At 32.1% G+C, this 118,329-nt stretch overlaps 3 protein-coding genes across 9 annotated transcripts; 2 read left to right on the top strand and 1 right to left on the bottom strand.

Annotated features, from left to right (window-relative positions):
* Positions 1-5,437: 5,437 nt before the first annotated feature.
* Positions 5,438-28,047, bottom strand: LOC134693304 (probable protein phosphatase CG10417). The gene is made up of 10 exons (XM_063554061.1): positions 27,829-28,047; positions 21,289-21,358; positions 18,461-18,646; positions 17,717-18,282; positions 15,248-15,621; positions 14,691-14,784; positions 13,596-13,830; positions 12,727-12,856; positions 11,914-12,007; positions 5,438-5,715 (listed from the first exon to the last, which is right to left on the bottom strand). The coding sequence occupies exons 1-10, from the start codon at positions 27,937-27,939 to the stop codon at positions 5,539-5,541; spliced, it is 2,037 nt and encodes a 678-aa protein (XP_063410131.1). The 5' UTR covers positions 27,940-28,047; the 3' UTR covers positions 5,438-5,538.
* A 2-nt stretch (positions 28,048-28,049) lies between these two features.
* On the top strand, positions 28,050-70,692 carry LOC134693315 (nuclear receptor-binding protein-like). Of its 7 annotated transcripts, none has more exons than XM_063554085.1 (17): positions 28,050-28,406; positions 35,257-35,379; positions 36,134-36,235; positions 41,648-41,737; positions 42,456-42,496; positions 44,371-44,465; positions 50,840-50,887; positions 60,442-60,522; positions 61,240-61,263; positions 62,072-62,104; positions 63,489-63,547; positions 64,258-64,362; positions 64,717-64,849; positions 65,870-65,969; positions 66,481-66,531; positions 67,916-68,216; positions 69,216-70,692. In XM_063554085.1, the coding sequence occupies exons 1-17, from the start codon at positions 28,290-28,292 to the stop codon at positions 69,300-69,302; spliced, it is 1,590 nt and encodes a 529-aa protein (XP_063410155.1). In that variant the 5' UTR covers positions 28,050-28,289; the 3' UTR covers positions 69,303-70,692. The 7 variants fall into 7 exon arrangements, with proteins under 7 accessions (XP_063410155.1, XP_063410141.1, XP_063410148.1 ...); XM_063554071.1 differs by having other exon boundaries at positions 62,021-62,104; XM_063554078.1 differs by lacking the exon at positions 50,840-50,887 and having other exon boundaries at positions 62,021-62,104.
* A 3,634-nt stretch (positions 70,693-74,326) lies between these two features.
* Positions 74,327-94,245, top strand: LOC134693140 (regulator of MON1-CCZ1 complex-like). Its single transcript, XM_063553849.1, has 21 exons — positions 74,327-74,474; positions 76,252-76,328; positions 76,806-76,890; positions 78,680-78,742; positions 80,579-80,665; positions 81,252-81,323; positions 81,706-81,774; positions 82,498-82,601; positions 83,339-83,425; positions 86,745-86,850; positions 87,159-87,270; positions 87,704-87,751; positions 87,999-88,052; positions 88,409-88,467; positions 89,131-89,304; positions 89,887-89,985; positions 90,426-90,503; positions 91,430-91,603; positions 92,508-92,578; positions 93,118-93,272; positions 94,032-94,245. The coding sequence occupies exons 1-21, from the start codon at positions 74,364-74,366 to the stop codon at positions 94,106-94,108; spliced, it is 1,962 nt and encodes a 653-aa protein (XP_063409919.1). The 5' UTR covers positions 74,327-74,363; the 3' UTR covers positions 94,109-94,245.
* Positions 94,246-118,329: the final 24,084 nt, after the last annotated feature.

Below are 118,329 nucleotides of genomic sequence, written 5' to 3'. Positions count from 1 at the left end.
ATTATAGGTCACAATATCAAAGCCCATGCCACATAGTCAGCTATTAAAGGTCATATGAACCCCTTCAGATAGACCTGTACATCTTTCAATTCTATACACCAAATATACTTGACCTGTTATTTAAACTGACAAAACCATAAAAAATTAACATCATTTAACCAGGAAACTGAGGTCAATGTACCACTTACATACATTCCTTATACACAATACATTAGCCCTATTGTTTAAACCACAAAATCTAAATTGTCCAGTGAACCATAAAAATTAGGTCAATGATAGACGAAATCTACCAGTCTGCATGTACACCTTATAATCATTACATACACCAAACATGATTGATATTTTGCTTATAGTATTCAGGATAGACCTTAAAATAAGGTCTAGGTCAGGTGGATCATGTCTTGCTGGCATGTAGACCTTGCAAAGCAGCCATTTAAAGTAACTCATAATTGAAACCCTTCACATGACCTTTTTTTTTAAGCAGTCGCTGAACCATGAAATTAAGGTCATGAAAAAGGGACTTATATCAATTGTAATCTATATAATATATGGTATCTGCATTCTAGTATTGAAGCATCCAGGTCTTCTTCCTTCTGACATATAGCTTTATACAAATAGTCTACAGAGCCTCTGCCAGATAAAAATATTTGTCTTGCGTTCTGCAAGTGAGACAAATATCCCATGTGGGACAGTCTTACCCTGCTATATTTAGTGTGAATTTAAATTGATCCCAAAAAAGATATTGAATGTAATTAAGCTCAAAGTACAGCTTACAAACTAGAACAGGAAATATTTTGTTTGTGGGTTGTATTTCATTGGTTTATTTTTAAAGGCACATGCTAGAGTTTTGCTGTTTTGTTTTCCAACATTAACACCTGCTTTTGTAACTGGATATTTTTTTCACATCACTGTAGTCCTCACATCTAAATTAGGTTATAAATATTTTGGCACAAGGAGAGAACAAGACAGTCCTCATACAATAACATATGGCATGACATTCGACAAAAGTGCACATGCTGAAATGTTTTGCTTTCTTTACTAACCATTGATATCATGTTGATAGTCCTAAATGATCGAAGAAAATGAGGTCAAGGTCAGATAAACTAAAAAGAAATACATGTACAGCTTACAATCCTTCCATACATCAAATATAGTTTATCTATTGCTTATAATTTAAGAAAAACACCAAAACACAATAAGTTGCTTTGCTGAGGATAGCTGATACAACCACAAAGTCAAACCGTGAACAGTTGGGGCATAAAAGGACACAATATTCGCACTTGATACAGGTCAGAATTTGGATTGTAATCAAATATTTGACACATAATGATTAGTCAAAGAACTTGAATTGGTTATGTGATTTGAATTTATATTCATTCCCCTCCCTTAAAATTTTTCAGATATTTTTTTTTATTTCTGAAATCTTGAGAACAAATTGTCCCCCCTTCTCTTTTTCCAAAAAAAAAATGAAGTAGTCTGGAAACTAGAACTAGAGGCTCTCAAGAGCCTGTGTCGCTCATCTGTTACTGTATTTACTGATGTCTGTCATCTTGGTTGGTAGGTGGGGTCATTAGACCCTTTTTTTAAATAGATACCCTAGTTATGATTGTGGCCAAGTTTGGTTAAATTTGACCCATAGTTTTAGAAAAGAAGATTTTTGTACAAGTTACAAAAATGACAAAAAGTTGTTCAATATGGACTATAATGAGCAATAACTCCTTAAGGAGTCCTCTAACAATTTTAATCATGTTGACTTATTTGTAGATCTTACTTTGCTGAACATTATTGCTGTTTTCAGTTTATCTCTATCTATAATAGTATTCAAGAAAATAACCAAAAACTGCAAAATTTCCTTAAAATTACTAATTTTAGGGCAGCAACCCAACAATGAGTTGTCTGATACATCGGAAAATTTGTGAGGGGATAGATCTTATTCTGATGGACATTTAAATCTTGAAAGATTTGCCCTAAATGTCTTAGTTTCAAAGATATAAATCAAAAACTGCATTTTACCACTATGTTCTAATTTTAGCCATGTCGGCCATTTTGTTTGGTAGGCGGGGTCATCGGACACATTTTAAACTATTTACCACAATGATAATTGTGGCCAAGTTTGGTTAAATTTGGCCATGAAGTTTCAGATTAGAAGATTTTTGTACAAGTTACAAAAAAAACCGAAAAATTGTTAAAATTTGACTATAAAGGGCAATAACTCCTTAAGGGGTTGACTGACAATTTTGGTCATGTTGACTTATTTGTAGGTCTTACTTTGCTGAACATTATTGCTGTTTGCAGTTTATCTCTATCTATAATAGTATTCAAGATAATAACCAACAAGAGGCTGTCACAACGACAGCAAACCGGACTAATTACCATTTATTTGTGTCCTGGCAATATCACAAGAACCATTACTGATGATTGGTGAAAGTGAAAATTGTTAAATCAAATTTGACCTCTATTTTGTCATCAGTATCAACATAATAAAATTTGAAAAGCTTAGATTGAATGGTTCGTGAGTAAATGCAACAACGTGAATGGAAACACCATTTTACGATCTTTCAAGAACCATAACTCCTGAACGGTAAAAGTCAAAATCCTCAGTATTGAACTTGACTTCTTTTTTGTCATCAGTAACAACATATTAAAATTTGAAAAGCTTTGGTTGAATGGTTCATGAGAAAATGCACGGACACAACTGGAAACACCATTTTTCAATGTTTCAAGAACCATAACTCCTGAACGGTAAAAGTCAAAATCGTCACTATAGAACTTGACCTCCATTTAGTCATAAGTAACAACATATTAAAATTTGGGAAGCTTTGGTAGAACAGTTCATGCATAAATGCACGGACACGACTAGAAACGCCATTTTACGATCTTTCAAGAACCATAACTCCTGAACGGTAAAAGTCAAAATCGCCATTTATATTAAACTTGACCTCAATTTTGTCACCAGTAACAACATATTAGAATTTAAAAAGCTTTGGTTGAATGGTTCATGAGAAAATGCATGGACACGACTGGAAACACCATTTTTCAATCTTTCAAGAACCATAACTCCTGAACAGTAAAAGTCAAAATCGTCATTATTGAACTTGACCTCCATTTTGTCACCAGTAACAACATATTAAAATTTGGGAAGCTTTTGTAGAACAGTTCATGCTTAAATGCACGGACACGACTGGAAACGCCATTTTTCAATCTTTCAAGAACCATAACTCCTGAACGGTAAAAGTCAAAATCGCCATTATTGAACTTGACCTTCATTTAGTTGTCAGTAACAACATATTAAAATGTTAAAAGCTTTGGTTGAATGGTTCATGAGTTAATGCACGGACAACATTTGATTGCCGTCAGCCCGCCCGCCAAGCATCCCCAAATCAATAACGACATTTTTGTCACAAAAATCCGGTTAAAAACTGCAAAATTTCCTTAAAATAACCAATTCAGGGGCAGCAACCCAACGACAGGTTGTCGGATTCATCTGAAAATTTCAGGGCAGATAGATCTTGACCTGATCAACAATTTAACCCAGTCAGATTTGCCCTTTATGTTTTTGTTTCAAAGATATAAGCCAAAATATACATTTTACCCCTGTGTTCTATCTTTAGCCATGGAGGCCATCTTGGTTGGATGGCCAGGTCATTGGACATTTTCTAAACTAGATACCCCAAGGATGATTGTGGCCAAGTTTGGTTAAATGTGGCCCAGTAGTTTCATAGAAGAAGATTTTTGTAAATGTTTAAGGATGACAGACGCCAAGTGATGAGAAAAGCTCACTTGACCTTTCAGGTCAGGTGAGCTAAAAATGCTTATTTAGACCCATTTTTTGTCCTCAATTTCTTAACTGTTGGGACCATCACCCCCAAAATCAATCCCGATCTTCCTCTTGTGGTCATTAACCTTGTGTTAAATTTCAGATTTCTATTTACTTAGACTCAAGTTATTTTACGAAAAACGATGTCTTCGGACGACGATGTGACCAATATACAACCGCAAATGTTTGTGGTCGTATAAAAATTCATCACTGAGCAATGTACGGTAAAATTGAAGTCAAGGTCAAATAAAACCTTTGAGACTGACATGTAGACAATCATAGATATTTCCAATTTACACCAAATCTAGTTGACTTATTGAAAATAGTATTTGTAGAAAGAAGACCATAACAAAAAAACTTAACCATGAAAATAAGTTCACTGTACTATGACACTGGTCAGTTGGACATGTACACTTCCTTCCATACACCTTATTTACTAAACCTATTGCTTACAGTATCCGAGATATTGACTTGACCACAAAAACTTAACCTTGTCCACTGATCCATGAAATGATTTCAAGGTTTCAAATGTAAGTAATAACTGTCTGACGGACATGAAGACTTTGCAAGGTACAGTACACACATACCAAATATAGCTCTTCTATTACTCATAACAGAGAAAAAAAAATCCCAGTAGTCTCTGAACCATGAAAATGAGGTCAAGAATGGACATATGACAGACTGAAACTTTGTAACATAAGTCATCTATATACAAAGTATGAAGCATCTAGGTCTTAAGGCAGCCACTGCCAGATCACTATCCCTATGTTGAGCTTTCTGCAACAAAAACAATTCCATGTTTACAATGAATTAAAAGGAAAGGGGAAAGTGCTGTCCTTAAATTTCTATTTCTTTTTGCACCAGAAAAGCACAACAAGAATTCCCAGTAAATTGTTTGCACTAAAAACATACAAGCATTATTTCATGTGATTTTCTAGTCCCCTATTATAATTCCATGCCATATTTTGTTATTGGTATCAAACATGCACTGTTTAAATGGGAGTAAAATGTTCTATAATTATACACAAGTATTCAACAGAAATAAAAAAAAAGTTCTGACAGGGACTCACACAGTATAGCTATCCCATATGCAACTTAATCCCAAATATTAAAAAGTTATATTTTTATTCTACATTGTGATGGAGAGAAAGTCAAACTATACCAGGATTGAGGGATGGTGGGCTGTTGAACTTCCAGTGGCAAAATAAATGTATATTCAGGATGAGAACAGTGGGAAATGAATATAAACCCTGCTTTGTACGAGACCAACACTCTGAGCCTGATTTTTTAATGTGCTAGTTCATAAGGTAACAGACCACAGGAAGACATGTTATCAAACCTGAACATATTATTCCTCTAAGAGTCAACCAGTCTATGCTCTTGCTACTTAATTTTCCATACTCAGCAGAGAATCAGCTTATACCTTTATTGTCTATGTTTGAACTCGCTGTCTGTGTTAGAATGCACAACAATGAGACAGCTTAAAGGAATGAGGTTCACAAGTCTACTATACTTTCTCCAGAATGTGATATATTAAATTCTTTACATTCTTCACTCAAGCTAAGGTACAGGTAGAACACATTTTATAACAAAACCCAATTCAAATCTATACTACTGAAGCTGTTTAGGATTTTTAATTTGCATGACAGTATTTTTTTTCTTAATGGTATACAATATATGATTTTAGTGACACATAAAAAATATAACAAACAATTAACAGTTCAAGTGCCGAGCTCCTCTGTTTTTCTTCGTTTATCTGACATTTCTTCATTGTCCTCTGCAGGTCTTTTATTTTTATTGTTATTCCAAAGTTGATCAAATGTTACAACTATACAAGTCATGTTATCACATCCAGTTCCATCTCCTAATGTGTTAGGGGCCAGACATTTGTCAAATAGCTGAAAAATACAAAAGATAGTTCTTCACATGTGTTAGGGGCCAGACATTTGTCAAATAGCTGAAAAATACAAAAGAGAGTTCTTCACATGTGTTAGGGGCCAGACATTTGTCAAATAGCTGAAAAATACAAAAGAGAGTTCTTCACATGTGTTAGGGGCCAGACATTTGTCAAATAGCTGAAAAATACAAAAGAGAGTTCTTCACATGTGTTAGGGGCCAGACATTTGTCAAATAGCTGAAAAATACAAAAGAGAGTTCTTCACATGTGTTAGGGGCCAGACATTTGTCAAATAGCTGAAAAATACAAAAGAGAGTTCTTCACATGTGTTAGGGGCCAGACATTTGTCAAATAGCTGAAAATACAAAAGAGAGTTCTTCACATGAGTTAGGGGCCAGACATTTGTCAAATAGCTGAAAAATACAAAAGAGAGTTCTTCACATGTGTTAGGGGCCAGACATTTGTCAAATAGCTGAAAAATACAAAAGAGAGTTCTTCACATGTGTTAGGGGCCAGACATTTGTCAAATAGCTGAAAAATACAAAAGAGATTTCTTCACATGTGTTAGGGGCCAGACATTTGTCAAATAGCTGAAAAATACAAAAGAGAGTTCTTCACATGTGTTAGGGGCCAGACATTTGTCAAATAGGTGAAAAATACAAAAGAGAGTTCTTCACATCTGTTAGGGGCCAGACATTTGTCAAATAGCTGAAAAATACAAAAGAGAGTTCTTCACATGTGTTAGGGGCCAGACATTAGGGGCCAGACATTTGTCAAATAGCTGAAAAATACAAAAGAGAGTTCTACACATGTGTTAGGGGCCAGACATTTGTCAAATAGCTGAAAAATACAAAAGAGAGTTCTACACATGTGTTAGGGGCCAGACATTTGTCAAATAGCTGAAAAATACAAAAGAGAGTTCTTCACATGTGTTAGGGGCCAGACATTTGTCAAATAGCTGAAAAATACAAAAGAGAGTTCTTCACATGTGTTAGGGGCCAGACATTTGTCAAATAGCTGAAAAATACAAAAGAGAGTTCTTCACATGTGTTAGGGGCCAGACATTTGTCAAATAGCTGAAAAATACAAAAGAGAGTTCTTCACATGTGTTAGGGGCCAGACATTTGTCAAATAGCTGAAAAATACAAAAGAGAGTTCTTCACATGAGTTAGGGGCCAGACATTTGTCAAATAGCTGAAAAATACAAAAGAGAGTTCTTCACATGTGTTAGGGGCCAGACATTTGTCAAATAGCTGAAAAATACAAAAGAGAGTTCTTCACATGTGTTAGGGGCCAGACATTTGTCAAATAGCTGAAAAATACAAAAGAGAGTTCTTCACATGTGTTAGGGGCCAGACATTTGTCAAATAGCTGAAAAATACAAAAGAGAGTTCTTCACATGTGTTAGGGGCCAGACATTTGTCAAATAGCTGAAAAATACAAAAGAGAGTTCTTCACATGTGTTAGGGGCCAGACATTTGTCAAATAGCTGAAAAATACAAAAGAGAGTTCTTCACATGTGTTAGGGGCCAGACATTTGTCAAATAGCTGAAAAATACAAAAGAGAGTTCTTCACATGTGTTAGGGGCCAGACATTTGTCAAATAGCTGAAAAATACAAAAGAGAGTTCTTCACATGTGTTAGGGGCCAGACATTTGTCAAATAGCTGAAAAATACAAAAGAGAGTTCTTCACATGTGTTAGGGGGCAGACATTTGTCAAATAGCTGAAAAATACAAAAGAGAGTTCTTCACATGTGTTAGGGGCCAGACATTTGTCAAATAGCTGAAAAATACAAAAGAGAGTTCTTCAACATGTGTTAGGGGCCAGACATTTGTCAAATAGCTGAAAAATACAAAAGAGAGTTCTTCACATGTGTTAGGGGCCAGACATTTGTCAAATGACATTTGTCAAATAGCTGAAAAATACAAAAGATAGTTCTTCACATGTGTTAGGGGCCAGACATTTGTCAAATAGCTGAAAAATACAAAAGAGAGTTCTTCACATGTGTTAGGGGCCAGACATTTGTCAAATAGCTGAAAAATACAAAAGAGAGTTCTACACATGTGTTAGGGGCCAGACATTTGTCAAATAGCTGAAAAATACAAAAGAGAGTTCTTCACATGTGTTAGGGGCCAGACATTTGTCAAATAGCTGAAAAATACAAAAGAGAGTTCTTCACATGTGTTAGGGGCCAGACATTTGTCAAATAGCTGAAAAATACAAAAGAGAGTTCTTCACATGTGTTAGGGGCCAGACATTTGTCAAATAGCTGAAAAATACAAAAGAGAGTTCTTCACATGTGTTAGGGGCCAGACATTTGTCAAATAGCTGAAAAATACAAAAGAGAGTTCTTCACATGAGTTAGGGGCCAGACATTTGTCAAATAGCTGAAAAATACAAAAGAGAGTTCTTCACATGTGTTAGGGGCCAGACATTTGTCAAATAGCTGAAAAATACAAAAGAGAGTTCTTCACATGTGTTAGGGGCCAGACATTTGTCAAATAGCTGAAAAATACAAAAGAGAGTTCTTCACATGTGTTAGGGGCCAGACATTTGTCAAATAGCTGAAAAATACAAAAGAGAGTTCTTCACATGAGTTAGGGGCCAGACATTTGTCAAATAGCTGAAAAATACAAAAGAGAGTTCTTCACATGTGTTAGGGGCCAGACATTTGTCAAATAGCTGAAAAATACAAAAGAGAGTTCTTCACATGTGTTAGGGGCCAGACATTTGTCAAATAGCTGAAAAATACAAAAGAGAGTTCTTCACATGTGTTAGGGGCCAGACATTTGTCAAATAGCTGAAAAATACAAAAGAGAGTTCTTCACATGTGTTAGGGGCCAGACATTTGTCAAATAGCTGAAAAATACAAAAGAGAGTTCTTCACATGTGTTAGGGGCCAGACATTTGTCAAATAGCTGAAAATACAAAAGAGAGTTCTTCACATGTGTTAGGGGCCAGACATTTGTCAAATAGCTGAAAAATACAAAAGAGAGTTCTTCACATGTGTTAGGGGCCAGACATTTGTCAAATAGCTGAAAAATACAAAAGAGAGTTCTTCACATGTGTTAGGGGCCAGACATTTGTCAAATAGCTGAAAAATACAAAAGAGAGTTCTTCACATGTGTTAGGGGCCAGACATTTGTCAAATAGCTGAAAAATACAAAAGAGAGTTATTCACATGTGTTAGGGGCCAGACATTTGTCAAATAGCTGAAAAATACAAAAGAGAGTTCTTCACATGTGTTAGGGGCCAGACATTTGTCAAATAGCTGAAAAATACAAAAGAGAGTTCTTCACATGTGTTAGGGGCCAGACATTTGTCAAATAGCTGAAAAATACAAAAGAGAGTTCTTCACATGTGTTAGGGGCCAGACATTTGTCAAATAGCTGAAAAATACAAAAGAGAGTTCTTCACATGTGTTAGGGGCCAGACATTTGTCAAATAGCTGAAAAATACAAAAGAGAGTTCTTCACATGTGTTAGGGGGCAGACATTTGTCAAATAGCTGAAAAATACAAAAGAGAGTTCTTCAACATGTGTTAGGGGCCAGACATTTGTCAAATAGCTGAAAAATACAAAAGAGAGTTCTTCACATGTGTTAGGGGCCAGACATTTGTCAAATGACATTTGTCAAATAGCTGAAAAATACAAAAGAGAGTTCTTCACATGTGTTAGGGGCCAGACATTTGTCAAATAGCTGAAAAATACAAAAGAAAGTTCTTCACATGTGTTAGGGGCCAGACATTTGTCAAATAGCTGAAAAATCGAAAGAGAGTTCTTCATATGTGTTAGGGGCCAGACATTTGTCAAATAGCTGAAAAATACAAAAGAAAGTTCTTCACGTGTGTTAGGGGCCAGACATTTGTCAAATAACTGAAAAATACAAAAAGAGAGTTCTTCACATGTGTTAGGGGCCAGACATTTGTCAAATAGCTGAAAAATACAAAAGAAAGTTCTTCACATGTGTTAGGGGCCAGACATTTGTCAAATAGCTGAAAAATACAAAAGAGAGTTCTTCACATGTGTTAGGGGCCAGACATTTGTCAAATAGCTGAAAAATACAAAAGAGAGTTCTTCACATGTGTTAGGGGCCAGACATTTGTCAAATAGCTGAAAAATACAAAAGAGAGTTCTTCACATGTGTTAGGGGCCAGACATTTGTCAAATAGCTGAAAAATACAAAAGAGAGTTCTTCACATGTGTTAGGGGCCAGACATTTGTCAAATAGCTGAAAAATACAAAAGAGAGTTCTTCACATGTGTTAGGGGCCAGACATTTGTCAAATAGCTGAAAAATACAAAAGATAGTTCTTCACATGTGTTAGGGGCTAGATATTTGTCAAATAGCTGAAAAATACAAAAGAAAGTTCTTCACGTGTGTTAGGGGCCAGACATTTGTCAAATAACTGAAAAATACAAAAGAGAGTTCTTCACATGTGTTAGGGGCCAGACATTTGTCAAATACCTGAAAAATACAAAAGAGAGTTCTTCACATGTGTTAGGGGCTAGATATTTGTCAAATAGCTGAAAAATCCAAAAGAAAGTTCTTCACATGTGTTAGGGGCCAGATATTTGTCAAATAACTGAAAAATACAAAAAGAGAGTTCTTCACATGTGTTAGGGGCCAGACATTTGTCAAATAGCTGAAAAATACAAAAGAGAGTTCTTCACATGTGTTAGGGGCCAGACATTTGTCAAATAGCTGAAAAATACAAAAGAAAGTTCTTCACATGTGTTAGGGGCCAGACATTTGTCAAATAGCTGAAAAATCGAAAGAGAGTTCTTCATATGTGTTAGGGGCCAGACATTTGTCAAATAGCTGAAAAATACAAAAGAAAGTTCTTCACGTGTGTTAGGGGCCAGACATTTGTCAAATAACTGAAAAATACAAAAAGAGAGTTCTTCACATGTGTTAGGGGCCAGACATTTGTCAAATAGCTGAAAAATACAAAAAGAGAGTTCTTCACATGTGTTAGGGGCCAGACATTTGTCAAATAACTGAAAAATACAAAAGAGAGTTCTTCACATGTGTTAGGGGCCAGACATTTGTCAAATAGCTGAAAAATACAAAAGAGAGTTCTTCAAATGTGTTAGGGGCCAGACATTTGTCAAATAGCTGAAAAAAATACAAAAGATAGTTCTTCACATGTGTTAGGGGCCAGACATTTGTCAAATAGCTGAAAATACAAAAGAAAGTTCTTCACATGAGTTAGGGGCCAGACATTTGACAAATAGCTAAAAAAAAAAAAAAAAAAATTTCTTCACATGTGTTAGGGGCCAGACATTTGTCAAATAGCTGAAAAAAACAAAAGAGAGTTCTTCGCATGTGTTAGGGGCCAGACATTTGTAGAATAGCTGAAAATACAAAATAGAGTTCTTCACAGGTAGAGGCCAGACATTTGTCAAATAGCTGAAAAATACAAAAGAGAGTTCTTCACATGTGTTAGGGGCCAGACATTTGTCATATAGCTGGAAAAATACAAAAGAGAGTTCTTCACATGTGTTAGAGGCCAGACATTTGTCAAATAGCTGAAAAATACAAAAGAAAGTTCTTCACATGTGTTAGGGGGCAAGACATTTATCAAATAGTGGGAAAATTAAAAAAAAATTAAAAAATCAGTGTAAGCGTCATGAATCTTAAAAAATATTTCCACTGGAATAAAGAGTAATTTGACATAATTGTTTGCTAACAACAGATGCAGGATACCAGGATACTATGAGTCTTCTTCATACATTACTAGCAATTGCTTTTTTTCCTTCTTCTTTAAAGACTCAACAAGTGCTTTGTTTAATTACCTTCTTTTGGAAGAGCCAATGTTTCCAAAAATATTAATTTAAATATAAATGAATAAGTCAAATCCTCTTGAAGCAATAATACAAATACAAAATATATTTGAATTACAACAAATCAATTAAAGAGAGAGTTCAATAAATTGAACTGTCAAAAGGACTTCAAACCCATTAAATTCAATTGTTCAACACAAAATGTTGATGTTGATGTCACACTATTAAATTTACATTTATTTTAAACTAAATTTGATTAATAGAAACATTTCCCATTTTTAGAAATTAACAACAGACTGATTTAATTTTATTGAATTATAAAATGGTTGAAAGCTTTAATATAAAGCCACACATGAAGATAAATATTATTCATATATTTCAAATAATTGGAACAACTATTATAAATACAGACCTTTTCACAAATTAGTGATAACTGCTTTCTATTTTCTTCCTCTTTCATTTTCTCTTTTACAAAATCAACAACCTCTTGACTGGTCATATAGTTCCTGAAAACAACATAATTATCAATATTAATGTTGGACATAAAAAGCAAGTAACACACCTACTTTAGATAAAATGTATATGTGGTTTAGTAGGTAAATATTCTTACCCTATAAAAACAAAAATGTACATGTCATACTTAACATACCCTTCATCATATATCAAATAATCAGATACCAGGAGGTAGGAGTCTGACAGATTAATACATATGAAGTCATTCTGTAAAGTAGTTTTGAGAAAATTGTGATGAAAACTTTGAAGTGCATTCAGCATATTAAAATAGCATTGGTGTATAATACAACTTTCAACACTATTGTATTATTTGATGGCGGTCAGTTTTTATTGGTAGAGGCAGCCAGGGTGCCTTGAGAGAACCATTACCTTCAGTAAATCTAGTCAATTAAGATTTGTCACTTGCACCGACCCCATGCGGTATTCAAACACCTCAGTACAGCAGTTCTACTTGTCTTGATTAGACAGGTGTTTTTGTTAACACAGGTTTAATTACAAATATTTTTTTTTTTTATATACTGACACTTTAGTGCAATTAAGTCAAGTTCCTGTTTGTGAATTGTTCAATTTGTACAGGTATCAAAATAATATTATAATGTTTTATGTAAGGAATTTAAAAAACTACTCTTATTTCTTAAAAGATATTATGTTCCCATATTTTAGTGAGATAAAACAATCTTATTAACTGATTGCTCATTGAATATGATTTTACCATATGCCATCACAAGCAAGAACCATAAACTCATCATTTTCTTGCAACTCAATTGTTTCTATATCTGGTAGTGCTGTTATCATCTGTTCCTTTGGAGTTTTTTCCATATTTCTTTTGTAGAAGTGGTCACCTTAAATAATTTAAACAGAGGGACTAAGAAAAATATGATTGCAATATATTACTGCCACAGGTTTTATTTTGAGATGTGTTATAGACTTAAGTTACATTTTTGAAACAAAATCTAACAACCCTCAAAAAAAGGTTCAAAAATCAATATTTTTATATTTCATTTTATCTTTTGCAACTTAAAAGATCTTAATTTTTTAAGAAATGAAATGCGCTTTGTTTAAAAGAAAAAGCTATGATCAATATGCAGCACAAGTTTATAAAATTTAATGAAATAGTCTCATTTCATTTCAAAACTTACAATGTTGGTTGAACCGACATATTTCACAAGACAAAATTTACGGGATGTGAATATTCAAACTTCACTGAAAAATGGAAGGTCAAGAAGCTAGAACCACCACTAAATTGAATCCCTGTATTGAAATTCACTGAAGAAAATATTCAAGTATAAGCATCCAGCAAGCTTAAGTGTTATTTTTTTACATTCCATGAGCCATGGATATCTTTGATCATAATGAAGAAAAGGTTTTAACAGAACTCATTTACTATCAAGGCGGAGATATTTGCAGCATAAATTCCTCTTATCAATTTGATAAACATCCATTTATAATTAAACATGAGTTTGCTTATACTACTGAAGTTTACCATTTCCATATTTCACACACTACATTTTTTCAGCCTATAGGGGACAGACAATAACTTCAATGGTTTATTTTTATTTTTTTATATTTATAAAATCAAACCTATTGCTCTTGATAAATTGAGGCCACCATTTACACGTCCCTCCTCTGTTACTTTGCCGCCAGCAGCTTCAATGCGATTCTTTTCAACTTCATCTTCAGGTTTGTGGTCAACAGACATATCTATAGCTTTTCCACCACGACTCAGTATACACCTGGAATCTCCTGCATTTGCTACATATAGCTTCTTGTTTTTTATCATGGCTAAAACTGCTGTACTTCCGCTATCCGAACCTGGCTGAAAAATACGATGAAAACAATTCCTAAATCCCTGTGCTTTATTATAATTCTGATTCTGTTTAAAAACATTTGCCTAGTTTTAGAAAAATAAATCCTTTCAAATGATAGAAATTTCATGGTTTCATCATATAATCAATGAAAATGTATATATATATAGATTCTACCACTGCATGGAGTGTAATACGATATTTATTCACTCGAGTAGTTTAATTTTCAAATTTAAAACGCAAGGCTCTTGGTGCATTTTAAATATTTAAAATTTAACTATCAAGAGAAGATAAATATCTTATTACACAAGATTTGGTGGTTGAATCTGTTTTTCTAATGATTTTCAAACAATATGCTGACAAACTTATCTATTCTTTTTGAATGATCTGCAAAAAGATATGTTCTTTCTATGTGACGTCATCAGGCATGGTCACCTTTTTTTCATGCCGTCACAATAGGAAATTCAGAGGCAGGCCCGTAGCCAGGAATTTCCAAAGGGGGGTTCGTTTGACTCACAAACTCGACTTTAACAGTCACAATTCGAACAGAACATCGACTTTAACAGTGCTTATTTTTTTTCAAGGGGGGGGTTCGTCCGAACCCCCCCTGGCTACGGGTATGAGAGGAAAGCAAGAAAATTCGACTTCATAATCAGATTTTAACCAATGAAGAACTGAGATCAACAGAACAAATGTTATATAATTTTTTTTTATACAATGGGTGCAGAAAGGGATCTATACATAAATTGATGAAGAATTAGAGAAATTCAGTTGATGATCTAAAAACTTCTATTCTGGTGTCCCTATTACTAAATCCTATAGAGGACATTCATGGCAAAGGTTAGTTAAAAAGTTATGATTTAAAACAAACCTCTTCTGTAGGAGTTCTTTCAGCCATATAACTGTCTTCATCCTCCTCTTCAATTTCTTCATCATCTTCACTTTCATCGTCTTCATCTTCATCACTATAGATATAAATAAATCATACAGTACTGTAGTCTGTACTAAGTACTAACAAACAATTAGCACTTGGAGGTTTATAAACATTTCCACAAATTTATCTCTAGTAGATATCTACCTAATGCGGAATCATTTATTTTTGTGGGTACCTATTTCCATGGATTGAGAAAAACTTCCATTTTCATGGATGTTAAATTTCGTGGTTTTGAGAGTCTGCATAATTTCTTTTAAAAATTTGTAATTCGTTGAACATTTGAGAAAGTGCTCCCCTTTTTCCCATGAAATCCTTAAAAATTGGTATTTAACGAATATTAATGAATCGGCAGTATTTTAAACTAAGTTGTTAATGAGTATTTGAAAAAAAACAAAGCAACATGAACGAAGTGTCTTTCTAGATTTAAGGAATGATTTATGGAGCAGTTTTATATTAGATTTTCTATGCCTTTAGTTCTCTATTAAAGCAAATACCTTGCAGCTTCAAACTCCTCATCATCGTCACTGCCAGACAAATCTTCATCTTCATAATCTTCCATATCCTCCTCATCATCATCTTCATCATCATCATTAATACCACTACTACTACTACCAGCTGAGTCATTCTTATTTGAAGAGGATCCACCAGCAGCTGGTTCCCCAATAAAAAAACTCCCCGAACTAGAACCAGATCCTCCACCAGAACAAGTTGAACTGGATTCAGCTGAACCACCAGAACTTTGTGAGGATGATCCACTGGTTACAGTAGAAGACGACCCACAAGCTGCTTCTGTTGTATTGGATGAAGATGGACCATCACTTATCTCAGAATCATTTACCTTGGTCCCTGTACTACAAGTTTCCTTCATCTAAAAATAGAACAATTATACAAGTATTTTATGGTATATCAATTCATGAACAACATTATTCAAGAAGTCATTACAGATTTCCATTTATTTATCATTTCAAGAATTTCTATATTCTGTAGATTGAGATTGAAGCTTTAAAAAATTATAGAATTAATCATAAGGTACTGCATTTGTTTTTATTTTTGAAAATTAGGGATACAAATTTGGAGTATGGTTGTTTAGTGGACTTTAATTTATAGTAATTTCAAGCAATAAAATATGGTAAACATCTCATCGTCGCTGGGCTTCTAAAATGTTGTATATGACTTTTTTGGCCAAAAATACTTTTTGACACCAATGGTATGGGCGAGAGGAAATCTTTGGTATTACAAACTAGCATCAGTTAGACCAATCAAAATGTGTGAAATAAGACATATTACAAAATTGCCAATGTCAGTTGTTTGTAGAGTTTGCTTCCAAAATGTTGTATGAAAACTTGAAAATCGTTGTAGAATGGCTTTGGGAAAAAATAATTGTACATTTCTATATTTCTGTGAAAATATTTTAAGTTCTTGGATAATCCAGAAATGTCAAAGTTTTTATTTCACTGCTATTTACAAAAATATTCAAGTTCACATAGGACATTTTGGAAGCATGCATTTTGCCAAAATTTTCAAAGCCTGTTTGAGAGATATTTTTCTTGAAAAATTTGTAATTCACAACATTTTAGAAGCCCAGAGACGTCATACATGTGCATAAAGGAAAATAAAATTAGACGTTTCCTTTAATTTCCCTTATTTCTTGCAGGACAAACTTTCCAATGAGTTCAGACATGATAAATGAAGTCTTCAATTCAAATTTCAAATTCAAAAAGCCAACAAGTCTAATAAACATGAATATTTGTTTATTCTATTCTCATTTAATACAGCTCTTCCATAAAAGCATGCAAAACAAAATTTTGATTGACTTGCTTGCTATGTTTGCAAACAATAGGTAGATGTTTCAGTATACATGTATACTGGGATTTGATAGGACATGAACTGAAGTTAATGTTCATTGCCCAATCAAATTCCAGTATATAGTAAACAGATTTACCTACCTGTTGTTTACAAATATTCAAACAAACATTGATCAATGATTTGCTATGTATGCTAAAAGAAGTGCTGTAAGAAATGAAAAAAATGTATTTTGTTAATGAGTTGGGAACTCATTTGAAGCATATAAACTATTATAAAATTATTCTTTTTCAGTTTATTAGCCCTGTGTCTAGATTCCATTATTATAAACAAAACCAGTAACAACAGGACAGACATTGCACATTTATATTCATGTTGACATTTATTTCAACTTAAACTGTATTGTTACCCTTACCAAAGAAGCATATTAAAACCAACTTATATGATTGTTAGTCATTTAGAATCTGAGAGGAGAAGGAGGCTGTAAAAGTAAATAATATCCTTTATATTTGAACTTAGGTGGATAGTTATCTCACTCAAAATAATATCACAACTCTTTATTTTGATAAGAGTAAATGAAACATGAATTAAAAGACAGAGTGATCTACTTTTAGTTGAGAGTATATTCACTATCACAAGTAACTCATGTATAAATTACAGCCTCAAATGTCAGATAATCAAAAAGATTTGACAAAGTATGGAACAATCAGATAACATTTACAGCTGATTTCATTGAGTTTGAAGCCAAAAGTAATATCTTTGGATAGCCTGCTTGTTAGCTGAATCATGATGTCATTGTTATGTTAGGTAAACTCCCCACCTTTATGAGTAGACTAGTCCGACAGATAACCAATCTATCTGTCTGTTGGACTAGGCTACTTCGATAGGACAATATTATACATGTATCTGACCTAATAATGACTTAACAGTTCAGCTAACAAGAAAGCTTACCAAAGATATTACCTTTGCCTACGCACCAAATGAAATCGGCTGTAAAGCAATATTAGAGAGTCTACAATCCCTGGGTGCATTTGTTTTAAACTTTTAGTTTTTACTAAAACAAAATTCAATCGAAGAGCAAGAGTTCCATGAATGATTTTAAGAAAACTTGTAATTTTATAAAGGTAAACCTTACTATAATTTTTATTTTTTTTATTTACCTGGGTTGAGTCTGAGCTGCTTACTCCAGAGCTTTCTAGGTTTTTCAATGTCTTTTTAGATCTAACCAGACCTTTCTGACTAGAACCTTCTGCTGTTGAAGAGGTTGCTTCCTCCTTCTGGCTTGAACTACTACATGACTGAGATGGGTCTTCTGAAGGTGATTTAGATGAATTGTCTGCTGAACTGCTAACTATGTCCTGTTGGACTGATGATGATAATGATGATGATGTAGAAGATGAGAGCGAACTACTCATCTGATTTTCTTTTTCTAAATTAATGTTATTTTCATTTTCAGCATGTCCGTTTGATATTTTATCCTCTAATTTAACTTCAGAGTTCTCATTTGTGTTTATATCCTGTTCACTTGCATTTTGAGGAAAAGGAAATTTTCTGGGTTTGATCACAGGTGAATTCACCTGAGTCTTTTTGCGTAAAATTCTAGTTCTAGGTTGAGCACTATCTTCACCTTCATATTTAGCCATTAACTCCTCAATAGGCATATCTGCTTCCTGTCGAAGTAGTTCTGCCTCTGTTCTTTGCTGTTTGATACTTTTTTCAGGATCTCCTTTGAAATAAAATAATTATTTGAAATTATTGAAGATTAAGAATAAATGTTATATTTTGTTCATGACAGACAAAGCAAGAAGCCATACTATGAAATTCAAACAAAATCATTTTAACAATTTAAAAGGCAATGCAGTTTGATGCTTGCAAATTAAAAATGTAATGTTTTATGGACTAACCTTCATCATCAGATTCCACTCCAGCTAATACTTTCAGTTCCTGAACAATTTTAGGGGTGGTTAAGATGGCATCAAAACCTAGAAATGCTTCTTCTAATGCTTCATTAAATCTTCCTTCCTTGTAACTCTTTGTGTCTTTAATATACTGTGGTAAATTAGCTGCACAGTACTGTGCTACTTCTGCACCTGAAATATATCAAAAATCTCTGTTGAGCATACCTGCCAACTTTTGAAAATGCCCTTGGGGGTTTTAGCGCGCGACAACAATTTCAAAGTTTAAAATTCTTTGCGACGACTTTTTTGCGCTTGCTGTTTTGTAGTCTAGAAAAAGTGTCATATTTGCATGATTTGTAAGATCCCTTTACATCCCTTTTTTTAAGTTTATTTGCATGATTCTAGTTATTATATCAGCATGTAGCTGTACGACCAGGAATTATTTTCATGTGTAAGGATACTAAATAGTTGTTGACTTTTCCAATTTAAAATTATACACAAAGAAGGACCTGTATCAGGTTGGGAACAACACATAAGGATTTCCCCTCAATGTTAGGACATTAAAACCCACTTTTAAGTACAAATGAGCACACATTCATATGCATATTATTTGAAGAATTTTTTCCCAAAGAACTATACATCTTATGATCTATCTGGTATTATATGGTCAACACATGTCCAAGAATTTTGATATGGTCTTGGCCTTATATCTTCTTTATTATTCAAAATAATAGGACTCTTCATTTAGAAAAGCTGTTCCAAATATAATGTCAGAATTTCCCATTTTAAAGTAAATAAATCTACATTTTTCTATTTTATTTTTTACAAGAGTGACCCCTTGACTAAGGGTAGTCCCTCATTTAAGGGATTCCTCATGTTGATGTGGAAGGGGGGGGGGGTCCATGTGAAAAATAATAAATAGTACATTATACTTTAAATGATTGAATACATAAATGAAATTATGTTACAGCAACTGTTAAATTATGTTACAGCAACTGTTACAAACATAAATTACTGAATTAACTACTATTTATTATCTTCATGGTAGTACTGCATCATTGAAGTTTGTCAATCAGCCATGCTTGTATTTTTATTGTGTGTAAGAACCTCCTTGCAGTTGAAAAATCATTTGCCATGTTCACGTTTTTACATCAACAAACAGTGGAATACAACACAAGTTCAATATCTAGCATGTTAAAACAATCTTGAGAGAAAACGTTTTTGATTGGCTGATTAATTTGATCATGAGAAACACACAATTTGATTGGCTGAACACGATTTTCCTCCATTGCACACAGTTCAAAATCGGGAACAACAATATTTTTCGTGTAGATTTTCACTAAATCGTGTTTTAGAGGGTTTTTCAGGAACACGATCGTGCAATCGTGTCAAAGGGTCAAAATCGTGTAGTACACGCCTAAATCGTGAAAGTTGGCAGGTATGGTTGAGATGTTAGATGCAAATCCAACCTACAGAAACACACATCATCAGATTTTTAAACGTATAGTAAGGTTTCAATTTACCTAATTTAAGCAATAGTTGGTACCCCTTTATTGCCATATTTGAGGTTCATGTGCTTCATTCCTTCATAAATCAACAAAATTCAAATAGGTAAAATGCCCAATAGACTTTAGGTAACATTTGTTTTCTAAACTACTTTATTTCTTTTAGTCTTGCTTTATTCATCATTAGGATCTAGTGTTCTTCTATCACACTTGATTGTACCCCATGTTTTAATTTGGTCTAGCTATATATAGTCAAATAAGAAAATTAACCATTTATTCCATCGAAAATGGCAGCCAAGGGAGATAACTGAAACTATGTCACATCATAAATCTTTCTATAGAACAAATCTGTACACATAATTAACAATTTAATATAAGTTCTGTTCGATGATGTAAAGGTGTGATGACAGTATTAGTAAATTCTTAAATTCATTTTGAAAGCAACTTACAATTGTACACGTACACATATGCATTAAATATCACTATTGATTCATTTATTTACTTATTCTCATTAGAGAACAGCTGGTCTAGCAGCTAATGATTATCACATTATTGAGACATTACTCAACTTGAGTAAATGTATAATTCTACTTTTATTTCAGTACTGATTCCTATTTTAATTGAAACTGTCAGTAGTTGACTTATGTCATATCTTAATTTCTTTATTGTTATTTAGAAATTTTGGTTTTCACAAAATATCTCTAGTTGTTTAATTTATCCACATCTTTTAAAGTGGTACCTAACAAAACAGTGAGATAAATTTGTAAAGTCAGCTAAATGTTTTAATTACATTGTGTTGTAAAAGAAATATTAAGCTTTTCAATGATCAAAATTGGTATTTGTCAAACTGCTATGTAATCAGTGTAATTTTTCTGACAAAATTTTATGAAAATTAAACGAGCCAAATTAATTTTAGTAAAAGTGTTGGGTACCACCTTAAAGACTAGAAAATTTAAATATTACAAGATATTGTTCAGTCGCTTTTCTTTTTTTCATTAGTCTGAATTTTACACCCAACAAGGGTTTCAACTGTTTGACTTTTAAGATATTGTAATTGTAAAATATGAAGTATTGACAAAGTAATTTTTACAAATGTTAAACCAAGGTTACATAGAAAACGTGATTATTTTCAGTCTGTCCATAAAATACTAAAAGAAATTTATCTTCGTCTACAAAACTTCATGACTTACAGATTCAATAATAACCTTTCGTGTTGCGTTCTGCACAAATAGGAATAGATTCTAAGTACAAATTTATATTGAAAACTATCTCAATACAGGATTTGTTGAGTTTATAAATGACATCTTCTATACATAAAGGTGCTCTTACCTCCATGACCATCATAAACTGCAAACAAAGCTGTATTTTCATCAAACTCAAGTAAACAGTTGTGTGCATCCTACAAAAATAAATAGTAGAATTAAATACTGATCGTCTAATTTCCCTAAATCACAAAAAATCAAGATATCTATAATTTTAGTCGAGAAGAGACTCTTGAGGAAAGTTGTCTAATTGGTACATTTGTAAATATACCACATCTTCTTTAATATATATAATAATGTAACAAAAAAGTCATGATAGCATATATTCAAATTAAACACTGATAATTTTCTTATAAGCACATTGTACTTTCTGATTGTCTAAAATGAGTTAAATAGTTTTGCTGTTTCTATCAAGTTTGAATGCCAATTAAGATTGGAATCCAATAGACTGCCAAGGATGTTGAGCAAAACTTTATTTCATTTTAATAAAGATTGATTAAAAAACAAACCAACTTTATCCAGTGGATGATGTATTTTTTTTATAATAGAAAATTGTTTTATATGTATGGTTAAGCATGGGATTGCAATCTTAAATTTTTGTTTGAAGTTATCAATTTTAACCTTAACTTGTCCTTCCACAAGAATTATATTTTTGCTACATTGACTGATTGCAAAATTAGTTAATGCATGACAATAGACCACCACTGTAAATGTTTAAAAGTACAATTGGATACCCAAAATGTCAGCTAAAAATATCCGATTGTCCGATATATTCAATTAGCCAATGAACGTATATTCCTCCAAGTTTTTTTTTCAAAATTGGCAGACACCACCCTAAGAAACCAACAGCTATTATAGCTGCTTTATGAATGGAAATTCGTAACTAATCTCGATGGTTTTTTTTCAGGTACAAGTTCGGATAATTCGGTTGAAAGTAATAGATCGATCAGATGATTATATAAATGTATTTTGTTTATCTGTCAGTCTATTGATTTTTTAATTATATGTTGATTATCTGAATAAAATATGTACCTCTTAAATAATGAGACTTGTTGTTTTTGCGTGATTTGTTTCATTTGTGTGTTTAAACAGGTAAAAGCTAAAAATAACTATGAATTCTCGGAAGTAGGCCACAGGTAAATCTATTAATAGCTACGAATACTCGGATCTAATTTTCTAGTTTTTTATTTAAAAAACACATTTCCAATTTCAAGTAATACAATTATTTTTATGATTATGAAATTGTACATCAAGATGATTAAATTAATTTGCTTTTCTATCTTCCTTGTCGTGCCTCGTGGTTCAAAATAAAAGGCTGAATATTATGTAAATTAGGAAAATGGCATACGTGTGTACAAGTTACATAATTCTATTTCACATGCAATGACATGGGATATGCTATTGACACACGATTCCTTATTTTTACACGGGACTTCTATATATATTTTAATAAATTGTTGAGAAAGAGGTACATTTCATCCATATTTAATAAACATATGAACATCACGCACAGTTTATCATTTCTGTCGTGTCCTGATTTGTGAAGTAAATGATAACGATCACATTTGGATAAACACAAAACATACACATCTTAGGCAAAATATATTATCAGATTCATAAAATAAACAAGACAACAAGAAAAATAATGTTTTATTTGACTATAAAAGATTGTTTTAATTAATGAAAAGAAACATTTCTGTATTGAAGTTTTCTTAAACTTCGTAATGGCGCAACTTCCGGCTTCATTTCCTGTTAAGAAAAATATGTAATTATTTCAAAATATTCGATTGTACATGGTTTTCACACATTTTTCATGAATATTCCTATCCAATTAGCCGATATATTCTAATAACCGATATTCTATTATCCGATATATTTTGACTGAAATGTATAGGGAATGGTTCGGTGTTTTGAAATAATATTACAATAGCCGATATATTCGTTTAACCGATATCCGATTAGGTGGAGTCTACTGAACCAGTTAACACAAGGCCAAAAAAAATATATATGTCTGTTTTCTGTTTCCCGACCGACCCTAACTCAAACCCCCGACCCTAGATCTTTTAATTCAATTCCGGAAAAAAGCGTTTCCAGTCCGATCTCGATCCGTATCTAACTATGCCGTAACAATCAAAATGGCTGCTCCCAGCACAAATGTGCTACAACTAAGGTTTAAAAAATGTCAGCACTGCGAGAATTATTCAATTAAAGCTTCTTTAAAGAGATTTAATCATTTTGGGGTACAGTACTCTAACCAAACATGACATTTAACAGAATGCAAATCTGACGGGGAGTGCAAAAATAAAAAAAAAAAAAAAAAAAATAAGAGGCTGTCACAACGACAGCAAACCGGATTTATTAACATTTATTTGTGTCCTGGCAATATCACAAGAACCATTACTGATGAAAGTGAAAATCGTCAATATCAAATTTTACCTCCATTTTGTAGTCAGTATCAACATATCAAAATTTGAAAAGCTTAGATTGAATGGTTCATGGGTAAATGCAACAACGTGAATGGAAACGCCATTTTACGATCTTTCAAGAACCAAACTCCTGAACAGTAAAAGTCAAAATTGTCATTATTGAACTCAACCTCTATTTTGTCATCAGTAACAACATATAAAAATTTCAAAAGCTTTGGTTGAATGGTTCATGAGAAAATGAACGGACACAACTGGAAACACCATTTTTCAATCTTTCAAGAACCATAACTCCTGAACGGTAAAAGTCAAAATCATCATTATTTAACTAGACCTCCATTTTGTCATCAGTAACAATATATTAAAATTTGGGAAGAATTGGTAGAACAATTCATGCGTAAATGCACGGACACGACTGGAAACTCAATTTTTCAATCTTTCAAGAACCATAACTCCTAAACGGTAAAAGTCAAATTCGTCATTATTGAACTTGACCTCCATTTTGTAATCGGTAAAAGTCAAAATCGCCATTATTGAACTTGACCTTCATTCATTTTAAAATTTTAAAAGCTTTGGTTGAACGGTTGAACGGTTCATGAGTTAACGCACGGACAACATTTGATTGACGCCCCCCCGCCTGACTGTCAGCCGTACATCCCCAAATCAATAACAGACATTTTTGTCAAAAAAAATCCAGTTTATAAAAAAAAAAAAAAAAAAAAAAACCGACCTACCGACCCTGATTTATTTGTGTTGGCAGCAGGAAACAGACATATATTTTTTTGGGGCCTAACAGTACCAAAATTTCACAGAGTACCCAAATTGCACCTATTTAGCAAAAAAAGCAGCTAAAATCTTACAAGATTTCCTAGAGACTAAACAATTTATATTTTCATGATTTGATACTAAGCACATCTTTCAACATAGGTAAAACTATTTAGATATGCACAAAACGTTCACAGTATTTATCAACAGATGAAGTGTTTACTGAAAAAGAAAAATGTACTGAAGCAATGTCATCAAAACGTCATCTTTTTAAAATGAGCAAATACAATATTTTACAAGTATCCATTTAAAAATAAATGAAGAGTAAGCATGGACTAATATCCAATTGTTCAAAATATCTGAAGAAATTAACCCTTTCAACGCTACACAAAAAAATAGAAAAATGGTTGCTGCTGCTGCATTTGTTGTGTGTTCATTCATTAGAACAGTATATTCCATTTCAGACTGCTGTATCTTTTTTATTATAAGAGATACAGAGAAAGTTATTGCATGAAAAATGCTCAGGAGAGTATGAACTGTAATGTTAGGCAGTTATTTCAGTAAATTTTTTATCAGGTTACCTGCATTTTCAGGTAATTAACAGGTAAAAGGTGTAATTTATTACATTTGTGTTGAATTTTGAATAAAAACTACTTTTAGTCTTCATCTATTTTGTTGTTTTATCTGCCATATAATAAAGAAGACATCAATTGCTCGATTTCGTAGCGCATTGCACCATACACAACGGATTATGTAATCGTGGCACAAATCAGTGGCTCCGTTCTCAAAATTTTCAGTCAACCTCCGTTTTCCCCCCTTTTTCTACGTCTCGTAATGATCAATAAAATCATATTTCCCACACGAATTGAATGTAATAAACACGTTGAGGTAACAAGAAACCTTTTAACTAATCCTCGTTGTAAGTTTCCCCATAGAAATGCTGAAATATTTCCATATTTACAGCTTCGTTTCCGATTTCCGCCATTTGCATTTGTCAAAATATTTGTTTTTATTTTCCTTCAATTATCCTTCTACTGCATGATTTTACAATAAAAATTGCCGGGATTTCAAGCGCAAATGAGACCTTGTATATCCTCGATTCATACAAGGAAAAATTAGAGAGGACCCGAATGAAAACCGAATGGTTTAAGAGTCCTTACGAAAAATCCGTTGTCATCGCGGCATATGCCGCGAATAGCAGTGGCGGACGGCGTATGTCATCGCGGCATATGCCGTGTATAGCGTTGAAAGGGTTAAACAAATGCTCTGGTATCAAACTTTGGACGATGTGAATTTAAGCATTGATGCAATTAGGATACTCCTCATTTCAGAATCATTGATGGTTTGGAGGTCAGCTTAGACCATTTTTTCTATGATTCCATATGGTGTACCTTTATAATATCAGTGGCGGATTTACCGGGGGGGGGGGGGGGGCTTCACCAAATTTTTTTTCTAACATAATTTTATTGCTACTGAAATTTTTATCTAGTGCGGAAATTGTCACAGCTTGATTAGACTTCTTAACTGGCCGTTAATTAATACCAGCGTCCCCATGCGTGATTTATGACAACTTATCGGCGGGTGTGTAAATATTGACACCTGTGTGTAATGTCTCTATGCAAAAGCTTTTGTGTAAAATACATTTACATGTTGATTGGAATAGTACAAATTTTTATTGGTTTATAATACAATACCGATTAAGATCGATTACCAGATGAAACTTCTGATCTGTGTATTTGAAGAATAGGTAAAAACATTTCCTGTAAATGTAAGTTTTTTCCTAAACTTTCTTTTTGTAAATTTATTCAGCAACACATTAAACTATTTATATTTTGATAACTTAAAAGATATGTTTTTTAAACGGAATGTCACATTTCATTCCCCTCTTATTTTCAAGGGAAATCAACAATTTGCTTTACTCCGGAGTCCCCCTCCCTTTTTCACTAATGCTTTCCCCCTGTCCAGGAAAAATAAATTGACATTGCCTATTAAATAATCATTAATAAAATGCTATTTGATTTTCGTGTTTGTTACAGAATCTAGGACTTATACATTTCTCTAAAAGACGAAGCATGCAGTTATATTTGTTTTTATTGTCATTGTCTCAATTACCACGTACACGTATGAGGCTATGCAAAAAGGTCACCATTTATGAAGATATGAAGGTGTTTTGCAGTTACTAGAATAATGTGCAAAAAAGTAAGTCTGGAAGCGAGGCCAAAAAATATAGATATAAAAGAATATAGAGGCGATGAAATATGTTAAAAGAAGATATTGTTTGATTGTTGCATGGTTGTTAAACGTCCAGTGGCAAATATTTGATGCATAATTAGGTTGAATTTAATAAAGATCAATTGACAGTAAAGTGAAAAGTAAAAAAACGTAAAACATATCGAAATATAGAAACGATGATATCTGAACCCCCCCCCCCCCCCCCCCAAAAAAAAACAAAAAAAAACAACTGTATCTGTATCTGTATCTGTCTAACTTCTGCCAATAAAGGCACACCTCCACTTATTGGGAGTAATAATATGGTTATCCTCCACCAAGAATATATATATACACGGATTATTTATATATATAAAAAAAAAAGGTAAATAATATATATCTGTTCTAAAGTCCTCCACCAATAAAAAAAAGAAGAAAAAATTATATACAACCAAACCTAGCAACCACTCACACTCGCATGTATGTATATATAAAAAAAGTGGGTGGTTCATGGTGCCCCCCCCCAGACATCGAGGTCCTGGATCCGCCCCTGAATATAGAAGGATACGGCTACAAAATAAACACATAATGAACATTTTTGTCTTCATCATAAAAAAATGTAGATGAAAAAACTGTCAAAAAAGGTGCAATTTGGGTACAGTCACGTTATATACAATTATTTCAGAGCATAATGATTGAGACATTTATAAATTTAAAAGGTATAAAAGATCCTAAACAATGTCATAAATCAATGATTTTGTAACTATTTAAATGAATTGAGGTTGAATTCAATACACTTCATCGCTATTTCTCTGCAATTACTGACTATAATTATGACTTATAATACAAAAAATCTGACGCCACAATGGAATTTCAGAAAAGTGGTGTATGATGTCAATGGTTCAAGCGGCGCAAATTTTCAGGTAAACTGGCGCAGATTTCTAAAAAGCGTAAAGGTCTAAATATCCAGCTCAACAAAATATTAAACTTGTGATAAAAAATTACCTTTGATTCATATAAAAACAAGGCAATTCAGAAATGTTGAGCTTATCTATATGTACAATTGCTCCACCTTATCACTTATTGTCTGCCATGTACCTACGTTAACATGACATTTTTCATAACTTTTACAGTAAAATGCCTGACAAAAGAAATGTAACAGACTGAGTCTGAAGTTAAAATGAAAGTAATCATGATGATGTTGTTTTCACCTCTTGCGCCATTCGCCAACCCTGCATTGAAGATGCCCCATATTTGAAACCTTGACATGTTTCGTCACTTGAAATTTTTTCAGTGTTTGGCGTCGACAGATATACACCCATAATGTCGCTAAATTAGTTTATATCTTTGGTAAACATTCCACATTTCCACATGTGTATTTCGCGGTTAGTTCCCCATTGGTCATGTGATCAAATAACAAGCCCGACGAAAATATTTCAGGTTAAACAAGAGGTGGAAATTGAATTACGTACTATGAATTCATTGTCTTGAACAATATTGATAAGTTTTTATCTTTTTATATAACCTGGAGGGTGTGACCCTTTTACTTCTTTTCATTTTGATTCTAATATTTGCTGCTGGATTTGTGATCTGTCCAATTTCCGTCTGCTCCATCAAGTAAATATATTTTTTCGTGAAAATTCAGAAATTTTGTTCATATAAGAACTTTAACATGGGAGATGTAGACCAGGAACAACCAGAAAAAAATGATAGTGCTGATGAATCTGAAGATGAAGGAGAAGTCTTAGAATATTCACCATGTGGAAGATGGCAGAAAAGAAGAGAAGAAGTAAGAAAATAATAATTAATATTAAAAATTTACTTCAGTCTTCATAAACTTATCATTGAAAACTTTTTCCATGTTTAATAAATCACTCACTTCAGTTTATTATGAGTTTACTAACATTTGGGCAATATGAGGCAGACATTGATTAAATGGGGACGAAGTCTGTATGAATTATTCTTTTTGTAACATATTTTTATTTAAAAAAAAAAGGAAACGGAAATATGGTAACGTTTCTTATTTTGGTTCTGTTGTTAGGAATTTTACTTGTGACGATATTAAAGTTATGACGTCATGTTCAATGTAAACAAAGAAACGTAATTCATCAGGGAACGTCAATTTATATATATATGGAAGTGTTTAACGACCTTGACTGGCTTTTCAGCCCTCGCACGGTCGGCTCGGTGCCGGAAGGCATTTGTTGAGCTTTAACATATTTTATGCCGTGGGTCAGGAACAGGTAGTTGAGGACGCCATAACACTCCCCATGATACAATGGTTTTGGAGTGCATGTTGACATGGGTACGACAACTACTACGTCTACTGTACGGCATGGATTGGTTTCTGTCATCTTAAGTAGTATTTCGTCGATTATCTAACTGTAAACCCTCATCGAAGATAGCGGGTAAAGGAGAGCTGGCCAAGCACATCTGTTCAGCTGTAATGACTGAGATGTGACTGATGGATTGGTAATGATTTGTCAATTGATATCAAAGACAAATAATTAATATGAGGCACACATTACCTGTGAAATGGGGACGAAGTCTGTATGTTTTTTTTTAAAATCAAACATGTTAAATAGAGAAAAGGAAATAAAATACCGTTACGTTTCCGATTTTGGTTCTGTTGTTAGGGATTTAGTTGTGATATATTCAATGTAAACAAAGAAACGCTGTCATAAGTTAATGTCTTCTTTATAACAAACAATTTTTAAAAATGAACTTTTATTGAGTTCCTTTCTTAAATTGATAAATATACATTTTATTCAAAGTTTCATGCAAACAATGCCGCAAATGGAAGTAGAAATCTGTGCAGATCCGGAAATTCAAAAACACAACATTCCAGATCCGACATTTTTTGAACGATTTTGAGTTCATTATTAGTATCAAAAAAATTATTGAATTTTCTACTGTAATTACTAATAAGGGACGAAGTCCCTATATTAAAAATGATATATAGCTATTGTGTTCCTTGATTTCCTCTATTTTACTAGACTACTCAAAGACTCACGACAAGGAGTCTGGAAGAAGATTTTCTGAATTCTGTGCAAATGTGGGAATTAAAAAAAGCAACAAAAAAATGTTTGAACGATTTTTGAGTTCATTAATGATTTTTCTACTGTAATAGGGGATGAAGTCCCCATAATATGAGGCAGGCATTACCTGTGAAAGGGGATGAAGTCTATAATTTTTTTTTTTTATTCAAACATGTAGAAAACTTATTTCAAACGGGATAGCACATCCTCATTTTTACGGAAATGTTGTTAACCGTGCCCGGAAATTTTGAAATGATCCATGTAAACTTGTTGCTCCTTTAAATAAACTTATTCTTAAAGGTAACCTATTCAACACTGTGATAAGATCATTGAATATTGTTTTTATTGGTATAAAAATTGACTTTGTTATATTTAAGTAGATTAAAAGCTAACTAAATATTACTTGCATGTTATATACATATATACATTTTCATGGATCTACAATCTGTCGACACCTGTAACTTGGTATTGCACAAGGTCATGTTTTTCTCTGGCTGTTTATGACGTCTTTACACTAAATCCATTGTATGCTGGATGTGTATGGATTGATTGCTTAGTCTTAGAGGCATGATTTTCTTTTATTAGTTGTTAATGGCTTTGAACTAGCTGTTAGATAACTGCGAGTACTCTTTTTGTGTCGGGATGTATAAGTACCCGGCCACGTCCACTTTTATTTTTTGTCTATCTGATGAGTTAAGCCTTTTTCAACTGATTTTTATAGTTCGTTCTTATGTTGTCCTGTTATACCACTGTCCCAGGTTAGGTGGAGGGTTGGGATCCCGCTAACATGTTTAACCCCGCCACATTATTTATGTATGTGTCTGTCCCAAGTCAGGAGCCTGTAATTCAGTGGTTGTCGTTTGTTTATGTGTTACATATATATTTGTTTTCGTTAATTTTTTTACATAAATAAGGCCGTTGGTTTTCTCGCTTGAATTGTTTTACATTGTCTCATCGGGGCCTTTTATAGCTGACTATATGCAGTATGGGCTTTGCTCATTGTTGAAGGCCATACGGTGACCTATAATTGTTAATGTTTGTGTCATTTTGGTCTTTTGTGGATAGTTGTCTCATTGGCAATCATACCACATCTTCTTTTTTATATGTTACAACCAGATGCTCCGCAGGGCGTAGCTTTATACGACCGCAGAGGTTGAACCCTGAACGGTTGGGGCAAGTATGGACACAACATTCAAGCTGGATTCCGCTCTAAATTTGGATTGTGATTAAATAGTTGACACAGCATAGGTTTCTGACACAGAATGAATGTATTCAAATGAACTTAAAATTTTTGTTTTCTCTTAGAGCAATTCACTATGCTGTTGAATATTAATCCTCTCAAAAAAATGTTTGAAGAAATTTTCTTTTTATTTATGAAATTTCAAATGAGAAAAATTGAACCCAATTTTTTAATCACATCCCCCTTTCCCTTATTCCAAAACTAATTTCAATTAAAATATTCTAATGGAGTTTGCAACAATTACTACTCATTTAAATACATCATAAAATATTAAGATGTAAAAAAACTGCTTGTTATCACTGAATGGTAAAGATTATTTAAATTTATCAGTTGGTAGTAAAAAGTGAATATACATTGTATATTGTATATAACAAAGATTTAAGTTGATTCTGGACAAAGAAAGATAACTCCAATTAAAAAAAATTCTTGCAGATATTTCTTGCTTACTATACTGGACAAAGAAAGATAACTCTTAATTAAAAAAAAATTTGCTATTTCACAATATTTTGAAATTAGATATTTCTTGCCATTGCACAATACTGTGCAATTGAAAAGACTTGCTATTGCACAATACTTAATATTATAATTTTAGATCCTGATTTGGACCAACTTGAAAATTGGGCCCATAATCAAAAATCTAAGTACATGTTTAGATTCAGCATATCAAAGAGGCCCAAGAATTTAATTTTTGTTAAAATCAAACTTAGTTTAATTTTGGACCCTTTGCACTTTAATTTAGACCAATTTTAAAACTGGACCAAAAATTAAGAATCTACACAGTTAGATTTGGCATATCAAAGAACCCCAATTATTCAATTTTTGATGAAATCAAACAATGTTTAATTTTGGACCTCGATTTGGGCCAACTTGAAAACTGGGCCAATAAATAAAAATCTAAGTACATTTTTAGATTCAGCATATCAAAGAACCCAAAGGTTTCAATTTTTGTTAAAATCAAACTAAGTTTAATTTTGGACCCTTTGGACCTTAATGTAGACCAATTTGAAAACGGGACCAAAAATTAAGAATCTACATACACAGTTAGATTCGGCATATTAAAGAACCCCAATTATTCAATTTTGATGAAATCAAACAAAATTTAATTTTGGACCCTTTGGGCCCCTTTTTCCTTAACTGTTGGGACCAAAACTCCCAAAATCAATACCAACCTTCCTTAAACAGTTATAAACCTTGTGTTTAAATTTCATAGATTTCTATTTACTTATACTAACGCTATGGTGCGAAAACCAAGAAAAATGCTTATTTTGGTCCCTTTTTGGCCCCTAATTCCTAAACTGTTGGGACCGAAACTCCCAAAATCAATACCAACCTTCCTTTTGTGGTCATAAACATTGTGTTTAAATTTCATTGATTTCTATTTACTTTAACTAAAGTTATTGTGCGAAAACCAAGAATAATGCTCATTTGGGCCCTTTTTTGGCCCCTAATTCCGAAACTGTTGAAACCAAAACTCCCAAAATCAATCCCAACCTTTCTTTTGTGGTCATAAACCTTGTGTCAAAATTTCATAGATTTCTATTAACTTAAACTAAAGTTATAGTGCGAAAACCAAGAAAATGCTTATTTGGGCCCTTTTTGGCCCTTAATTCCTAAAATGTTGGGACTAAAACTTCCAAAATCAATACCAGCCTTCCTTTTATGGTCATAAACCTTGTGTTAAAATTTCATAGATTTCTATTCACTTTTACTAAAGTTAGAGTGCGAAAACTAAAAGTATTCGGACGACGCCGACGACGCCAACGTGATAGCAATATACGACGAAAATTTTTTCAAAATTTGCGGTCGTATAAAAAAGGAACGGAAATACAGTAAAGTTTCTGATTTTGGTTCTGTTGTTAGGGATTCAGTTGTGATGTTAGTAAAATTTGTGTTGGCTTTTCTCTTGTGATGTCAAATTTATTAAAATGTGTTTTATATCCAGCATTGAGTATGGTGGACAAAAAGTGTTAAAGTCTTTCGTTTAAGAATGAGTCAGATACTATCTGATGAGCTTCTAAAAGTTTATTGGTACATTGTTTTCTCCTTTTATTTGCAGGACATCTTTTGTTACTTTATTATGTTTGAGGAAAAATCAAGAAACATCAAAAATAGGAAAGGAAATTTCAGCTGTTTTATTTCAGGATAACAGGCACCTATAATGTGGAAATTGCAATGTTAAACAGTCTTGTATATACATGTACATGTACATACATTGCAGCTTTAGCACATTACAGTTAACAATGGTTAAGGTGTATAGTACATTACAGCTAAGGTTTTTATACGACCGCAAATTTTGAAAAAAATTTCGTCGTATATTGCTATCACGTTGGCGTCTTCGTCGTCGTCGTCGTCGTCGTCGTCCGAATACTTTTAGTTTTCGCACTCTAACTTAAGTAAAAGTGAATAGAAATCTATGAAATTTTAACACAAGGTTTATGACCACAAAAGGAAGGTTGGTATTGATTTTGGGAGTTTTGGTCCCAACATTTTAGGAATTAGGGGCCAAAAAGGGCCCAAATAAGCATTTTCTTGGTTTTCGCACTATAACTTTAGTTTAAGCTAATAGAAATCTATGAAATTTTGACACAAGGTTTATGACCACAAAAGAAAGGTTGGGATTGATTTTGAGAGTTTTGGTTTCAACAGTTTAGGAATTAGGGGCCAAAAAAGGGCCCAAATAAGCATTATTCTTGGTTTTCGCACAATAACTTTAGTTTAAGTGAATAGAAATCAATGAAATTTATACACAATGTTTATGACCACAAAAGGAAGGTTGGTATTGATTTTGGGAGTTTAGGTCCCAACAGTTTAGGAATTAGGGGCCAAAAAGGGACCCAAATAAGCATATTTCTTGGTTTTCGCACCATAACTTTAGTACAAGTAAATAGAAATCTATGAAATTTAAACACAAGGTTTATGACCATAAAAGGAAGGTTGGTATTGATTTTGGGAGTTATGGTCCAAACAGTTTAGGAAAAAGGGGCCCAAAGGGTCCAAAATTAAACTTTGTTTGATTTCATCAAGAATTGAATAATTGGGGTTCTTCGATATGCAGAATCTAACTGTGTATGTAGATTCTTAATTTTTGGTCCATTTTCAAATTGGTCTTCATTAAGGTCCAAAGGGTCCAAAATTAAACTTAGTTTGATTTTGACAAAAAATTAATCGGTTGGGTTCTTTGATATGCTGAATCTAAAAATGTATTTAGATTCTTGATTATTGGCCCAGTTTTCAAGTTGGTCCAAATCGGGGTCCAAAATTAAACTTTGTTTGATTTCCTAAAAAAATGAATAAATTGGGTTCTTTGATATGCCAAATCTAACTGTGTATGTAGATTCTTCATTTTTGGTCCTGTTTTCAAATTGGTTTACATTAAAGTCCAAAGGGTCCAAAATTAAACTTAGTTTGATTTTAACAAAAATTGAAATCTTGGGGTTCTTTGATATGCTGAATCCAAACATCTACTTAGATTTTTGATTATGGGCCCAGTTTTCAAGTTGGTCCAAATCAGGATCTAAAATATTATATTAAGTATTGTGCAATAGCAAGTCTTTTCAATTGCACAGTATTGCACAATGGCAAGAAATATCTAATTGCACAATATTGTGAAATAGCAATATTTTTTTTTTATTAGAGTTATCTTTCTTTGTCCAGAATAGTAAGCAAGAAATATCTAATTGCACAATATTGTGAAATAGCAATATTTTTTTTTAATTGGAGTTATCTTTCTTTGTCCAGAATCAACTCAAATCTTTGTTATATACAATGTATATTCACTTTTTACTACCAACTGATAAATTAAAATAATCTTTACCATTCAGTGATAACAAGCATTTTTTTTACATCTTAATATTTTATGATGTATTTAAATGTGTAGTTATTGTTGCAAACTCCATTAGAAATTTAATTGAGATTAATTTGGAATAAGGGAAAGGGGGATGTGATTAAAAAAAATGGGTTCAATTTTCTCACTTGAAATGAAATTTCATAAATAAAATGAAAATTTCTTCAAACATTTTTTTGAGAGGATTAATGTTCAACAGCATAGTGAATTGCTCTAAGAGAGAAAAAAAAAATTAAGTTCATTAGAACACATTCATTCTGTGTCAGAAACCTATGCTGTGTCAACTATTTAATCACAATCCAAATTTAGAGCTGAATCCAGCTTGAATGTTGTGTCCATACTTGCCCCAACCGTTTAGGGTTCAACCTCTGCGGTCGTATAAAGCTACGCCCTGCGGAGCATCTGGTTACGAATTGCTAGGAGCAAACTGTGGTGATACAATGTAGTTATATGTAAATGTTTAAATGATTTAAAAAAAGATGTTTAAAATTAAACACACTATAAAATATTTGTTTAGGTAGAACAGCGTGATGTTCCAGGTATTGATTATGCCTTTCTTGCTATGGACACAGAAGAAGGTGTTGAAGTGGTATGGAATGAAGTGCAGTTTTCAGAAAACAGGAATTTGAAGGCTCAAGAGGTACTTCATTATAGATACATGTATATCCAGCATTCATAATTATATATTTGTAGAAGCTACATGTATGTTGGGTTGGCATACATTCACAAGATCTAGCTCAAGTATGAACAGTTTTATATTTTATATTTTGTTATGTATACATAGTATCAAGTGTATCATAATTCTATTGCTACATACTTGCATCCATCATCATAAATTGATTGAAAAAATCTCTAAATATAAATCCTTGTTTAGCATGTTTAGCAATTCAAGGTATCCTAAGGGGATTTTCTGTTTCCAATGATAGCTCTGACCTTCATTGTATGTTTCAAAGAAATATTCAGTTTCACACAAAAGTTCAAATCTAATATGACATGTATATACAAATATGAAGTGACGTATAATTTAACAACTTTCTGAAAGGATGCATCTATGGGAGAAAATGAACATCTTAAGAAAAAGAAAAGCTGCTATGACATAATTTTTATGCTTCATCTCTAGTACATACTGTTTGTGACTAGAAGAACTGAATTAAGCTAAAATATAAAATATTTCTTTCCTCTAGGAACTGACAAGTTATATTCATAGATTGATATACTTCCAACTTTGAAGATTGTTGGCTTATTAGCCTTAGTCAAATGTATATAATGAGAAAAAGAGTGTCAGGTTATTATAATATATTAATACAAATAGTTTAAGTAAAAATTAAAGAATTAAAATGAATACAGATCTGTAAAAGCAATAAAATTGATTAATAGTTTAACTATCATTGCAGGACAAAATAAGACAAGTGTTTGATAACTTAATCCAGTTAGACCATCCAAATATAGTCAAATTCCACAAGTACTGGACAGACACAAAAGATGGGAAATCAAGAGTAAGTAAATATTAAAGTTAAGTTCATTTACGCAAAATGCATGGTTTGCCCCCATCAAAGGAATACTACAAATGTAGTACTTATTGAAATACTGGGGAAAAGTTCATTAATCAAGACCATGATCATCAGAAAAATACTCCTAGTAAGAATAAGGAGATGTGATATGTTATCATGGTTATAAAGACAACTGACCACCAGATTCACAGAAATTCTTAAGATTGATGGTTAACTAAACTTTAAACATTTTGATATTTTTAATTTTTAAACAACAGTAAAAGGTTCAATGACAACACAACACAACACAAAATATTCTTTATTTTAGCACCAAAGTAGTGAGCAAATTTGTAATTTGTAAAAATTTACAGCTTCCATCTCTTAATTTGAAACTCTGCAATTGCTACTGCTACCTATTTGCTTGTGAACAGACCAAATGTTTTTTTTAATCTTCAAATAACAGACACAGTGACACAGCTTAGATTTTTATACGACCGCAAAAATTGAAAATTTTTTCGTCGTATATTGCTATCACGTTGGCGACGTTGTCTGCGTCGTCGTCGTCATACGAATACTTTTACTTTTTGCACTCTAACTTAAGTAAAGTGAATAGAAATCTATGAAATTTTAACACAAGGTTTATGACCACAAAAGCAAAGTTAGGATTGAATTTAGGAATTTTGATTCCAACATTTTAGGAATTAGGGGCTATAAAGGGCCCAAATAAGCATTTTCTTGGTTTTCGCACAATAACTTTAGTTTAAGTAAATAGAAATCAATGAAATTTAAACACAAGGTATATGACCACAAAAGGAAGGTTGGTATTGATTTTGGGAGTTGAGGTCCCAACAGTTTAGGAATTAGGGGCCAAAAAGGGGCCCAAATAAGCATTTTTCTTGGTTTACGCACCATAACTTAAGTATAAGTAAAAAGAAATCTATGAAATTTAAACACAAGGTTTATGACCATAAAAGGAAGGTTGGTATTGATTTTGGGAGTTTTGGTCCCAACAGTTTAGGAATAAGGGGCCCAAAGGGTCTAAAATTAAACTTTGTTTGATTTCATAAAAAATTGAATAATTGGGGTTCTTTGATATGCCAAATCTAACTGTGTATGTAGATTCTTAATTTTTGGTCCATTTTCAAATTGGTCTACATTAAGGTCCAAAGGGTCCAAAATTAATCTTAGTTTGATTTAGACAAAAATTGAATCCTTGGGGTTCTTTGATATGCTGAATCTAAAAATGTACTTAGATTTTTTATTATTGGTCCAGTTTTCAAGTTGGTCCAAATCGGGGTTCAAAATTAAACTTTGTTTGATTTCATCAAAAATTGAATAAATGGGGTTCTTTGATATGCCAAATCTAACTGTGTATGTAGATTCTTAATTTTTGGCCCTGTTTTCAAATTGGTATACATTAAAGTCCAAAGGGTCCAAAATTAAGCTTAGTTTGATTTTAACAAAAATTGAATTCTTGGGGTTCTTTGATATGCTGAATCCAAACATGTACCTAGATTTTTATACGACCGCAAATTTTGAAAAAATTTTTGTCGTATATTGCTATCACGTTGGCGTCGTCTGCGTCGTCGTCGTCGTCCGAATACTTTTAGTTTTCGCACTCTAACTTTAGTAAAAGTGAATAGAAATCTTTAAAATTTCAACACAAGGTTTATGACCATAAAAGGAAGGTTGGTATTGATTTTGGGAGTTTTGGTCCCAACATTTTAGGAATTAGGGGCCAAAAAGGGCCCAAATAAGCATTTTCTCGGTTTTCGCACTATAACTTTAGTTTAAGTTAATAGAAATCTATGAAATTTTGACACAAGGTTTATGACCACAAAAGAAAGGTTAGGATTGATTTTGGGAGTTTTGGTTTCAACAGTTTAGGAATAAGGGGCCAAAAAAGGGCCCAAATAAGCATTATTCTTGGTTTTCGCACAATAACTTTAGTTTAAGTAAATAGAAATCAATGAAATTTAAACACAATGTTTATGACCACAAAAGGAAGATTGGTATTGATTTTGGGAGTTTAGGTCCCAACAGTTTAGGAATTAGGGGCCAAAAAGGGATCCAAATAAGCATTTTTCTTGGTTTTCGCACCATAACGTTAGTATAAATAAATAGAAATCTATGAAATTTAAACACAAGGTTTATGACCATAAAAGGAAGGTTGGTATTGATTTTGGGAGTTTTGGTCCCAACAGTTTAGGAAAAAGGGGCCCAAAGGGTCCAAAATTTAACTTTGTTTGATTTCATCAAAATTGAATAATTGGGGTTCTTTGATATGCCGAATCTAACTGTGTATGTAGATTCTTAACTTTTGGTCATGTTTTCAAATTGGTCTACATTAAGGTCCAAAGGGTCCAAAATTAAACTTAGTTTGATTTTGACAAAAAATGAATCGGTTGGGTTCTTTGATATGTTGAATCTAAAAATGTACTTAGATTCTTGATTATTGGCCCAGTTTTCAAGTTGGTCCAAATCTGGGTCCAAAATTAAACTTTATTTGATTTCATCAAAAATTGAATAAATGGGGTTCTTTGATATGCCGAATCTAACTGTGTATGTAGATTCTTAACTTTTGGTCATGTTTTCAAATTGGTCTACATTAAGGTCCAAAGGGTCCAAAATGAAACTAAGTTTGATTTTAACAAAAATTAAATTCTTGGGCCTCTTTGATATGCTGAATCTAAACATGTACTTCGATTTTTGATTATGGGCCCAGTTTTCAAGTTGGTCCAAATCAGGATCTAAAATTATTATATTAAGTATTGTGCAATAGCAAGTCTTTTCAATTGCACAGTATTGTGCAATGGCAAGAAATATCTAATTTCACAATATTGTGAAATAGCAATTTTTTTTTTTAATTAGAGTTATCTTTCTTTGTCCAGAATAGTAAGCAAGAAATATCTTATTGCAAGATTTTTTTTTTAATTGGAGTTATCTTTCTTTGTCCAGAATCAACTTAAATCTTTGTTATATACAATATACAATGTATATTCACTTTTTACTACCAACTGATAAAGTTAAATAATCTTTACCATTCAGTGATAACAAGCAGTTTTTTTACATCTTAATATTTTATGATGTATTTAAATGAGTAGTTATTGTTGCAAACTCCATTAGAATATTTTAATTAAGATTAGTTTTGGAATAAGGGAAAGGGGGATGTGATTAAAAAATTGGGTTCAATTTTTCTCATTTGAAATTTCATAAATAAAAAGAAAATTTCTTCAAACATTTTTTTGAGAGGATTAATATTCAACAGCATAGTGAATTGCTCTAAGAGAAAACAAAAATTTTAAGTTCATTAGAACACATTCATTCTGTGTCAGAAACCTATGCTGTGTCAACAATTTAATCACAATCCAAATTTAGAGCTGAATCCAGCTTGAATGTTGTGTCCATACTTGCCCCAACCGTTCAGGGTTCAACCTCTGCGGTCGTATAAAGCTACGCCCTGCGGAGCATCTGGTTGATTATGGGCCCAGTTTTCAAGTTGGTCGAAATCAGGATCCAAAATTATAATATTAAGTATTGTGCAATAGCAAGAAATTTTCAATTGCACAGTACTCAGCAATAACAAGAAATCTTCAATTGCAAATTGTTGAAATAATTTTTTGTTTGTTTGTGAAATATATGATCTAGCAAAAATAAATGAAGGAACTTAATTAAAGATATAAATTTTTAAAATTACACATCAGGAACTGATGAAGTAATATAAATTTTACTGTTCACCGCCACATGTTAAGATTAATATCGAGGCTATTTATATCAATTTACTGTTACAAAAAGAAGATTTGAAAAAGAAACCAGTCTTACTCTTGATCTTCTTTACACTACTGATAAATTTTGATTTAGACATACCTGTTATAATGCTATATCACATCTGTTTGTTCAATATTTAAAGTCACATAAACCGGTGTGACAATTTTGTTTCAAACCAGGAAGTTATTCGATAGAAAAACAATGCACACGTTAACGGAGAAAATATGGAAAGTTTCCGGAAACTATACTCAAAAATCATTAATATTGCTAGATGATATCCAAATAGTACTTTTTCCTATTTATATGTATAGGTAAACAAATAAGTCTCGCTGATATTTATTTGTTTATTATTTCATTGCTGATAATTTTATAACTTAGCTGTTAGATTATAATACTAATGTTGATTTAATATATTGATGCTTACCAGAAAACAACCCTGGATTTCTGGTATTAACAAACAGGGACTCTTCACTGGTATGCTGGACTGGTGAGGTATATTGTTAACAGCAGAAAGTGCAATTTGTTGTTGAATAAAAAAAAAATAAAAAAAAAAATCTTCAATTGCACAGTATTGTGCAATAGCAAGAAATTTTCAATTGCACAGTATTGCACAATAGCAAGAAATCTTCAATTGCACAGTATTGTGCAATAGCAAGTATTTTCAATTGCACAGTATTGCGCAATAGCAAGAAATATCTAATTGCACAATTTCAATTGGAGTTATCTTTCTTTGTTCAGAATAGTAGTTGAATCAACTTAAATCATTGTTTTATACAATAAACAATGTATATTCACTTTTACTACCAACTGATAAATTAAAACAATATTTACCATTCAGTGATAACAAGCACTTTTTTACATTTTAATATTTTATGATGTATTTAAATGAGTAATTATTGTTGCAAACTCCATTAGAAATTTGAATTGAGATCGGTTTTGGATGAAAGGAAAAGGGGATGTGAAAAAAAAATTGAGGGGGGGGGGGGTTCAATTTTTCTCATTTGAAATTTCATAAATAAAAAGAAAATTTCTTCAAACATTTTTTTGAGAGGATTAATATTCAACAGCATAGTGAATTGCTCAAAGGCAAAACAAAAATTTTTAAGTTTAGTAGACCACATTCATTCTGTGTCAGAAACCTATGCTGTGTCAACTATTTAATCACAATCCAAATTTAGAGCTGAATCCAGCTTGAATGTTGTGTCTGCACTTGCCCCAACCGTTTAGGGTTCAACCTCTGCGGTTGTATAAAGCTGCAAGCTGCGCCCTGCGGAGCATCTGTTTGTACATTAAACGTATTGAAAGAAATAACAAGTAGAAATTTACAAGTGATTGGCTGCTACTAAGTGGTTAAATTGAAGTTCACATGAAGTGAATAGTTCATCATCAATTTTTTTCTTAGCTTAATTTGACAAAATTGAACCATATTGGCTGCTAATAGCGAATTATTATTTCACTACTTCACTTGCATTAATGTTTGAACCGAGAAAAAAATCATAACTGTTATTTTTTATTTATCTAGTAGCTAGTACCCCTTTAAGTCAAAGTGATACTTATAGTAAAACCTTAAATTATCACAAGGCATTCAACTTAAAATTGATTTTTCCAATTCTATTGAGTTTTGAGCTTTATTTATTGCATTTTTTTCAGGTTATCTTCATAACAGAATATATGTCATCTGGTTCACTGTCTCAATTCATGAAGAAAACCAGGAAAAATAATAAAACATTTAATTTGAAGGTATGTCACATTCTTTAAGTATTGTGTGAAGTATATATGAAAAAGTAAAAACACAAAAATACCGAACTCTGAGGAAAATTCAAAAAGGAAAAAGTGGAGCAAATCAACAAATATTTATACCACTTCAGTACTATTTTCCCACTCGACCAAAATAGAGTCATTTTTCATTCTCGATACCTATATATACTTTAAATTCAGAAACTATTGTGAGGTTTTTATTATTGTGAAAAATGCAAAAACTTATGAACACAATAATTTAAACTCGCATTTTGAAATATTTTATATGAATAAAACAGGACTTTTCTCAAAATCGTAAAAATTAAAATCACATTTCAGTTTAAAATGACAAAATGGCAAGAGTGAATGCACACAATAATTTCTTAATCTACTCATTTGTACAGAGTTCTCATTTCCAGAATGTTTCAATGCTTAGTAACATAATAATAAAATGACACATTTATGTTACACTAAAAAAAAGAATTTAAAATATAAAATTGAACATATTCAAATATGTGAAAGAGATATGGAATTCTGATAGATGTCAAAATTAGGTTGACCATATGCATCACAGTATGAAAGAAACGTTCAAATTAAAGGTTATGTTTTTATAAGACCCCAAAATAATTAAAAAAATTAAAGTTTAAAGACTGTCATTGAATCACCATTATGAATCTGAGGTGCAGTGGGATTTAAAATAGTTTCTTCTTTTTCTTTTTAGGCATGGAAGAGATGGTGTACCCAGATTCTGTCCGCACTGAGGTATGTATAAACAATGTCATGATACATTTTAGAGTAAAGTCTTTTAGATGTAAACATTCACGTTGATAGATAGTTGTTTCATTTCCAATCATCTCCTTGAAGACATGATTTGAATGTGATACCATTTTAGATATTAATGTAATAATCAGTGACTTTTTGGTACATGTATCACAATAGCAATTGGTCAAATAGTTTACCAAATTGCCGTTTGAATTCTTCTCTCACAAACTGATCAACTGGTTGGTAAAGCATTTTAACAAACTGTTCAAGTAAAAGGTTACTTCTAGTATAAAGTGAGTGCTGTGAAATTGTTTTGTAAGTTGACAATTTTTCAAATAAACTGTTGAATCTGCACTGCTTTTAATTATGTTCCAGTAATTCAACGAGTCATAACAAGTCTGTATTTCACTATTACTTACAACAAAAATTTTATTTTAAATTTTTAGAACAATGCTTACAGAGGATTGCTTTAAAAAAATAAATCCCCTTATAAAAAAATATGGGGGCCCAGCTGGGCCCTAGAGAAAAAGGTTAAGCTAAGTCTCTGGAATGGTTATACAGTAAAACCTATATAAACTGGCCGGCTACAGTACTATGAAAAGGGGCTGGTTTGGAAAGTGAGCCGGTTTAACTTTATTCAGGTTTTGACCTGAAGTAAATGACTTGTGATGTCCGATATTTTCCATGTTAAAGTTCTCTCTGATTGTAAATTATATCTGATGAATTAAAATACCTTCACTTTGTTTTTCATTGTTTACATTTGCATCATAATACTAGGGTTGTTTGGATTGTGAGACGAGAGTTTAGATTTACTTCCATGATCGATAATTTGAAATGTTGGAATGACTGATTAAGAAGTAAGAATATTATCAAACGTAATTTCTTTACTATGAAAAGATTGTAGTACAGTGTGCAATAGCTATTGATTGTTGTCCTCTGGGTGTTTTTCATTATCAGAGTCATTGGTTTAGGGGTTCACAACAGGTAACCCAGAATTTCGAATTATTGATGTAAGTTTCTTACTCTTTGATTTAATATTGTTTATTCAAGTTACAACGTTAGTTCGATCTGAGATATATTCGATGTGTCTTTTCCCTTAATTGACATGCTTATAATGTTTTAATAAATAATACATCTCACTACTGTATGATTGTAAGTTTACAGTTTAACACCTGACTAATTAATTATCCTAAAAAGACATATTATATAAACTAATATGTTTTGATTGCATATCGATCATTGAAATTAATTAGATACACCGGTTTTGACAGGTAATAATTAATGTAATTAAAGTATTGGGACTGCATAATAAGATCAGAATTCGGAATACACAGGGTCCCGTTTACTTTAGGGTATTTTAACAAAGACTTTGAAGAGAAAACAATGGGACTTTATTTTTCGGCGAGAATTGACAGGAAACTGGTTTGTTCAGGGTCTGGTTTACTCAGGTTAGACTGCAGTAGGGTATTTTGGGAATTATATATATATATACATAAATCTGCAGTTTGAGCTTATATAGCTCTGCCTTAAAAGACTATATTGCCTCAGTTTGGCTATAACAAATAAACTCCCTTTGCATTTTTAGGGAAATTTCAGTTTTTCACTTATTATTTAGCAGTGCAATGCAATACTTTGCAGATATAACAAGAGAGAACTGCTTAAGATAATTCTTCAAAATACTTTCATACTTACTGTTAACAAAATTAACCCCCCTGAAAACCAAGATAAAAGGTAAAATTTGGCAATCAGTAAGATTTAGATTAGACTTTCACAAATTTATGTAATAACTGAAATTTCACGTGAAAAATATCAAAGGGAGATAATTTTATTATTCAATCCAGCATTGACTTAATTATGCATGATATATTTTTCAGCTACCTTCACTCCTGCAATCCTCCAATAACTCATGGAAATTTAGCCTGTGATACAATATTTATACAGCATAATGGGCTTATCAAGATTGGTTCAGGTAAGGCAACACTTTACAGTGAAGTAATACAAGCATGGAGAAATGCTTTGCAGCATATACTAATTATTTATGATTTCATTTTCAATAAGTTTATTTTCACTTTCTGTTACCCCCTTTTTAACAATCTGGAATGATGCCAAGGTTTTATAGTCACAATTTCTCGTCAAGAATTTGTTTGCTTTAAAATGCATTGCATGCATAATGGTCTGCTTTAATTTATGAAGGCTGTATCATTCTCTTGCTTCTCTGTAATTTATTTATATTTGTTTGTTTCCATTTACTGCACATCATAGATCTATAGAATCTACCTAACAACACTGATGATTACAAAATTCATCCACGTCTTGAAATAGTTAAATTTTCAAACTTATCAAATTTTGTAGTCAACAGGGTAAAGAAGTAGAATCTGTTTGAAAAATTATTCATAGGAATATGAAAGGAAATTACATAAGACTAATTCTCAGCCAGTGGTTTATCAAACTCATTTTATCCTGCTTACATACATACAGTGCTAGAGAGTTATATATAATCCTGATTAAAGATCAAATAATTCAGCGAAAAGCATTACCACGAAATTTTAATTTTTACATTAATCATGCTTTTATATGATTGGCTTTGTTTTTAGCTTTCATCACAACTTAAGCTTCTGGTAGTTCTTTCATGAATGATCTGTTTGTAATTATTTGCAAGTAATTTCTATTTAAATTGATTTTTGTAGGTTTTGCAAAAACTTTTACTGGTATGCATTAACACATATTTACTTGATAATCCTATCTTCAAAGAAACCCATAATTGCAAGAAAATTATTATAAGATCTTGTTAGATTAGTAGTTTCAGCAATTTTAAATCTTGATACCACTCTAGATAGTATTTTAATATGATTATGTCCTAATTTATCAGCAGCCAGGCCATATAGTGACCCATGTTTGTCCTACCATTGTTCTCAATCTTAAATACCCATAGTTTTGGGTTTTTTTGTCTGCATATTTAAGCTGATTTTTGAGGGAATGAAAAAGGTTGAAAACTTGAGATTGAACTCACATCTCATTTCAAATTACCTACTTTTTCAAGGAGTAGAAGCAATTCAAAATTTGGCAGCAGGAAAAAAAACATTTGTGTCATTCTTAATATTCCATTCAAATCAATGCTTGAAATGAATGACATTTGTTTTAAGACATTTTAATTTGCTGGTAAAAGTTGAACAATGAATAATCTTAGATGATTTTGATATCATTTTCAATGTATATTTTTCAAGTTTCATTTCTCATTTCTCTGCAAACAGCCAAAAACTTTGCATCTATTAAAGGTTATACTGTTATTTCATTCAAGTCTGGCTGTATTATTGACAAGTTTGCTGAAACTCAGTCTAAATTTCTTTGTTTCGGTGTAGGATACAGGAATGAAGCAGCTTTTAGTTGATTAAGCAGTTTACTGAAATTTGATTCAGTATGCTTCTGCTTCTTACTGGTAAGGTTTCTACAATCAAACAATATGGTTAAAGTCATAAAACAATTATTCCTTTTGTTATCAGGCATGATTGCATGTCCAATTTAGATAGTAGAATAATAAATTTGTATTTGTGAATGATGCTAGACAATAAAGTTGTAGCACAAAAAAAGAAATCACTTACATTGACTGTAATTGTCATTGTCTGCAGTACACTTTGCTTATCTCCAAACTCCTTCAAATTTGCTAGATCAAGCTCAACCAAAGTTGCAAAGCTTCATCTATAGGACATGATTTTTGGTCTAAGTGTTTTTTTTTCAATTTCCAATACACTACAATCTGGTGTTTCATCAAGATGTTTGCAGGATAACTTGACATAAAAGAAAGGATAAAACTAACAATGAAAAAAGATTTTCTTCATAAATTATTTGCAAATTACAACCATTTTTATACGACCGCAAAATTTGAAAATTTTTTCGTCGTATATTGCTATCACGTTGGCGTCGTCGTCGTCGTCGTCCGAATACTTATAGTTTTCGCACTCTAACTTTAGTAAAAGTGAATAGAAATCTATGAAATTTTAATCCAAGGTTTATGACCACAAAAGGAAGGTTGGTATTGATTTTGGGAGTTTCGGTACCAACATTTTAGGAATTAGGGGCCAAAAAGGGCCCAAATAAGCATTTTCTTGGTTTTCGCACTATAACTTTAGTTTAAGTTAATAGAAATCTATGAAATTTTGACACAAGGTTTATGACCACTAAAGAAAGGTTGGGATTGATTTTGGGAGTTTTGGTTTCAACAGTTTAGGAATAAGGGGCCAAAAAGGGCCCAAATAAGCATTATTCTTGGTTTTCGCACAATAACTTTAGTTTAAGTGAATAGAAATCAATGAAATTTATCCACAATGTTTATGACCACTAAAGGAAGGTTGGTATTGATTTTGGGAGTTTAGGTCCCAACAGTTTAGGAATTAGGGGCCAAAAAGGGACCCAAATAAGCATTTTTCTTGTTTTTCGCACCATAACGTTAGTATAAGTAAAAAGAAATCTATGAAATTTAAACACAAGGTTTATGACCATAAAAGGAAGGTTGGTATTGATTTTGGGAGTTTTGGTCCCAACAGTTTAGGAATAAGGGGCCCAAAGGGTCCAAAATTAAACTTTGTTTGATTTCATCAAAATTGAATAATTTGGGTTCTTTGATATGCCGAATCTAACTGTGTATGTAGATTCTTAACTTTTGGTCCCGTTTTCAAATTGGTCTACATTAAGGTCCAAAGGGTCCAAAATTAAACTTAGTTTGATTTTGACAAAAAATGAATCGGTTGGGTTCTTTGATATGCTGAATCTAAAAATGTACTTAGATTCTTGATTATTGGCCCAGTTTTCAAGTTGGTCCAAATCGGGGTCCAAAATTAAACTTTGTTTGATTTCATCAAAAATTGAATAAATGGGGTTCTTTGATATGCCAAATCTAACTGTGTATGTACATTCTTCATTTTTTTTGGTCCTGTTTTCATACTGGTCTACATTAAAGTCCAAAGGGTCCAAAATTAAACTTAGTTTGATTTTAACAAAAATTGAAATCTTGGGGTTCTTTGATATGCTGAATCCAAACATGTACTTAGATTTTTGATTATGGGCCCAGTTTTCAAGTTGGTCCTAATCAGGATCTAAAATTATTATATTAAGTATTGTGCAATAGCAAGTCTTTTCAATTGCACAGTATTGCACAATGGCAAGAAATATCTAGTTGCACAATATTGTGAAATAGCAAATTTTTTTTTAATTAGAGTTATCTTTTTTTGTCTAGAATAGTAAGCAAGATATATCTAATTGCACAATATTGTGCAATAGCAAGATTTTTTTTTAATTGGAGTTATCTTTCTTTGTCCAGAATCAACTTAAATCTTTGTTATATATAATATACAATGTATATTCACTTTTTACTACCAACTGATAAATTAAAATAATCTTTACCATTCAGTGATAACAAGCAGTTTTTTTTACATCTTAATATTTTATGATGTATTTAAATGAGTAGTAATTGTTGCAAACTCCATTAGAAATTTTAATTGAGATTAGTTTTGGAATAAGGGAAAGGGGGATGTGATTAAAAAAATTGGGTTCAATTTTTCTCATTTGAAATTTCAGAAATAAAAAGAAAATTTCTTCAAACATTTTTTAAGAGGATTAATATTCAACAGCATAATGAATTGCTCTAAGAGAAAACACAAATTTTAAGTTCATTAGAACACATTCATTCTGTGTCAGAAACCTATGCTGTGTCAACTATTTAACCACAATCCAAATTTAGAGCTGAATCCAGCTTGAATGTTGTGTCCATACTTGCCCCAACCGTTCAGGGTTCAACCTCTGCGGTCGTATAAAGCTTCGCCCTGCGGAGCATCTGGTTTTTTATCTATTAAACTATTTTCTCTGTTATTTTCAAACATTAATGAAATATGCTTGTAAAAATGAGGTAAATGACAATTGAAAATTTTTTATTTATTTTTGCACATATATAAGAATATAACCCTGAGCTTAATGAATAACAAATATTCACTGTACACTGGTAATAACTCTTATGTGTTTCTTGTTGTATAATTCAGACGGATATTTATACATAAAAGTTATTCGAGAAATGATGCTTGATTATTTACCCCAGAATTGTTTGTGTTGTATGTCATGTTGAAAGGCAACATGACATATCACTGACAGCATTCTTGTTGAAAAGAGACCAACAAATAGGTGAATTATTTTCATGACCTGAAATTTACAAGTCATATGAATCAACTAAGTTCACATACTTATTGTGTCGTGAACTTTGAAAATGACATGCAGAGTTATGGTATTTACTCTGAATTCAAGTTTCACTAAACACTAAATCATTCTCAATAAGTCTTTACACTTAATCCATTGGATGTGTACTGATTAATACTTTAGTCTGGCATACCATGATCTATACAGTGACTTATAATTACTTTTATATTTGTCTCATGAAGTCTGTTGGATTATTATGTCATACCACTTCCATGTTTTATACATGTTTTATAGAAATGTGATGATAGTACCGCTATATTTTGAGGTTAAGTTTTTGGTTTGGTAGTTTACAATGAATTGTGATCGCATCAACTCCAGACATAGTACACATGTTGTTTATGGTGTGAAATTTATAAAATTATTTGCAAAATTATGATTTTTCTCATGGTCAAATTATAGAGTTCATTGGGCATGGTTTTCTAATGGACACAAAATTCTTGTTTATTTATTTCCTGGTTCCTTGTTCAATGGAAAGAACTCAAAAGACTGAAGCTGATATCATAGATTATAAATTATTTTACTTAGGAAGTACTTTTAAGTTGAAGTCATACAGCTATAGAACTTGAATTGTTTTTATGATTTTTTTTTTTTTTAAAGTTTGTCATAAAAGAAGTTACAGCAATAACATGACTGAATATAAATCTTTTCCTGTGTATAAAAGGGTGCTGCCATGTGGTACTTTGTAATTGTTTGTGCCATTCATAACTTTAACAGCTTTCCTTCAAAATTTTTACAACAGTGAACAGTGATCGCACACAGATAAACAATTATTGGCCTGTTTTAATTATTTTTTCTTAGATATATCTAATGTGCAGAACTTATCTTTTTTTAGTGTTATTGAAGGCTGTATATAGTTTCACATTTTTTTAACCTCATGTGAAAAGGATAAATTTTGTAATCTCTTTGCATAGGGATATAGACCACAATCATTACAAATTTTAATTAAGATTTGTTGCACTTCTTTCAATTATTTGTAGAATATAATTTTTGTAATCTGATGTTGCCAGAGAACTACACATGTACATACTTTGTACCTTTGATAACTACATTTGATAAAGATATTGACATTGACGAAAGCTATTACTTCAGAGTTCAGACATAATATTTGTCAACTTGATTATAGAACAATTCAATTCAATTCAATATTTTATTACTATATACCTTATGTATATAATTACACAATACAATTATAAAAGATACGTTTTGTATACATAAGCCAATCTGTACAGTATTATGAGAGATGATAATCAACTAAAACAATATGTATATGTACATAATAAATATTAAACCTGAATGGTAAAATTATTCAACCTCTCTGTATATGACTATCCTATATTACATGTAGTATCATTGAGCAAACCTAACAACTATTATATACATGTAATTTGTTAGACACACTGTTCTTTTACAAAAAAAGTCGGTGATTAAAATCATTCAAGTAATGAACTATGAAATGAAGCTATATATTAGATCTTTAGGTCATATTCTTTCCTTTCTTTTTATTCTTTTGATGTGAAAATCCATTAAGATTTGGACAATTACTTTCTGGTGCATGTCGCTGTGAAGTTTCTTCAGAGTGATATTTTTTATGACTATTATCATCCATAATCTTTAAAAATTTAAGTCAAATTTATTTTTCTTAATATTTTCTTATATTTTTTATTTTTATTTTATTAACAAAGTGTATTTAATTTTAGTGTAAGAACTTTTCAAGGAGCACTTCTAATTAGAGCTTCCTTGAAATTTTCTAGAAGTTTATAAGCATCTAGAGAATGTTAATTCTTATTCAATAAAATTCAGGCTAACACTAAGTGATACGCAGGAAAATTAAAATGCTTAACACTAGTTTGATATCTATTTCAGCATTTAATGTATGGCAAATTACTAATGCATTACTCTGAAACACAAAAAATATTTAAAGAATAGTTTAAAAATTGAAATTTCTACAAGAAGATCGTCACATTTAAATCGTTTTGCTTCTCATTTGGGATTTTTATTTGCAAAATATTTAATTTCTGAACTAGAGAAAACTTTCAATGTTTTATTTTATTATTTGACATATCTGTGTCATTGGTTTTTGCTTTACTTTTTCTTTCCCTGTAGAATATGGTGCCGTCTGTTATGTGACAGGAGAAATCAGGGAGACAAAAGGTTAATGCTGCTGTACTGCTGTATAAGTGTGGTGGAAAACTAAAGCATGTTCTGGTGTTTGTTAATAATAACCAGAATAAAGCAGATCTTTTTTTTAATGGATATTATTTCACCTTTTTCTGGTTTTAAATTGAACTAGAATCAGTAGGTCCAAATTGATAATAAAAGTATGCACCACAGGTTATTATGTGAAGCTCTCCATAACACTGTGATAATACTGTTCTTTGCTGTTGTCTCTGTTGTTATTTTCATTTAAATTGAATTAATTGATTTTGAAAAATTTAAAACACTGACGTTTCTAATAGAAATTTGATTGTCACTTTTTAAGCTGATATTGTAAATTGTTATAATTAGACGCTTGAACAAAATGATGAAATAAAATGGATAAGGAAAGATAATCCACCCCACTTTTACTTTGCTTTGTTTGTATTCTAAAAAGTTTTAAAGCTTGTTTTCTTAGTTTTTGATGTGTGCTTACCCTTGCCATCTCCAAATTATAATACTGGAATTATTTAATGTTATATGTCAGCACATTTTCTCTATATAAAAAGTACTTTAATTTTAGTTTAGGAATAGGTCACAGTTTATAATGCATCTTGATTGTTGTATTGTACTCCCATTTTGTGCACCATTTTTTACTTGTATCTGTAGATGCTAAAAATTATATGTAGGAATGAAACTTGGTTATGGTTTCTATTACTTTAAAAAGGGTTACATTTTGTAATGCGTAAACATTAAAATTCAATTGCTCTAAATAGTAGTTTAAATGAAATTAAAATTTAAAGTTGTTTTCTGTCTCTTCTGCAATGCAGTTGAAAAAAGTGTTCCTTATCTTAATGGTCAGAATTAATGTTGCTTCTCATCATTTATCAATCAACTTTTCTTCTTTTTGTCAAACTCTCTGCTATAACAGTGGTAATTATAGATTCCCAGCAGACTAATTCATCATCTTAACTTAATGAGGATAGCATAGCTAGTTATTAACTATTCTGGCCAACTTAGTGGTTCTGTCGTAGCTTGCTTGCCTGGATTGCAAGGGTTTGTGAGTTCAAAACCCTGGTCAAAACAAACAGAAAACATGAGGAAAATTGGTATTGCCACTTCTCCTCTAACCAATTGGTACCCTTAGACATTTAGGTGTTGTGTTTGATCTTAATACTATGTTGGTTGTTCTGGATAACTCACATACTATGTTGGTTGTTCTTGATGACTCACAGACTATGTTGGTTGTTCTGTTTGACCCTCAGACTATGTTGGTTGATCAGTTTGACCCTCAGACTATGTTGGTTGATCTGGATGACTCACAGACTATGTTGGTTGTTCTGGATGACTCACATACTATGTTGGTTGTTCTGGTTGACCCTCAGACTTTGTTGGTTGTTCTGGATGACTCTCAAACTATGTTGGTTCGTCTGGATAACTGGTTGTTCTGGATGGCTCACATACTATGTTTGTTGTTCTGGTCGACCCTCAGACAACGTTGGTTGTTCTGTTAGACCCTCAGACTATGTTGGTTGTTCTGGATGACTCTCAAACTATGTTGGTTCGTCTGGCTGACCCTCAGACTTTGTTGGTTGTTATGGTTGACCCTCAGACTTTGTTGATTGTTCTGGCTGATCCTCAGGCTTTGTTGGTTGTTCTGGTTGAATCTCAAACTTTGTTGGTTGTTCTGTTTGACTCTCAAACTATGTTGGTTGTTCTATTTGACCCTCAGACTATGTTGGTTGTTCTGTTTGACCCTCAGACTATGTTGGTTGATCTGTTTAACCCTCAGCATATTTTGGTAGTCCTGTTTGACCCTCAAACTATGTTGGTAGTCCTTTTAACCTTTACACTATATTGGTTGGCCAGGTTTACTCACAGACTATGTTGGTTGTTTAGGTTTACTCACAGACTATGTTGGCCTGGTTGACTCACAGACTATTTTGGTTGACCAGGTTTACTCACATACTATGTTGGTAGTTCTGGTTGACCCTCAGACTATGTTAGTTGTTCTGTTTGACTCACATACTATGTTGGTTGTTCTGTTTGACCCTCACAGACTATGTTGGTTGTTCTGTTTGACTCACATACTATGTTGGTTGTTCTGGATGACTCACAGACTATGTTGGTAGTTCTGGATGACTCACAGACTATGTTGGTTGTTCTGTTTGACTCACAGACTATGTTGGTTGTTCTGGATGACTCACAGACTATGTTGGTTGTTCTGTTTGACCCTCAGACTATGTTGGTTGTTCTGGATTACTCACAGACTATGTTGGTTGTTCTGGTTGACTCTCAGACTATGTTGGTTGTTCTGGATGACTCACAGACTATGTTGGTTGTTCTGTTTGACTCACATACTATGTTGGTTGTTCTGGATGACTCACAGACTATGTTGGTTGTTCTGGATGACTCACAGACTATTTTGGTTGTTCTGTTTGACTCACAGACTATGTTGGTTGTTCTGGATGACTCACATACTATGTTGGTTGTTCTGGATGACTCACAGACTATGTTGGTTGACCAGGTTTACTCACAGACTATGTTGGTTGTTCTGGTTGACTCACAGACCATATTGGTTGTTCAGTTTGACTCTCAAACTATGTCGGTTGGTCTGGCTGACCCTCAGACTATGTTGGTTGTTCTTTTTGACTCTCATACTATATTGGTATCTCTGGCTGACCCTCAGACTATGTTGGTTGTTCTGGATGACTCACAGACTATGTTGGTTGTTCTGTTTGACCCTCAGACTATGTTGGTTGTTCTGGATGACTCACAGACTATGTTGGTTGTTCTGTTTGACCCTCAGCATATTTTGGTAGTCCTGTTTGACCCTCAAACTATGTTGGTAGTCCTTTTTACCTTTACACTATATTGGTTGGCCAGGTTTACTCACAGACTATGTTAGTTGTTTAGGTTTACTCACAGACTATGTTGGCCTGGTTCACTCACAGACTATTTTGGTTGACCAGGTTTACTCACATACTATGTTGGTAGTTCTGGTTGACTCACAGACTATGTTGGTTGTTCTGTTTGACTCACAGACAATGTTGGTTGTTCTGTTTGACTCACATACTATGTTGGTTGTTCTGTTTGACCCTCAGACTATGTTGGTTGTTCTGGATGACTCACAGACTATGTTGGTTGTTCTGTTTGACCCTCAGACTATGTTGGTTGTTCTGGATTACTCACAGACTATGTTGGTTGTTCTGGTTGACTCACAGACCATATTGGTTGTTCAGTTTGACTCAAACTATGTCGGTTGGTCTGGCTGACCCTCAGACTATGTTGGTTGTTCTTGTTGACTCTCATACTATGTTGGTATCTCTGGCTGACCCTCAGACTATGTTGGTTGTTCTGGATGACTCACAGACTATGTTGGTTGTTCTGTTTGACTCTCAGACTATGTTGGTTGTTCTGGATGACTCACAGACTATGTTGGTTGTTCTGTTTGACCCTCAGCATATTTTGGTAGTCCTGTTTGACCCTCAAACTATGTTGGTAGTCCTTTTACCTTTACACTATATTGGTTGGCCAGGTTTACTCACAGACTATGTTGGTTGTTCTGGATTACTCACAGACTATGTTAGTTGTTCTGGTTGACTCACATACTATGTTGGTTGTTCTGGTTGACCCTCAGACTATGTTGGTTGTTCTGGATGACTCACAGACTATGTTGGTTGTTCTGTTTGACTCTCAGACTATGTTGGTTGTTCTGGATGACTCACAGACTATGTTGGTTGTTCTGTTTGACCCTCAGCATATTTTGGTAGTCCTGTTTGACCCTCAAACTATGTTGGTAGTCCTTTTACCTTTACACTATATTGGTTGGCCAGGTTTACTCACAGACTATGTTGGTTGTTCTGGATTACTCACAGACTATGTTGGTTGTTCTGGTTGACTCACAGACCATATTGGTTGTTCAGTTTGATTCAAACTATGTCGGTTGGTCTGGCTGACCCTCAGACTATGTTGGTTGTTCTTGTTGACTCTAATACTAAGTTGGTATCTCTGGCTGACCCTCAGACTATGTTGGTTGTTCTGGATGACTCACAGACTATGTTGGTTGTTCTGTTTGACTCTCAGACAATGTTGGTTGTTCTGGATGACTCACAGACTATGTTGGTTGTTCTGTTTGACCCTCAGCATATTTTGGTAGTCCTGTTTGACCCTCAAACTATGTTGGTAGTCCTTTTACCTTTACACTATATTGGTTGGCCAGGTTTACTCACAGACTATGTTGGTTGTTCTGGATTACTCACAGACTATGTTGGTTGTTCTGGTTGACTCACAGACTATGTTGGTTGTTCTGGATGACTCACAGACTATGTTGGTTGTTCTGTTTGACTCACATACTATGTTGGTTGTTCTGGATGACTCACAGACTATGTTGGTTGTTCTGGATGACTCACAGACTATGTTAGTTGTTCTGTTTGACTCACAGACTATGTTGGTTGTTCTGGATGACTCACATACTATATTGGTTGTTCTGTTTGACCCTCAGTCTATGTTGTTTGGTCTGGTTGACTGACAGACTATGTTGGTTGTTCTGGTTGACTCACATACTATGTTGGTTGTTCTGGTTGACTCACATACTATGTTGGTTGTTCTGGTTGACTCACATACTATGTTGGTTGTTCTGGCTGACTCTCATACTATGTTGGTTGTTCTGGTTGACCCTCAGACTATGTTGTTTGGTCTGGTTGACTGACATACTATGTTGGTTGTTCTGGTTGACTCACATACTATGTTGGTTGTTCTGGTTGACTCACATACTATGTTGGTTGGTCTGGCTGACTCTCATACTATGTTGGTTGTTCTGGTTGACTCACAGGCTATGTTGGTTGTTCTGGTTGACCCTCAGACTATGTTGTTTGGTCTGGTTGACTGACAGACTATGTTGGTTGTTCTGGTTGACTCTCATACTATGTTGGTTGTTCTGGTTGACTCACATACTATGTTGGTTGTTCTGGTTGACTCACATACTATGTTGGTTGTTCTGGTTGACTCACATACTATGTTGGTTGTTCTGGCTGACTCTCATACTATGTTGGTTGTTCTGGTTGACCCTCAGACTATGTTGTTTGGTCTGGTTGACTGACAGACTATGTTGGTTGTTCTGGTTGACTCTCAGACTATGTTGGTTGTTCTGGTTGACTCACATACTATGTTGGTTGTTCTGGTTGACTCACATACTATGTTGGTTGTTCTGGTTGACTCTCATACTATGTTGGTTGGTCTGGCTGACTCTCATACTATGTTGGTTGGTCTGGTTGACTGACAGACTATGTTGGTTGTTCTGGTTGACTCTCATACTATGTTGGTTGTTCTGGTTGACTCACATACTATGTTGGTTGTTCTGGTTGACTCACATACTATGTTGGTTGTTCTGGCTGACTCACATACTATGTTGGTTGTTCTGGCTGACTCACATACTATGTTGGTTGTTCTGGTTGACTCACATACTATGTTGGTTGTTCTGGCTGACTCACATACTATGTTGGTTGTTCTGGCTGACTCTCATACTATGTTGGTTGTTCTGGTTGACTCACATACTATGTTGGTTGTTCTGGTTGACTCACATACTATGTTGGTTGTTCTGGCTGACTCACATACTATGTTGGTTGTTCTGGCCGACTCACATACTATGTTGGTTGTTCTGGCTGACTCACATACTATGTTGGTTGTTCTGGCTGACTCACATACTATGTTGGTTGTTCTGGTTGACTCACATACTATGTTGGTTGTTCTGGCTGACTCACATACTATGTTGGTTGTTCTGGCTGACTCACATACTATGTTGGTTGTTCAGGTTGACTCTCATACTATGTTGGTTGTTCTGGCTGACTCTCATACTATGTTGGTTGTTCTGGCTGACTCACATACTATGTTGGTTGTTCTGGTTGACTCACATACTATGTTGGTTGTTCTGGTTGACTCACATACTATGTTGGTTGTTCTGGTTGACTCACATACTATGTTGGTTGTTCTGGTTGACTCACATACTATGTTGGTTGTTCTGGCTGACTCACATACTATGTTGGTTGTTCTGGTTGACTCACATACTATGTTGGTTGTTCTGGCTGACTCTCATACTATGTTGGTTGTTCTGGTTGACTCACATACTATGTTGGTTGTTCTGGTTGACTCACATACTATGTTGGTTGTTCTGGCTGACTCACATACTATGTTGGTTGTTCTGGCTGACTCACATACTATGTTGGTTGTTCTGGCTGACTCTCATACTATGTTGGTTGTTCTGGCTGACTCACATACTATGTTGGTTGTTCTGGCTGACTCACATACTATGTTGGTTGTTCTGGCTGACTCACATACTATGTTGGTTGTTCTGGCTGACTCACATACTATGTTGGTTGTTCTGGCTGACTCTCATACTATGTTGGTTGTTCTGGTTGACTCACAGGCTATGTTGGTTGTTCTGGTTGACCCTCAGACTATGTTGTTTGGTCTGGTTGACTGACAGACTATGTTGGTTGTTCTGGTTGACTCTCATACTATGTTGGTTGTTCTGGTTGACTCACATACTATGTTGGTTGTTCTGGTTGACTCACATACTATGTTGGTTGTTCTGGATGACTCACATACTATGTTGGTTGTTCTGGCTGACTCTCATACTATGTTGGTTGTTCTGGTTGACCCTCAGACTATGTTGTTTGGTCTGGTTGACTGACAGACTATGTTGGTTGTTCTGGTTGACTCTCATACTATGTTGGTTGTTCTGGTTGACTCACATACTATGTTGGTTGTTCTGGTTGACTCACATACTATGTTGGTTGTTCTGGTTGACTCACATACTATGTTGGTTGTTCTGGCTGACTCTCATACTATGTTGGTTGGTCTGGTTGACTGACAGACTATGTTGGTTGTTCTGGTTGACTCTCATACTATGTTGGTTTTTCTGGTTGACTCACATACTATGTTGGTTGTTCTGGTTGACTCACATACTATGTTGGTTGTTCTGGTTGACTCACATACTATGTTGGTTGTTCTGGCTGACTCTCATACTATGTTGGTTGTTCTGGTTGACTCACAGGCTATGTTGGTTAGCCAGGTTTCCTCACATACTATGTTGGTAGTTCTGGTTGACTCTCTTACATCTTCTGACATCAGACTCGGACTTCTCTTGAACTGAATTTTAATGTGCCTATTGTTATGCTTTTTCTTTTCTACATTGGTTAGAGGTATAAGGGGAGGGTTGAGATCTCACAAACATGTTTAACCCCGCCGCATTTTTGCACCTGTCCCAAGTCAGGAGCCTCTGGCCTTTGTTAGTCTTGTATTATTTAAATTTTAGTTTCTTGTGTACAATTTGGAAATTAGTATGGCGTTCATTATCACTGAACTAGTATATATTTGTTATGGGGCCAGCTGAAGGACGCCTCCGGGTGCGGGAATTTCTCGCTACATTGAAGACCTGTTGGTGACCTTCTGCTGTTGTTTTTTTATTTGGTCGGGTTGTTGTCTCTTTGACACATTCCCCATTTCCATTCTCAATTTTATCTCAGACTTTTTTTCGTTAGTCTGATTGACTCACTTACTATGTTGGTTCGTCTAATTGACTCTCAGACTATGTTGGTTGTTCTATTTGACCCTCAGACTATATTGGTTGTTCTATTTGACCCTCAGACTATATTATTTGTCCTGTTTGACTGACCCTCATACTATGTTATTTGTCCTGTTTGACCCTTAGGATTTGTTGGTTGTTCTGTTTGATTGTTGATTTTTGTTTCATATGTTACTGTTGTTATTATCCAATGATCAATTATCTATTAAGGAAAGAGACTGCTAATAATCAATTATGTTTAATGATAAAACAATATATATATTTATATATATTGTGTTTGTTCTGGGGTTTTTTTTCATTATTTTTATAGATTAATCTCATGTGGGTTATACCGAAGTCAGTGAATGATTTTTTATATTTTTGTTGTATCAAAAATTATTAACCATCATATTCATATGAAATGGATAACAATTGATTATACACTTCTGATTAATTGCAAAAATGGTTTACAGGATTTTATCTTAATTGCCCAACACTACATATGGTTTGTTTTGTATTAGAACTTGCACATAACAATTTTCATGAACTAGTTAATATGTACTATAGCATGTATATTATTGTATAGCTTTAGTTCTTTGATTTCTAAAACTTTAAACTGCTAAAACTAATTTAACGAGGAGTGTCGGAAAAATATAATGCATGTATTCAAAATTAGAATTTGCATGAAATTAAAGGAACCAATACTTGACTAGAGTCAGACAGTAACATGGTCTTATGGTATTTACTAAAACAAATGTTTTAAAGAACAACCAAATCTGTTGCAGAAAACAAATACAAAATATCATGAATAAACAGAACCTATGATATTACAGTTGTAAATGTAAAGGGTTAGATCTTGAAAAAGATCATTTCAATACATTATAGATACAAATATACATGTATATATTATAAAGGTTAACAAGTTTTAGCAAATAAAAACACAGATATATTCTAGCCAGGTGTATGATTTAGAATACAAATTTATTTTTCAATTAGAATCAAATTTAAAAAATAAAATAATATAAGATTCATTTGAATGGGCCATTTAACTTATTGTTGAAGCATTATAAAGGTTAGGTAATGGTAACACTTGTGCACACAATGACTTGCCCAGTGGCGGATTGAGAAATTTTCAAAAGTGGGGGCTAACTGACTGCCTTAGAGGACTCTTGTCATGCTTCAGTGATTCCCTATATTATCAACCAAATTTTTCAAACAAAAGGACAGACCCCCCTCCCCCTATATCCGCCTCTGTTGCCACATTATCTTTACCCTTGGAGTTTTGTAATGAAACTTTGCTTGGTAATGCATCATTACTTGAAGGTGTGTAGTTTACCTGGGATTAAAAATTGAAAGTCGTGGTTCAAAACTTGGTTCAACTTAATAAATTTCTGAGCAAGATAAGTACTTTTAAAAATTCTTTCCAACACATAGGTGTTGGGTAATTGTCATGACTTTTCACTATTGCTAAAAGGTGACACATGCACAAGGAGAAAAACATAAAATTTAAGTCAGGGTCAAAAGCATAGTTCATCTTTGACATCCCTGTGAAAATGTACAAAACTTTGAAACTCTCCTGAGTTCTGGGGATGAACAAGTGAGATTTAGAAAATTGGTGCCTGCCAAGAACACAAGTTGTCAAATAACACCAATAACTGCTTAGAAAAGTTATTATATCACAATTTATTTTTTTACTCAACACTAGGTTCTCCTCCATCTTAATTTATAATTTAAAAAATTTTGGTGTCCTATTTTCAGATTTGAGTAAATAGAGATATGTAATATATGTCAATGAGACAGTTACCCAACAACTTAAAAACTAGAAAAAAAAGACTTCTAGAAACATTTTCTGATAATAATAGGGTTTTCATTGAACTTATATATCATGATGTATAACAAAATTATTTGTCATCATTGACATTAAGTCAAAATACAGTTTTGAAAATTAATTTAAATTTAATATTGTGTGTAAAGGTATATTTTATAATGCCTTATATATGTTTAACAGTTGCTCCAGATGCTATGCATCATGTAAAGACATACAGAAAAGATATAAAGAATATGCATTGCATTGCACCCGAATATGCAGGTTGGTAAAATTATTGTTCTTAAATGCATTCATTCTAGTCTTAAGTTTATCTTTTACATATAACTATTGCTTTGTATACTTGATTTCAATTAGTTTTGAAGTAATATAAGATGACTTATAAAGCATTACATCAACAGCTGTTTTATAATTAATGTACTGGATAAGCAAACACTTTAAAGTGGTTTATATATGTGGAGTTTGAATTTCTCAAATTTTAGTGCTAATAAAGTAAATTATATTTGTGGAGCTTAAATTTCAATAAGATTTTTATTTTTTGTGCTTTTCTTGTCACTGATTCTATTCTCAAAAGATCAAATTAATGAGCGGGAGATAGTTCAGCAATGTTTATTGATCAGGAGATAAATAGAAAGTAACCTGCTTTGAAATGTTATAACTTTTTAGTATGTGAAGTGCTTCATGTTTTGAAAGCCATGTATCCTGGACCTTACTGTGATGCATTGAACAAGACCTATACTGTGGATTCAATTATTTTCAATGATACAAATTTTCAAGGATAAATTAAATACACTTTCGTTGATATTAAATATCGTAATTTTGCTGAAGTCTGCAAACACACCTATGAACAATTTGTTGTTTGTTGAACATTGAAATTCAGGGTTCCCCTTTACCCATGAAATTCACGAAAATTGGTATCCAACGAATAATAATTAATCCACAGTATTGTATTAAGTATTTAAAGTTGTGTTTTGATTTTAGATATAACGTCAGCTGACCAGTCAGGTAAATTAGATAGTCAAGTAAAGCATCCAGGGTGTCAAGTGTATATTTGTTTTGTATCTGCAGTCCAAATTTCCATTTTATGTTGTACATTTGATCTAGCAAATAATAAGAAATATTAATTAGAACATAAAATTGTGTTGAAACTTCCAATAAACATCAATTTAGTTGAAAGCAGTACATACAAAGGAAATTAAAGTGTTAATGCTGATACATTTATAGTATTAAGTTGGCCTTAATAGCAATAATTGGCATCCGTGTGATTTTTTATTTGATTCATTTATTTACTACTAGACAAAATGGAGGTCAACTTAAATATTGAAGATTTTCACTTTTGTTATTCAGGAATTATGTTCATTATTTTATAATGAAAAATGACTGTTTATATTGTTTCTGTGAACAACAATGTAATAACTTGAGAACAAAGTAATAACTTGGGAACAAAGTAATAACTTGAGAACAAAGTAATAACCAACAAAGTAATAACTTGAGAACAAAGTAATAACTTGAGAACAAAGTAATAACTTCAGAACAAAGTAATAACTTTAGAACAAAATCAATCCTTTTCAAATTTAATTATTTTGTGCAAGTGTTGGATAACAAAATGGAGGCTCATTTTTAAAATTGACTATATTTACCCCCTATTCAGGATTTGTGAACTTAATTTAATTGAAAAAATGGCACTTTATGTTGTTTCTGTACATTTAATCAAGAAAAGTAAAACTGATCCTTGTGATATTTTAATATGTTGTTTCTAAAGACAAAAAGGAGGTCAAGGTTGAATTTTACAAATACCACTTATGCTGTCCAGGAGTTTTAGCTCTTGATTGCTTTTTCAATACATGTAAGTAAAACCTGGTTTGCTGTCTTATTGACAGCCCCCTGTTTTGATAGTTTAAAAGAAAAAAATTGGAATGAAGCTTTGTTATTGTTTATTACTTTTGCTTTTTTGGCCAGGTTGCATGAAGTGCAAAACTGGCTTATAGTATGTAATGGTTGGTACATATTTTGTATTATAAACTCATATTGTTTTCCAACCAGGTCCTTACAATTGCAAACATATTAAAGTTGTAAAGTTAATCTGGACAGGGTAAATTTCAACAAAATCTTTTTTTTTTAAATCGAATTTTGTGTTATTTATTCCTCCTTCAGTTTTCAACCAAAGATCCACGAAGTTTGATAGAATTTAAAATTTACTGAAATTATGAATCTGCTAATATTGCAGAATTGTCAAGATTTTTTTCTTGATATTTCCAGACTTGTCAACTGTTTCTAGAATTTTTTTCAAAATATTGGACCAGTTTTATGTAATCAATTCCTTCTTCAGTTTTCAATCCAAAATTATTTTTTTTAACAAATACTGTGGATTCATTTATTATGGTGGTAACCTATTTTCATGGAATAAGAAAAATTATATTTTAGTGAATATTTGATTTCATGGTTCTGATAAACTTTGTGTATAATCCTACAGGTAATTGGCACTTCTAAATTTCACAGTATATCTATACGTAGAATTTCATTAAAATTGGTATCCAAGAATATAATTGAATCCACAGTAATTCTGTATACAAGTAATTAAATCCTGTGTTCATTGTTAAAGAAACATTCAATGCAACCTGGCAATTTGAGTTTTTGATCCATTTTTCATTGTTCATGTTGACAAGTTTTTTTATAAACAGCCAGTTTGCCAATACGTCGTATATTTGGGTCTCTATCCAAATAAAATTAATGATCCTCACCTTTGTATATGGAAATGGATATACATGCACTGTGCACATACTAGTATACAATTATTAATTCTAAAACTTATGGAGTTAGAACCACATATGATAGACTGTAGAGTAGTTCTTTCTGCTGTATATGAATATGCATTTCGATGTATCATATATCTGTTAATGAATTGAAATATTATAATGGCCCTGAAGGATAGTTAATAACTAGCAGATTAAGGTACTAATGCAGTGTAACTTTGTAGCAGAAAACACAATTTTTAATCTCAATTCATTGTAAGGTAAGAAATGAAAGTTTTAAACAAGTTTCATCTTAATCCAGATTTTTTTTATGGAATGGTAAGTGACACTAAGAATTAGAACATAACAAATCACTGCTTTTAATCATAACAAAAACAATTATCAAGAAATAATACTTTGCACTTCTTTAATCAAAACTAATGTCCCAAAGTGAAACCAAAAGTTTCCACTGATGTTATTGCTGTTTTTGTTTTTCAGATCCTGGTGCCTTTGGTCCTCCTATTGATATATATTCTTTTGGAATTTGTGCATTAGAGGTGAGTGTAACAAATATGAATTATGGCAGGAGAATTATCCTTTACAAAAGATATTTCACAACTACATTGGGTGTACTCATAGTTTTGAAGTGTACATCTGGGTCCAGTTTGTTTTAGGGATTTTTTTCTGGTTGAACCTATGCTTTTATGCTCCTGCAACTGACAGGTGGGGGCATTATGTTTTGTCCCTGTAAATAGCCCCCTTTCCTTAAGCCATGTATGTATGACTAACCCTCCTAAATTAGGTAAGGGAACATCATACAATTCTTATCAATTTTCTAGAATTTGAAATTATTTGAGATTGTAATAATTCTTTGTTTTTTTAATGTTGACTTTTTGAAATACATATATTATGGATTCTTTATTACTTGTTGGATACAAAATTTTGTGGATACTGGTGAACCAAAAAATTGTAATGTTCTAGAAATTTCTTTATTGAGGCTTGTGTACAGTCTTTGGCAAAACCAAGAAATCAAATATCCACTAAAATAGCAAGCTTTCCTCAATCCATGAAAATTGCTACCCTTAAATAAATGAATCCACAATATATGCCAAAGAAGGATTCAGACAAGGATTTTCCTATTCACAGATTGTGTAAAAGTTTTGGTATAATGCAGTTTACCATGATGTTGTTCAAAATGAATAAAAATAATTGTGGATATATGAAGGAGTTGATGTCTTTCATTGTTGTCTTTCCTGATTGTTTACAGATTGCAGCTCTTGGTTTTCAAGGAAACGGTGGTGAATCCAGTGTACATGTTACAGAAGAAAACATTAAAAGAACTTTAGAATCCTTAGAAAACCCATTACAAAGAGTAAGTTGAATTGAACATTAAACAAGCAACAAGCAATCAATCAGGAATTTTAAAATGAGTAACTTTGACCACATTTATTTGAAGAACTGGCCATATGGAGCAAAAGTTTGTTACACTATCGAGAACCGATAACACTAGGATAATTGATCATGAAGTTTATATTTAATTGCATTTAAATAAGTATAATATGAGCAGTTTTCCAATACTTTAAGTTCTGAATTGTTTGCTACTGCCATTTTCCAAAAGAAATATTCATTTTTTGACTCACAGCAGATATATAAAATTTTGTTTAGAAATCTGCTATTCTTTATATACATAATATGATATCATATTTATATATTTTCTTTTTTTTAGGATTTTATATCCCAATGTATTATAAAAGATCCAGCAGTCAGACCAAATGCTAGGGAGCTGTTATTCCATGCCATATTGTTTGAAGTACATTCGTTGAAGCTCCTTGCTGCTCACACATTTGTCAAAAGTCTTTGTAAGTTGGTAGATACATGTATGCAATTATTAGTGTAATTCTCTGAGGTCAATCAATATCCATGACCACACTCAAATGAACTGGAAGTTGTTGGTTCTCTTTTAACATCTGTCTCTAAAACATATTTACTCTCCATTTGTATCAGCCAGCCAGACATTTTTTTTCTTACCCCAATTTTGATCCCATAAGACTTAGTAACATAACTTAAAGCCATCATTTGGTCAATAATTAACATAGAACGATATTTAACATCATACTTGATATAAATATGATGTTCTGATGTAAATGTATCATTGACAGTTGATCATACTAGTGAACAACATCAGCATACTAATATCTACCTTGCACTCTTTATAAATTTAAAATCATGCTGTCTCATCTTTACTTTCATTTTTAAAAAGCACATTCTCCTCATACAGGATGTTGACTTCACAACAGTGAAACACAGATTAAAAAAACAGATATATAAAATCTGTGCACATTATTAACAAAGATTGATTGAGGTTTAGTAGCTCTTTCCAAGATATTTCTTACCTTAAAGAAAATCCTGAAATAAGCTAAAAGAGTATCATGATATTTTTTATATATTGAAAAAATTATGTTTATACATGTAAATACAATCTCACATGGTGTACTAGTTTAAACAATTTTTTCACTAAAAACCTTTTATACATGTACCATCTGTTTAAAATATATCATCAAACAATATTTTGATACAAGTTCTGATAGTCTGAATGTTTTTTTCTAAATTAAAGTGAAATAGCAGAATTTTATGAATTAGTGATTGATCAATACAGGAAGCATTTAGTACAGTAATTAGATTAGAACTTTGTACCTGTAATAAAATGTGACATTACTGAGTTTTGAAATCCAGATAAATTATAAGTTTATGTGTTTTTATCTGATAACTGTTTTACAAATTTTAGCTCTATGATTTGAAAAAAATATTATTAGAAAAAAATATTATTATTAAATTCATTTAATAAGATAATTTACTCATGCATTTTCAATTTATTTTAGCAATTCTTCCTGAAAATTTAACAGATGAAGCATTTATTAAAAGGATAGATCCCAATACTGTATTTGCGGAAATCAGGTGTAAAGAACCGGTGCAATGGAAGTAAGTTGTGGACGAGTGTGTAGAAATGTTCAAAATTGTAAATATGACAAACCATACTTTCAAGAGGCATTAGCTGCCAAATTCATGTTCACAGATTGACTCAAATGTTCATATTTGACTGATAGCATACAAAAAAGTTTAAAAAAATTACAAAAAGTATAATGCATGTACTCCAAACCAGGTGTGTCTTGTTGTAGCTAGATAAAATAATTAGCAGGTAGATGAAATAATCAAAGAATGATTCTCAAAAAAGAAACTAAAATGACAGAGCTTCACATTTCAATTATCTTTAAGATTGGAAAAAAAATATTTCAGAATTTCTGCTTGGTAGTAAAATTCTGCAACTGTTATCAGCTGCTTGCAGTTATCCTGTGTAGTAAAATTCTGAAAATTTTATCTGCTCTTACAGTTATTATTTTTTCCAAATTGCAAAGTAGTTTTTTGATAAAAAAAAAAAAAATACCTATTTAAATGTCAGACCAGTTTGTTTAAGAAACAATTTCTTTTGTAGACGATCACAAGTGCCAAATTTAGAATTAGAAAAGTTTTTGGAAGATGTAAGGTGAGTGATTTTGATTTTTTAAGTGCATGTTTTCCATTATAAAATTCTGTTGATGATGTTGCTGTAAATGAATTGAACACAAGGAAAGACAATTTTCATGAGGGTAAACTGGACAGCATTAAGAGTGTAGTAAAATTGAACTTATTTTTTCACACACACTTTTTTGTCGAGCCTGCAACTTTTGTTGCAGAAAGTTCGACATAGGGATAGTGATCCGGGGCGTCCACGGCGTTAGCTTACTTTTTAAAAGCTTTATATTTAAGAAGGTGGAAGACCTGGCTGCTTCATACTTTGTATATAGATGCCTTATGTTACGAAGTTTCCGTCAGTCACATGTCAAATGTCCTTGACCTCATTTTCATGGTTCAGTGACCACTTGAAAAAAAAGATAAGATTTTTTTGTAATGTTGAATTCTTTATTATTATATTTGGTATGTGTGTACCTTGCAAGGTCCTCATGCCGGTCAGACAGTTTTCACTTGACCTCAACCTCATTTCATGGATCAGTGAACCAGGTTAAGTTTTGGTGGTCAAGTCCATATCTTAGATACTATAAGCAATAGGGCTAGTATATTCGATGGATGGAAGGACTGTAAGGTGTACATGTCCAACTGGCAGGTGTCATCTGACCTTGATCTCATTTTCATGGTTCAGTGGTTATAGTTAAGTTTTTGTGTTTTGGTCTGTTTTCTCATATTTTTATGCAATAGATCTACTATATTTGGTGTATGGAAAGATTGTCAGGTGTACATATCTAGCGTGCAAATGTCATCTGACCTTGACCTCATTTTCATGGTTGAGTGGTCAAAGTTAAGTTTTTGAGTTTTGGTCTTTTTATCTAATACTGTATGCCATATGTCAACTATATTTGGTGAATGGAAATATTTTATGATCTATATGTCAATCGTTCAGTTTTATTTGACCTCAACCTCATTTTCACGGTTCATTGCTCAGTGTTAAGTTTTTGTGTTTTGGTCTATTTTTCTTAAACTATAAATAATAGGTCAACTATATTTGTTGTATGGAAGCATTGTTAGCTGTACATGTCTGCCTGGCATGGTTCATTTGACCTTGACCTTTTTTTCATGGTTCATTGGTCTTTGTTTAGTTATCTTGGTTAATGTTTAGTTTATGTGACAGTTTTTAATAAAGCTTTATACTTAAGACTATCAACATAATATCAATGATTAGTAAAGAAGGCGAGACATTTCAGCGTGTGCACTCTTGTTTATTTTTTTTTATTTTTTTTTTTTTTTTAGTGCCATAGCACCTGTCACATTTGTCATTTTGTGAGAGAGAAAATAAATAATGATCAGCATTTTGATTCACAACATGTTATAATAATTTGATGACATTAAGTTTTTTTTGTTTTTATTTCATGAAGAAATGGAATTTATCCCTTGACGGCATTTACTATGCAAGATCCACCAACTAAAACCCGTCCTGTAACTCCTGAGGTGGACAATCCACAAAAGTCAGAAGATCAAAATTCGTTAGACGTAGAAAATCGTTTGGTGACATCATCACAATGTTATGTCCGGAAAGATGATTCCTCTAAATATCACATAACACTCCAGTTAAAAATGGACGATAAAATGAATAGACAATTAACAGCAGACTTTTCAAAAGATGACAATGCAGAAAAACTTGCACAAGAATTGGTTCACTATGGTTTCATTAACAAGGTTGGTATATTTAACTTATAAATGATAATTAATTAAACTGAGAAGTCATAAAAAATACAGATTTGTAAGTTGTAACATAGGTACAAAGAAATAGGGTGTTTACTTTTATCTTGCTTTTAGTCTCTCTAGACTTTTTTACTGAAGATATTTCAACCAATCAAGGTATCCCTAGAGGAATCAAGTGCAATGATATTTGGTTACCACACATGGCCAATATAAAAAAGAAGATGTGGTATGATTGCCAATGACACAACTGTCAACAAAAGACCAAAATGACACAAACATTAACAACTATAGGTCACTGTACGGCCTTCAACAATGAGCAAAGCCCATACCACATAGTCAGCTATAAAAGGCCCCAATATTGAATAAGATAATGTAAAACAATTCAAACTAGAAAACTTACAGCCTTATTTATTTTAAAAAATGAACAAAAAACAAATATGTAACACATAAACAAACGACAACCACTGAATTACAAGATTACTTCATACTCATACTTGTCAACTTGAAGATGGTTGAAGTTACATGAACAAAAAGTGGAACCCCTTTAAATATTTTTTAATTATTTTTTTTAAATAGTCCATTTGCAAATTCTGTTTGTAACATTTTAACACAAATTGCTTCCTTTTGTCATTCATAGACTGGTTCTATACTGAACAAAATCAACTTTTGCCCAGGCAAAGTATGATAAGTTGGAAGTGATATATTGGCATGTTTTTTAATTTATCTTTTTAGCGTTACAAAAAATGTGAATATTAAAAAAGGTTACAGAAATTACACACAAATAAATTTGCTCTTTCCTTTAGTCCTCCATTATGAATGAAAGTTTATGTCCCACCTAAGGGAACTAAAAAATTGAGTTTGCAAAAAGACTATTGATTATAAAATTAATCACTTACATTTTTCTATTAAACTTATTTATATATGCTTCCTATCTTTCTACAAATGTTCTAGAAGCTAGGTGTAAATCAACAAGATTTTGTTTGTGTTTTTCAGAGTGATGAAGAATTAATTGCAAAGTTGATAAATGATCAGCTGATGACAGTTTTACAGAAAACAAATATCCCTGTAGAAGGATCGTGATATATCCCTGTTGGTGTCATGTTTATGACGGAAATCGTACTAACATGATTATCATATGTTATAAAGTGTCACATGTTGTGTCCTACAGTCAGAGTACAATCACTGGTGATGTGACACTGAACGGGGGCCACTCACATTAAATAAGACAGAACAATTTGGTGCTATTTACGAAAAGATGAAAATATTATCTTTTTTGGTGGTTCAAAGTCAAATACTTATATGAACAGATTGTAATTAAGTATTATTTAGATATTTGTAATTTTATTTAAACATGAAAGTAAATTGTTCAAATCTATTTTAATGCAAATATTTTATGTCAAAATATTTTAGCACTGACTGACATTTAATTTTTTTCAAATATTGATTAAAATGAAAGTAGATTTCTTTTTAATTTAAGAAAAATTGGTTTGAAATTTTATTGCATAGAATTTGATCAATGATGATATTACAGTTTTAAATAATTGGTGAATCTAAAATTCAAAGTTAGTCCTATTTTGTTCTTTTCCCTTGTACATATTGATTAAAATTATTATGATTAATGAGGTTTGACTGTAATTGTCAATTGAAAAGGAAAATTGCATCAGACTTTAGAAAAGCAGCCTACTTGATCACAAAATCTTTATTCTACTATTAAAGATTTTTTTATAAAAGGTACATTTTGCTTATTTTTCTGAAGAAAATGCCAATTGATTAAGTTTGATGTTATGTTATCATAACTTATTCTAGGTATACCCCTTGTTAATTTATCTATCCTAAAATGTACATTGTCATATAGATTATAAAATGATGAGTTAAGATTTTTTTGTGATGTCAAACCTGTTTTTTGTTTATTTACAGATAAAAGCTTTAGAATGTTCATAGTATGCATTCCAGACAAAAATGATTATTTGTTCTTTACTGTGCATTTATTTGAAAAATATTTTAATGTAAAAACAATGTGTGCTGAGAATAAGGAAAAATGTGCAATATTGTAAATTTTAGTATTTATTTAGTTTCATTTTGAAAATGATAAAAAATGATGTATTTTCATACAGAGTCAACACATTATGTTTATATTACCTGCTTTAGAAACTGCTAGCCAACAAAGGTCATTCCCTCTAAATTTTCGAAGTTGGTACTGCTTGTGAATCATTAAAGCAAAATAGATGATTGCTCAATTGTTTTGGGCATTACAATATGTATGTAAAAAATTGTCTCATTCCAGACAAAATGTATACAGTTTAATCAAGATTTTCTACTGGTAATTTCTGTGCTTTTGTTCAGTTAGTTTTTATCATTATAAGAAATGTTTATCTTATGATGCTGTTTTAACTTATTCTATATTGTTGATATTGTACAATGAGATTGTTTTATAATCACAAAACATCAATAAATAAATGTTAATGCATTACGTCTTTTTTTTACCCCCCTTTTCGATGTATATGGCATCCGTCCGTAACACTTCTGTTTTCAGGATAATAACTTAAGTACTGACTAGATACCACTCTGTGAAAATATAACATACTCTTGATTCATTATTATTTTTTATGACCCTGCCATAGCGGAGGAGCATTAAGTTTTACTGTACATACGTCCACCCCCATGAAACCACAATGCTTATTACCACAAAACACACATCAGTTTGAATTTTGGTGACATCTATTTCACTGTTCCATAGTTATGCCCCTTTACAAATGGAAAAATTGCTGAATTTTTCATTTCCATTCTCTTAAGTTTTCCTCAACCAAATGTTATGTAACTTGTACACAATTCTTATTACCACAAAACTCAGATGAAGTACAAATTTGGATAGTGTCTCTTTTACATTGTTCAGTTATGTCCCTTATGTTATGAAGTTGATGTAAAGGATAATTGACAAATTTTAATACATGCTGATCTCCAACAGCTAGATAATTTGATAGGAGCAGATGAAAATACTACAAAAATTAGGTACATCAAAATAGTTATTCTCAATCCACAAAGGAAATGTATGTAATACTCAATTATGTATTGCATATTATTGATTATTAAGCTTGAGGAATGAAAAAATAAATTCTGTAATGAAATGGTATAAGATATTGCTTTAAACAAATTCATAGTAGAGGCCTTTAATTCAAGGGGGGAAGGTGAGAGAAGCAAAACTGAAACTATTAATTTGACAAAGAAAAGAATAAGAGATGAAAAGGCAAACTGTTCAGATAAAGACTATATGTTGGCTGTGTATACTTGAGATTTGTTTTTCACACTTAAAAAATCACTGAAAAGCTGAAGAAAAACATTCATTGTATTACACCTTTCTTTGCCATGGAAAACAAAAGTGTCCCAAGTTGATGCATCAGGAAAAAAAATGGTAAATGATCTATAAAGCATTAAATGTGTTGGTATCACAGCCACAAATGATGGGGAAAAATTATTATGGTCAGTTCTACATTTATACTCTATTTATTCTCTTTAAAAAATACGGTTGTATGTGCAGAGTAAAAGATGGAATACCTATTCAGGTTTGTTTGGTAACAATGAAGTTGTACTGTATATGGCAAATTTTTTTTGTAACAACTCAGCCCTCACCCTTTTTCAATCTTGGTGAGGGGACTAAAAATTTAAACCTCCCTTCCCTTCTCAAAAGGTATAGGTATAATTTATGTATTTTGTATTTTAAAAAAAATCTTTATGGCACCATCCATACTATAAAGGGGACAAAATTTGATATTCTAGGGAAGGAGGGGTTACAAGGATTATTTTTTTTGGGGGGGGAGGGGGTTGACATATCATTTTCATCTGTGGCTTCAACTGCTTATCTTTTTCAGTGGTTCCACTGTTTGAAAATTCATTTGCATTTTTTGTGCATGATTGATCACTGCATATTGTGTCACAGTTTATTCATTTTCTTTCTGTCCTATATAAATAAAGATGAAGAAATCATCAAACTTCTTAAAAACTTAAATACTTCAAAATCACCAGGACCTGATCAGGTACATCCAAAGGTATTATTTGAACTAGCTGATATAATAGACACCCCACTAACCATGATTTTCAATAGCTCATTCAAAACTGGTACTGTACCTAAAGATTGGAAAATTGGCCAAATTACAGCTCTCTTTAAGAAAGGTGACAAGAAACTAGCTTCAAACTACAGACCTGTAAGCCTGACTAGCATTATATGCAAGCTGATGGAGAAACTTATAAGAAAGAAAATCGTAGACCATATGAACCGTTATAATCTTTTCAGCGATAGACAATTTGGTTTTATTGGAGGTAGATCAACCTCATTACAACTAAGTCCTAGATCACTGGACCAGTATTTTAGATAGTGGTGGGTCAATAGATGCAGTTTATACCGATTTTATGAAGGCGTTTGACAAAGTCCCGCATAGACGACTTATCAACAAACTTAGATCATATGGCATGAGCTTACAAACATGTAATTGGATCAAGAACTTTCTTAGTGACCGCCAACAAAGAGTACAAATTAATGGAAACTTTTCAAAATGGCACGATGTTACTAGTGGTATTCCTCAAGGATCAGTTTTGGGCCCAATTTTGTTTGTTATCTTTATCAACGATTTGCCGTCATGTGCAGAGTCTGATGTATACATGTTTGCCGATGACACTAAACTATATAGAGCTATAAACAACGATAGTGACAACATCATAATGCAAAATGACATAAATAGTATGTTTAAGTGGAGCGAAAAATGGCTATTACGTTTTCATCCGGACAAATGTAAAGTACTTCCAATTTCTACCAAATCCAATTATGGACAAGATAGCACTTATAAAATGTCGACATACGATGGATCTGAAATCATACTAGAAACAGTTCAATCAGAGAAAGATGTAGGAGTAACTATAGATTCAAAGCTAAAGTTTGATAAACACATACAGACACAAGTCAACAAAGCAAACCAACTAGTTGGGATTATTAGAAAAACTTTTAAATATTTAGATTATAAAAGCTTCTGCCTACTATTTAAGGCGTTAGCCCGTCCTCATCTTGAATACCGACCGTGCAAGGGCTGTATAGCCAGTCAAGGTCGTTAAAAACTTCCATTTGTTGCATCTTGAATATGCTAGTAGTGTATGGAATCCCCACAAAAAGAAAGATATTGAGACAATTGAAAATGTACAACGTAGAGCTACAAAGATGTTACCCAACCTTAAAGATTTGTCATACGAAGAACGCTTAAAAATTCTGAAAATTCCAACTCTCAAATTTAGAAGGCTTAGAGGCGACATGATAGAAACATACAAGATATTATAAACAACAGGTGTATATGACTCAAAAGTGACAGAAGGTCTATTTACTCGTAATACCAGCTCGACAACAAGAGGCAACTCTATGAAATTAGTAAAATATAGAAGCAGACTAGACAATAGAAAATACTACTTTACTAAAAGAGTAGTGGAAGTATGGAACAGCCTACCAGACATCGTAGTGACCGCAAAGAATGTAAAGATTTTTGGAAATCGCCTAGACAAGCATTGGAAAGAACACCCAATGATATATAACTTTGACACTGAATACACCTATAACGCCGGAAGTAGCACAAGTGTAGTTAGTGACGATGAACCAGAGCCAAATATAGAGGAGCAAACTGATCTCCTGCGTTTGGAAACACTTAGGTAGACTTAGGTAGGTAGGTATATATGCACAAAGTTAATATCATCTATTTCATTGTCAAGATATGCATTTACAAAATCCTCCTTCCCTCCCTCCCCACCAAAATCTTATTCTTCTCGGAATCACCCCTTAATTAACATTACTTTAAATTGTTTAAAGAAAACACACAAATAAAATATGTAAAAATCAAAAAATCAAATCAAATAATTTTATTGGTGTAAATTCCTATACAGAAATGATACCAGCCGACATTTACAAAATACAAATACAAATACAAATACAAAAATAAACAAACAAACAGACAAAAACAAAAACAAAAAAAAAACAAACATATATTATGTATGATAAAAAGTACTATTAAAAATAAAGACTAGAGATGTCTGTTCGAACGCACCTGTAATAGACTTTCGGAATCTCTCTTGACTTTTGTTCATGACAGTAAAAACATAAGAGAAGCAAAAATGGCACAACAAAACGATGGGTGTTTTTACATTGAACTTTGTAAAAACCCTATACGGTTCGACCCAGTTGATAAAGTCACAAACGTATTCTATGACGACGCTAATAGACAGGTAAATGTACAACTTGAATGTTGTCTTTGAAATCCGGACACTCCATTTTGTCATAGTTTAAAAAATGACTTGTTTTCATGTTTTTATACTTTATTTGTCTGCAAGGCTTCAGAGACCTATATATATATTTTAGAAGGTATAATCTGCTTGAAAATATTTCACATACTTTATCTATGTGAATTGACCATGATAGATTTTTATCAATAAATTACAGACATGTCAATATGGATACCAAGAAGTTTTTCCACTTCTACATTGTCAAATGCAGTTTGATTTTTCGATAATACACACGTGACAAGACATCATTTCAATTGATGATAGCCTTTATCGGGTAGAAATGGTCAGATTGGGGTTTCACTTATATAACTCATCCATTGGTGTGTTAACATGGTAATGTGTAAATAGTCCAAATGATTAGAATTTTAAATTTGTGCTCTTTTGCTTATATTTCCTATGTTTATGTTATGAGGTCTCAGTAATAATCCATTGTTGAATGATGTCATATACACAGATAAACCCAGGTCAACTGCTGTAACTCATACATAATAAATCTTTATATTGGTGTATAAACATGATAAACCATATGTTGCTATTTTTGAATTTTTGACACTATTGTGATGTCAGAATGTTACAGGAACCGTAAATGTGATGTTCAGTAATTGCGGACAATCAGGTTTAGGTATATTTTGACGTCTCAAAAAGCTATTTTTTTAATTTTTTTTGGCTGTGATGCCACATGAACATGATGCAGGCGATTTCAAGCTTACTTTTCTGGAGAACTACATTTTTTACCTCAATCTCCACTTTACAGAATCTACCATATTAAATGATGATTTGTTCTCATTCTGATCATTTGTGAAATATTTGCTACTGGACTAAAGCAAACAACAACCAATCTATCAATCCTTTTATTTATACTTGTACTAAGTATGGATACAAGAAGATGTTGTACATGTATGAGTGCAAATAGGACTGTATTGTGGAAAAAATATTACTTTAGTTATGTTGTCTTTGCCATCAACCATTGTCAACAGATGATATTAGTAAATATTATGAATGTTTTACAAGGACAACAGAAGCCAGAAAGAATACCTCCTATTTATGTCAAATAATTAAAACAATGTACATGAAAATGATAACAGTTCAATCTTCAAACTACAGAACAAACTCCTTCACCTTACTCAAATTCCTCAGAATATAAAGACTTCAAGGACAAAACAGCAACAATAAAACATGGTTCAGATAGCCTTACTTTTTACAAGGTCTAATGTTGTGGGGTAAAAACAGTTAAACATACACACAAACCAACCAGGCTTTATCTATGTACAATGTATGATCTAGACCATATGTTTTAAAACTAAAACATATACCGTAATTAAAACTGATCATAACCAACAGGATGACCACTGGCAAAGAATTAAAATAAAACATAACATAATTTGTAAATATAAGTCAGGTTGAATGTCTATTTGTAGTATATTAGATAGATTACTCTGAATTTGTTTAAATGTGACCACTTACAAGGAAATAAAAAGCCTGGACATAATTTGAAAAGCTGGAACAAATTGAATGCCTATTTGTAGGATTACACATAGTCTTCTTCAAAGAGATAACCTTTAATTTTTTACATGCAAAACAACGATTGATCAAAAGCAAAAGAACTTTGAATTTAGATTACACAATAAATTAAAACATTTTGTTATCTCACAAAAAAAAAAGGGAAAAGGAGTTAATTGATAGTTTTCCATTGAGTGTTTTATATATACATGTATTGTAGGTATTTGCAGTACGTTCCTGTGGAGCTATGGGGGTGGTGGTTAAAGGACCAAAAGATAGCAACTCTCTTACTTTCAGGTTGTACATAATATTTGAAAGAAATTTGAAATTATGATTTAATTTGCAAATTTTATATACATGTATTGTTTTTAAAATTATTGTCTAATAAGATTATCACTTGTTAAAATTTTCTATCCAATATTTAAGGTAAAAATGGTAAAGTAAACCAATGTGAAGCAAAACTTTATCCTGCAATATACCATGTTTACTTACTGTTCTTTATTTTGAAATTCACTAACATTTTTGTCTTGTTCATGTTGAATGCAAGGAGCATTTGAGAAATATAAGTTGAAGAATGGTCAACTTATCTAAACAGAAATTTGGTTTGATGTCAATTTGACAGCTCATTTCTTGTCTTAGTTTTACTGTACGCTTATTTGTAACCCTTTTTTAAGATGGCTTTATGTTATACAACAGAAAAAATATATTATATAAATACATGTACGAATGATGGTTCATGTTTTAACAATATCTAAAATAATCTTGTTTTCACAGAATGGAAAGCAGAGGAGATGTTTTATCTATAAAATTTTCTGCGGACAAAAGAATTCTAGGTGTACAAAGATCACAAAAATCAGTTGTGAGTACTATTAATTATATTCGTTCTATGGTTGGTGAGGGTGTTTAAGGGGGGCCCCTGGACACAGACAGACATGAAATAAAAAACGCAAAAACATTGCACGGAATATAAAAATTGTGAAAAACAAAGCACGAGATATAAAATCGTAAAAATTAATGGAAAAAGTAAAATAATATATTAATTAGCCGTTCTTAGAGATTATCTTGTCATTATTAAATGGACATGATGACCCTGCACTCACTTTTAAGCGTCCGCTAGCTACAACGGATTTGAAAGAAAAATATTATTCATAATAATTAATTTTATAGTAATTTTAAATATTCTGGGAACACATAATTTAAAACAATCTACGAATTGACTTTGAATTTAGTCCCGGTTTACTTTTAAATCAAATGCAGGACAAGCATGAGAAATTAAGAGTACCACCACGAATCACGGAAAATAAATAAAGGAGAACACGAGTCACACACGTCGAACCAATCACGAGAAAACGAGAAATAAAACCTCAAAACACGAAAACACGTGAAATAAATAGGCCGAAAACGTTGCACGAAAATAACCACCCTCATTGGTGCTTCAGTGCAGTAATATGAAGGATATATATGTACTTGTATAATACAGAAAATACTTATATGTCTTCCTTTATCAAATGTCAATTTCTTCAGGCAAATAAATAAAATATGGTTGGATACATGTACATGGATGCATAAAAATTGTCAGATTTAAAGAATTCCTTTAAATAGAATATTTAAGTAGAATCTCTACATTCATGACATTTGTATATACAGTGACAAATATGAAAGTTTTAGACTGGTCTGCATTCCCTCCTAAACATTGAAGTAATTGGTTAATTTCTTTATAATTTTTTTTAAGTCTTTAATTGATGCAGATAAGCATGGCTTTGACATTACTTTTCTGGAATCAACTGCCTCTGTTAGTTAATCAAATAGGTAAAGAAAAGTATAAAGATTTATATTTCAGAAGGTAGAAAAAATATGTAGTATGCGGATAGATTATGTCACAAAATTTTCATCTGTCATGTGTCCATTGTCCTTGACTTCATTTTCATGGTTTAGTGACTGCTTTAAAAAAGATGCTTTAAATGAGTTATTTGTCATGTGAATTTCTCACTTATTACGAGTAACATGACAACTTTATTTGGTTGTACATGTATATGGGTTACTTACAACACTTACATGTCTGTCAGACAAGGTGAATCGTTCACCTGACCTTGACTTCATTTCATGAATCACTGATCAAGGTTCAAGTTACATGACAATAGTTCTGTTTTCAAGTACTATAAGCAGAAGGGCAACTATAGGTGGTGTATGAAATGATTGTCATGGGTATATTTAAATCTTGTAGGTTTTAACCGACCTTGACCTCAATTTTGCACTCCAGTAAATTAATTATATGATCAGCTGGGATCTATATACATAAAATACTAACAATGTTTGTTATGTCTGTAGGTTTTAAGGAGTCAAAATACTTCTGATACATAGTGTATAACTTATTTGGCTTTATAATCATATAAATCCTTGGGAGGACCGTCCCAAGTTTTACCTTAGAAATTATACATGATATATTAAAAAATACTTTGTATGGGATTTGATTACATAAAGTTGTGCACCTCACAGGTTTCAATTGAAATTCGAAAAAAGAGAGTTCATTGTCCTTTAAAATAATTCATTTATTACACTTGGCAAGACAATAAGGGTGTCAAATCTTCTTTATGTTCACAATTTTAACAGTAAAATCTGTGGTACCTTATACCTTATACTACTTTCAGGAATTTATAAATTTTTCCCCTGATGGAACAACAGATCAGTTAGAATACTCACAGACATGTAAGGTAAGCTGTTAACAGGTCTAACTATTATTGTTTTCCTGTACACAATGTTATTATACCATAACTCACTTTTCTTATACACTCTAGAACATATATTAGGTATAATCCTGTTACTGTACCTGTTCCATATTTTTGTAAAATTTTGATGTGAAATTTGCCTGAACTAAACATTTTTAACATCAAATTTGTTTTTATGAATTAGATAGATGTTGTTTTAACTTAGGTTATATTACTTAATGTTTGCAATCTTTTAAAACTGTTTAAACAAAAGGAAATTAAATAAAACATTTTCAATGGTGGTGTATAACCCTGATGAGGGTCTCACATTGTCTGTAAACTTTTCCCCAAACACTGCTTACTTTTAAGCTCTGAAAGGTCCAAAGGACCAGTATGAGCTATTGTAATCACTTGATGTCCTTTGTCCTTCAACATTAACAAATATATTCACCTCTGATACAACTTTGCAAAAAGAAACCAACTCTTGTTTTAAAAATGTCACTGATAATCTCACACACCAACCACCATGGCTGCAAAGGCTTAAAGTAAAACACAAGGGTAAAATGTCAGCTTTCTCTATCATCTTGACAATAGTTATCTGAAATCTCTCCCGTCAACCAGCATTGCCGCTAAAGGCCTAAACAGATTATAAAGGTAGAATTATTCTCTTATATCATAAATTAATTATTGGAAGAGTAAACTGACATGGGCAAACAAGTTGATCTATATCCATAGCCCATATTTATTTATTTTTAAATCAGATGACTCCTGATTGGAGTAATTAACCCTGAAGTACAATTTTAACATATTTTTTTTATGATAATGATCATCAAAGAATTCTTCTTTTAACTCAACATTCATTTTTGCCAAATTAAGTATAAATCTTCTGTAAGGGTGCTTTTGATGAAGTGTATTTGTATTACAGGTTTTTGAATTTGTAAGTGACATTTGACTCAATTATTAAAAAAATTCCAAAGAGAAATTTCTTGTCATGTGAAAGCATATACTATCATTGAATTGCCAGTGGGACTTTGTTATATGGCCAAAGAGACTGTTTACTAACAACAAAAATATGACAATATTACTAACATTTTAGTTTGATCAATTTCTTAAAACAATAACCCATATTTATAGTACATGCATGTGCATGAGCAGCTCTGATGTGGGATTTTTACTTTGCACAACATTTCCTTTTGAATTTGCATTTTTCTGTGACCACTAAATATAATGTGATGACTTCTATTGGTTTATATGGGATTAGTATTACAAAAAATGAATGAACCAATTAAAGAGTAAAGTCAAATTCTGTCATGGTAAATAGATTTGTGCACTCTTACTATAATCAACAATAACTTCTTGAACAATCAGCAACTTTTACTACCCTGTACATTGAATTTCCCATGATGCGTCATACTATTTGACATGGTGAACACAATATTTGCCATTTGAAAAACATAGCTAAGATTTATTTTGTTAAGTTCAGATATTTATCATCCTGGTGTTGTTAAGAGATGGAAAGTAAACTGTTTGAGGACTATTAAGTGATGTGTTTTTAAATCTTAATGTTTTTGAATTTGTATTTATTATATGTACTTACACTGGGATCTCAAATGCCATTTTTTGGATGTTTGAATTTTCCATATTATAAAATTCTTTTTTATGTAAGGCTTAACTGTTGAGAATTTTAAAAATATTTCATGTTTGAATGTGATTTATAAATTTTATTATGTTATTTTAACACAGAACAAAAATAACGCAGCATACTGAAATGACCCTTGATCGATCACTTTCTATAAATTTTATCATTTCTGCTGTATGTATGTGTCTTATTCTATTTTGTAGGGCAGATCTACAATTATTAATGGATTTGTGTGGACAGCAATTAATGAAATATGTTTTATAACAGATCACGGAATAGAATTTTACCAGGTAATTAAAGCAAAGATATAAAAAACAGATTTCTCATGCATTTTACATTTCTGCAGACAGACTGAAGGTCTGAAGTAAACAAAATATCTGGTGGGGAAAGTTCAAGGTAATAAAACTAAGTTGTACAAGACTTTAAACAGGTGAACAAAACAAGCCCAGAGGTGCCTATAGGTATTGTTTGTTCTCTTTTGTATGTTTTGTTGGTCCACTGATTGAGATGATCCGACATGAAAATATGTTATTAAGAAGGAAAATTATGAAACTGAAGAAGGCGGCAGAAATGTCATAGATAATGGTTTAATTTATTACTACAATAATGAAAAATATGAAACAACTCAATGAGAAAACTAACAGCCTAATTCAGAACTCAATAATTTACAGCTGTGTAACATGGGTTGAGATGGATATTTGCTACTTATTAGCATGCTACAAAAAAAGGAATGTTGCAGGAATAGAAATTTTTTTGTCTATTAAAATGATCTATAAATGTTCAGTAAGACACACATATTTAAAAATCAAATTGTTGAAGGTTTGTGATCAGGACACAAAGTTATGTTTTATGTTTAATTTTGGATTTACTTTATAGGTTACTCCTGAAAGACGGACACTGAAATGTTTAAAGACTATAAATGTTAGCGTTGTATGGCATAAATGGCTGGTAGGTATAGAATTTATATGATTTGGTTGATAAAACCCCCTTTCAAACTCCGTAAATAATTCAGAAATTTATTTTATTGTGTCTGCACGAAAAATATTCTAAAATATTGTTACTGGGACAAAATCACAAGATCATATGCTTTAACATTATGTAGCAGTTTTGGTTTTAAGGTATAAAACTGGTTTCATACAATTTAGAAGTCATGAAAAATTACTGATAATCATACAGCCGCATGCTCATTTTCTTGATACAGAAATACTTACCACCTGAGTGTAATTTTATAATTTTTTATGCACAAAAGTCAACTTTATTATAGATAAAACATGCTATAATTCTTTAATACAGTACACACATTTTTACATACATTTTTTTGTTATTGTAGGCTGAAAGCAATTTACTGTTGATTGCCTCTGGTAGCCTTAGCAACACATTAAATCCTTTTTATTTTCGAGTAAGTATATATTTTTAGTTTTAAGAATTTTGAAAAGTTTTCAATAATAATATATATCCAGATATCTTTTCAAAACATTGCATAAAGTATTTCAAATAATGCAGAAGAAGTGTTGCTGTAACTGTCTGTTATGACTGGCAAACATTGCAAATATTGGGAAGGATTTGCAACATTTCTTTTGGGTAAAAAAAATCTTTACTGAAAGTCTGTAACTGTTTAAAAGTTTAGTTGTAATAAGAACTGTACAAGACCAACAAAAATTCACCCTTTATGTCGTATTTGAATGTTCCACAATAAATCATACTTTTTGTATATGTACATGTTTAGGTCCAGCTGAATCACACCTCTTGGTGCAGGATTTTCTTGCTGCATTGAAGACCCATTGGTGGCCTTTGGCTGTTATCTGCTCATTGGTTGGGTTGTTGTCTCTTTGACACATTCCCCATTTCCATTCCTAATTTTACTTGCATAAGGTTATTTCTATCAGACACATATCATATATGATTTAAAAGAAAAAATATGCCTGCTATGATTGAATGAAGGTAAGATTGAATGTATTATTTTGGTGATTTGACTGGAGTTGTTATACAGAGGTCTCTTCATGACTTATATGTTAATGATCTCTGATGTTGACAAATACCATACATTTTTATAGGTATCAAATTTTCAGACTGAATTGATAACTATCTTTTGATCAAATGAATTACATGTATTGATTTACAGGCAGGATCTGTCATTAAATTACCAAAGTTTGAAGTTGATCTTCCAGTTGTATTAAAACAGACTAAACCTAATTTAATGGAAAGAGATGTTTCTATGGCAACTATGTAAGTAACTTTGACTGAAACTTCACTGCATGTAAATATTCTAGTCCCAAGTCAAAAACCACATCATTGTTTGTCCTTTGAAATATTTTTTATTACTTTTGCAAGGTGCATGAATCTAATATCTGTTTTACAAATTTAAATGATGTCATTGTTAAAGTCATCATTTGAAAGATTGAAGTTATCTACTATTGTCCAGAATTGTACTTGAATCAAATGCAACCAATGCAATATTCAATTTTACTACCCACTGATAAATTAACGCAATCTTTAACTTTCAGTGCTTTCAAGCACTTTGATTTCAAATGGGATAGTGTGATACAGACGATTAGTTCTTGTAGTTGAAATACGATATCAAGTATTGCATTAATTTTCAATTCACTTTTCCGCCTGCTTTGTGATGAAATCCTTGAACCTTTTTCTAATTTTCAAGGTCAGACATCAAAGGTCAAGATCATAATAAAAATTTAGAAACACCATGAACACATGAAAAATCAAACATTGTCCCATGCATGACAATAATGAAAGCATGAATCCTTTTGAAGTAAGAAGTAAAACTTTAATTTTGATTTAGATGTCATGCACAGAAGAGCTGTAGTATCTTCATCCAATATTCTCCAGAGATATGCAATGGGAAAAACTTGAATTTATCCAATTAAAGATAGAACAATCTGAAGTATAGAGGCATTGGAGTAAAAAAAAATTATCCTCTTCTGAATTTGTTTAATTTCTACTTTTAGATACAACCAGTTATATATTGTAATACTCAGACATCAACCAAGACCTGGATCACAAGGAGCTGAAATTGTATTGTACCAAATATCAAGGTATTGTTTACCATCACATAGTTCAGCATGCAATGGTCAATCCATCTCACATAAAGTAGTATCATACAGCAGAATGGGTAAAGGAAAAAAAGAAACATGATAACTGTCATATATTTTTTTTTTTATTGCTCTATTTTACTCATCAGTTGGAGCTCAATTTTAGTTCTCAATAATACCATAGGTCACAGAATGTGAGACATATACTGTGAAAGTACTTTTATTTGTAGGGTGCCAATTTTCGTGGTTTTCATGGATGACTTTATCCATGAATTTAAGTGTCAAACGAAATAAAACAACCATTGTCTAAATCAAGACATGGAACAATCCCCATTGGTAGGTTTGACTACTGATAATCTAGAGAATATATTGAATTAGGCAAATCTGAGAATACTTTAATCGCAGTCACAGAACTACAACAGCATGCAGGAGTATACCCATTTAATCTTTGATAACCTAAACTGTACAACTTTTGATCTTTTAAATCTCATATAAAAAAAATTGATCAATGAAAGTCTTTGATCAGATTTATGGTATTGATATGCCACAATGATAAAGTGTTCATTATATATCCTCATAGTTCTCATACATTAATTATATTTTCATGCTGGGCTTGATTTTGATAGAATTATTTGACAATTCAAGATACGTTTATAGCATTTGTTTATGTTACTGTTTATTTTGGTGACATGTTTATGGCCTTATTAACACCTTTGATGGTCTTTAATCTATTGATCACTTTATCATTAGTTAATTAGTGTTATCACTACGATTTACACGGTCAATATTCACTTTACAATTTTCTTCAATCCAAACTATTTGTAACCTTCCTTTTCTAAAGGCTTTCATTTTTATACGACCGCAAATTTTGAAAAAAATTTCGTCGTATATTGCTATCACGTTGGCGTCGTCGTCGTCGTCCGAATACTTTTAGTTTTCGCACTCTAACTTTAGTAAAAGTGAATAGAAATCTATGAAATTTTAACACAAGGTTTATGACCATAAAATAAAGGCTGGTATTGATTTTGGGAGTTTTGGTCCCAACATTTTAGGAATTAGGGGCCAAAAAGGGCCCAAATAAGCATTTTCTTGGTTTTCGCACTATAACTTAAGTTTAAGTTAATAGAAATCTATGAAATTTTGACACAAGGTTTATGACCACAAATAAAGGTTGGGATTGATTTTGGGAGTTTTGGTTTCAACAGTTTAGGAATTAGGGGCCAAAAAAGGGCCCAAATAAGCATTATTCTTGGTTTTCGCAAAATAACTTTAGTTAAAGTAAATAGAAATCAATGAAATTTAAACACAATGTTTATGACCACAAAAGGAAGGTTGGTATTGATTTTGGGAGTTTCAGTCCCAACAGTTTAGGAATTAGGGGCCAAAAAGGGACCCAAATAAGCATTTTTCTTGGTTTTCGCACCATAGCGTTAGTATAAGTAAATAGAAATCTATGAAATTTAAACACAAGGTTTATGACTATAAAAGGAAGGTTGGTATTGATTTTGGGAGTTTTGGTCCCAACAGTTAAGGAAAAAGGGGCCCAAAGGGTCCAAAATTAAACTTTGTTCGATTTCATCAAAATTGAATAATTGGGGTTCTTTAATATGCCGAATCTAACTGTGTATGTAGATTCTTAATTTTTGGTCCTGTTTTCAAATTGGTCTACATTAAGGTCCAAAGGGTCCAAAATGAAACTTCGTTTGATTTTAACAAAAATTGAAACCTTGGGGTTCTTTGATATGCTGAATCTAAAAATGTACTTAGATTTTTGATTATTGGCCCAGTTTTCAAGTTGGCCCAAATCGAGGTCCAAAATTAAACATTGTTTGATTTCATCAAAAATTGAATAATTGGGGTTCTTTGATATGCCAAATCTAACTGTGTATGTAGATTCTTAATTTTTGGTCCAGTTTTAAAATTGGTCTAAATTAAAGTGCAAAGGGTCCAAAATTAAACTAAGTTTGATTTTAACAAAAATTAAATTCTTGGGCCTCTTTGATATGCTGAATCTAAACATGTACTTAGATTTTTGATTATGGGCCCAGTTTTCAAGTTGGTCCAAATCAGGATCTAAAATTATTATATTAAGTATTGTGCAATAGCAAGTCTTTTCAATTGCACAGTATTGTGCAATGGCAAGAAATATCTAATTTCACAATATTGTGAAATAGCAAATTTTTTTTTAATTAAGAGTTATCTTTCTTTGTCCAGTATAGTAAGCAAGAAATATCTGCAAGAATTTTTTTTAATTGGAGTTATCTTTCTTTGTCCAGAATCAACTTAAATCTTTGTTATATACAATATACAATGTATATTCACTTTTTCTACCAACTGATAAATTTAAATAATCTTTACCATTCAGTGATAACAAGCAGTTTTTTTACATCTTAATATTTTATGATGTATTTAAATGAGTAGTAATTGTTGCAAACTTCATTAGAATATTCTAATTGAAATTAGTTTTGGAATAAGGGAAAGGGGGATGTGAATAAAAAATTGGGTTCAATTTTTCTCATTTGAAATTTCATAAAATGAAAATTTCTTCAAACATTTTTTTGAGAGGATTAATATTCAACAGCAGTGAATTGCTCTAAGAGAAAACAAAAATTTTATGTTCATTTGAATACATTCATTCTGTGTCAGAAACCTATGCTGTGTCAACTATTTAATCACAATCCAAATTTAGAGCTGAATCCAGCTTGAATGTTGTGTCCATACTTGCCCCAACCGTTCAGGGTTCAACCTCTGCGGTCGTATAAAGCTATGCCCTGCAGAGCATCTGTTTTTTTTTAGAAAACTAAAATCCACAAATTGAAAAACCCATGAACATGTAAATATTGCTCAAACCATGAAAATTGATACCGACAAATTAAAGTACTTTCACAGTAGATATAATGGGGATGGTGACTGTTGTAAAAAGATCAATATTTCAGTTGGTACAAGGTATAGAGTGGTGTAAAGATGGTGTATGGTTTGATTGATTGTTGTTTGGTTAACATCTAGTGGTAATTGTTTCGTGCATATTCAGGTTGAAAAAAAATTACAATTAATTTTCCAAATAGGGCAACATTATTGAAGAATGGGAATATCACCTACCATTTGAAAATGAGGGTTTGCTGGATATTGGCTAAAATATTGCAATACAGCATGTCACCATAGTACTATGAAAGAAGTGTTGCAATGACTTTAACATACATCCCACATAGCCAAACCAACATTTCTCTCAAAACTCAGGGATAAACACTTACTATACAATAAATGTAACAAATGACAATGTTTTTGTTGTGTAATATATAAATGTGCAATTATTTCATTTTAGGGAAACACCAGCACGTAAAACAGATGTTTTAAGATTAGATATGAGTGGTAGATTTGCTATAAATGTTTCTGATAATTTAATAGTGGTACATCATCAAGCTTCTAAGGTATGATATGATATGATCTTTCATGATTGCTACTTCGTAAGATATCAAGGCAAAGTATATAGCATGCTCTGAAATGTTAATATGTGTACAGAATGTACAGTCAAATTGCAGTGTAAAAACTAAAAGCTTTGTAAAATCCCAAAATGTCACTAGTATTTATATCAAATTAAAAAATGCACTAATCTATAACCTTTTCAATCTAACCACTAAACAGGTTATCTAATTGTTTGAAAGAATGCAATGCAGTATTCTTTAAAGGTGGTGATGCAAACAGCAATAAATTGTTAATGCATATCTATATTTTGTAGACGTCTGTCATATTTGATATCCAGTTAGAAACAGAAACAGATGGTTTTGCCAAGTATCATTATCCCGTTGTATCACCACTGCCTCTCAAACCATTTAAGTTACTTTTACCATGTAAGTATGTGTTTAGTTTTATAATCATAATGTGCTTTATATTTTAGATAACAAAAAAAAAATTGCTCTTTCCAATTCAACGAAAAAATACTAATATTTTTTTCAGCTATTTTGTTTGTTAGGATATTTAAATATATTCTATTCAATGTAAACAAGTGCAAAATGGATACCTTCCTATGGAGAAAAGTTATTTGTGTTAAACAAAATTATAGTTTTATTACAACAGGTGATTCAAATTTAAGTATTTGTGATATATTTTTACATCTAAGTCAAAGGGTCAAAGTAAATATTTTGTCAAAATTTTATGAAATTTAGACAAACAAATTAAAATTTAGTCAAGGTGTTTGGTACCACCTTAAATGATTATTTATTTATTTATCTTAATGAAAATAATTTATTTCCAATTTTGAATTTTATATATCTGTCTTTACAGCTCTTTGTGTTCAAGAAAATAAAATGATGGAGTACAACTGTGAATTGTGTATCCTTTGAAAGAAAATTCAATTTAAAGGAAGTTGATTAATTATTAACCCCTGATTTCTTAAAGTTGTTGTTCTTCCTTTGTTTCACATAATGAACTAGGCCAGATTTGTTATGTCTTTTGAAATAAGACATATTTTGAATATGGGTGAAACACAAACAACAGAATGTATCCAGAACCTTTGACCTCTTATATTGTATTTTTATATGTAATATATCAGCCATTTATATCCTTAACTGTTGACCAGATTCAGCTAACTGGATAGTTTTTCAACCAAATATTGTTATAGATGCTAAATTAGGTAAATCACCTTATGGTAGATAAAAAGACATTTTCTTAAAAAAATAATCTAACAATCTGATAAAAAGACACTCAAAGAGAAAAGCTAATTTGTAGTTAACATGTACTTTTCAAAGATACATGGAAGCATTATAATTATAAAGATAAGAAAATACATTTAAGGTTGACTTTTCTGGGCAGAGATAAAACCTGTTTTTGTATTAAAAACTTGAAGCCTTTTAAAATTTATTTTAATGTATGTGATGAACTATGACAAATGCAAAACACAAGACAAAAATAAGTATTAGTAAATCATGACACAACAGCTTGCTAAATGGCTGAGATAATGATAAGAATGAAAACTTTGATCATTTACAGGATGCTTATGGTATGTAGAGTTGAAGTTAGAACCTTTAGTAACCATGATACCTGATAAGGTATGTATGTAGATATTTGTAAATTTATTCAATTCAAGATTTTGAAATAAACGATAAAGCTAAGCCTATCAGTTAAAAGTTTCTGAAATAAGAAATTGAAAATTTAAAAAAAAAGTGCTTTATTTTTTAAATATATATACATGTATAAAGTGCCTAGAAAATCAGCCTACCAATGCAAGAGAAGATCTGTTTCTTTACATCCTCCCTGAGAAAGGCGCTGGAACCTGTACTTTTCACTTCTCACGTCTACGACAAAAATTATATATACAAATATGAATTTACAAAATAATAAGTTGTCATTGATAATTCTGTGTCTTATGAATTATTATGTAATTCTTAGATTATGACTTTTCATCTGGCTGGCAAAAACAGGGTTATAATATATATGAAAAAGTTGTTAAAATATCAATAATACATATACTCTGATGCAGTTACCATGATGATGATATTTCATATTCTGGTAATTAATGAATAAAACTAACAAGGTTGCAAACTCAACCAGGTCTCTTCACGTATATTGATTTCAAAAGATTTTAATGGCCAGTTTCTTGACAGCCATTTATCATACTGCAATTTATTATCAGCAGTTGGCAAAGTTGTTAGGTTCAATCCAATCATAATAAAAAATGGAACAATCTTTGACAGTTGTCTCCCTTTTTACAGAGTCGTCTGATGAAACTATTACTACTTCGGAAAGACAGTAAATCAGTAATACTATCTGTATGTCGAGAAATGTTAAAACCAGGGCAACAGGCAGATTTATCTACTATAGCCAAAATATTAGATATGCTGAATAAAGTTTACCAACAACATTTAGAAAAAGAAGTGCTTATACTGGTAGGTTTGATAATATGTATGTATTCTATTTTATATGTACATATAAAAAAGTGCTAATATAAACTAGGTTCTATTTCATTGACCAATTTTACTAAAGTAATCTGACTAATCAAACAGTAATTGATGATGTAATAAATTTGTTTGCAGTATTCAATTAAACTACTTTAACATGTGATGAAAATGTAATCAATACAATCATTTACTTTTACAGATTACAATAACCCCATTCCTGGTTTATTATAAAATTTTGCTTTCTTTCTTAGAAGATTTTGCATAGCAATATCATGAACATTGCGAAGAGATATGATTTTGCAAAATGTGTAAAGACAGAAAAAAAATATACCAGACACAAGGATATATTAACAATTATACAATTAGAATAATTGCCAAATAGCCAAATTAACTATAGAAAAGGGCTATTCCTACATTTGTTTGCTTTGTAAACAGTATTACAAAAAATGTCCACTGGATTCAAAAAATTACATTTAGCAATAGAATATAAAAGCTCAAAACCATAAAAAATGCCATTGTTTGATGCATTGAATACGAATAATATATATTTCATACATTTGTACTTTATAGGCTGGTGAGATTCCTGCTATTGATTTCAACCATGCACAAGTTATAGTAGACCAGTCAGAAATGTATACTCATGTTTTCTCAGAATTTGAAGATAATCAGGTAGTGTACCACGATCCTTTACAAGGTAAAAAACTAAAAGTTATTGTTTCTTGGTAGCCAAGTTGGACCTCATTAACTTTGATAAGGAGAACAAATTTATAAAGGCAGTTTGGTGGCTTTTAGTTGACTTTGAATGCACTCTTGTAGATAGTACCGTTGTCTCATTGGTATTCCAAATAATTATGACATCTTGAAAGGCTACTTTTTCTGTTGCTTTGATGCCTTCATAATTATTTTGACTATCTCTTTGGCAATTATGCCCCATTTCCTTATTTATATAATGATCCAATGTGTTAAACTTATAGTTAATAAGTTAATAAAAAAAAGAGGTAAAAAGAATTAGTAATTTTTAGTGCAATGTTTAATGTTCTTTCATTATTCTTAAAAATATTTAAGGTTTGTTCTAGGTTATTACTGAATGTGTACTTTTTTCATTTCAGGAAATAAAATATAAGTTTAAAGTAGCAGTATTGATAGAATATATAAGATCATTGAGCCAATGTAACATTCCAGTTCAGGTAAATATCAGGGGATTGGGAAAGTTCAGTTACATAATTCTTCTTCATAAGTAATAAGCTGTTTGGAGGCCTTGATGTTGTGTATATAAAAATAAAAAGATGCGCTATGATTGTCAATGAGACAACCTTCCACAAGAGACCAGATATCATAGAAATTAACAACTATAGGTCACTGTAGAACCTTCAACGATGAGCAAAGCCAATACCATATAGTCATTTATAAGATGCCCTGAAATGACAGTTATTGACAGCTAATTCAAAGCCAATAACAACTTTAAAAAAAAATTATACATCTAAGACTTATATATCAATCAGTACACATCCAACAGTCTGAAAAACCTTGCGTTATGCAATGCATAAAATACAAGTATCAACAGATTGTAGAGCCATGAGTGTGCAGAATTTTAATCAATTGATTACCAAATCAAGATTCATACCAATAAAACATTATTCCAAGATCATATTACAGTGGTAAATTATTAAGTCAGGGATTTTGTTTCCACAAATTACTTTAAACCATTACTAAATTCTTCCATAGATATAAAGATTTGGTTTTGAAGTTTGACCGTTCCTGTAGAAAACTTATTTCAAATGTGATAACACAACCTAATTTAGACAGAGATGTTATGTACGGACCATGGAAATTTGGAAACAATCAGGGTAAACTTATCAACCCTTTCAATGAAATTATTCTAAAAGGTTACCAATGAGTTTGACTATCCCTCTGGTATCTTTCGTCCCTCTTTTTTAATTGTTAACCTTTTAGAAAGATATTACAACAGATGGGTATAGCAAACAAGTTGTGATATATAAACACCATAGGATTGTGCTGAAGGAACATCACCATCAAAAATAGGAAAACTAAGAAAAGTGTTATATGCGTGGGACAAATCTAATTGAATTTATTGTTATTTCTTTTTTTCCAGCATTACCTGTATGAATTAATCATCAACATTTTAGTGCGAAATAATTGTTTTTACCAACTGCATCAGTTTTTACAGTACCATGTGTTAGCTGATTCCAAACCGTTAGCTTGTTTGATGTTGTCTTTAGAACATGTATATGCTCCGGCTCATCAGCTGGCACTAGACATGTTAAAGGTCAGTCTTTACAGTGCTTTTTTTTTTATCTCTATTCAACTCTACACTTTTGAAGATAAATATTTGAAAATTGAGAAAAATAGATGTTAAGCAAAAAGTTTAAATGACCAGTGTTCTCCCAAGTGCCTGTTAGCATTATGGTAATGTGATGCTATCTGAATTGGTTTTCTTATAGATAATGTTATGGATGTGATGCTATAATTTTTAGAAACAAGATGGTATTACAAAGGAGTAGGTCCAGTAAGGACCGATTTTGGCCTCAAATTTCGGGTTCATCTGAAGAAAGATTTTGACCAATTTTTAAACACTTAAATGTCTATATCATTTGAATCAATTAGTTTATGTGTAAGAATTTAACTGATTTTGTCATTAAAAACGACCCGAGTCAAGCTCAAATATGAAAAATCTACCAAATATGCAGAAAACTGTCACTTTTCAGATGGTTTTCGTCAAAAATGAAAGTGGCCGCATCCTTGTTCATCCTCAATCTTTATATATGTTATGTATTATCGTAAAATACAACTTACATTTTAATAGTAAGTATGAACACGAATGCGGCCACTTTCGTTTCACACGAAAACCGTCTAAAATTTAACTTAAATGCTAGAATTTTGAAGATTTCAGTAATTTAGCATGACTTAATGGTGCTAGTACCTGTTATATGTGCACTGTATTGTCAAAAACAGCCCATATTTATGTAGCAGAAGCATTCTACTGTATAATAAATAACTAAAAGTTTACATTTTAACAATTTTGTAAAACTGCTATATTTTGGGGCCAAAAAGGGGTCTTACTGGACCTACTCCTTTCTCTGTTTACCAGAATCCTAAATGAAATGTCTGGGGACCATAAATTAAATGTGATGTAATATGAAATAAAAATGATTGTAATTTACATATTTTAGAGAGTATCAACAGCCAATGAAGAAATAATTGAGGTGTTATTATCAAAACATCAGTTACTGCCTGCTGTAAGGTAGGTTCACCAATATCTATAAATCTTTACCGATATACTGTCATTGCTCTATATGCTATTATCAAAACATCAGTTACTGCCTGCTGTAAGGTAGGGTCAACAATATCTATAAATCTTTACCGATATACTATCATTGCTCTATACTGTTCATCAAAATCTATAAATCTATGTAATATGATATCTCTTCTCTGCCCTGACATGATGATGTTAAGTCAGTACATAGTTTGTTTCATGTCTAGATTCAACCACTTTTTATCAACATTACTCAAACTTTGCATAATATCTGTACACACATTGATGATGTGTACCTCCTAAATAGACACATTCATTTATTTTTCTTAGATTTTCCGCTTGTGCATACACTTGTTTCCTGTTTAATATTTTACAGTGATATTAAAGTAATGATTATATTTTACATGGAAATTCAAAAGGACTACATATTTGAGTTCTAAAGGTTATTTTTTAAATTGTCTTTTTAAACATAGTGAGTTTTAGTCTAAGATATAGTATGTGTATGGTGTACAAATATATATTTTCAGGTTTATTAGAAGTGTAGGAATAGTAGATACAGTATCAGCCAGGAAATTTTTAGAAGCAGCAATGAATACAGATGACTCAATGTTATTTTATACAGTCTTTAAATTTTTTGAACAAAGAAACATCAGATTAAGACAAAATCCTAGATTTCCTGCAGGTAAATATTATTTTATGTTATTATTTTATGTAATCTTGAAAAAAAAGTAGGAAGTTCATTAAAATCCCTTCAATTAATTAGCTTTATTTCAGTACCTTAAGTGCATTCCATAACACTTGATTAATCAATACACAAAACTAACAAAAATTACAACATATAATCACAAAGGAACCTGAACAATTCACCATTTAATGAATTAGTAATAGAATAATGCATATTTAAGGAATGACGGTAATATTTTTTCTGTCTATGAAAAAATAACATAAAAAATTTGGTACACACTTGAATAACGTGCGTAGCAGGTTATTTAACAGTGTGCACCACATTGTTTATGTTATTTCGAATAGGCAGAAATAAATATTACAGTCATTTCTTATAATTTAATTCTAAATTCCATTTTAAACCATAGAAATCCATGAAAAAAAATTGATGACGTCACGGTCACATGACTAAATTATGTCTATGGGGTCATAACAAAATAACGTCAGCCAATCAAAAGACGTGTTATATCCAAAATTAAATTATGCTAAATTAATTCAATTAGATCTACTTATAAGTGATATCAGATGAAATTGTCAATCCTCATAGGAGTTTAAAATAACTTTGAATGATGATTTTTACATTCTCAGTCTATTTGTGGAAACTATAGTAGAGTAGAATATTTCTGTAGTATAAATGTTCAGTAAAATTAGATAATGAATTATAAGTAACAGAATTAAGTATGCTAAACTAATTTAATACAATATTATTTAATTACAGGTGAACATTGTGAAGAATATGTAAATCATTTTGAAGGATTATTTGGAACAGATGCACTTGCTTCGTTGGCAGCATAATCTTGATGTTATTACAATGATCTTGGATATATTCTGTGCAATACTTTGAGTGTTACCTATACATACCTAACACTTGTTAACATGACAATGAAGTTAATTTATACTGTGATAATATTTATAATAAAATAGTAAAACAGATATTTGGGCCTATGGTCATATGTAACCTTCCAGATAGACATGCACACCTTACCCTCATTCCATACACCACATATAGTTTACCTATTGCTTATAGTATCTATTAACCCCCTGCCCAAATCCTGCCTTGAACTCTATGCTAGATCTACAAAAATCTTTTGATCATTATTTGTTATGTAACAAGCTACAAATAATAGGTGTAAAATTCTTAGTGAGCTACCATTTGATTTTTATGTGGAGGCCAAGATAAAAATTTAATAAACAGGAATTAAAACAAGGCAGGATGAGGAACTTTACAAAACAAAATGACAATTCATGTAAACAAAGTCAGGATAAAGCAATAAAAAAAGGCAGGACGGAATAAAGTGAAAAATAAAAAGGCAGGACATATATTACATAAAAAAAATCGTCTTAGTATCTCTACAGATATAAGCTTACCTGGGTCTAGAACCCCAGATTCAAACCGGTTTCACTTTACCTGCTTCCCATAGTAACCCATTTCTTGGTCTAGACCATCTTGACCTCTAGTAGATCTATAATTAGGTTTCCTTGGTCAGGATTTTGCTAGTCAGAATTTTCCTTGTTTTTGTCTATTTTGTGGGCCAGTACTCCACTTGTTGGTCTTCATATTGCTAATAGCTGTAGTAGTATATCTGTACCTATTGCTCTGCCTATCTCTTCTGTAAAGCACCAGCTTACTAACTGGACATCTTTAGAGCGGTACAAGAGTTTTCTGAATTTCTTTCAGCAGTCAATTTATTCTGAATAGACGTCTTTCTCCAACCGCCTGGGTATGCTATATAGAAAAGAATGCCATTAAGTCCAACTCTCCAGTGATTTCACTCCCTCCAGATCATAATATTGAAAGTAATCAGGAGGACAGTGATGAGGAAGAACGTTTTTCAGTGGCCTCAGGCAGTCAGGAATAAGGTTTAACTTCTGATGAATAATCCAGTTTGGAACTCTCAGAATGTTTCTCAACATTCTGGTTTTGTGTCTATCCCTTCTACTGTAATTGGTTCTTCTTAAAATTCCAGTAAGGATCCAGCGACTGAGGGTACTCCTACTTTGAAGGATCTTAGAGATTCGGTTTATACCATCTTGAGAGTATCCATTTCTGTCTCCTCCTAGACCCAAGAGTGTTACCTCCACTTTCAAGAATTCTTGTAGTCTGTTTTTAAACAAAACAAAGTCACGTACTAGTTTTCTACAATTCAACCACTTGTCGACATCTCTTCAGATTATCAATGATTGGGATTGTGTCTATGAGTTCCAATTTTCAGAAGTGGTTTTGGTCTTGGCTCATTTACTAAGCAGTTCGGTTCTAAAGATTATGATTTTACTTTCTGTAAATTGGTACTTAAATGTGGCAAGGCTTTGGGTGCCACCCAGTTGTTGAATATGGGTTCTGTGAGGTTTAGAAGCATCTCAGTCAAACCCAAGCTCCAGTGAAATTGAATGTTTCTTTTTCTGGAAATAATTCGAAACGAGGTAGTTTTTATTCCACTGGCGGCTCATCTTTTACTTCTCTTAACTCATTTCCTTAAAAAAATGGACAAGTATTACATAAATTAAGTGGGTTCTGACAGTAAATCGAGCGGTATTACTCTGCAGTTCAAAGAATAAACTCCTTCTTCTGTTCATATCCCACTGTCGAATACTCAAGATCCACAGAAGTTTTTTCTTCTGTTGACAAAAAAAAAGTCCCTATATTTTCAATAGATCCAGGTTTCTATTCTTGTTCTTTGTTTCGAAGAAGACTGGGAGAAGGATAAAAATGGAGACCAATCTTTCAATCAGAGCTTCCATTCTTCCAGGTATGTGCTACACATCAATGAATTTGACACGCCTTTTTCATGTTCCGGTTACCGTTCATTCCGCAAATTCCTTCGGTTTGTGGGGAACAAAAGGGTTTACCAAAATCAGAGCTCTTCGTTTCGGTCTGTCAACTGCACCAGTAGCCTTTACTAAACGTATGCAGCTAGCCATATACCACCTTCATTCACAGGCTATCCAGATTCATTCTTACCTGGACTCACTGATCAATTTTCTCCCGAGAAACTCTATCTCAACACCGATGAAGTCACCAGTCTCATCTCTGAAAAAGTCAGACCTGATTCGTCTCAGAACTTTTTTTTCCAAGGCGAACATTACCTTAATTCTCAGGCATAGTTCTACATTCTTACGAACATCTTTACATTTTTTATTCAAAAAATCATCTGTTTCTATTTTAAAAATAAAACATTTACTGCTCGCCAAATTTCACTACTTATACTTAGTATGTTGAATTCTTTTCAAAAAAGTTTTAAAAAAAAAAGTTAAAAAAAAAAAATCCTCTTGCGGACTTTGCTCCTCTAAATGCAACCTCTTCAATTTATTATAAGTCAACATTGGCACACAGATACGCATGATTAGGAATAACAAGTTACAATCATTTATCAGGAATTGTATCCCCTATGTTTTAATGGACTATTCAATTATACGTTTTTTGAGAGGCAAATTTCTGTTCTCTCCAGTTCCAATTCGGACTATGTTCACAGAAGCCTCACACCTCGATTGGGGAGCTTTTCTGAAAGTTCTTAGAGTCTCGGGATTACGGACTCCATGGTTCTTGGTCATAAAACTTCACTCAGTACTCATTAGTACTAAATGTGTCCTCCAAACACCTAATCTTGTGTTTTGATTGGTTAATTTCCGAGGTTAAGTACGATGATTTCTATTGTCGAACCTGCGACTTTAATTTCAGAAAGCTCGACATAGGGATAGTGAACCGGCGACGGCGGCAATAACTAACTTATAAAAAGCTTTATATTTTAGATGGTTAATGACCTGGACGCTTCATACTTTGTATATAGATGCCTTATGTTACGAAGTTTCTGTCTGTCACATGTCCATTGTCCTTGAACTCATTTTCATGGTTCAGTGACTACTTAAAAAAAAAAGTTACGTTTGTTTCTTTAGTATTGTGAGTAATAGGATCATTTTATTTAGTATGCGCATACCTTGCAAGGTACTCGTGCCCGTCTGACTGTTTTCATTTGACATAGACCTCATTTCATGGAACAGTGAACAAGGTTAAATTTTCGTGGTCAAGTCCATATATCAGATACTATAAGCAATACGTCTACTATATTTGGTGAATGGAATGATTGAAAGGTGTACATGTCCACTGGCGGGTGTCATCTGACCCTGACCTCATTTTTACGGTTCAGTTGTCAAAGTGAAGTTTGTGAGTTTTGTTATTTTTTTTCTAATACCGTATGCATTAGGTCAACTATATTTGGTGCATGGAAATATTTTATGATGTACATATTGACCAGTTCCGTAGGTTTTATTTGACTTGGACATCATTTTCATGGTTCATTGCTCAATGTTCAGTTTTAGTCTCTTTTTTTTAAATCTATAAGCAATAAGTCAACTATATCTGTTGTATAGAAGGATTGTAAGCTGTATATGTCTGTCTGGCAGATATTATCTCACCTTGACCTTATTTTGGTGGTTCGTTGGTCAATGTTTAGTTTACTTGGTAACGTCTGTTTCTTAGAAACTATAAACATATATTTCCTGTAACTTTAGATTACCTTAGCTGTATTTGGCAAAACTTTCCGGAATTTTGGTCCTCAATGCTCTTCAACTTCGTAATTTATTTGGCATTTTAAACATTTTGGGATTCGAGCGTAACTGATGAGTCTTTTGTAGACGAAACGCGCGTCTGGCGTATATACTAAATTTAGTCCTGGTATCATTGACGAATTTATTTGACATCATTTTCTTGCATCATTTTAAGTTATTTATTTAGGACTATCGACATATATAACAATGGTATATGAAGAATGCAAGACTTTCAGCGTATGTATTCTTGTGACTGAAAAGCCTGATCTTTTAAAGGAACACATCAATGTACTATAAATGAAAGCCGTTATTCTTGTCCTTTCTCATTTCAGTCAATACTGTAGAACAAAAAAACTCTAGTTCTAGCACCAGACAACACCGCAATGGTGGCTTATTTGCAAAACCAAGTAGGAACTCACTGTTAATTAGTTGTTCCTTTTAGCAAGAGCCATTTTCTTTTCTCATCTACAGATTGAAGTTCGTCAAGTCTGGGTGAAACTCAATTTGTTCGCATATACTCTGTCCACAACAGTTACCCCAGTCACTACAAAGTGGGAACTTCTCCAATCACAATATCGGGCAATAACCCTTTAGAGTGGATTTCCTGTAGACCTATATGCAACAAGCCTCAATTACAAAGTTCAAGTGTTCATGTCTCCTATACCAGGTCCGAAAGCTTACTTAGTAGACTACGCGAGTGTTCCTTGGGGCGGAATGTTTGCTTACGCCTTCCCCTCGTTCATATTTCTGTCGGAAGTTCTTCAGAAGATTCCAGCAGAGCTAGGGCTGATTATTTTTAGAGCTCCAGCTTGGCCCAAACAATCCTGGTTTCCTTACCATATCTGTTTTCTGCTATCCCACTGGTTCTATCAGTACGCCACACTCTTCTGTCCCAGTTCAAGGACAAAATTCTTTATATCAGTCCAGAGAAAATACATCTGTTTACGCGGCTTCTCTCAGGGATAGCTTCAAGGAGAGAGGTTGTCATAAATGCGCGGCCAGTCATCCGTCCCGAGCAGCTAGAGATTCCACTAACATCGACTGATGCACCACTTGCCTTTATCAAACTCATGCATAATCTTCAGTATTTGATTGTGAGAAGGCTTTTGATCCTTTCCAAATTCTGTACAGCAATTAGTAGACTTTCTGATCCACATTCTTTTAGAGAAAGGTTTATTTTCCTCTACTATCAAAGGCTGTATCTCAGATTTTGGTTATAATAGATATAGGTTCATTTCTATTTTAGCTAAGAATTTCACGCATCAACTCCGTAGACCGAGAGTTTTTATCCCGTCTTGGAATTAAGTGTAGTTTTTAAAAACCCATATTTTTGAACTTGCCGAAAAGGTTGAGATCAAGTATAATTGTTGTTTTCCTCTGGCCTTGGTAGAATAAAAAATGAAGTTACTGCATTCTCCACATTCGATTACTTATTTCGTTTTAAAAAAATAGGGATAATTCCTCTATCACTCTAAACGGATCCAGCTTTTTTAGTCAAAAATAAAATTCCGGACTGAGGTTCAGGTCCGAAAGTGATTCCAGTCCTTCCCTGTGATTCAAGTTATAAAATACTCTGTCCTATCCGAGTCTTACTTCTATATCTTCAGAGAACCTCCTCAAATTTAAGGTTATGTATTCCTATTAACATAGGAAAGCAAGATTTGTATGTTAAAACCGTTTCAACATGGATCTGTAAAAACTATTCATCTAGCTTACAATTCTTCTAAGAAGAACATCTGAATACAAGTAGTATTTTGTTAAGGTCCATGATGCTAGAGACAGTAGAGTTATGCATACCTCTTGTCCACTTTTCAATAAATCTTCATTAGAGGAATTTTTATCTGCAGGTTTCTAGAGAACTGAAAATTCTTTCATTTTCCGCACAATGTTTGTATTCCCTCGAATCTTTACCTTCCGCATAAAGAGTTTCATTATTGCTGTATCTTCTGGTTCAATGGATTCGACCTTGGAACAGTATACCTGAATGTACGTTTCTGGTTCAGCTTTACCGTAAACTCTGTATTTTACTCAGATTTATGATGTTGACGTATTTATTGACATACAATTGTACATTTCTGAAGTAAAATGAGATTTTATTTTAAAATAAATACCTTACTTATCATTATAAATCAAAGGTCCTTCCCAACCTCCCATTCATTACCCTATTTATTTAAAGGACTTCTTGCTTATTTTAGGAAATAAAATTACGTGATAATATGGACACAGGCCAGCCCTTGTTGTTATTTATTATGATATTTTTAGTTGGGGGATTTCCTACTATCAGACTCACGCAGATATGTGTACTAAGAATTTATGATGGTAAGTATTTTTTTAATAAAATCTCATTTTTACTTTTAAATTTTTCATTTTTCACAGTTTATTGCTCAGTGCTAGGTTTTGTGTTTTGGTCAGTTTTTAAAGGCAGTGCTTTAAGGCCTGACTTTTAAGTCATGAGGTTCATCTTTTCATACGCAATCTTTGCAGGGGGTCTTTTGGCCAGAAATAGATCCGGAAATGTTCGAATTGCTCCTCTTCTTTTTATGGTATGATATGGTTTTTATTTCTTTCATTTACATTGGGGACTAAAGAAACGATCAGTGTGTTTTGTTTGTTTTATAGAACTTGTTATGAGTGTGTATTTTGCATTATAAGCAGTCAACCTGACTACAAACTATCATTATGTGTATTCCGTGCGGAAAGAGGTCGGGTCAATTTCGAGTGTTATCTGACATCTAAAGATTCTTTAATTAGTTCAGACGTTGATATAACAATGAAAAGTCGACTGAACATGATTAATATTGCATCTTCTATAATTCAAAGCGGAATTCGGTTTATGAACGAGAAACTGTAAAGCGTTTTCAATTTCGATATTAGTTATGTATGTTGTCTACGTATTATCCTGGTTCCCGGTACTACGTTCCGGGTATTAGCTTTTTGTGTATGTGATGTGTAACATTACGATCGGGTACCAGCCAATCTACGTGTGTATGTGTACATGATTTCCCGCCAAAATGACCGTTTTACAGCTATGGAAAAAATAGTCCACAAACGTTCCGTATAATGATATCAAATTCATAATTAATCGTAACTTTTTTTATCTTTGTATAATAAATATAACAAAATGGATTCCACAAAATTGAAAATAGCATTATTTTACGAGGATTTCTCATATTTTTCTCACTTCCGGCGCAGTAATATGTATGTTTCGAAGAAGCTCGAAGAATTTGACAAAGTGAATTGAGAAGGAAACGGATAGATTTACGTCCTTGCTATCAGGTAAAACAATTTAAATGTACAGAACAAACACATTTACTTCACACAAATAGTACAGGCTTAAGCTTTTTGTTGTCTTATACACGACTGTAGTCTAGTCGACGGCGGTGACCTACAAGGTACGGGTCATACTGGGTCAAGTCTAAATATGTAAACATATCCACGTGCTATTAGGTAGAAAGCATCGTAATGCAATATCTACAATTTTTCCTCCTTTATACATCGTTTAACCAGATATATTTCTCCTTTATAAATCGTTTAACCCGATATATTTCTCTCAAATACACTTAAACACGGGTTGTATGTACGTATCTTTTCTAGTGTTTTCTTGTCCTTATTAAAGTTCATTTGTTGATGTTTAAATATTTTTGAACGACTGAACTCAGGAGTGAATGAATGCAACAATTATATATACTGAAGACTTGGGCTGTACAATGATAGTGTACGTATTGCATACTGATAATTATTCTAGCTAGCTAGCAGTAATTATGTTAATTTTGGATGTAATGACAGGAATTCATGAGCTCAGGCTTTCTGAAAAAAATATCAATGACAATGTAAACAGGAACAAAACATTGACACGAATGCTGCTCTCTTCTATGTTATAGTTATTTAGGTATGTGTGTTGCACAAGTTTCAAAAAATTAAGTTATAAAACTTTTTTTCAGGGCACAAACCCACTTTAAAGACACTAGTGTGTGGTGGTTGAAGGTGGTGGTTGTGTAATTTATTGAGAGCCAGTTTTACAGATTTTACAGATTTTTACAGACTTGATAGTGTTTTAATGTGAACTTTTATTTCCTGTATTGCCAATGAGAACCCTGAATGATGTTTTAGCAAAGTGAAAATACATTTACTGCCATTTCTCGAAAGAAAATGAGATACACGAGACAAAGAAATAGCCGATTCATAGTCGCCATCTTGGTTTTATGAAGAAATTTTAAAGAAGTTTTTAATTAACAGTCCTTTTACCTTTTAAACATAGAACACTTTTAATATATAGTGAACAGTTTTAAGAAAGACAATTGTTTTATTTAAACATTTTTTCCAAATCACTTGTTTTTGAGTAGATACAACCAACAGTAAATTCAAAATGTCGAGAAGGTCAAGTAGAGAATTAGTTCCAACTAAAATATATACACCCAGCAAGAGTATTCAAACTACTAAGAATTATGTATTAAATGAGAAAAGAACTTTGAATAAAATTAAGGAAGCTGCAAATAGAGACATTGATATTCAAGCAACTTTGAAAAGGGGGAATTTAATCATACAGTTTTCATCGGCTGCATTTTTGCAATTCAATACATGCTTCGACCAGTATTTTAGCTCAAACCAAAGTTTAAAACTAACAGTACATGAAAGGTTCGATTTATCAAAGAAATTATCTGAGAGGTCAATTTCATTTGCTGACGTTAGTAATCCGTCAAAGCAATTATATAGGGTGAACATTTTTAATACAACATGTCGTATTGAAGTGAATGGGAAACAATTTATGTCATTCATAGATGAATTTTCTAAAATTGCATCGCATATGAGTAATGATGTAGACTATAAACATCTCAACACCAAAATTAAAGAGCAATGTGATTTTTGATTATCATCAATTAATAACGGTCATAATCCGTCAGTTGTAGTGGATAATACAAAGATTAGTCAATCTAAAGCTGTTACAAATGCTGCCGCTGGTAGTAATGACATTAAGGACCCTAAAGTATGCCCTAAATGTACTAGAAATTGCTTATCTAGAAGTGTCTGGTGTAATAGGGGTGAACATTGGATACACTATAATTGCGAAAAACTAAAAAGTGAAATGATTAACATTTTAGAGAATAATTCTGATACAAACCATTATATATGTTCAATTTGTGATATAGACTCCATAGATGATAAGCAAGTATTATCTGTGAATTCTCCCACTCATACTCAAGTATGTGATAGTATCAACTTACCTTTGGTCAACATGATTAATGAAGAATCTTTTTTAGAAGGAAATGGAATAGAATCCGATACTTCAGTAAAACATATAGATAAAGATCAAGTAATACCCAAAGTAACTTTTGCTCAATCTCTTTTATTGGAGGAATTTCCAAGGTCTTGTGCCTTATGTTTAGAGTTGTTAAATACTGATGAACAAATTTGTGATTTCTGTGATCAATCTTATCACATAAAATGTATGGGAAAAGAAAATAAAATATGTCTAGGATGTGAAGCAACACATAGTCAAAATTCTGAAAATTTGCATTTGAATATTGAAACTTCAGTAAAGAAGGTTAATTCACCTCGTCCAACTTTAGTCTGTGTAGACAAAAACATTACTGATAAATCTAAAGAAAATCAAGATAAGGATAATGAAAATAGTGTGTTGAAACAGAAAGAATTGCGTCAATTAGAACTAAAATTAAAGAAAAAAGAAGAAAGTCTGAAATTAAAAGAGTTGTCAGTGAATGAAAAACTTAAAGAGAAAACCAAGCTTCTTGATTATCTTCACCAAATTGAAGCCCGAAATTTAGAGTTAGAACAAACCATAAAAACAATGAATAGGAAAATTATTATATTGGAAGAAAATCAAAATAACTCTTCCCTGCGTAATGAAAAATCAGAATCTGGAAATTTAAATAGTCATAGGGATAATAGTGAAGATTTACTGGTACAAGTAAGGAATAAAGTCACAAAATTTATTGTGGACAAGATTGAAAATGAATTGGATAAATTATCTGACAATATTACTGAAAGCAATGATAAATTAAAGGATACACAAAATCATGTTTATCAACAAAATGTGAAAGATAACTCAGAAAATCAATATTCTCAACATAATTGGGATTACCAAAATTATTATCATCAATATCCATATTATTATGATCATCACAACTCATATTATATAAATAATTATGGAACTGTAAATGAGAGTCATAGTGATTCAGAAAGTAGATGTGATTATGAAAATCAATGGTTTCAAGATACGTCTCCGGACAATACTCAAACTGTTACTCATTCGAATCTTATTGATGTATTAGCGTCAGACAACCAAGTAAGGACAAATTGTGATTCACAAAGTAATCAACCTAGGGACTATTTGGGACAAAATTTATATTTCCAAAGTAATAACATTGCCAAAACTTTACATGGAAATAATTTTTTATGGAAAACAAGCCTCAGTGTCCAACCGACATAATGGAACAATTAAATCATGAAAGTAGAGAGGATGATAAAAAGAAAGAACTTAATATTTTAACTTTTAATTGTAAAAATATACAAACATGCGGTATGTTTTTTGATGAACTTTTTAAATCAACAGATATATTTTTAATTCAAGAACATTGGCTGTTTAATTTTCAACTGAATTTACTTAATGAACTTCATCAAAATATTTGTGGAATTGGAAAAGCGGTCGATGATAAAGATCCAATAAATCCAACCAATTTACCTCGTGGTTATGGGGGAACAGGAATTTTATGGAGAAAAGACCTTGACAATTTTATTAATCCGTTAGATATTGGAAACGATAGAATTTGCTGTGTTGAACTTTTAGGATCTTCAAAGCTACTCCTAGTATCTGTTTATTTACCATGTAAAGGAACACCATCTGACTCATTAGAATTTTATAACTGTATAGACCAACTACATGAAATCGTTCAAAGTTATAGCGACTCTCACTCTATTATAATTGGTGGCGATTTTAACGAAAATATTTTAAGTAAAATAGATACGAGAAGAAACAAATATTTAGTAGACTTTTTGAATGAAAATAGTTTATATACTGAAGAAAATGGTATTACTTTTGTAAATTGTAGTGGTAAAGGAACTTCAACTATTGACTTTTTACTTTTTAAACAAGATTTTAAAGAGAATGTGATCAGTATGGAAACAATGGACAATGTAGCTACTAACGTGTCTGATCATTTTCCTGTTAAAGCAAAATTGAAATATATCATCAACGCTAAAGAAAAATTGAAATGTTCAAATTCAAATATTCTACCCTCTGGAAAAACTCCATGGAAAAAAATAGATAAAGACGCATATAAAACTTTAGTTGAAAATGGATTAGATAATTTTTCATCATCTTTAGAAAATAAATATGAAGTGGATATTGCTTTTCAAAATATGAACAGTTTACTCTTCAATTCAGCAAAAAGTTGTTGTCCAACTCCTCGAAAAAGATATAGAAAACCAAAATTAAAAGTAATGAATGAAGATATTTCTGGCGCAATTGCAATGAAAAAAAAGGCTTTTTACCATGGAAGATTAATGGGCGGTCGGAAGATCCAAGGAATGAACTTTATATTCAGAAAAAAGAGACAACTTATAATTTACGTAAACACTGTCGCAAGGCAGTTGCGATGAATAGAATCGATGAAAGAGAAAAAATAATGGAAGCAAATATCAAAAACAAAAATTCATTTTATAGACTTATTAAAAAACAGAGGGGAAGATTAAGTAATCATATAGATGAACTATCTGTAGGAGACACAGTGTATAGTACAGAAAACAACATTTTAAGTGGATGGAAACATCATTTTGAAAATTTAACAAAAAATTCTATTCATGAACATTTTGATAACAAATATCAACAAAAGATCGAACAAGAATATATTGATATAATTGACATTTGTAGAGCTATGTTTCAGCACCAAAGTATTACTGAAAATGAAATAGTAGAAGCTTTGAAGTTATTAAATTTAAATAAATCACCAGATATATTTGGAGTTTCAACTGAAAACTTATTATATGGAGGACAATCTCTTATTTATCACCTTAAAGAACTCTTGGATAGTACTTTTAGACTTTGTTATATACCAGACGAACAGAAATTAGGGATAGTAATTCCGCTCTTTAAGAATAAAGGAAGTTGTAAAGACAGTAAAAATTATCGTGGAATAACAATTACTCCAACATTATCCAAACTCATTGAGGCTGTTTTAAAGATCAGAATTAATCCTGACATTATAAAATATCAAAATCCATTACAACGTGGCTTTACTAAAAGAACAGCACCATTAAACTGCTCTTTTATTATAGAAGAATATCACAAGGAATGTATCGAGTTAAATGATCAAATAATAATAACTATGCTTGATGCAAAATCTGCATTCGATGCTGTTAAACATGCTGGGCTTATCAGAAGATTATATCAAATGAAAATTCCGGAACAATCAATTTTAATTATTGATAATCTATATAAAAATGCTGTTTCTTGTGTTAAATGGAATAATCAAATATCGGACACTTTTAGAATAGAACAAGGCGTAAGACAAGGAGGGACTCTTAGTGCAGACTTGTACAAAATCTATATAAATACACTTTTAGACATTTTAGCTGATTCAGGATATGGAGGCAAAATTGGATCTATTTCTTGTTGTGCTCCTACTTGCGCAGATGATTTAGCCATTCTTAGTAACTGTCCGTATGAAACGCAAATTTTAATTGATATGGCCTTTGATTTTAGTAAACGTGAGGCATACTTACTACAACCAGCAAAAAGTTGTGTTATACAGTCTAAATCACGTCACCATGAGAAAGTAAATGAAAATTTTTGGAATTTAGGCAATTCTGTTCTTCCAACTTCTAATAAAGCAACACATATAGGAATATGTCGTACAGACGATGATTCATGTAAAGCAACAATAGATGAGAATTTAAAGAAAGCAAGAAGGACACTATATAGTTTAATGGGGGTTGGACTTTATGGCGAAAATGGACTAGATCCACAAACTTCAATGTCAATAATGAATACTTATATTATACCGATAATGTTTTATGGATTGGAAATAGTAATCCCTAGAGGAAGATGTTTAGAAACTTTAAATATCCAATTTAAGAAGTTCTTGAAACAATTGTTATCTTTACCAAAAACAGTAGCAGATCCTGCTATATATATGATTTCTGGGATGTTACCTGTAGAAGCTCAAATAGATGTAAAAATTTTAACTTTTTATGGAAATATTACTAGACAAGGAAAAAATTCTATTGAATGGCAACTAGCGGAAAGGCAATTAAATGTTAAATCTATTAATAGTAATAGCTGGTTTAGTTTACTGAGGAAAATATTTTTGAAATATGAACTTAATGATCCTGCACAATACTTAGTTAATCCAATTAGTAAATACCAATGGAAAAGGGAAATAACTTCCAAAGTTCAAAAATTCTGGATTGAGAAGATACTGAATCAAGCAAAACTTTATACCAGTTTAAGATACTTATCGTTGATATATAAACCAGGACAATGTCATCCTATTGCAAATACAAATACTATGAATTCAAGGGAAATTATTAGAATTCCTACAAAATTGAAAATAGCTACTGGGAGTTACATTCTGCAAACAGTTAGAGCCAAGTTTAAAAGTAATACAGAACTGTCTATATGCAAACTGTGTAATGAAACAGAAGAAACTTTACCACATTTCTTATTAACGTGTAAAAGTTTAGAAGATATCAGAAAACCAATTTTGGAAGATTTAATTAATTCCTGTAGTGAAGAACTAGCTGCTTTTAATATGAAAGGTGAACATTTTGACATTTTACAACTGATCATAGATCCCTTTAATTACATGACAATGTTAAGAAATGAAAAAGTTTTTAAAGTGATACAGAACATTATAGATCCAAAATGTAGGCGATTATGTTACAATCTCCATTGTGAAAGATATAGACTGTTGCAATTAGATGATATAAAGAAAAAGAAAAGAAAGTAACATTTTATGAATCCTAAGTGTCAATTGGTTGTCTACTCTTAAACAGTGATATCTTTAGATAAATATTTTTAGATTTTAAAATATTTAATGATTTGATGATATTGACATTAAGTCCAATTTTATCGTCAAGAATATGATGAACAATGTAAATAGTGTATAGTGATATTGGTGGAAGATATTTTTATTCATGATGTGAAAAACCAATACTCGGAAGAGGTGTGCCTACATTGGCAGAATATATATTACAGATTACAGATTACTTGTCTACTGCCATACCCATCCTAATTTCATGCACCATTTGCAAGCAAGAGACTGAATGGTTTGCAAAATTAAAAATCAGGACGGTGTCCAATTAAAACAAAAGAACTAAACTGGATGAATATTGTAGGAGAAATCTAGAGGAAAGTTTTGATTTGTGAAATTGGTTTTCCTGAAAAGCCATTCATCCTAGCCTGCAGAAAGGAACTATAACTGTCCACCACCAACTGACGAGCTAATGTTGAGCTTCACATATGGAATTAATCAAATACCATCAACGTTTGTGTTTTCAGCACAGATTTCACAAGTTATGACACAGCTGTGTTTTTTTATACCTGTTTATAGAGTTGTATACTAAATTTTATTTTTTTTATCAATAAATATATATTGTGTCATTTAAGAACTTGTATTTTGCCAAAAGATGCATACTAGTGAATGAAAGTGGTGCAGATCATTTGGCTTTGGTATATAGAATTGAATTACAATTGTTCATGTTATTGGAATGCTTATAAAAATAAGGAGATGTGGTACAATGTATATGATATTTAGTGAGTTAATCAAGCAAAAGTGAATAAGAAATTGGTATAAGCAGTTACAGGTACATGTACTACTGTACAATCTCAAACAATGAGAAAAACTCGTACCGTAAAGAGAATTTCATATTTACTTACAAGTAAGTTTTGTTTTTGCGTTGAATAATTTTCTTCTATTGTTTTAATTGCAAATATTGGAAGTGGTTAAAATGCTAATGAGACAGCTGTTATGGCCACAGAGCCTTAATTGAAAACTTCTTTTTCATTCATACCAGTAGATTTTGCCTGGAGTTAGAAACATATCTGCCAACTTTTCAAAATGCACATGGGGGTTTTACATGAAAGATGGTTCATATAGTCATACAAAACCTCCAAGGGGGCCTTCAAATGGAAGCAGGACAAGTCGCCCCACTGGCTAATCGCCCCACTTTTTAAAAAAACGCCACAAACTGATTTATCAAATCGCCCCACATGTGAAATTGGTTAAATCATGTTTAATATTACTCCTGCCAACTTGCCCTACTTATAAAAAAACGGTAATATTTAGATTAATAATATATATATAATTAAAAATAAAAACTCGCACCACTTTAATGAAAACTAATGTACACAGAATACAAACAAACCGAAAATTAATTTACTTACTATTATTGATATATACTGAAATTATAATTCTAAAAAAACCCTGATTGTTAAAGAATAACTAAGTTTTGAAGCTCTTATAAGATATTTTCATAACAATTGAAAAGAAACCTGTTAAATGTATCATAATGCAATATATGGAATTGAACTTATATTCCATGGGATAACATCTTTTTCCATAAGTGGGGTGAGTTGGCATTACTAAATTCATCCTGGTTATTAATATATTTATCTAGATTTCACCGATTTCCATTAGGTGGGACCAGTTGGCAGGGCCAGGGGTAATATTAACGGGATTTAACACGGTTCACAAGTGGGGGGCGATTTGGTAATCCAGGTTGGGGCAGTTTTTTTGTCGAGCCTGCAACTTTTGTCGCAGAAAGCTCGACATAGGGATAGTGATCCGGGGGCGGCGGCGATGTTAGTTCAGTTCTTAAAAGCTTTATATTTTAGAAGGTGGGAGACCTGGATGCTTCATACTTTGTATATGGTTGCCTCATGTTACGAAGTTTCCGTCAGTCACATGTCCAATGTCCTTGACCTCATTTTCATGGTTCAGTGACTACTTGAAAAAAAAAGTTAAATTTTTTGTAATGTTAAATTCTCTCTTATTATAAGTAATAGGATAACTATATTTGGTATGTACGTAGCTTGCAAGGTCCTCTTGCCCGTCAGACAGTTTTCACTTGACCTCGACCTCATTTCATGGATCAGCGAACAAGGTTAAGTTTTGGTGGTCAAGTCCATATCTGAGATACTATAAGCAATAGGTCTAGTAAATTCGGTGTATGGAAGCACTGTAAGGTGTACATGTCCAACTGGCAGGTGTCATCTGACCTTGACCTCATTTTCATGGTTTAGTGGTTATAGTTAAGTTTTGTGTTTTGGTCTGTTTTTCTTATACTGTTTGCAATAGGTCTTCTATATTTTGTGTATAGAATGGTTGTAAGGTTTCATGGTTCAGTGACTACTTGAAAAAAAGTTAAATTTTTTGTAATGTTAAATTCTCTCTTATTATAAGTAATAGGATAACTATATTTGGTATGTGCGTAGCTTGCAAGGTCCTCTTGCCCGTCAGACAGTTATTCACTTGACCTCGACCTCATTTCATGGATCAGCGAACAAGGTTAAGTTTTGGTGGTCAAGTCCATATCTGAGATACTATAAGCAATAGGTCTAGTAAATTCGGTGTATGGAAGCACTGTAAGGTGTACATGTCCAACTGGCAGATGTCATCTGACCTTGACCTCATTTTCATGGTTTTGTGGTTATACATTAGTTAAGTTTTGTGTTTTGGTCTGTTTTTCTTATACTGTTTGCAATAGGTCTTCTATATTTTGTGTATAGAATGGTTGTAAGGTGTACAGGTCTACCTGGCAGGTTTCATATGACCTTGACCTCATTTTCATGGTTCAGTGGTCAAAGTTAAGTTTTTGAGTTTTGGCCTTTTTTTCTAATACTATATGCAATATGTCAACTATATTTGGTGTATGGAAATATTTCATGATCTACATGTCAGTCGCTCAGGTTTTATTTGACCTTGATCTCATTTTTTCATTCTGGTACAGGATTGTGTAAATGTTCGCTAACGTCGCCAACGTCGCCAACATTTACGAAATCATTACTGTTCGCCAACGTCGCCAACGTCGCCAACGTCGCCAACGTCGCCAACATTTATGAAATCAATACTGTTCGCCAACGTCGCCAACGTCGCCAACATTTATGAAATCAATACTGTTTGCCAACGTCGCCAACATTTACAAACTCATTACTGTTCGCCAACGTCGCCAACGTCGCCAACATTTATGAAATCAATACTGTTCGCCAACGTCGCCAACATTTACAAACTCATTACTGTTCGCCAACGTCGCCAACATTTATGAAATCAATACTGTTCGCCAACGTCGCCAACATTTACAAACTCATTACTGTTCGCCAACGTCGCCAACATTTACAAACTCATTACTGTTCGCCGTTGTCACCAACATTTACGAACTCATTACTGTTCGCCAACGTCTCCAACGTCGCCAACATTTATGAAATCAATACTGTTCGCCAACGTCGCCAATGTCGCCAACATTTACAAACTCATTACTGTTCGCCAATGTCGCCAACGTCGCCAACGTTACCAGCATTTATGAAATCTATACTGTTCGCCAACATCGCCAACGTCGCCAACATTTACAAACTCATTACTATTCGTTAATGTCGCAAACGTTGTTAACATTTACGAAATCATTACTAATGACTGTTCGCCAATGTCGCCAACATTCAGGAAAACATTACTGTTCACCAGTGTCGCTATCATTGCCAACCTTTACGAAACCTGTACTGTTCACTAACATAAATTTACTGTTCGCCAAGTGTGCGTCAACTTCATTGTTCGCCAACCTTAACATATCATAATAATTATTGTTTACCAAGTTCGCCAACATTGTTTTAAATTTAATGTTGGCCAACTTACTGAAGTTTGCCAACTTAGCCAAGTTCGCCAACATTTATTTTTGTATCTTTTTATATTCACCAACATTATTTTTTATTTACTGTTTGCACAGTTTGCAAAAAATATTTTTTATGTTTTGTTTAGCATGTTTGAAAACATTAAATTTAGATATAAATATATTATTATAACTTTATGGTGAAAAATTAAATTCGGATTTTGGCCTTATGTATCCGTCCTTGTCTCTGGAAATACACAAGTTGTCAACATCCGTTTTCTCTAACTTTTTCTGGAAATTGACCGCTAACTTTTTATTGAGTCTTACTTGGTCATGTTGATGCTATAGAACATTATAATGCTGTGAAATGGTAAACAGTATGTCCCTTAAGTTATTTTTGTAAGTTTCAAACATTAAATACCTACTAAAAAATTGAATTAAATTTGAGTACAAAGCCAAAGGTGATCACATTGACACATACTGTATTTTTAATTTAAATTATTTGCGAATATCCATGACCAGCAAATTCAAATTCAAATATATTTTATTGCTAATCAAAGCGCCCACAAGGAGCAGAACAATCAACATTAATTACATACAAATGATTACAAGTGATTCAATATGATTAAGACACAAAATTAATGTTATAAAAAAAAAAAAAAAAAAAAAATTATTAAGACAAGTAGAAGAATACAACAAGCACAGTGTTTAATAATATAACTAGGTTAAAAAAGGGGGGTCACTGGACATTACTATATATATATATATATCATTTAAGGAAACTTTCCTATATGAGGATAAATTTTCCAATAATTCTCTGAGTTTCTGGAGTATGAAAATATCTTCAGAAGACATTAGCCAAATAAATTGTGATTTAATATCCAAACCAATAAAATTTTTAAACCGTAGTTTTATTTTATTTAAAAAGTTGAAACTAATATTTGAATGTTTTTGACACTGAAGAAGAAAATGAATTTCATCCTCAACCTCAGTACCACACAATTTACAGATACGTTCTGACACTGTTAGATTTTTGTACCTTCCCCTCTCAATTTCTAAATCGTGAGCACTGATACGGAATTTCGTTAAATAATGTCTATATCTAAAATTTTCCTGCAAAAGGTAATTTTCTAAGCAAAATCTGCTTTTAAAAAGTCTATAAGTTCTAAGCTTGTTACCATATAATTTATTGCCTCTGAAATCATTATTAAGCTCAGTTTGCCATATTGAATCATATTTTGATTGCATCTTTTTGCATAAATAGTTTTTTTAACTTAATAAAACCTTCAAAAATAGAGTATATATCTGCCCAGTTCACCCATAACTGCAATATTTGTTGCTTTTTTACTTACTCCAAGTATAAATTTACAAAAGCTTAAATGAGCGTTCTCTACTGCCAGGTCTCCACATAGTTTTTTTGAAATAGTTATCCCCTTGAGTGTTTAGTTTGTGAAAGTTAATGTCACCCCATATTTCACTGCCATACAATAAGACTGATTTAACTGTATGGTCAAAAACATGAAGTTAGAGTTTTTAGCATGTTTTAACTTATAAGAATATTCCTTTTTACTACTATTACTATCATACTATCAGACCACTCAGGGACGAAATGAGACATTTTTAAAAGGGGGGTTCCAGCCTTCACCTGTTCACGCTTAACTTTTGAGTCCACAAGCCAGACACTCAATTTTTTGAAAATTTTAGTTGGATTCTGTTGGCTTGTAGAGAGAATTTTACAAGCCCGAGAGCAATTTTACAACCAATGCCGTAGGACTTGTGGTTAAGCTTGAAGACTGGGGTTGCCAACCTAGGATAAAAGGGGGAGGGTCCAACTAAATGTTCCCATTTTAATGCATAGTTTGTCAATTTCAAACCCCCACCCCCCTTGACGACAGTAAACTGGTTAATATAAAATAAATTAATGTTTTTGTTTTAAAATTATTATTTATTTCTTTTCTTATTTTGCTAGTATTTTTTGGCTTTTAAACTAGCCTTGAAACATAAGGTTTAATCTTTAATCTTCAGTGGCGGATCCAGAACTTTTCCTAAGGGGGGCCCGTTGGATGACCTAAGGGGGGCCCGCTCCAGTCTTAGTACAAATATAAATTTAAAAGTAAGGTAGAAATATAGTTGCATTACTACTGTAAACAGTAATAGAAGAATTTGCTTATGATGATGTTTTTAACTATATAAATAGTTTTGTCTGGGGATAGAGATGTAGTTGTTGATTATATGGAAATCAGATAAATCATAGCAGAACAATATATTGGAACAAAAGCATGTTCAACAGCTGGATAGTTTTTACCTGTGAAATGTTATCTGTCTTATTAAATCAAGTTGTAAGTTATCTTTTAATATAAATGAATATATAAAAAATAAGATTCAATGAAAAATTTCACTATAAAATAGATTTAGAAATATATTATATTAATATCTTTAAAATTTAAATAGCTCACAATTACCTCCCTTTGATAAATTATGCAAATTTGGTCTACCTTTGTGAAACATTTTATAATTATAGTCGGGTATATATTGATTGTGAATAACTTACATAGTAGTTAATGGAACTCTATTTTACACGGTTCTGTGAAATATAGTACGGCAAATATATACCAGTACATACTATCCGCATAACACAGATAGATTTTCACTCCTCTGGAAAAAATCAACCTGTGAAATACTATGCCTGAAAAAAAATTACCCGGACAAATTATCCTCAGGATAAAATATCACAGAGGAAGAAATAAACCGTTACATTTACACTAAAACTTATATTTTTTAGCATGATTTATAGAGTAAAAGTTATAGTTTTGAAGGATAGAAACTTAGAGAACTTATAAGTTAAAATGAAGGCATATATAGAAACATAAATGGTGTTTATAATTTTAAACACATTTATTAGGTCTTTCCACTTTTCCGTGGAAAGACCTATTGGTTTTCTTCTTCTGATTATTATTTTTTTCCGGCTAATTTTTTTCCTTCGCTGTTTTTTTGTTTCGCAAGATGTCGCTTAGATTTTTGGAATATCATATCGAACAGTTTATACGCTTTTGAAACTGACGCTGCTTAACCGAACACTTTCTCATATAAGAGTTATCTCCCCAAACACTGTTTTTCTTGTTATCGCTTAATATTCGCAACCGTATTTATTTTACCAAATTGCTCGTTATATCCTCAGGATGATTTGATTAATTTTGACCAAAGCTATCCGGAGACTCCATATGAGAGTTATTTCCCCTTTTATATTTGATATTAGTGATATGCATTTTTAACTGGAAAACCATAAGTGTTAGAGGCCTAGGGTCTTTTGATTTGAGGTCCTTGGTCCCAAAAAAAGAAAATGAGGTAAAGGTCAAAGGTCAAGGTCATGATTAAAATTTTGATTTTGGCTTGTTATCTCTTATTTTCAGAAATCATATGAGATATCGACAAAATATTTTCACAAAATTGTTAGTTACGACATGTCGTAACACATAAATCTTAGTCGAAAGGGTACGTAGATGTTCCAGACCATATGAGTATTTGGACCGTACGCGTACGGTCCGGACCATATACGTATACTCGTTAGGTCCGACTATACGCGTACGGTCGGACCGTATGAGTATACGCGTATGGTCCAGTACGAGCTGACCATACATGTTATTGGATCATATGGTTTAAATTTAAACAAACATTTATCACAATCTTTATTTTTAGTTTTACAAATTGCTATTATTACAATTACTAGTAGATAGATAAAATGAACAAACGAACAATTGAAATTAAATATTTGTTTAATTGTATATCTGAATCCTGTTTTGGTACTCTCGCCCAAGGTGGCACTTGCTACCACAAGTAACGTAATATTGTTTTTCGTTTACATGTTTGCAGTTCATGCATGTTCCTTTGCATTTGCATTTTTTTGTAAAGTTGCTAAATATTCTAAAACAATTGTCCTTCCACATTATGTTTACTTACGATATCTTCGATTTCAGTGATCAGAACTAAATGTATTACTGATCGACATGCTAAATACAAGAGATTAACAGATTTAATTAGCGTGAATTTTTGAAATAGTTAAAATATAAAGTTTTTATTTCAATTACCATTGAACTTTTTTATATTAATTTGAGCGTTATTAAGTTATGTTGATCTGCTATATGCATTTGTATCTAATACACTTGACCAACTTCCTAATATCAGTCAGACCGTACGCGTACGGTCCAAATACTCATACGGTCTGGAACATAGACATTTGGCGCGAGTTTTCCCCCTTTTTATATCTATTAATTTTTTATGTAGATTAAACCATTAGTTTTCCTGTTTGATTGTTTTTTTCACTAGTAATTTTTGGGGCCCTTTATAGCTTGCTGTTTAGTGTGAGCCAAGGCTCTGTGTTGACAACCGTACTTTTACCTATAATGGTTTACTTTTATGAATTGTGACTTGGATGGAAAGTTGTGTCATTGTAACTGATACCACATCTTCTTCTATCAATCATGTCTATGACATCCTGTTTGATATAAAGTTAAAAAAAGGATAGAAATATATGTTTTCTTGAATTTGACAGTTATATATGCATTGGTTTTCCCGTTTGAATGGTTTTACACTAGTAATTTTGGGGCCCTTTATAGCTTGTTGTTCGGTGTGAGCTAAGGCTCCGTGTTGAAGGCCGTACTTTAACCTATAATGGTTTACTTTTTAAATTGTTATTTGTATGGAGAGTTGTCTCATTGGCACTCACACCACATCTTCCTATATCTATATATGATGTCAAGATAAACCTGCTTTTCATTTAAGAATTTTTTTTTAACTTATATCTTGGGAGTTTTATAGCACTATTTTATTTTTATTTAGTTTTTTTATAAAATTATAAAATGTTTTTGAAATTTGAGGATACATGGTTAAATTAATTTTAAAAGCTTGTAAACAGGAGAAAATTTGTTTACCTCCACTCTTCCAGCTTTGTGCAGTGATGGTGATTTTTTTTTTAAATACAATGAAATCTTATGTGAAATTTTGCTGATTTACTGGACAGAATAAAACTTTATTCATATCAAGTATTTTTTTATTTGAATATGTTGACACAAATAAATTATGCACACTTTAAAAAAAAAAAAAAATTAACAAAGACTGATATCATAAATATATAGGAAAACAATGGTGGTATTAATTCTAGTAATAATACAATAGTAAACATGGTAAAGTTAAATATATGCATTGAAATTTTGACAATTTTTATTTTTGACTTATAGTTCTTTATAGATTGGAAATTTGCACTTTATGTTGTTTTTATGCAATTTACTAATGAACTTATAAGCCAATGCTTTTATTATGTTTATTGATATGCTTTAACCATTGTTACTGCATTACAAAATAGTGATCAATTTAAATATTTGTAATATATTTATTTTTCTGTTTAAGAATTATGGTACTTTATAAATATGAAAGTAGGCATAGAATGTTGATGGTTATAAATGCCTGAAAACGCGAAACCCAATTTGATGTTAATTAAATTTTACAACTTAATTCTTGTTACCTTTTAATGTATTACAATGTACCTTAACATTTGTCAGAAATGTACAACATGTACATAGATAAAAACTTTAATAAAGAAAAATTATGAGTAGGAATAGTTAATTTCCGTACATAACTTTAGTTTAAGTGAATTGATCTGTATGAAATTTAAACTCAAGGATGAAAACTTGAAAAGTAAAGTTGGGATTGATTTTGGGGGTTATGTTCCAAACAGTTTAGGAATTAAGGTCCTAAAAAGGGGTCCAAATAAGCATTTTTTTGAAGATATTAATTTGATGTTTGGTTTTTTATTTTATCATTGCAAGTTACAAAGAAGTTTGAATTTTGTTGCAGTGTAATGATTTTGGGCAGAGTTATGGTCCTTTTACTTTTGAAAATTCACTAAAATAATCAGTTTTCCTCACCTTTTTTGTCATTCTTGAATATATGGATTTGATAATTAGTATATAAATTTATCATAACAAGTAACAGTTCAAGTTTAAATTTTTTATTTGGTCTGATAATTTTGTGCAGAGTAATGGTTGTTGGGATTAGAAAATTATCTGAAATAATCAGTTTTAAACACTTTTTTTGTCATGCTTAAATACATTGATTTGATATTTGTTTTAATGTTTACAATGACAAGTTATAAATCAAGTTACAATTTTGTTCCAATACAATGAATTTTTTAATTTGCAGGGGATTTTGCATTGCCATGCAATACTCACAGAATGCTTGTTGTACGCCCGTTTACAGTCAGGGGTACTACTTGTACAATTTATTTTTTTTTACTTGAAGAAGTAAAAAAAATAAGTAAATAAATAATTTTTGAGTAATCTCCCCTTAATTTTCTTTAAAATTTACTTGTTTAAGTAAATTTTTCTTACAATCCCACAAAAGTCATTAAGTTTTGAGATGTAAATTTATGCCTTTCATGATTTTTCCCTGGTTTGCTGATTTTTTATTTATTAGAGTTCAATGTTTCATCTCATTAATTCAACAAAGAAACTGATTGCGCAAAGATCTTAGTAATTGCGCAAGGCCTTCAAAAATTGCTCCTTGGAAGCTTGTAAATGAGCAGTGTTCTGAAGATAACAGACAAATGAGATTTTCATTGTCTATTAAATTACACTTAAATGATT

Source organism: Mytilus trossulus, chromosome 1, assembly GCF_036588685.1.
Source record: "Mytilus trossulus isolate FHL-02 chromosome 1, PNRI_Mtr1.1.1.hap1, whole genome shotgun sequence".
NCBI lineage: Eukaryota > Metazoa > Mollusca > Bivalvia > Mytilida > Mytilidae > Mytilus > Mytilus trossulus.
This window is presented reverse-complemented; position numbering and strand designations above follow the sequence as displayed.

Coding starts and splice junctions, on each gene's coding strand:
- LOC134693304 (XM_063554061.1), bottom strand. CDS start 27,939: ATGGGTGTATATCTGTCGACGCCAAACACTGAAAAAATTTCAAGTGAC. Junction 14,785..15,247: donor GAGGAGTTTGAAGCTGCAAG/GTATTTGCTTTA, acceptor TTATATCTATAG/TGATGAAGATGAAGACGATG. Junction 12,857..13,595: donor CAATTTATCAAGAGCAATAG/GTTTGATTTTAT, acceptor AAATTATTTAAG/GTGACCACTTCTACAAAAGA.
- LOC134693315 (XM_063554071.1), top strand. CDS start 28,290: ATGGGAGATGTAGACCAGGAACAACCAGAAAAAAATGATAGTGCTGAT. Junction 62,105..63,488: donor TGATTGCTTTTTCAATACAT/GTAAGTAAAACC, acceptor TTTGTTTTTCAG/ATCCTGGTGCCTTTGGTCCT. Junction 64,363..64,716: donor TAGAAAACCCATTACAAAGA/GTAAGTTGAATT, acceptor TCTTTTTTTTAG/GATTTTATATCCCAATGTAT.
- LOC134693140 (XM_063553849.1), top strand. CDS start 74,364: ATGGCACAACAAAACGATGGGTGTTTTTACATTGAACTTTGTAAAAAC. Junction 83,426..86,744: donor GTATTGTACCAAATATCAAG/GTATTGTTTACC, acceptor ATTTCATTTTAG/GGAAACACCAGCACGTAAAA. Junction 93,273..94,031: donor AAATCCTAGATTTCCTGCAG/GTAAATATTATT, acceptor ATTTAATTACAG/GTGAACATTGTGAAGAATAT.